The following is a 136,849-nucleotide window of genomic DNA, read 5'->3' as shown; positions in this document are numbered from 1 at the left end:
CAGAAATGTTACGTTTGCATGCTATTACTATAAACAAAACAAAGAAACGGAATACATTATATATTTATTGAGAAACTGAAGTGAATACAATTGATAAATGGGGAAAAAGTTAATATTTAATGCCTTGGAAAGTTGATTGCCAGACTCCTACTCCCCTTGTAGCAACTGTACTTCCATAACCTCAAATGTCAGTATATAACCAAAGTACCTCATAGGATAAATGCCCATATATCCTCTTGTGCATTTAGGTGACAATGCCCAGATGATTGGGGTTTGCTCATTTCTGCGAATGTGCAAACCCTGACAGCGAATCACCTTGGCGAATTACACAGCCGCCGGGCCATTCAAATCGGGGAGGGAGGGATGGGGCGTTCCGGGTCGATGGGGCGTCCACATGAAAACACTTGGCTTTCTCACGGGTAGGGGTACACGCAGTAGCGCACGCAGGGGGGGTTTCTGAGTACCCAGAAACCCCCCCAGGAGTCTAAGGGTCCTCATCTGAAAGCTGAGGGTCTCCCCTTTCCATTAGTATAAGAAATGTAAAAATCGGCCATTAGGAACCGGAGATATCTGACTTCAAAGCAGTGGTCCCCATCCAAGCCTGTTAATTGTTATTCCCAGTCAGATATTTCAGGTTCTGTCTGATGTAGAGTTTTTCTGAGGGTATATTCCAAAAGCTGGGACTCTCCCCCTTTGATGGACACTACAAGCTTGTCTCTACTGTGCCCAGAACCAGAGATATCAGCCTTACAGCAGCTGGTTACTGCTCCAGCTCCACACACCTGGTATGTAGTTTCATTGGCAGATTGCTCTGCCTTCTGAACTCTGATCCCCTAGTCCCCATTCTAGAAAAATCTATTTCCAGGAACTGGAGATATCTACAGCCAAGCTAGCTGTCCTCCCACCAGAAAATTATGAATAATAAGCCCACTCCACTATACACCCCTCCTCTGCATATTAAACATCCTCTACCACCCTGGAAGTTATGTATCAGGGCCCCTTCATTCAGCCCAATGCCCCTTTCTCCCACCCCATCTCCCACCATCTGTGCAGTAAAGGGGTAATTAGTGGAAATTACCGATCCAGGCCCTACATGCTGAGCGGTTGATAAAATACCCCCTACCACCCGCGGGACATCAAAGCTTCCCCCACCCCTACCGCTGGAGGATAGGTAGGGGCCCCAATACATTGCTTTGCCAAGGGGTCATACACTGCTGTTGATGCCCCTGTATGTATGTATATGTATATATATATATTTTTTTAATTATTATTATTATTATTATTATTTATATACATTTGGTCTATCTATAATACTTTAACTGACCCGGCATATACTGGGTCACCTAAGTGTCCATCTCCGTGCTTTGCTCTGCCCCTCTGGAAACCCCCTTCTGAAAATCCTGCGTTTGCCACTGACACGGGTGGGTCATGTCACATCATTTGAAGTACACTCTATTAGGATATTTTCCCCTTTCTCTCTGCATGTTTCTACTAACTATCGCCCACCTGGACTTCCCAAACCTCAATTTCTGGAAGATTTCTCTGCCTGGCTCCCCCACTTCTCAAGCATCATCCTGGGTGACTTTAATATTGCTATTGACAGTCCACAATCTCTGCATGCTTCCAAACTCCTCTCTCGACCTCTCCCAGTGATCCGACTCCTCTACTCATGAGTCAGGCCACTGCCTTGAGCTGGTTTTCACCAGCCTGTGCTCAGTCTCTGATTTTACTAACACTCCTTTCCCTCTCTCTGATCATAATCTCATTATCCCAAGCTCACTGACACCAAAATCATGCAAACTTTTTAACACCGTTAAGTCTCTTCTGTACCCTCCCCCTCCTCCCCCACCAGCTACGATCAGTGCACAAGAACTTGCCTCTTACTTTAAGGACAGGATTGATAACAGCCGAGATTAAATGGTATGCTCTTCCTCAACCTCTAACCCACTTTTTTCCCCACCTGAACCCTCTGGCACTTTCTCTTCATTTGAGCCCACAAATGAAAAGGAAGTATCCACACTCTTCTTATACTCCTACTCTACTACCTCTCCTTTTAATCCTATACCTGCTTAAGCCATTAAAACTCTGGGCCTTATTTTGGTTCATTCTTTCTGACAAAATCCTTCTTAGATGGGCAAAACCATGTGCACTGCAGGTGGGGCAGATGTAACATGTGCAGAGAGAGTTAGATTTGGGTGGGGTTTTACTTCAAAGTGAGATCTATATTGCAGTGTAAAAATAAAGCAGTCAGTATTTTCCCTGCATAGAAACAAAATTACTCACCCAAATCTAATTCTCTCTGCACATGTTACATCTGCCCCCCCTGCAGTGCACATGGTTTTGTCCATCTAAGAAGGATTTTGTCAGAAAGAATGAACCAAAATAAGGCCCTCTATCTCCTGTGCTTATCCCAACCTTAACTAAAATCTGCATTCTCTCTCTTGCTACTGGTCCTTTTCCTTTTCTGTTCAAACATGCAGTGATTACTTCCATTCTGAAAAAAACACTACTCTGACCCTAACTCTCTCTATAACTACTGTCCTATCTCTCAGCTCCCATGCCTCTCCAAGTTACTCGAGAGACTTGTCTACTTTCGCCTCACACACTTTCTTAACCCTCACACCCTATTAGTCCCACTTCAGTCAGGCTTTCATTCCAAACATTCCACTGAGACAGCACTGACTAAAGTGGTGAATGATTTGGAAACTGCTAAGCCATTACTCACTACCTATTCTTCTAGATCTTTCTGTTGTATTTGACACTGTTGATCACACTCTTCTCATACAAACACTGCACTCAATAGGTCTTAATGATACAGCCCTTTCTTGGTTCTCATATTACCTATCTGTTTGCTTCTCTGACTCTACCTCCTCTTCACTACCTCTTTCAGTCGGAGTTCCGCAAGGCTCATTCTTAGGGCCTCTGCTTTTCTCAATCTATACCTCCTCTCTTGGCAAACTAATCAGCTATTAACGGATTTCAGTATCACTTTTATGCGGACGACACTCAAATCGATCAACCCCAGATTTGTCACCAGTGGTTTTTGGGCCGAGTCTCTGAATGTCTCTCTGCCATCTCATCTTGGATGTCTTCTCGCCACCTCAAACTCAATATTTCCAAAACGGAATTACTTATATTCCCCAGCCAAGAACAGTTACCATCTTGATATCTCCATAACAGTTGATATCTTGACAATCTACCCTACCCCACAAGCTCCTTGACTCTGAACTGTCCTTTGTTCCCCACATTCAATCTGTCTCCAAATCATGTTACATGCATGTAAAAAACATATCCAAAATATGACCCTATTTAACACAAGACACTACTAAATCTCTTATCCATGCACTCATTATACCCTGCATGGTACTTGTGACTTATCTGGGTGCCCGATTTTCTTCATCGCACCTAAAAATCGCATCAAATCGCATCGCATACAATCAGATTGCATGCAATGCGATTTGCCGCGATTTGATGCGATTTTAATATGTGAAGGCACCCAGATGCCTGTTTCATATGTGAAATGGCCCCCCAGACCCCATTTTTAATTGTATACCCACCCTGATGGCTAAATGCCCCCCATTGTTAACGCCACCCCACTATCAACGCCAACCCGAAGCGTGGCGAGCGCAGTGAGCCCGCGAGGGGCGGCGGTACGCGTCCTCCGACCTTTTCATACCCCCACTATCCACGTCGGCATGGAGTTGATATTATATAGTGTGGCGAGCACAGCGAGCCACCGAGCCCGAAGCGTGGCGAGCGCAGCGAGCCCCGCGTGGGGACGCGGATACCTGTGAAGCCCGCGAGGGGACGCGTATAGCTGTGAAGGTATCCACGTCCCCTCGCGGGGCGCGCTGCGCTCGCCACGCTTCGGGCTCGGTGGCTCGCTGCGTTGATAGTGGGGTGGCATTAACAATGGGGGTCATTTAGCCATCAGGGTGGGTATACAATTAAAAATGGGGTGTGGGGGGCCATTTCACATATGAAACAGGCATCTGGGTGCCTGTACATATTAAAATCGCATCAAATCGCATCGCATGCAATACAATAGCATACAATGCAACGCGATTTTCTCTTCAAGGGAATTTCAAGGGAAATCGCGTCAAATCGCATCAAATCGCATGCTTAGGGTACTGGCATACAATTTCAACATCGGCCGTCCAGATAAGTCACAGCCCCTGCATTAGTTATTGCAATAGTCTCCTAACTGGTCTTCCCAAAACCAGACTTTCGCCACTGCAATCCATTTTAAATACTGCTGCTAGTCTGATCTTCCTTGCAAGACTCTCATCGTCTGTTGATCCAGTCTGCCTGTCCTTCCATTGGTTGCCTGTATTTTACCGTATTCAATATAAAACACTTCTACTCACATATAAAGCTACAGTATTAACCATACTGCACCAGCATATATCACTTAACTTATCACAAAATATCTCCCTCCACTACGCTCTGCACAAGATCTGCGTATCTCTTCTGCACGGATCACTAGCTCCCATTCACTATTACATTACTTTCATCGGGCTGCTCCCATCCTACGGAATGCCCTTCCACGCACATTAAGACTCTCTACTAGCCTCCAAACGTTCATGCGTTCCCTGAAAACTCACCTCTTCAGGCAAGCCTATCATATTTAAGTTCCACACGCATAACCCTCTGAGGGACTTATGTATTATATAGCTTCCCTTCTGGACCTACAAGCTATGCTATTACTTGTGCCTGTCCTTGTATTTCCCTCCTATGTCCCTATAGACTGTAAGCTTGCAGCAGGGCCCTCTTACCTCCAAGTCTGTCTGTTGTTACCCAGTTTGTTTTATCTCTGTATACAATTGTAAAGCGCAACGGAATCTGCTGCGCTATATAAGAAACAGTAAGATAAAAATAAATTATGTCACCCGTCCGCCCTTTCTTTGTTCCGGTGGCCGCAAATATAAGTCAGTCTAAACTGAAATATTTGCGAAGACAAGGGAAATCATTCAATAGTTGACAGCAACCTAATGATTTCTCCTGCTGCAGACACATGCGAGAGGATGCATGGTTGCAAGGGGATGGCGGGGTGGTATTCAGCGGCAGCTTACCGAGTCAATTAGAATGATCCCCTTAGAGAGAAATGATGCTTTCTTTTAGCCTGTATTTTGTATTTCGGTACTCTTTACCTAGAACGGCGCCAGCGATTGAAATCGCGGTCGTCGTGGGTAAAAATCGCGGTGATCGCGGGCATCGCGGGTAAATCGGGATGACCGCGATGACCGCGATCACCGCGATTTTCCCATAGGGAACAATGTTAAAACGGCAGATTGACCGCGATTTTACTGTTAAATGCCTCAATGGACCCGATTTGGGGCCAAAAAGGCCAAATTAACCCTTAAATGTCCCCCCAAATTTTTAACGCCACCCCACGATCCACGCCAACCCGAAGCGTGGCGAGCGCAGCGAGCCCGCGAGGGGCGGCGGTACGCGTCCTCCGACCTTTTCATGCCCTACTATCCACTAGGGTGTGGTGTGAGAATATAATAGTGTGGCGAGCGCAGCGAGCCACCGAGCCCGAAGCGTGGCGAGCGCAGCGAGCCCCGCGAGGGGACGCGGATACCTTCACAGGTAGACGCGTCCCCTCGCGGGCTTCACAGGTGTCCGCCTCGCCACGGACCCCTGTGAAGCCCGCGAGGGGACGCGCATAACTGTGAAGGTATCCGCGTCCCCTCGCGGGGCTCGCTGCGCTCGCCACGCTTCGGGCTCGGTGGCTCGCTGCGCTCGCCACACTATTATATTCTCACACCACGCCCTAGTGGATAGTAGGGCATGAAAAGGTCGGAGGACGCGTACCGCCGCCCCTCGCGGGCTTGCTGCGCTCGCCACGCTTCGGGTTGGCGTGGATCGTGGGGTGGCGTTAAAAATTTGGGGGGACATTTAAGGGTTAATGGGCTCTGTGGCCCATTTAACATTGATTCCTATGGCCAAATCGGGTGGATTGAGGCATTTAACAGTAAAATCGGGTCCATCGCGCCTTTTAACATTGATTCCTATGGGAAATCGGGAGCATCGCGTCGCGGGCATCGCGGTTACATTTATGGCCGGCCGCGACGCGACCGACACGATTTTCATGTTTAACATTGGTTTCAATGGGAAATCGCGGGCATCGCGTCGGTCGCGTCGCGGCCATACATAAATGTACCCGCGACGGGCGCCCTTCTAGGTAAAGAGTACCTGTATTTCTCCCAAAATCTCTCAGTTTCTGATTCCACACCCTATTACATTTGGGCTATAGTATTCAGAGAGGCATATGAGATTATTATTATTTGATATAGCCTCCTGTTGCTTTCCCTATAACAGGTACTGGATTGCAGCTAAGATGCACCAAACAAAAAAAGATGATCAAGTATCAAGGCACAAATGTCTACAGGACATTGGTTCGTTATGTGGGATCCCAACTTGTGGTCAGAATTTTAGCCCTAAATTTATATAGAATCATGTTTTGACAGAATTGTGTCACCTATGGGCAGTGTCAGATTGGGACATAACGGGCCCACCAGGGGGGAATGCAGTTATAGGGGCCCATGTTTAGAGGCTTGGCCAACCATTTGCTAGTGCATGGCCTGGGCCCCTTTATAAATATGTACAGTAAATACTGCTAGTGCATGCATGATAATGTACCAGATTAATAACAGGATCGCACTGTAGAAAACAGACCATATTTCTGCACAGTATAATGTAACATGTATAATGTGTAATTCCAGTGCAGTCTGGTACCTTGAGGAGGGGGTGGACCCCCAGGCATTGGGTTTACCCTGAACCCCTGTGGGCCAGTCTTGCCCTGCTCATGGGTGGGGAGTGAGATAAATGCTTACAGTACTATTTTTCTGGAAAAATAGGTCCAGGAACTCCAGGTCTGGGGGTGGATCATTGAAGTAAAAATAGAGAAAGAGAGAGATGTATATTTTGCATAAAAAAAAACAAAAATAAAATAAAACTTATGGAAAGTACATTTTGTCCCAGAACAGGTTCAGGAACCCAGTTCCCAATGATGTCATATGTAATTAGAGGTTCAGGAACTGAGGTTCTGCTGGTTCCTGCTGAAAAATAGCACCCTCATTATCAGGGCCGTTGCCACCACTAGGCAAATCTAGGCATTTGCCTAGGGCGCCAGCCACTGGAGGGCGGCACTTCGCCCCTCGCCTCTCGCATGGAGACTGCAGTGGTACCTGCGGCGCTGTGTGATCTGGCGGCGGGGTCCCTGCAGTGATGCGCGCTATCTGGCAGCCAGGCGGCGGTGCAGGAAGCGCTGCTGGGTTTGAAAACATTCCGCATGCTGATTGGCTGAGATTCAGCCAATCAGCGTGCGGCGAATTTTCAAACCCATCAGCGCTTCCCGCGCCGCCGCCTGGCTACCGGATAGCGCGCATCACTGCAGGGACCCCGCCGCCAGATCACACAGCGCCGCAGGTACCCCCCCCGTAGGCACCGGGGTGCCCCACCCCCCCTCGCCTGGGGCGCTCCGGTGCCTTGCACCAGCCCTGCTCATTATATATTATATATAGCTGCCATATATATATATATATATTTGGTACTCTTTACTTAGAACGGCGCCCACGATTTTGATCGTGGGCATCGTTAGTAAAAAATCTCGGGCATTGAATGCACTAAAAAATCGGGTGCGATCAACCGACGAGATGCCCGCGATTTCCCATAGGGAACAATGTTAAATGTCTCAATTGACCCAATTTTCCTGTTCAATGCCTCAATTGACCCGATTTTTCCATAGGAAACAATGTTAAATGGGCCACAGAGGCCAAATAGGCACCCTGAAGTGTATAATGGCCACCCGAATTGTTAACGCCACCCCACGATCAACGTCAACCCGATGCGTGGCGAGCGCAGCGACCCCGCGAGGGGCGGCGGTACGCGTCCTACGACCTTTTCATACCCCCACTATCCACGTCGGCGTGGAGTTGAGAATAGAAAGTGTGGCGAGCGCAGCGAGCCTCCGAGCCCGAAGCGTGGCGAGCGCACGCGGACAGCTGTGAAGCCCGCGAGGGGACGCAGATACCTGTGAAGGTATCCGCGTCCCCTCGCGGGGCTCGCTTCGCTCGCCACGCTTCGGGCTCGGTGGCTCGCTGCGCTCGCCACACTTTCTATTCTCAACTCCACGCCGACGTGGATAGTGGGGGTATGAAAAGGTCGTAGGACGCGTACCGCCACCCCTCGCGGGCTCGCTGCGCTCGCCACGCTTCGGGTTCACGTTGATCGTGGGGTGGCGTTAACAATTCGGGTGGCCATTATTCACTTCAGGGTGCCTATTTGGCCTCTGTGGCCCATTTAACATTGTTTCCTATGGAAAAATTGGGTCAATTGAGGCATTGAACAGGAAAATCGGGTCAATTGAGACATTTAACATTGTTCCCTATGCATTCAATGCCCGAGATGGCCGAGATGGGCGCCCTTCTAAGTAAAGAGTACCATATATTTATATATAAGACGTTATCCTAATGTTTGCAAAAGTTTCATTGAGTGCATCTTGATCCTGTTTTAATTAATATGAATACAGTTGGGATCAGAAAATGGAAATTAATCTGATATTAGGTGTTAATCTTCTATTGACATCTAACACCAGGAAAGCACTTCTGGGATTTGCATTCCACTGTGTCACACAAACCGGAAGCTGTCATCTGCTCTGGCCAGGGGCATTACTAGATATTTGTAGGACACATAACAAAAGTTTGTAAGGAACCCTATATACTAACTAATGGTGATATATGTATATAACACATGTAACTTACCCAGGGAAGATGGGCCCCCTTAGTTCTGGGACCCATAGCAGCTGCACCCCCTGCTCCCATGGTAGTTATGCCCTTGCTGGTGCCATTAGATCAGAAGGAGCAGTGTCATTGAGATGGGTACCCTGTGCGGTCGTAGGTTGCCTTCACTTACAGCGATTATTCTGCATGTTATATTGCTTGCAACTCTCATCTGATTATTATTATTATAATTTTATTTATAAGGCGCCACAAGTGTTTTGCGGCGCCGTACAAAGGAACAGTACAGGGAGACAAAACTTGGTATAACATTGAATAAATAACAAACATAGAGTACAAATAAAGAGTGCCACAGTTCAGTACACATTACAGCTTAAATGTAAGTAGTGAGGACCCAATCAACATACAACTAGAGGCTTGAGGCCAATAATGGAGATGAGTATGCGGACGAAGATGGTCACTGAGTGTTTGATTATAGGAGAGCTGTGAGTGAAATGTGAAGAGAAGTGGGCTATGACAACAGGAGGGAAGAGGGCCCTGCTCGGAGGAGCTTACAATCTGATGTAATGACAGCTGGCCTGGTATCTCTCCTGCCTCAATTACCGTGCTGGAGGGCCAATGGCAGCTTTGCCATATGTCACTATGTACTGTACATCTTATATGTTTTAGGTAGATTAGGCTTGTGTCTGCCTAAAGGGGTGTTCACACCCCTGTTGGCAAACACGTGGACTGTCAGAATAGCCGCAAATCCACGTGCTTTTGTCATTCGATGTCCATTCAGTTTTGATTCGATTTTGATTTTATATAAGCAAAATTGAATATAAAAATAGACCAAATCGAACCATGTGTACAGGGCCTTACTGTTGGTCTGTATCAGACTACCTAGTTTTGTTCTATGTTTAAAATTGATCCCTTATGTCTTTTAATCATTCTGATGATTTTTGTTTCTGAAGTAGATTAAAATGAATGTGGCTAACAAACTACAGTTTAGTAAATTAAAAAAGTAAACACATTACGGCAGTAAAGTAAAATCATTTAAACCATATGCACTGAAAGATTCTCTGGGTTTGTAAGAAAATTGTGGGTTTAAGAACTTTGTAATGATTGGACCTAAATCCAATTATACCAATTATGACATATTTCTTATTTTCGCAGTTTGTGCTAAAAGTAATGATTCAGAAAGATACTGAGAAAATACATTTAAAACAATGTGGCACAGTTTAGCTAATTAAGTCTTTCTTCTAGTCTGCATGCATTTTTCATTGAACTGGATCATCTAAATTGGAACTAGGTAAACTGTGGCTCTGCAGCTTATGTGGTTGCCTGTCTGGTGGCTAGCTGGAGCTCTTGCTTCAAGTCCTGGAGAGCCAATCATATAGGTGACACAATGTCCTAAAAACAGGGACTGCATTTAATGTACATTACAGCCTTTAGGGCAAACACACAGAACTGGAACATAGTAGACTTTAAGGACTTTAATGGCAGTAGCACTGGACTTTAATGGCAATATCACTGGACTTTAACGGCAGTACCACCAGACTGAACTAATGCAGCAGTATTGGACTGGACTTTAACGGCAGTACCACTGGACGGGACCTCTGCAGCAGTACCACTGGACTGGACCTCTGCAGCAGTACCACTGGACCTCTGCAGCAGTATCACTGGACTAGACTGCTGCAACAGTTATCACTGGACTGGATTTTAACGGCAGTACCACTGGATTGGACCTCTGCAGCAGTATCACTGGACTGGACTTCTGCAGCAGTATCACTGGACTGGACTTTAACTGCAGCAGTATCATTAAGCACCACTGTGGCAACACAGGACACCAGCAGCACTATGGAGCACAGAACACCATCTGTAGCACTAGCACTAGGCAGCACAGGACACCAGCAGCACAAGACTGGACTTATATAGCAGGTCGCCACCCCCACAGACCACCTCAGACCACCACAGCCCCAGAGCACATCCACCCACTTCTCTCTTCAATCCTGGAGTGAAGATAGTGGCAACAGCGTGGGATTTATATAAAGTCTGGATCTTGTGAGATCCGATGCAGGATGATGATGTTTTGCCGTGTTTTAAGCTCCGAGTCTACGCGGAAATCTCCAGACAGCATTCGTGTCTGTACTCGAATTGGGGGTGTCCGGGTGTATTCGGCTTCCCAAAATCTGAACCCGCTCATCCCTACCATTTATCATTCAATTTTTGCAGCTAAGTCCCTCGAAAACACCAGTTTTTGAAAGTCAGCCACAAATATTAAGTATCCCCTGAATTTATGAAGGAGGGACCGCAGCAGGAAGCTCTGATCCCTGCTGCAAAATCTCTTTTACTGCCACCGGCCGCATTTCCCGTAGGTTACTATGGGGGATGCGAAGCTGGCCGATCTATCAACATTGGGCGATGGGATAGCACATTACAGTGTGATCCTGGCTGGTAATATTCTGCCCAGATCATATTGTAAATGCAGTCCTTAGTAAATGGACCCCATGGTCTGGAACAAAATGAAAAAAGAAAATAATTTTCTTGTTCATCTCATTATTTGCCTTGTTGAAATCATTGGGGGTCAACCTGCAATTAAGTTATTTGTGTGAATGAATCTAAAATTACAGAATACTATATACTGTAATAGTTGGAAGACATCAAAACCTGGAATATTCTATTGTAATCATAGTGTTTCTGGGGAGGAATCCAAGACAAAACATAGTTTAAATGGAAAAAAACATTCCTTTTTAGGATTTCATAAGATTATTAGTTTTTGGCTGTAACACGTGCACTGAATTATGGTGAAGAGAGGAACACCACTGCTTTTAGATGATAGAAAATGGGGTTGATATAATACCTAATTCCTATCGATGATTCCTTGCATGAGCCAAACAAAACTAGGGCAGGTACTTGATGGCAAAACACCAGCAATACCTACTACTTTTCTCCTAAATAATGGTGAAGAGTGGGAGAAGGGCGGATGATAAGGGGTTGGTGTTGACAAGAGGGGGAGATCCACAGGAATGGGGCCCTTGAATGTTTAATCCATCTTAGATTTAACCTATTTATGGGTAAGCAAGCATAAGCAACATCATCACATAAATCTTTGTTACATATAGAAAAAGCTTATGTAGGTTCTCTAAATTTGTCAGTTGTGGTCCCTGTATGCAACGGCACAGTATGCCGCCTCTGCAGTGGATTTCCCATTTTAGGAAGTCCAAGAAAAGACCATCATCCCAATCCCACTTTACTGCCGGAAGAATTTCAGCAGAAACGCCAGCTATTTTTAAATGCTTCACTGCAGGCAGACACTCTCCAGTCTCTGCAGCATACTGAGGACACTCTGGGCAAACTTCATGTACTGTACTTGTGTCCCCCTTCTTTTCATGATTTCATGGCCAGATGCAAGGCCAACACAGGGAACTTTGCAGCCATGTTACAACGGGATTGCACAAATTATGGTCATGAATCAAATTATGTAATCTTGGCCATGGCTCTTGTTTTACTATGTGTCATGGTTGCAGGAATGGGCAGGATCCTAATGGCATAAATATTGTTACCCATTCCCACCCACCCTGAAACTGCTTTTACCATATAGAAAGGTCCTTGAGAGGGGAATCATCAATAGATGACATAGTTGATCATATCAAAGTCATATTCACAATACTTGCACTTGATTGAGCTCATATCAGGAGAGGATGGGATGAAAATCCAACCCAGAGAATTTCTGGAAGCAGCTCTCATGGGGAAGAGTCTGCTGAGGACGTATTGTCTGTTGAAGGGGCAGGATCCTTCTTAATAGCCCCTGATTCTGAGTTGGACACATTTGCAACCACCCTTGTGTCTTTTCCTGCAGTTGTGTCTGAAACTTTATGCTAATTCCATGACAATGACCTTCCCTGGAGTCATGGGTGGGTTTATGCCACCCTTTACCCCCTAACGCACCAACACCATCAGTCTGTCACCCTCTACCTTCTCCTGGCCACAAATGTGTCAGCCCACCAGGAATCTTCCCAACGACTTCTATTGCCCCTGCCCAGGGTAGGATTGCCCTGGCTCATATGGTCTGGTAACTTTGGCTTTTTGATTGTTTCCATGTTAAAATATGCAGATGCCAGCCAGAAGAAAAAGTTAGAATCACATGGTCACCTCTACATCCAATACAAGAGCCAAGAGCTGTACACCCTTTACAGGGAAAAGGAAAAGCTCAATTGTAATTCTAAACTTTAAAGTCACGTGACAAAACACGGGTTATTACGTGCGTAGCAGGATTTTCATTTGCACTGGAGTCTTATTTAATTGATTTATTTTTTTAAGACATGTGCATGTTTAGTAAATGTTCGTGCATAGTTACTATCCAGCAGGGATAATGCTGAGAGTCAGGAGTGTGCGGGCGTAAAAATATCCCCTAGTGCTAACAGAGGATTATGTCCCCTGTGTATGGAGTAAGAGAATGGGTCATCAATCCAACAGCTGTTCTTGGTTTTTATGATTGTTTTAGAGTAGTAAACATTTCATTTAACAGTAATGAAGTGCATATTGTTGTCATTTTTGTTGTTGTTTTTTTAAAAAGCATTGAATAACATCCTCTTATTTCTGATGTGTCACTTGTTAAAGTATTCCGCAGTTGCAAACATTATATTTGTAGCTTATCAATCTTGGACTGCTATTTTGTTTACTTCTTGCAAATCAATTTTCAAAGTAAATAAAATACATTGTCTTATGAGACATTCAGTCTCCCGTGCAAATGTTTTACATGGAAGATTCACACCATTTTCTGACATTAAAAATGGAATTTATAACATCAGTAAATGGTTTCATCTGGTTCTATTCTTTAGGAGGATTTTCCCAAAAGATCAGATTAAACATGTTTAAATAATCACAAACATGTCACTTGATGTGTTAGCAATTACACAATCACATTTCTCTGCCACAATATTCTTTCTAAATCTATTACACATGTGCTGTAGAACTTAATCAGTTCTATAGTCTGATATAAATTTTATATAGCAGGGATGAACTATAGGTGGCACTTCAAGCAAGCACTTGCATACCCCATCTTCTTCTTACAGAGGTGAGCCTAGAGGTCTGAGCTCTTTTAGCAAACTAAAGTACTGGTGCAAACCATTCCTGTTTAGACTAGGGACAGAGCAAACCTAAGGCCTGTGCCAAAATGGGTGTGGTCTTGTGGGGAAGGAGCATGACCACGCAATAGGACCCCCTTATTCACATTACATCACACAGCAGTGCCTCTTTTTACCTTAGACTACATTCACATTACCCTACACAATAATATTGCCCCTTACACATTATGCCGACAGTATTATAACCCTTTACACATTATGCCCACAGTATTATAACCCTTTACACATTATGCCCACAGTAGTAGAGCCCCTTAACACTATGACACACTGTAGTAGTGCCCCTTAACATTATGTCCACAGTAGTAGTGCCACTTAACATTATGCCCACAGTAGTTGTGCCACTTAATATTGTTCACACAGTAGTAGAGTCCTTTACACATAATGCCCACATTAGTAGAACCCCTTACACGTTATGACCACAGTAGTAGAACCCCTTACACATTATGCCCACAGTAGTAGGGCCAAGTATACAGTAGTGCTCCTTACCCATTATTAGCTGGCCTGGTATCTGCTGCTGTGACTGCTGAGTGAGTGCTGGAGCTGCAGCAGCTCCTCATTGCTTTTCTGTCCTTAAGGGCCAATTCAGACCTGTTCATTTGGGTTCGAATTCAGCCCCTTGTCCGATGGTGAGAGGTTTGCGCAAGCATGTTTATGCACATGTGCAAACTCCGGGGAGTGAATGGCTTTGGCGAGTTTCACACCTTCGCCAAGCCGCTCGCTCCAGAGATGCTGGGCGAGGGCAGACATGGGACTGGAGCAGGAGAGAGAACGCTGAGCGTTCCCCTGGGAGTACAGGTGGGCCGATGCCAGCTCCTGGCCGGCGGCTGACGTCATATGATGGTTGCTGTTCCTTGCAGGGTATTCTCACACAGAAGTGAGATCTGAAATCTGAGAGTGCCCATACACTACTGCCATCCGACCCCCCCCCCCCTGAGCGGCGCAGGATCGCATGCAATACATCGTGATGTATCACACGTGACCCTGCTCACTGCTGCCAGGAGAAGGGCCAAGTCGGAGGTCAAATGGGGACCCTCGTGCACTAAAGGTGTGACAGTCTGAAAAAGGGGTGTGACATTGATCAGGAGGGGGCGAGGTCTAAGGTGAGAGAGGCATGTCCTCATAGCATGGCCCAAATTTCTAGGCAGCCCCTAGATCACCTCACTGCATGTGCACACATATTTATTCAGTGATCACCGGTTGCTTTGCAGAGCAGATGTGATCACAACAACCTCTACCTCTGCCGGCAGGACACTGCGGCCCACGTGTAGGCCAGTGGGACAGTGTCCGATTTGTGATGCTGAAATCAGGACACTTGGGAGATAAGATACAGTTATTTCTGTTATATATTTATTTGACTGTAATGCTATATATTTTTTGTTATCTCTGTCTATAATAAACATCTATTCAATATTATTTATATTTCATTCTACTTAGTTTCTTTGATGGTACTAGTATGACCCTCTCCAGGAGGGACAGAATGCTCTATTCCTGGACTTCCCTGATAGGGGGTTATTCTAGTCTGATTAGTCTTGTGCGTGTTTGCATGGGGGACCGATGTTTTCATTGTGCACATACGCATTTCTGCGCATGTGCAGATGCTGGGTGCGAGTGGGAACGGGTCATACGCACCTACCAGTGCGGCTGTTGGGGGCATAGGGCGGTGGCGAGGGGGCACGCCCATGGGAACTTGTTGAGGGTATGCATTAGGCAGTTATAAGCAGCTGCCCAGAGCACTGAGAACATAGTGTGAGACCTGCACATGATAATGTTTCCGCAACTGCTCTGGTGAGAGGGAAAGGGGCCTGCCCAGAGATTGCTCAAGGCCCAAGATAGCTATAGTATACTTTATTGCAAAGGGCATTTTATCACTGGTATTAACTTGGATAATTGTTATAGAAGATAGTGTAGAAGACAAGAGTGAATCACATTATCCCTAAGGTGTGGAGTGCTAGCTTTTGTTCAACAAAAAAAAAAAAATAATAGTGTCTTATTAAGAAGTGTACTTTGTGGACAGATGATCTGGTGCTAATTAGTACATCATACTTTACCATCCACATGGGAACTGTAAAGGGTGCAGAGTGCAGCAGTAGCATAACAAGGCACCTTGCCCGAATCATGGCTAAATCAAGACATGTAAGGGGACGCAGTACACTATTTGGGGGTCCATGTGCCACAAGGTCAAAATTTACTCCCTAAACACCTAAGAAATCACATCAACCTTTTTTTTTAATGTGTCGACCATTTTTATATTGACATTTTCTCCATGTTGACCTTTTTACAATTGCACCTAAAGTCCATTTATTGCTTTATCTTGGATAGATTGTTGTGTTGCTATCTATATAAGAATAACAGTGATTGAAACAATAATTACCTATATTTGAGAACACTCAGTTCCCATCATTTCTGATTCCATCTGACTGACTTTTGTCAGATATTAATAGCGAATGAATCCCCTCAGATCTCCTTAAATGCTGAGTCAACTTTCTTCTTGTAATATTGGATCGCAAACTGAGGAATAAAAATGAAAGTTTGGATCAAAATGAAAATAGCCAGAGGACACGTAAACATTTCCATGGCATATATCCAAGGTAGTAGATTGGAAAAGCCTGTCCATCTGAGAGCAATCTATTTTTCCTCATTTGGTCATTTTTGGCTTATTCATACTCCTTCATTATGTTGCTGTTTTGTGAAATGATGTTGCATTATATAAACATAATTACCCCGTATATTAGCACGCTAAGACTTTTCTTTTCTCGAAGATATATTGAGGACTTTAGGATATTAGGTTATTTTAGCGCCATATATTATCTTCAGCTTACTGCCGTTTGTAAAATATCGTCCTTGGAGGTCTTGGCAGGAGAGAGTTGGTTGCTGGGTGGTTTCTCTATTTGTGCATCGGTTATAGTTTAGCAAACTGTGTTTGATGCCTGTTGACATTATTTGCTTTTTAAGTGTAACCCCTTGTACGGGGCAAGTGACAGAAACAAGAACCTCTCGATATGAGACATCTGTATTTTGTGAGCCCTTAAGTTTGTCAACAACTGCAAATGGATAGCATTTTACTGGAAAAATCTGGGACAAACCTAGGTTTTTAATGAAAGGGGGAGGGGTTTCCATACACACATGGAATGCGCGTTTATGTGTGTTGTAGCTATGGGCCAACATATGTCTGTGTAGCTATAAGGCAGCATATGTGTGTGTGCCCCTGGATGCGCACAACGTCTATTCACAGGTAACAGGAGTGGACTCACAACTGCCCCCCCCTCCCCGCGGCCGTGGGACACTGCCAGCCCTGTGTGGGACGTGGGAATGTCCCCCCAAAAAACGGGACAGTTGGGAGATATGGTGTATATGCGTAGCTATGAAGCAGTGTGTCTGTGTGTATGGCTATTGGGAAGCTTGTGTTTTATGAGTGTGTGAGACTATGGAGCAGCACGTTTGCATATGTGCATGTGTGTGTGTGTGGCTATGGGGCAGCGTGCAGGTGGTGGGGCCCTGTGTAGTTGGTATTATGGAATAAACATAGCCATACAAGTTACAGGTTCTCTTTAATTGTAACATCAGATATATGTAATTGATGGAGGCATTATACAGTACATACAGATTGCATTTAATACAGAAGCTGCAAACACCACTGCTTCTCATTATATTACAACAGTTTCATCAAATGCCAGCATGTAGGGACATTATATATAAGCACAACACAACCACTTTGTTAGTTTAATATTTATTTTATTAAAAACTTTGTACAATGAAGTAAAAACAGTTGTAACAATGCCTTAACAATACATGAAGACCAACTAATGACATTATTGTATAATCATAAAAGTCACAAAGGGCCTAATTTATGTCTCTACACAATTCCATTCACAATTCAGATTTCTTTTTTTAGGGCTTTGGAATCTTAGCACGTGAAACTGCTGGCAAGAAAAAATGCTAAGCGCGAAACAATGCTAAGCGCACACCAGAGCCATCGCAAACTCATTTGCTGCTATGCACACAACAGTGAGGAACATCAACTGCTAGGGTTGCCCTATGGTCATGCAGACTGGCCCAGCATTAGCTAAAGTGGATGCCATGTTTCTCTGTGTACATGATCGTAGCTGAAGGCAGAAAAACACCCTGAAAATAGCCCAGCTAGGCCTGCTTTTTTGTCTCCACTCCCCGTTAACTCCCCAAAATGGTCCCCTCCTGTCAATCACTTTGTGATAAAGGGTGTTATTTCAGTCCATTCGGTTCTCCAAGCACGGCGCAGGCACATTGCTGCACATGTGCAGTAGCAGTGTGCGTGCACCAACGGCGAACATTCTGTTCACCGGGTGCATGCACCCTACACAGCGAGCAGGGGGTGCCGGGCAGCCCCATTACCATGTGGGAACGCCCAGCGTTTCATGGGCATTCCCGAGAGAATGCTGGGCGTTCTCATGGTAATGAGGCCATGACGCTGGTGCAGGCGGCGGGCAACTAACATCACCTGATGTCAGCTGCCCGCCCATTTCTGTCCCAGCTTGCACGCATATGTAAGTGATTTGAAAGTCACTTTTATATGTGTGCATCTTTCGATGGTCGCGACCATCGAAAGATGTGGTCGTTCCCCACAGCATGCAAATGGATTTTTATGCTAAACATCCATTCGCAGCCTGTGCATAGAGACACGCCCTGCGAGGGGGGACGGGGGGACTGGCGGGGATTGGTGGACTTGCAAGGCTGCGAATTCGCAGCCTTGTGAGTCAAATCAAAGTGTGATTGCAAAGGCAGCTTGGCCCAGCACAGTGGGATCACGACACATGCCCAGTCAGATGAGAATCACTCTGTTTGGCATTGTGTACAAACATGAATTAGGCCCATATTACACATATATCTGTAGCCGGGCACATTAAGAGATGCTTAGAACATCTGAGATGAAACAAACTATTGGTTTAAATGTTTTAGACAAGATTATTTGATTTAGCTATGTAGTGCAATCTAAAGTGGTATTACAGTATGTGTTTATACACACACACATACACACACACACTATATAAATAGATGTATTATATACAGTGTGTATTTAGTACATTCTATCAGATTTATATATAATACTTCTATGATTCATGTGGATTTATAATAGTTTGCATATAGTTTTAATTATTATTGTGTATAGTTTTAACTGTTATTATCAAGTCACAGTGGATGACTACACATATTAGAGGTAACATTATTGAATGAAAATGGTGGTTCTAACTGAACAGAAGGTGTGCCTTTTGCACAGTAGTGTTGTTTACACACGGTGCCAAACCGACAGCCACCGACATCCATTCGGGTTAACGGCATCGGCTGGCAGGGATGGAGGGACGGTGCCCGAGGAGGGATAGCGGAGGCCATTGAGCAGCATAGCCCTCATTCCGAGATAGTAGAAATAGACTTCGACATCGATTCCGATGCCGCGGGGCTGCGCATCGGGATCAAATTGCGATCGGGTAAGTCAAAATTGCACCGCGTGTACACAGCATTGGACTGATCAGATTTCTCCACTACGGTTTGTATTTCCTTAGACTGATTGCTGGTTGGACCATATAGGCGGCACCAATGCAATCTGCAAAGTTAGACACTGCAACTACCAAATGAGGCCTAAAGTGTGGCCTAAAGTGTGCCCTAAAGTGTGGTGGCAACAAAGTTTTCTTAATGTATAAATATATGTATTTTGTTTATTGTTGATTAGAAGATTACAAACAACTTGTTTGTATATTGTATACAATATAATACAAAAGGTTGCAAAGTAAGCAATTAAGGCAAATGCAAACAAATAACACAATTTCAGGAAACAAAGACTTGGAACAAATAACTACTGGCAAGATATTTACATGATATAAAAAAATATCTTTGTAATAGTGTTCTGTTATGCTTTCACTAAAAAGAGAAATGATTTCAAATGTACCAATCAAATACATACAGCAAGGTGTTGGCAAGACCAATATATCCGAGACTGCTGTCCACAAACGTCATTTGATTTCTGAAACAATATTTCTTTATTTTTATAACACCTTATCCTAAAAATACTCAAGGCACTTTACATTATTGCGGAAGATGGAGTAGCTAGTTGTTGTGTTATAATGTGGTCATTTGTATCAGCCTCTGCCCGACTAAGGTTTACAGTCTAAGGGGGGTATTCCATCTCCTGCCGCTATTCCCGACGGGGGAAATAGCAGCGGGGCCTTATTCAATGCTGTCTTCCCCAACAGCACTGAACAGGGATCTTGGCAGAACAGGCCCGACTTTAGAGGCAGTCGGGCCCAATCTGCCGAGAACAACCGTGGATTGTAGAGATCCTGGCTGCAGCTCAACAATCCACGGCCTTATCTCATGACCACGCCCCCTTTTCAGCATTCGGCAGGTGGGACATTGAATCCCGCCTGCCGATTTCACACCGAGCCGGCCGAGAATGGGACAGGGTCACGGCTGTCGGGCTAGCCCGACAGTCGTGACCCAGGATTGAAATATCCCCCCAAAGAGTAGAATATAAAATCTTCTAAAGGGGACAAGTGGTGGTGTTGCTCATGTCAATAAAATTCTAGCTATAATTGTATGGAATCCAGTAGGTAAATATCTAGAATCTAATTGGTTATCTTTAGAAGGCTTGACAAACATTCCCTTAAATTCCTTACAATACACAGAAGAACTCATTATGTCAGAGACCACTTAAACTAACCAACTGTTTTTTTTTTACTGTGGAAGCAAATGTAACAATAGAGGAAATATATGGAGGATGTACAAACTCCATGCAGACAGGGATCTGATTGGAATCTAACCGGTGACCTTAGTGCTTTGAGGTTGCAATGCTAATCACTGTGCCAATGTGCTGTGGATTAATGTGACTCCATTTTGCTGAATGGAAAGTTGCGTTCTCGCGAATATTGGTTGCATAAATGAATTGGCTGCATCCACAGATGATAGACCACAGGCAGATTTTGACAAGAGGCAAAGCAATAGTATGTATTTGTAATGTAATAATTACAAGGAGGTGTGCATGGGCTATGCATAAATTGTGATTCAAACAAAATCATCTATAAATAGAGAGTGATGTACTGTAGAGTATATTATTTTATTTCCAGTGTTGAATATTTGGCCGTGGCACTAAAATGCATATGGCCCAACTATTATTGTTAGTCGTAAAATGGAACTTGAGCGGTAGCCCAATACGTTGCTAACAGTCACCATTTCCAGGTCAACGATGTGTTCTCTTGGTCCAGTTAATGGCTTGATCAGGACAAGCATTGCGCTTAATCCACTTGTATGCTGAAAGATAGGACAATTAAAGATGGACCTTAAATTACTGTTCACTGTATTTGCATAATGATTATCACTATAATTATCTGAATAACAAAAATGATCTGAAACTCACAAAACATAACCTGCATCTGGAACATAGAATGACTAAAGAGTGACAGGAAAATGTTGACAAGAGTATTTGCTAGTGCCTTTTACCCACATTATTGCCATCCCTTACAGCAGGGGTGGGGAACCTTTTTCGTGCCAAGGGCCATTTGTATGGGGAAAAAAATCCTTCGGGGGCCATATGTAAATATTTCTCTTACAAATTGTCCTGCTGCAGCCATCCCGCGCACCAGCGGCTGCCATTGAATAGTACTGACAGTCTCTGGCTGCTGTTGATTAAGAGGAAACTCGCAAGAACTACTGACCTCTCGTGAGAATTCCCCTGTACTTAACTCCAGGCAAAGCCGCCAGGTGGGTGGGCGGGCCACTCAGACCGGCTACGGGTGCCGCATATGGCCCCCGGGCCTGAGGTTCCCCACCCCTGCCTTACAGTATATCTGCTCATACCCATGCACAAGCCATATGGCTTTTCCAGACATAAATGAGTACTTCTCTTGGTCTGTATGTGCTCTCAGTTATGTGAACACAATTACCTTACTTGAATAGGTTAGAACTCTCTCCCCCTTCCATCATATCAGGTTCCGCCCAACCAGATGCAATCAATTGTAAGTGGCAGAATTATCTGTTCAGTGTGAATTCATGCAAGTGAAGCCACACCTACTAGTGAAGTGCTCACCCTCCTTCAGCCCTATATAGCTTGCTTGCTATAGGGCTGCAAGGAATGGACGCAAGGCTCCCAAAAATCAGATGAGGATCCTGCCACTGTGTATGGACATAATCACAAACCCCCTCCCCACCCCAGTTGTGATTGCGGAGTGTTGGGAGGTATGCTATATATAAGTAGTCTGTTATATGGAAACACAAGCATTTGGGGTTACAGCACATAACTTAATTTGAAAAACTTCAGAATTTTTTCAAAAACTTACCCGTAAGTAAAAGTCTCCATTTTCATTACCAGATTTAATCCTAAATGTGTTTATTGTATTAGAGTAGACCAAAGTCGCCTGGATTTGAAAGATATCAGAAGGCACACCTCGGTTGGATCGGATGCTCATGTATTTGTAGACAATGCTGTATGGTTGGTCCCGACAAAGTGGATTTGTAGCAGGGCAGATACAGCGACTGAAAAATAAAAGTTTGTTTTTACTAACTTATGTAAAAGTCCAAACACTATGTATAGTTTTGTTTGATCTACCACCACATTTAACCTTCATATAGTCTCATTTACCTATACAGTAAATATGTTTAGCTGTTTCTTGGCAACACTGTCATATATTTAACATATCTTCGAATAGGTGAAAGCATACTGACCAGATAGCAGATAGATTGTGGAGCTGATACTGAGGGTGTAAATCTACTAAGCTCCTGTGTTTCAGCAGAGTTACAACTCGGCTGGTTACGAACATACGTGTATATGGTCTATTTAAAAAAAAAAAATAAGCTCCACCTCCTTCCCTTTGAAATCCTGCTCTGCTTCACTAGGCAGGATGTGGGAGAACCCTACTCTTCCAAGACTGTGGGAAACTACCACAAAAATGGTAGGCAAGTATGGTGTAGCTACAGACCACATTCTGAAAATGAAGATGAAGATACTTACTGTAGCTTCATTTTTTATCTCCGAGAAAAAAATGCTGGAGATTGTCTGATATTCTATTCTTCCTGTTATCTAGGTATAAGTTCTGAGCACTGAAATCACACAGCAAGGAGCACTGTAGTCCAGAACATTTTACACATACTTGTCCGGGTGGGTCTCATGCATCCCACACATTTCCTAGTGAAGTGGCAGTATGGGTAAATAATACAAGGAATTGCAGGCTCATATGCTGAAGGTGGAGATTAAATTATGTAAATGACATTATTTTTAGCCCCAGATCCATATTTCACAGCATTTTGCTTAGAAAGGGGTGGAGCCCAGCGGCATAAACTCTTTAGGCCAGGCATGTCCAATCTATGGCCCTCCAGCTGTTGCGAAACTACACATCCCAGCATGCCTTGCAATAGTTTTAGCATTCCCTAATAGCCAAAATGTGTCAAGGCATGATGGGACTTGTAGTTTCACAACAGGTGGAGGGCCATAGTTTGGACTTGCCTGCCCTAGGCCTATCTCTCTAGTGGTCAGCTGCATCTCCTCTCCAGGCATCTCCTCTCCAGGCATCTCCCAGAGATGAGAAATATAAAGCCGGCAAGTACTGTATGATTTTACAAGTAGTATACTTACTTTTCTGACGTACGAATGTAAGGGTCCTGGCAAGGGTTTGCTGGGTAACATCGGAATCCACCAAAATAATTCCAACACATGCCGTCTTCCCCACAATCATGAGTGTTGCTGTCACATTCATTTATGTCTGAAAATATATTATATGGTATAAAACATCTGTGCTATCACATAACATAAACCCGTAAAAAAAGGTGCAGGAGCTTATACAGAAGAGAAAAGCAGGTATCAGGGAAGGAAACATGCACATGGAATCTGAGACATAATTACATAGTACATAAAAATACAGTAATAATAAATGACATACAAGGATGTGATACCACTATGCACAATACACTGAGAATACTACAAAGTACCATACAGTATTAAACAATATTATTGTTAGGGTTGAATGTGTGAAAACCCAGTTGCAGATGCCCAGCAATCCCTTTAGCCTCCTGCAAACTAAGGCTTCACCTTTAACAGCCACGCTTGTGAGGGCAAATTAGGTCAGCCCCCACTGGCTGGTCTTATGAGGGACAAGGCTGCTGCAGGAGGCTAAGCATCACAAGGAGAGAGTCTGGAAAGGACTGACCACACACCCCCTATGGAGAGTACAGCCCTACAAATGCAACAATGCACAAGTACTACCCAAGGATACTAGTCCCTAGAGACACTAGGTGTAACAATACACAAGCTGTAACTAAATAAAACAATACCCTTACAGCGAGATACCACTGAACCAATGGTAATACTAACAGTACCAGGCCCTTACTGGGAAATGCAACAATGTACAGAGATGTTATAATAAACAGAAAGAAAAACAATATTGATGGCGCTTGACTCCTTTGGGCATGTGACGTGTTGCAATGGTGGTAATGGAATGGATTTATTGACTCCTATCAAGGTTTCTTTATAGCGTCCCCTCTCACAAGCTCTGAGTAGTGCGGCTCAGGAGTCTCCTGCAGGACGTCTCCTGAGTCGCCACTGACCTCGCACTACTAGGAGCTTGTCTAGAGGACCGTCTTTTAAAGAAACTATTATAGGAGTACCATCATATGTCGTACGGTACACATTTATCCAGATCACAAAACCCCTCACCTTGGGTGACCCTGATATAAAGAAACCTTTATATACACATCTATGCACGTTCTCTAGTGAGTTTGGTACGATATACTGGTTCCCTCTGATGTTCTGTTTTATTGGCAACTGAATATTCTATTTACAAATACCACTTTGTTTTCTTTTTTAATACTCAAATGAGCCATATCTCATTTGAATCATCAATAAGGGGACGCTATAAAGAAAACTTGATAGGAGTCAATAAATCCATTCCATTACCACCATTGCAACATGTCACATGCCCAAAGGAGTTAAGCGCCATCAATATTGTTTTTCTTTCTGCAAATTCTACAAGGGAGGCATTCCAGTGATCCTCCATCAATATTGAGGCTGCAAGGACTTTAAGATTGCGCTTTGGGACTTTCTATTTTTCCTTCTATGTTATAATAAACAGTTTAAACCAAGGATGCAAGAGATCTTGGACTTATCTGAAAAATAGATGGATAGAGAGATACAGCCAAGAATCTCCTGGAGCAGGCAGGGGTGACACTGACCCAGTGTAGCAGGCAGGTAGACATGCTGAGGACAGGCTGACAAGCTGGAGCAGAACTGGCATGCAGAACGCTATAACCAGCGCATCTGAGAGAGGCGAGCCGGGTTTTATTCAAAAAGCCTGCCTTCTTCCAGCGTGGAAACATCAGCCGCAGCCCCTGTCTGCGTCCCCCACTGCCACACGGAAGGTGCAAGTTCGGGGTGTTGCCCAGCAGAAGATGATGGCCGCCGCTGGACCCCATCGCTGAAACTCCTGCGCGACCATCCACACCGGAGCTCAGGGACATAGCAGGTAACAATTATATGGGTTCTGGTTCTTGCTCATTTAAGCATAATTGAAGAGGGTCAGTTTGAGAGGGTTGTACAATGTGTTGAGCCACATTGTCTTCTGTTATGAATAGATGCCAAGGCATCCATTGCACTAATGGGCAGGAGGCAGAGGCATATATTCTCAGTTTCCATCACAAAGTGGAAATGGACTACTTTCAGATGGGTAAAAGGTACTGGTTGTTTCCGCAATTGTGCCAAAGTGGCACATGCTGATATACAAATCTGGCCTAAGACATTTAATATCCAGGAAAATATTTAACTGAGTTACAGCAGAAGCTCCAATGATAAATTCAACACTTTATTTATGAAAGGAAAAACCTCTGTCCAAAAAAGGTCTGAGTAACATAGAAACATAGAATGTAACGGCAGATAAGAACCACTTGGCCCATCTAGTCTGCCCCTTTTTTAAACATGTTACCTCAAACCATATTTGATCCTTATTTATTTGTAAGGCTATCAATATACCTATCCCAAGCATGTTTAAATTGCTCTACTGTATTTAACTCTACCACCTCTGATGGGAGGCCATTCCACTCATCCACTACCCTTTCTGTGAAGTAATTTTTCCTCATATTTCCCCTTAATCTTCATCCCTCTAGTTTCAGTACATGTTCTCATGTTCTGTTGCTCCTCTTCCTGTACCTTGTTAAAACCCTTGGAGCACATGACCTCCTCTTCTCTTAGACAATTAATATCCAGGAGAATATTTAACTGAGTTACAGCAGAAACCGTTACTAAAGACCCGAGCAGGGAAACCGTTACCAAAGACCCGAGCAGATCACAGGAGATTGCAGTTCCAGTGCTGGACAGGGGCGGCTTTGTGGTGGTGACATGATAAAGACGATGACTGACAATTTTGTGGGAGTGATTTGGACAACACAGGCATGCCTAGACCTCTTGGGGGAGGGTCATGGAGGCTGCATGGTGTTATACATAGCTGCTGGGACCCCAAATATGGCCAGCCTGCACCTGGCATTGCAGCTGGGCTGCACAGCCAGGCGGAAGCTGGTAACAAGGTTCTTGCTCTATAGCAATGTGCACACTTTATCGATTAGTGGTCTATGTACTGGAAGGGTGGGGGGAGTATTACATAACATGGTGGAGGGGGGAACTGGTGAGTGGGGTTGCCTTGCACTGTGCTGGGCAGTCCCCTATGCACCCTAGCACAAGCAAAGTTTCACAAAATTCCAACTGACTGAATCAGGTCCATTGTGCATTATACAGAGATTTTACAATATGTTTCATTGAGTATAATCGATACTTGAAAATATAATTATTTAATTATCATACATACCTTGACATGATCGCGTTCCAACAAGTTGATATCCTTCTGGGCACACACAGGAGAATCTTCCTGGTTCATTAACACATTCGTATTGACACAAATAGCTGGATGCTCTACATTCATCGATATCTGTTAAATAAGACATTTACAATAAAAACATTTGAAATTAATCTGCCATGACCATGACAACTCTACTTTCTAGTTTCCCTTTGGACAGGATGTGGATAGCCTATATTTTTTTCAAGACCCCAGTATAGCAACCTTTCAAAGAAAGGTTTTCTCTTTAGTGGGAGATTTTTCAAACTTTATAAAAAGGCAAAATAGAGCTTCTGATCCTTCTTTAATGCCCTTCTCAAATACTGTGATATCTAGATGAAGAACTATTGTGCTCGGTACACGCTAGGATGACGATTGATAAGTGCATTCACTTGTGCCCGACCAGTTGAGATGACAGTCACCGGAGGCCTCTGCAGGAAGTGTATGCATGGTCAGCTTACTCCCTGTAAACACATCACGATGTGTCAATATTTCTGCATATGTACCTGCCATTGTCTGTGCTTCACATCCGACGAGAGATGTCTGTGATCGACACCCGCTGACATGTCCATGATATATCAGCCATTCAATTAATTGAATGGCTGATGTATTGGCCAGTGTGCCCCAAGTATTAGAAGTACCTAGAATATTCCTGAATTTATCTGGTGTCAAGTTGGGTGTCAGCTCTGACTCTATGGAACTGCCGAACACAGTTTTAGAGGCCTCCACTCTAGAACTCTCCAAAAACAGACTAAACACTTACCTGTTTATTCAAGCATTTTACTATTGTCCCTTTTAGTTCCTAAAAAATACAACTCGGAGGCTTAACTTTGTCTTCTGTTAAGCTTATCTTGAACTTTATGCTGTAAAGCACTTTAATTCCAATTTGGAGAAAATAGCTAAATAAATAACATTGTTATTATTATTATTATTATTATTATTATTATTATTATTTTATAATAATAATAATTATTATTATTAGTATTGTCCAAATAACCTAATCATATTCTATCTACTTTTATCCAGAACATTCTATAAAATGTTAGCTAGAATCTGATTGTTACGGCCAAGGGATCATCTACCTTTAGTTACAATCACAAAATGTTATTAAGATGGGAACATTGCCTGAGTCAAGAAATTAAATAAAAAACCTCCCCACATTAATTACATATTTGTTATGGGTTAGAAGCAATCTCTAGATTTGAAAATGCAAAAATTATAAAACTGTTTCTCAAAGCCTGATATCTAGCCAGTGAAATTATTATTTTCTTCCCATGTCTGTATATGGCTTAAATGTCACATATGTTATCTGTTGAAATAAAATAAACTGGAAACAAAAATTTGTTTATCTCTATAAAAAAAATTTTTTTGTTTATTCCCTAAAGAGATGAAACATTACTGAAACGCCTCGGCAATTCACCATTTGATAAGCATGATTTAACACAGTTTGCTTCAAATTTGGAAATATTTACACATTCACAAAGAAATGACTTTCAATCTGCCCATTGGCCCTTGTATTATACTTATAAAAATATATATTTTTTGCAACATCATAGTAACTGGCAACACTTTATAAAAAACATCAGTCTCTATGGAAACATAAATTATTTTCTTTTTTATATTGAGATATATAGGGCCTTATTCTAGTTCACTCTTAGAGGCAAATTCCTTCTTAGCTGGACAAAACCATGTGCACTGCAAGGGGGGGGCAGATGCACAGAGAATTCAATTTGGGTGAGGTTTTTCTTCAAAGTGAGATCTATATTGCAGTGTAAAAATAAAGCAGTCAATATTTTCCCTGCACAGAAACAAAATAACTCACCCAAAGCTAAATCTCTCTGCACATGTTACATCTGCTCCCCTGCAGTGCATATGGTTTTGTCCAGCTAAGAAGGAATTTGCCTCTAAGAGTGAACTAGAATAAGGCCCATAGCGTATCTAGGGACTGAGTCAATCTGCAATCTGCGCATGGGCAGTGACAGTGAAGGAATCACAGCAACATGCATTGAGGCATCTGTTCTAGGAGTTGATGTATGAAGCAGTGATAAAGGAGGAGAATTGATGCAGAGGAAAAGTGGCTCAGTGCTGATTGATTGCCATGGGCCACTTTTCCTCTGGCTCACTTTTATTTATTTATTTACAGTTTCTTATATAGCGCATAAATATTCCGCAGCAGTGTACAGAGAATATTTGAACATTCACATCAGTCCCTGCCCCAGTGGAGCTTACAATCTATATTCCCTACCACATATACACGCACACACAGACATTCTAGGGTTAATTTTTGTTTGGAGCCAATTAGCCTACCAGTATATTTTTGGATTGTGGGAGGAAACCGAAGTACCCGGAGGAAACCCATGCAAGTTCGGGGAGAATATAAAAACTCTGCACAGTTAGAGCCATGGTGGGAATCGAACCCAAGACCTCAGCGCTGTGATGCAGTAATGCTAACCATTACACCATCCGTACTGCCCCAAGTCTCTTCTTCTCCCGTATCACTGGTTCATACATCTACCCCTCAATGCTGCGTGCATTCAAAGAACCTCCATCTTTGAATCGGGCCCCTAGTGTAGAATTCAGTAACGTTTCAGCATGTAACATGTTTCTCCCTCACAATTTGGCAGTAAGTATAGTATTTTTCTTCCATCTGGACTACTGCATTATTATACTCCATCCACACCACAGAGCAGAATGTAGTGACAGATTTGCAAATACATTGACCAATTGCATCGTACGGAATGGAAAACAAAAGAGGCAATTTCTTTTAAAAGCATTTAAATGAAAATTTACATTTTGTATTTTTTCATTCTTAAAAAGCAATATAAATATAAAACCTATAGTAAAACCACAAATAGAAATATATGGAAATATATTTACCTTCACAATTGACTCTGTCCCTGCTCATTTCATAACCTGGATTGCACTGACACACATAAGACCCAATTATGTTGTAGCATTCTTGTGCACAAGGACTGCTTGTGTTACATTCATCAATATCTGTAGAGTCAACAAATAATCTTTCAGAGAATTGATGATGATGATGATTGATAACATAAAGTATATAGAAATACATAATTATTTACCATAAACCCTTGTAAATGTAAAACCAATTCTATAAATCACATATATATTAATAAGCACCTGTGTGTACTTTGATTGATCTATTGGTATATAAGTGTATGTAAATATTCTTAAAAAAAAAAAAAAAAATCAAAGGAATGTTCCCATATAGCTAATGTGTGACCTGCATCTCGTTCAAATAAGTAGCCCCTTCTACAAGTTAAGCAAAACACTACCCCTAACCCCCTTCCCATGTTTGCTTATGGAATTACAGATGGAGCCTTCTTCAGCTAGCCTTCTCTGGATAGCCATGGTGAGCCAAGGTCTATTGTTCTCAGCTGCAATACAATGCATAGAACAATACAGTAGGGGATTAGCATAGGATTTAGTCCAACAGCCCTGGCTCACTTAATCCTATTAAAGGGCTAGCTCCATCTGCACACATGTGGCAATCCATTTCATGTAATAATTGGTGAGGTGCTTGTGGACTAAGGGCGGTATTTAATTCAAGCACTATTTCTGACAAGGGAAATAGCGCCCAGCGCATATTCAATGCTGCCTTTCCGACAGTATTGAAGGCGGATTTCGACAGATCCGACTTTAAAACAACTTCAAATTCACTGCCGTTTCTTGGCAATCCACGGCTGTTTTTGCCAACATGTTCACTTTTCACCACTCAACCGCCAGAACATTGAATTCTACCTGAGTCGAGCGTAAACGGGCCAGGATTCTGACTGTCGGAACGTTATACCCCCCTAACACTTAAGCATCGGGGTCCCCTGTGTTTCCTATGAAATGAATGTACTGTATGTGTAGATTAGTATGGATACATACAGTTGTTGATTCACACTGTACATACAGTACAGTACTTTTTATGAATGCACCAATTTGAGACAAATAGTGAAATAGTAGCACTTACCTATGCAGCTGTAGTTATTGGGTGAAAGCTGATAGCCAAGACTGCATTGACAGTAATATGAACCCAGTGTATTGACACACTGATGTTGACAAAATGGAGTCACTGAGCATTCATCTATGTCTGTATTACAGGATACAGAAGAAAAAGAGGGAGCAAATATTATTTGTGGATGATTATAAAATCATTATCTATTTACAAAATGATCTCTTTCATTTGCAAAGTGTATATGTTCCTATATAAGGAGACATTTCTGTTATTGTTAAAATAATACTCTTTTGTGATATAAATGTATAGGTTGTGTATATAATGTATGTCTGTGACCAGTGAGCAGCTGGTGACTCACCACTGCTTATCATCAAACTGTATGCCACAATTATGTTACAGAGCAATTGATTATATTCCATTGAATATTCTGGGTGGAATTCGCCCTGTTTCGAGGGAATTCGAATCACCCCCATCGTGCTCTCATGAATGAGTGTTTGATATTTATAGACTTCACACACTGGAATCTGTATTATCCACCTCAGAATAAAAAATTAGACAAGCCCAAATATTTTCATGGAGCTGTTACATCATATTACATCACATGCATTATACTGTATATCACACACACAAATGCTGTCCTTAGTAGCATTCACACCTACTGTATGTATACAAATGTAAGCCATTTCCTACCAGTACTTGGCATTGGTATATTTGTAAAGAATAGTTTAGAAATAACACTGCTACAGTAGTACTCACCGATACATTGTTCCCCACGTTTCTGATATCCTCTGGGACACAAGCAACTGAATGATCCCCTCACATTGACGCACACTTGATCTTGTCTGCAATTATGTGTTCCAGTGAGACACTCATCTACGTCTGTCAGATGGATTAAAAACATAAATAAGAGTTGGCTACCATAATCTGTGAGCAAAGTCATAGTCCTGTACTATACATCTCTCAATAGGGCTTTTGTTGAATCGAAACGCATTTACATTCAATTGTATAATCCAGATGTAGAGTATGCAGGATTGCACCAGTACTATATGTGCCATCTACGATGGAGCGCCCCTGGTCCTTGCCCGGGGATCGCCAGCATGCCTGCGCTGGCGATCGGCGGCACAGAGGCGCTCCATCTGACTGGGACGCTCGTGCATCTCACGCGCATGCGCGTCCCAGTTTCCGGACAGCGCCGATGGGGGTCCCTGCCCGTCTCCACTTCAGGAAGGGGCACCGGGGGAGGCGGCAGGGGAGGTGGCAGGCGGTGGAGAAATCACCGTAGCCATGGGACGTGCGTGAGCGTCTCGCGCGCACATGCCCCTGGCGAGAGCCGGCCACTGGCGGGGCCCCTGCAAGAACTAGGCCGGCTCCATCTGTACATATAAAGCGTATGTCAATTAGAGTTGCTGTACACCCAGGAATGTATTAACAGAGGAGGGTGCCCTTGTGCATTCTCTGTCCAGGCCCCCTTACTCGCCAGCTGGTAGCACACGCCAGTAGTATACTCAGATGCTGTGCCTGATTCAGACCTGTTGTCAGATGGACAAAACCATGCAGCACTGCAGATGGGGCAGATGTAACGTGCAGAGAGAGTTAGATTTTAGTGAGTTACTTTGATTCTATGCATGGTAAATACTGGCTGCTTTATTTTTTCACTGAAATTTAGATGTCAGTTCGAACACCCCTCCCCCCCCCCCCCCCCCAAATCTAACTCTCTCTGCACATGTTACATCTGCCTCACCTGCAGTGCAGCATGGTTTTCTCAATCTGAATAAATTGCAGATTTGAATCAGGACCAGAGTCTTCTGCACAATCGCAGGTATCTGGAAAATGACACAGTGGCTATTTTCCCGATGCACATGCTCAATCGGCTGGAAAATGGCCACGTAGTGTGCGCAGTGCTGCCTCCACTGGACAATGAAGAGGTAAGTATTTAAGTAATCAAAGAACATGAGTGCAGGGCATAAACAAGACTCTGCTTACCATGTACAAATAAATAACAATGAATCTGCAATCAGACAGCCAGAAGCAGCTAAATAGTGCTGGGCATCATCAGCATGTATCTGCAAATGATACAGCTTAACAGGTACAAACAATCTCGGTGATTGTCTGTATCTGTTGCCAAATAAGTAGACATGCTGGTATCAACAACACCTCAGGATGTATGTACAGTATATGTATATGGTATAAAAGGGCCCGTTCTCTACGGATGACCCATTCATAATTACTGCATTCCTTTTTTCTAGAAGAAAATTAGAATGGCTTGTTCAGTCTTGTGAACATGGAATGCAAATAGAAAGAGTTATGCAATATTGCAAAATAAGCTTAAGAGGAAACATAATTCCCGTTAAGAATGTTTGAGTCTGACTTTTAAATGTAGATAATATGAGGTAATATATTACATTGACATGCCATAGTCTCCAGCTTTAGTACTTTGTTAGAAAGATTTAGACTAGTCATCCTTTAGTTTAGTTAGACTCTAAGGGCTGTTTCACACAGTACGGTTCCTGCCGCACGGTGAAATCCCGTACGGCCAGGGAGCCGTGCCGCACTCAGCAGTTGTGAATGGACACTATTGTGTCCATTCACACGGGACGGCCACGGCCCGGCCGCACGGCTGCAGCCGGATCCCCCCACTGGAAGGGACGGCTGCCGGGCTGTGGCCATCCCTGCCATTATAAAATTCTGAGTGCGGCGCGGCTCCCTGACCGTACGGGATTTCACCGTGCGGCAGGAACCGTACTGTGTGAAACAGCCCTAACAGTCCTACTAGAAATCTTTCACAGGGGAGATCCCTCCCTCCCCTCCCCCAAAATGATGTCTATTGCAGGAGGAAACAGGTGGGGTTGATGCTATTAGGTGCAAAAAAATTGAGTTGCCTTTGCAATTAATGCACCCAATGCATTATTGCCCCCCAATCTTGCTGCCCACCATGGAATGAAAAATTAACTCCTATATCCAAAACTATGAGTAAGGCAGCTTGGAGCCATGAAAATGGTCATTTGGTTGGATTCAGAAAGTGTTGAGCCAGGCCCAGTCTAACTGCTGTTGTTAGTTGTATTATTTAAAAGGTAGAAGATGTGAAAGGTTTTTCAGTGTGCTTACAGTATATGATACATACTGTGTGGATCTATATTTAAAGCCTTAGACAGATATAAAGTGGACAGAGATAAAGTACCAACCAATCAGCTCCTAACTAACATAATACAGGTTGGGTTTGAAAAAATGCAGCTAGGTGCTGTTTGGCAGGAACTTTGGCCCTTATTCAGATCTGATTGCAGTACACATTTATTCTCAAAATGGGCAACACCATGTCCACTGCAGGTGGGGCAGATGTAACATGTATAGAGAGAGTTAGATTTGTGTGTTATTTTGTTTCTGTGCAGGGTAAATACAGTACTGGCTGCATTATTTTTACACTACAATTTAGATGTCAGTTTTAACACACCTCACCCAAATTTAACTCTCTCTGCACATGTTACAGCTGCCACACCTACAGTGCACATGGTTTTGCCCATTTTGAGAACAAATTTGTACTGCGATCAGAACTGAATATGGGCCTTTGTCTCTGACCACTTTCTAGGGTAGATGGTTGGTAATTTAGAAATGGTGATTTTTTTTTTTTGCATTAAGAGTCAGATGTAGTCAAAGTATTTTCCAACTAGCAGATGACTATACATATGGAATATACAGTACTGTCATGGTAGACAGGCAAGATAGAGGAAGCAGAGAGACCCCTAATTCCTAACTCCTATACTGTAGTTCTTGATCCCTCAATTGTAGACATTTCCTTTAGGTACTTATTGAGTTCTAAACGTATCTGAAAATTAAAATGTTGTAAGCTTAGGCAAAGTTCAGAAGTGATGTTAATAATTGGTATGTGTTCTCTTTCCAAAGATGATTTATGGTTTAGCAAGGATCACTTTGTCCACTTGCTGCAACAACATTCTGAAATCTCTACAACCTCCTATGTAAATAAGCAGATTCTTGAGCTACTTCCAGAAATGCAAATTCTTTTAGCGTTATCCTTTTGTTTCTGGATTTTTATTTCATATCTATGCTTATTTATGTTATGTTTTAAGACAATGGGTACTGCTCCCCACAGTGGCTGTCATCTAGGTTTGTCGCATGTGTTAGTAATATTATCTGTGAGTAACAAATAACAGTTTTGTGAAGTAATATTTCTCTTTATTTCAGTCACCTTGTCAGTAATATCTTCACTTAAGTTTGAAACCACAGTGCGGCCAATTGCCAACCAGCACTTGTCATATTTTTTGCATCTACATTCCCATATTTGCCCCAGCTTGCTCAAGTGTGCTGCAGGTATTTTTATTTAAAAGGGGTGTACAGTATAAGTACATTTGTTTTCTGAAAGAAACATTCCTTGGCAAGTACACCGATTCATCATTTGTAAATAAACAGAGTATTTTCTCTCTCAATATAGATAATAATAATAATAATAATAATAATAATTTTATTTATATATCGCTCTTTCTCCAATAGGACTCAAGGCAATATCAGCTTTGGTGGTTCAAATTAACGGCTAATTAATGTTTAAAAACAATTTCTGTGTAAAGTACTCCCCTGTTCCCATCTTGTTATCTCCACTAGAACCCCCTTTTTCTGTTGGGATCTCAGATGAAGGCAAACCAGTATCTGGTCTCACATATCCTTTCAGCCCTGTAATGCAAGGTGGTGCCTTTGTGGTTAAGTTTTCTTTTTTACAGCACATCCCACAGTTGCCGAATTGAGATTTGGGCGATTTGGAGGCCCTGAATTTTTTGTAATTTTTCTGAACAATTTTTCCAGGAGGCTGGGTGCATTATCCTGCGCAAAGAGGCCACTTCCATCACGGAATACCATCAACATGAAAATCTGCACTTTGTCTGCAACAATGTTTGCATACTCCTAAGGAGTATTGTATACTAAGCAATGTATAGAGGTGAGAACAGCAGGACTTCGTGTAGATTCAACATTGTACTAGCAACTGGTCAGCTCTACATGAAATGTATAAATAGGGCACGCTTGTAGATCCTCCGAGTGCACTATTCATTCCTATTGGTGGAAATGCAGACAGCTGACCCTTTGCAACAAGGCAATGCCCATATATCAGCATTGGCAGAATTCATTCAATGGAGACTGATGGAACTCAGGACAAGCTGGGTGAGACACTGTTGTTTTCTACTAAAAGGTTGCACCACCTTCTTATATTTAAAGCATTTAGATACAGTTGTAAGAAAAAGTATGTGAACCCTTTGGAATTACCTTGATTTCTGCATAAATTGCTCATAAAACATGTTCTGATCTTCATATAAGTCACAACAATAGACAAACACAGTCTGCTTAAACTAATACCACACAAACAATTATATGTTCTCATGTTTTTATTGAGCACACCATGTAACCATTAACAGTGCGGGGTGGACAAAGTATGTGAACTCTTGGATTTAATAAAACTGGTTGACCCTCATTTGGCAGCAATAACCCCAACCAAATATTTCCTATAGTTGCATATCGGACCTGCACAAAGGTCAGGAGGAATTTTGGACCATTCCTCTTTACAAAACTGTTTCAGTTCAGCAATTTTCATGGGATGTCTGGTGTGAATCGCTCTCTTGAGGTCATGCCACAGCACCTCAATCGGGTTGAGGTCAAGACTCTGACTGGGCGACTCCAGAAGGCGTATTTTCTTCTGTTGATGCCATTCTGTTGTTCTATCTTCTGTTGAGCTTCAATTGGTGGACAGATGGCCTTAAGTTCTCCTGCGAAATGTCTTGATAAACTTTGGAATTCATTTTTCCATCTATGATAGCAATCTGTGCAGGCCATAAGGCAGCAAAGCAGCCCCAAACCATGATGCCCCACCATAGTTCACAGTTGGGATGAGGTTTTGATGTTGTTGTGCTGGGCTTTTTTTTCTCCTCACATAGTGTTGTGTTTCTTTCAAACAACTCAACTTTGGTTTAATCTGTCCACAGAATATTTTGGCAGTAGTGCTGTGGAAAATCCAGGTGCTCTTTTGCAAACTTCAAACATGCAGCAATGTTTTTTGTGGTCAGCAGTGGTTTCCTCCGTGATGTCCTCCCATGTACTCTATTCTTGGTTAGCGTTTTACGTATTGTAGATTCATCAACAGATATGTCAGCATGCGCCAGAGATTTCTGTAAGTCTTTAGCTGACACTCTGGTATTCCTTTTCACTTCATTGAGCATTCTGTGCTGTGCTCTTGCAGTCATTTTTACAGGATGGCCACTCCTAGAGAGAGTAGCAACAGTGCTGAACTTTCTCCATTTATAGACAATTTGTCCTACCATGGACTGATGCACATCAAGGCTTTTAGAGATACTTTTGTAACTCTTAACAGCTTTATGCAAGTCATCAATTCTTAATCGTAGGTCATCTGAGAGCTCTTTTGTGCGAGGCATGGTTCACATCAGGCAATGCTTCTTGAGAATAGAAAACTTAAAACTGGGGTGTGCTTTTTATAGAGCAGCTTTAACCAACACCTCCAACCCCAATTGTTTGGACTCCAGGTTGGCTGACTGCTGGCTCCAATTAGCTCTTGGAGAAGTCATTAGCCTAGGGGTTCACATACTTTGTCCACCCTGCACTGTGAATGTTTACATGATGTGTTAAAAACATGAGAAGGTAATTCCAAAGGGTTCACATAGTTTTTATTTAACTGTATTTAGTACACACATATATATATATATATATATATATATATATGTAGTATATATATATATATATATATATATATATATATATACTTTTATATAGTATCTCTGCTTCCGGAGCTACAGTTCCATTGTTGCTGTCACTAGTGGTGTTTTTCTGCTTAAGGTAAGCTGTATTGTTGTATTTGTATCCTGAATATGTTAATATAAATACTGAAATGTTGATGAACAAGCTGTGTCTGTGTGATTAAATCTTTTGAACGGATTGCTGCGCTGTATATGGTGATATGGTACAGTAACATTACTGTTGTGAGGGCATCGGGTCCAGGAATACTGTTATGCGAGTGCCAGACACCGTGGAGTATTTCTAAGTTTTATATGAATGAATTTTAGAGAATTGAATGAATGTTATATTTTTTTTATGTAAAACATACAGTAGGTAAAACAGAGATTCTGCTTTTAAGAAGCCTCATTTACAAAACAGCAGAACAAGAGTTTGTAACTTCTTATCCATCTGACCTTATGTACCTAACCCTACTCCTCACCCTATTAGCGTTCAGCTCAGTAATATAAGCAGTTGGATGAAACATTTGGCAGCTATAATGGAACATTCAAATATTTAACATGCAAATAATGCAGCAGTAGCAGTACCACTGGGGCGGTTAATGAAAGCCAAAAACAGCAAATAATTATATTTTAGAGCGTAATCATTTTACAGCAAGATCTGAAAAATAATATGCCTATTGGGTATATAGGCAATAAAAATCCTTAACAAGTGACTTTGCATGTAACCTTATACTGTTTTTATGTATTGTCATAGGGAATCAATCTTTAATTAAACTTGAACTTGATATGTTTGTCATTAAAAAAGAAAATATCAGAAAGTCTTGTTCCTAGATGATATTTAGGATCATTTTAATATTTTTTTCAGCATTCAGGTAGAAATTAGGCATGAAATAGAATTTTTTAAAACATCTACTTTTGTGCTAGAGAATTCGACTGAACAGCATCAAGTAAATACAAGATATGCTAATGTAAGAATTCAAATGCCTTTTTTTTGTGTATGCAATATTTTTGTTGTTGTTGTTTTTCAGGCAACCATTGATTAATTCCCCTCCCCCCCAACAGTTTACTTCCACCCTACCATGTGCTATTCCTGTAATCTGTACCTCCGCTGATTGCACACCATGCCAGCAGTGACCTGCGCAGTGCACCCAGTGGTGCAAGTAGAATTTTTTTCTTGGTGGTACTGATAGCCTACACCAAAAATGGGCGTGGCCGTGTTTCATGAGGGGGCGTGGTCACACAAAGCTAGAGGCGTGACTAAATGACAATAATGGCGTGGCATCAGGAGACAGGGAATGAGAAACATGGAATGACTGGGGGCGGGTTGGTTCTTGCATGGGGGAGAGCTGGGCAGCTTGTGCTTACAATTGTGGAGCCTGCTCTTCATGCTGTCGGTGCCGCTGATGCCTGTCAGTGTGACAGTGCAACATATTTCTTACAGGTACTCCGTACCACGCCGTACCCCCTTACTTGCAACATTGAGTGCACCCCAGATGGTTGCCTCTGATGGTTCCTCTGCGGTCAGGATGTCCTTCTGTGGATCTTTCCATATAGGGTATATCATAATACTACACAAGTGTCCATTGTCCCACATCTGCATTGGACCCTTGTGTACAGTAGCTCACCGCCGACAGTGGAACCTTTGTAGCACATTCAACATGGCTGCCTCATCTGGTAAACTTGTGGAGGTGATAAAAAATACATTGATCTGTCTGTTATGCTGGGACCCTACTCTAAACTGCAATGGAATCGGTTTGTATAATTTTTTTCTAGTAACCTATTCCATGTAATCCTGCGCAGTGCAATAAAGATGGCTGCCTTATCTGGTACCTTAATAGGGTGGAATACATAACCCATGGAAGTTATTATCCAAAATGCTTGCACCATTCCTTTATTATGCTTACTGAGCACTCAAGGTTTTCTTTCTACGTCTGTATGATTTGTCTAGTGCTGTACTACCAAAATCCTCTGTATTATGGGCCTTATTCTGATCTGAGCTCAGTACAAATTTGTTCTTAAAATGGGCAAAACCATGTGCACTGCAGGTGGGGCAGATGTAACATGTATAGAGAGAGTTAGGTTTGTGTGAGTTATTTTGTTTCTGTGCAGGGTAAATACTGGCTGCATTATTTTTACACTGCAATTTAGATTTCAGTTTCAACACACCCCACCCAAATTTAATTCTCTTTGCACAGGTTACATCTGCTCCACCTGCAGTGCACATGGTTTTGCCCATTTTAAGAACAAATTTGTACTGAGCTCAGATCAGAATAAGGCCCTATGTGCATTGTTTTTAATGTCTCTAAAGCGCCTTGAGTCCTGATGGAGAAAGTGCACTATATAAATAAAACTGTTATTATTATATTATTACTAGTGCTTTATTTTGTTTAAGAGTTGTAAGCAAGTCACTGGCAAAGACAGGGTTTCTAGAGATGGGATTCCACTCTGTGGAACATTGGAGCAAGTGCAGGAGTTTGGAAGAAGAACCTAGTAATGACCCTGAAAATTTATACACTGGATACTATATAGAATACAGCAATAAAATGTAACACAATAGATGGGCAGTACGGATGGTGTAATGGTTAGCATTACTATCTCACAGCACTGAGGTCATGGGTTCAATACCCACCATGGCCCTAACTATGCGGAGTTTGTATATTCTCCCCGTGTTTGCGTGAGTTTCCTCCGGGTACTCCGGTTTCCTCCCACAATCCAAAAATATACTGGTAGGTTAATTGGCTTCCAACAAAAATTAACCCTAGAATGTCTGTGTGTGCATGTACATGTGGTAGGGAATATAGATTGTAAGCTCCACAGGGACTGGTGTGAAAAGTCAAATATCCTCTGTAAAGCGCTGCGGAATCTGTGTGCGCTATATAAGAAACTGCTAATAAATAAATAAATAAATGGTCTATTGTAAATGCTGTATTTAAATAATAATAAATAAGTCATCAGGAAAAGGTTAAACATACCATAATAAATAGACAAACATGATAGAACCGTTACTGCACTATCTAAGCACACATTCTCCCACCTAATGGTAAGGCTCCTGTCTCTTCTTCCGGGTAGCTACTCTCAGTCCAGTGTACTAATTGTGTACACACACACTGCAAACTTGGTAGAAGACGCTGCTACCACTGTCCATGTGCAGAAGGTCTACTCTGTCCCTTTAACTATAATAAAAATAATATGCCAGCAGCTTTCGTATTCATATTATACAGTATACCATTGATATTTTGAGCCACTTGCTGAGGAGGTTTTTTTTCCGGGTAATCGCAACCCCCCCCCTCCCCCACGCATTTGCCTATGCAAGTCACCAAGGCCCTTATTCTGGTTGGTGCGGTAATGTCCGCGTGCGGTCGGTCCGCCGATGTTTTGTGTCTGCGCATGTGCAGCGGCGTCTCTGCGCATGTGCGAACGGGACGCACGTCCAAATTCCGCATGAAATGTGTACACTACGAACAGGGGGTGGAGAGGGGCGTGAAGGGCTGTTTGGGCTCATTACCATATGTTTACACCCCGCGTTTCATGGGCATTCCCATGAAAACGATGGGCGTACGTATGGTAATGCAGTCGTGACGCACGTGTAGGGGGCGGACATATGACATTGCCGGATGTCAGCTGCCCGCCCAGATCCCTGCTTTTGCACGGAGAAATGCCCGTGTGGTCTGAGGTTGCGGGAGCTGCCTGACCACTCGGTCCTGCATACGATGGTCTGCGACCATCGAATGATGGGGGAGGTTCCCTGAGATGGAGGAGGTGTATTCATGAGAAATACACTTCCGGTCCGTTGGACAGCTTCTTACCGCATTTGCACGGAGTGAGCGATCCGTACGAAAGGCGGGGTTTAGGACGCACAGTCCTGGCCGCATATTCGGCTCCGTCCGCACAGACCAGAATAAGGCCCCAAGAGAGATGCAACTCAGATGCGTAAAACTAAGAATTGTCTGAAGATGTGTATGCTTAGATCTGGAGCATGTACTGTGCTAAAACTAGCAAGATCCATCTGCAAAACAAACTTGAGCACAGAGTGTGCGTACAGAACTTACACATTGAACTAACATTTATTTGCAACAGAACTATCCATTCATTTTCTGATCAACTTTAACCTATGTAGCTCATTCAGTGTTGACCTGCTGCTCTGGACGCCATTAAACAAACATACACTTCTTCAGCTCACACTGTAATAAAAAGCTACTGACATATTCTATTCCAAATAAAAATCCAAATAGAAAGTTCAAAGTCATTTTATGCGTGACTCATGTATAAGTATCCATTTATTTTATGCCAAAATCTAGAGGAAAATTGAACTGCTTACATTATCAGATTTAAACTGTGTAATGCTAGGAAGGGAGTGGACAGCCGTATCTAAACAGAAGGTCCTTCAGTGTTCAGCATGATGTCAGTACGAGTATTACAGCTCCCTCGGGCTGACTAGTATTTTTAAAATGGGTCCCACAACATCACGCTGCTTGTAAAATATAATTTAGTATCGCTGGATTGGAAGAAAGAGGTCATACATCTGTGGGTAATTTACACAAGGGTGCACATCATGTTTTGATTAGCTCTATAATAAAATCAACTCCAAATCAAAGTGTGACTCTTGCAATATGCACGTGTGTGCCGAGGGTTTTCTCACATGAATTACTCCTTTCAAATACAAACACACAATAAGGAAAAGTTACGATGATAGTGGCATGATCATTTGTGTGTAATGAATCTGCCAGCGTCTTGGTCTTTGTGGTACTAATATAGGTTGAGTATAAAGCCCTATACACACAAGAGGATATAATAAAAGATATAACTTGTAAAGGGCTTTCTGAGCGATACCTTTTACTATATAGTCTTGTGCATGCACTCAATATCATTAGCGATGTGCGCATTGTTACAGACCTCTCCCGTCTACTTAACATGACGGTCAATATGGTAATATTGCCAATGACCCGCATGTTTATCGGTTCATGCTGACATCACTGAACGATATCATTGAGTGTGTATGCTCAATATCAGCCTCCCTCAGCCGAGTTTGATATCATTAACAATGTTGGTCAGGGTCGTCTAATGTGTATGGGGCTTAAGGCTTGGTATACACTGCAAATGATAAGACTTCGCTCATGATTTCCCTTGAACTCCTGGGCACTGCAGGTGGGGCAGATGTAACATGTATGGAGAGAGAGTTAGATTTGTGTTGAGTTATGTTGTTTATGTGCAGGGTACATACTGGCTGCATTATTTTTACACTGCAATTTAGATTTCAGTTTCAACACACCCCACCCAAATTGAACTCTCTCTGCACATGTTACATCTGCGCCACCTGCAGTGCACATGGGCCCTTATTCAGATCTGATCGCAGTACAAATTTGTTCTTAAAATGGGCAAAACCATGTGCACTGCAGCAGTGTTGCAAGTAAGGGGGTACGGCATGGTACGGAGTACCTGTAAGAAATATGTTGTAGGTACGCAGTACCACTTACCCCCTGACCCACTGTCAATTCTATTTTTATTTTAAGTCTAAATATAATGCATCCGCAGCCTGCCCACCCAGCATTATGATTGGTGCTGTATGCAGCTACTGGCTACTGCTGATTAAGCCTGTCACACTGACAGGCATCAGCGGCGCCGACACCATGAAGAGCAGGCTCCACAATTGTAAGCACAAGCTGCCTGGCTCTCCCCCAAGCAAGAGCCAACCCACCCCCAGTCATTCCCTGTTTATCATTCCCTGTGTCTTGATGCCACGCCACTATTGTCATTTAGTCACTCCTCTAGCTTTGTGTAACCACGCCCCCTCATGAAACATGGCCACGGCCATTTTTTGTTGGAGCCTATCAGTACCACCAAGAAAAAATTTCTACTTGCACCACTGCACTGCAGGTGGGGCAGATGTAACATGTGCAGAGAAAGTTACATTTGGGTGGGGTGTGTAGAAACTGAAATCTAAATTGCAAAGTAAAAATAATGCAGCCAGTATTTATGCTGCACAGAAACAAAATAACTCACACAAATCTAACTCTCTCTATATATGTTACATCTGCTCCCCCTGCAGTACACATGGTTTTGCCCATTTTAAGAACAAATTTGTACAAAGTTGTCATGCATTGTGTTATTATTAGTATTATTATTACTAGTTAAAAAAAGCCAGTCAAAATGACGGCTTAGTCCCTATCTGCTCCTACCCCCAATCTCTGTCTTCACAGCTTCCTCTGTCCAAATCCAGGAAGTTTGAAACATATAAATTTTGGTTTCACTTTTTGTTAAGGAGTAGATCCTCTAGTGGTCACTGGCAGTACTTCGCCTCAAAAAGGTGAGGAGGATTTAGATATTATATATATATATATATATATATATATATATATATATATATATATATATATATATATATAGTGTGATTATTAATAAGTATATTTCATTACTTCAGAAATAATAAGAGACAACAATATGATATTATGAATGAATAAACAAGAGAGAACAATATGATATTAAAAATTTACTTTAGGCACCCCTTAAAAAGTAAACAAAATGAATGTCTTACCTTGACACAGATTTTGTGCATTAGGCTCATAGCCCGCGGCACACTGCAACAGCTGTGCCGAGCTAGGTACATTTCTTTGTACATCTGGAGGGTTGATGGGTCTGTCTACATAAGTGTTTTGGCTGTTGGTAAGTTGTGTTCCAGATGGTTGTGAGACTATGGTATCTTCTTGCCCATTATTTACCAATATTTGTGCTGATCTTGGGAGACATAAGTATCCGCCATAATGGTTCACACATTTCATCCCTCCTTTGCAGGGTTCTTGCATTATTCCACATTCATCGATATCTGTAGACCAATGTACAATTACAGGGTATATCAGAGTATCAGATACTGATATATGATGAGTGTGAGAGGTCACATCGGAGTGTTGTCCTATTGTGTAGACAAGACGACTGAATTGTACCCAGTAGGCTGCAATCTAAAATGCTTATTATTAAAATGATAGTTTTTGAGTAAAAGGAGTTTGCATTGTATAACACCCATGCCCTTAAGATCAACCTTTACTAAGGTGTACGGGCATAATAGGTCAACAGGCATTGGGTCGACACATGAAATAAGTCGACATGGCTAAGGTCAACCGGGTTGGAAGGTCAACACAAGCATTAGGTTGACAATGGCAAGTTTTTCAAAAAATGTTGGCCCGACATGTGCCGACAGGTAGTATTTCATGCCCTACCATCCACTAGGGCATGGAGGGAGAATGGAATCATGGAGGGAGAATGGAAGCATGGCATGTGCAGTGAGCCAATGCGAGGGGACGCGATACACTTTTGACGGTGTTGATGTTGACTATGTCGACATTCGGGGCAGGAAAAACTCATGTCACCCTTTTAAATCTCGACCTTGCCATTGTCGCTCTAATGCTTGTGTTGACCTTCCAAACCCTGTCAACCTTTGCCATGTCAATCTAATTGATGTGTTGTTCTAAGTCATGGGTCCTCAAACTGCGGCCCTCCAGATGTTGTGAAACTACAAATCCCAGCATGCCTTGCCACAGTTTTAACACTCCCTTATAGCAAAACTGAGGCAAGGCATGCTGGGATTTGTAGTTTCACAACATCTGGAGGGCCACAGTTTGAGGACCCATGATCTAAGCCATGTTGACCTTCTGTGGTCGACCCAATGTATGGCGACCTCATACTGTATGTGTTGACCCAATGACCCAATGACCCAATGACCCATACCATTTACTAACACATACTGTAGTTTCATCTTTTAGACTTTGTTCTGTGCTTTTTAAAGTTGTTTTTACATGGGGCAGCACGGACAGTGTAGTGGTTAGCATTACTGCCTCACAGTGCTGAGGTCATGGGTTCGATCCCCACCATGGCTCTAACTGTGCGGAGTTTGTATATTCTCCCCATACTTGCATGGGTTTACTCCGGCTCCTCCGGTTTCCTCCCACAATCCAAAAATATACAGGTAGGTTAATTGGCTTCCAACAAAAATTAATCAATGAATGTGTGTGTGTACATGTGGTAGGGAATATAGATTGTAAGCTCCACTGGGGCAGGGACTGATGTGAATGTTCAAATATCCTCTGTAAAGCGCTGCTGAATATGTGTGCGCTATATAAGAAACTGTTAATAATAAATAATAAAATAAATGACTAGACCATCTTGTTATAATTGTTGGTTTATATTTTATCCTGGCATTCTGTACATCCATTCTGAATCAGTTATACCCAGAAGGGTATGTGTTGTATCCCATAACGTTGTGTTGTATCCCAGAGCAACCAAAATAAACAATTCGGACCAGGTTTGCACCAGGTGCATGCACCCACAGTGAACAAATTGTTCGCTGGGTGCACACACCCATCTTTGTGTGCGGGGGGCGCCAGGATGGCCATTAGCATATGGGAATGCCTAGCATTTCATGGGTGTTCCCATGAGAACACTGGGCGTTCTCATGCTAATGCGGCCATGACGAACATGCAGGGGGGGGGGGCAGGCTGCTGACATCACTGGATGTCAGCTGCCCACCCACTTCCCCTTGAGCGTACATGCATACTTAAGGTTGCTCAGAGCAAACTTACATTTGCGTGCACCTTCCACATCTTTCGAAGGTCAGCGACCATGTTTATGTAAAACATCCATTCACAGCCAATGCGAACCGGCGTGCCACCATTCGCAAGGCGGAATCTGGTTTACTCGCAAGGATGCAAATTCGCACCCGAGCGAATGAGCCAGAATAACCCCCATTGCCCATTAATCGTAAACCTTTACTCTAGTTATTATTTTTTTACACTGCAACACATACATGTATAAACGCAGGCAAAGCGTATCACAGTAACAAGCACGAAAGTAATAGAAAAGTATGAAAGTTACCTTTGCATTGCTGTCTTAGTGGGTCCCACTCATAACCATCAGTGCATTGCTGTGTGGGAACAGAACATTATTGTAGTTATTATTTTTCCAGTATTATAGTCATCAATTTCAACCAATAAAATTGACTGTCACAAACGGGTCTTATGATATAAATCTTTTGAATGGAAATGCTCCTGGATTATAACTCATGACTCTGCACCAGTGTGCTGTCACATACTGGAGCGGATATTTCTGCTGTGCAATGACTTATGTAACTGTTCACTTTAAAAAAAAGTATTTCCCAAGCTTTCATTTTCAAAACTGCATGCACATTGTTGTCCAAGTTATTCTCCTGTTGAGTTGCATTGTTTTCTTGCTGAAAAGTAATATCCACCGAATCTGGCATACAGATGTTCAGTGATCAGTTTAAAGGTTCATTGCACTTAAGGGAGTGAAACAAAGTTCACTAGATCAGCTGTTTTATTACTGTGCGCTTATTTGGATGTTATCTAGATTTAGTACTTTGAATCTCATGTTAGCTGGGAAATGTATATATTAACAATTTTGTTTTATACTTGTTTATTATTATTATTATTATTATTAATAAAGCTTATGCTTGCTATAAATGTTACAAAAAATTACAATATTCTGTAAAAATTGTAATATTTTGTTTTTCAGCTAAGCAAATGAAACAGTAAATGGTACTTATGTAGTATCTGGGCTGCCGATTTTTTGATTGTATGCCTTAAGTTAAGGCATACAATCAGATGCGATGCGATGCGATATCGCATCGCATCGCATCGCATGCGACCATCGGATGCGATGACCCGATTTTTCCATAGGAATCAATGTTAAAATGGACTGAGTCCATTTTAACATGGAATTCAATGGGAAAAAGGGGTCCTTTTCATACCCCTACTATCCAAGTGGGCATGGAGTTGGATATAAACCTGTAGCGAGCTACCGAGCCCGAAGCGTGGCGAGCGAAGCGAGCCCCGCGAGGGGACGGTATTCTGTGTCCCCTCGTGGGGCTCGCTACGCTCGCCACGCTTCGGGCTCGGTGGCTCGCTACGCTCGCCACAGGTTTATATCCAACTCCATACCCACTTGGATAGTAGGGGTATGAAAAGGACCCCTTTTTCCCATTGAATTCCATGTTAAAATGGACTCAGTCCATTTTAACATTGATTCCTATGGAAAAATCGGGTCATTGCATCGCATCGCATCCGATGGTCGCATGCGATGCGATGTACCCGATTTAGAAATCGGCAGCCCAGATACTACATAAGTACCCAGTAAATTATTGCTAAATCTGGAAAATGTTACATCCGGAAATAGAATTCCCACAGTCTGTGTAGTTTGTTTATTGTGTTCTTGGTTGTAATACAATCTTGAACTGAGGTTAATGTATGTAGGTGTACAATAGGGTCGACCGCTGAAGGCCGACACACTCAAAACGTTGACATGGCTTTAGGTCGACAGGGTCATTAGGTCGACCTAAAGCCATAATTATTGTCGACCATTAGGTCGACAATAATTAGGTTGACATTGGGAAGGTCGCTAGTGAAACGGACGATGTTCTTGATAAAAGTGTACAGGCACTGAAACATTGAAAAACCAACCCACCAACCTCTCTCCTCATGTGCCTTTCTTAGAATATATAAACCTCTGCCACCCTAATAATTGCTTCAGTGTCCTGTCCCCTGATGCAACTATCCATATTAACCATGTACTTGCCCTAAACTGTCTTGTGATGTAATTCGTTATGTGTTTTTGCTCATAACTATTCTCTGTAAAGCGCTGTGGAATTTGTGTGCTCTATACAAGAACCTGTTAATAAATAAATAATAAATAAATTAAAGTAACTGACATCTGTCTTTTATTGTAAGTCTGGGAGTGCCACCGCTGACAAACACTTGTATATACTGTGTATACATACATACATATATACACCTCTTGGTTACTGTTTCCAAATGTAAAGCATAACCTGATACGTTGGCACTATATATATATATATATATATATATATATATATGTGACTGTTATTAAACCTATATATCAATATTTTATGTTTGAACACTAAATTTAGCTAAATTGTATTATAGTTTGTGGCGTACTATCATACTCTACTTGCTGAACAAACATTGCATTTTACTGTTCCTTTTTGTAACACATTAAAATTCCTTATAGCAAAAGACTCCTGGCTAGAACCATGAATGGTTCTCCATTCATGGTTCTCCAGTCTGGAGAGTGCCCCCTCCAGACTCCTAGAACCCACATGAAAGGAGGCTGATAATCCCCAGCAGCATGACATACACAACCAAAGAAGGGGTTCCAGCCAGGACTGGATGTTAATGTCACGTATTTGGCTCAGGCTCACGTCATATCCCGGAACCCTTTTTTTTGTTATATGCAACCACAATTGGAAGATATATTTTCTGATTGTAATAAATATGGCAAAGCAGCTGGGGGGTCACTGTTCTATTTATGTGCTAAAAATATCAGTACATTATATTCACCCAGAGACACATTATTTTACAGAATAGGTGTTATGGGCATATGCTTTGTTTGCCATGGCATAACTACCATAGGTGCAAGGGGTGCAGCTGCTATGGGGCCCAGAGCCCATCTTTACTGTTTAAGTAATATTTTACACACATTTGCTAAATAGGGGGCCCTTAAAAACCTTTGCTATGGGGCCTACGAATATCTAGGTACGACCCTGTTTGTTTGTTCTGTGTATGCCATCATGCAACTTGAATGAAAGTCTAACTACGTGCACTGAATATCTTTCTAGCTTTATTAAGTGCTTTCAGCAAAGTGTTTATATTAAGAAGTGATGCTTTGTTGGCCTGGGGTAAGTGTGAGTTTTCAGAATTATTATCCTCTAGAACAGGGCTGGCCAAACCGGTCCTTGAGATCTACCAATGGTCCACATTTTTCAAATCACCTACAGTAGCTGGTGCACAGCTGTAGTCATCATTACTAAAGGGGTGTTCACACGGTGCCATTTTGCTTGCGATTTGATCCCAATTGGATTGGGATCAAACTGGGATCAAATCAGGGTTCAAATCAAATGGCAAGCAAATAGGACTATATAGTACAGATCTGTACTATATAGTCTTGCCAGCACAGTCTATTTTTATTTTCGATGACACAGGGCCACGTACAAGGATCAAATTGCCATTGAATGTGGTTCAGAAACATTGAGGACGGGTTTGGCCACCCCTGTTCTATATGGTGCTAAATAAATGATAAGTCGAATCTGATTGGTTGCTGTGAGCAACATCTCTCACTTCTAAAAACCCCCAGTTGAGAATATCTACCCCAAACAAGGGTTGCAAGGGGTGCAGCTGCTAACGGCCCAGAGCTGAAGGGGGCCCATCTTTGCTGTCTAAGTAATATGTTTTAAATTTGTACATTTATCACCATCAGTTGCTAAATAGGGGGCCCTTACAAACTTTTGCTACGGGGCCTAAGAATATCTAGGAACGCCACTGACTCCAAATTTTCTATCTGATTACAGCTGCTGATTCACAAAGCAGATAGCTATTCACAGATTTAGGGAATACTCTGGGGAAGATTTATTAATCTTGGAGAAGAGATAAACTGGAGATAAAGCAGAGAAAAGGTAAAAGGAGATAAAGCACCAGCTGTGTTTGAAAAAGACAGTTGGGAGCTGATTGGCTGGTGCTTTATCTCCTTTTACCTTTTCTCCGCTTTATCTCCAGTTTATCTCTTCTCCAAGCTTAATAAATCTGCCCCAAAATACCTTTGCATGATACTATAAAAACTTGGCTGAAAAGCAGAGAGAGCAGCTTGAATGAAAACCAACATTTATAGTAAACACAGCCAGATGGCATATACTAGTTAACATACTAAACTCATCTGGATGTGGGTAAGCACTTTAATTAAACTTTGTTATACCGAATTGAAAATAATAACATTGGCATCATGAAACCTTATTTTATTTATATTTTTCAATATTAATGATTTTATGCTCCTATGTCTTTAATGCCTAAATAAATGCTGAAATCCAGCTGACTCATTTGCATGATACATGCTCATAGAATGTTTGAACACTCTTCTGTTCATCTGCAAAGCAGCTGAATCAGCCTATTTGCCAGCGCTTGGGACTTCTCCAGAGTCTGGTAATGATCTTTCTGCTTTCTGTGACTCATCTCTCTCTTTTGGGAAAGAGGGGTGAGGTCTAAGGAAAGATGGGTGTGAGAGAGCGTTCCAAAGATACATAAAATATAAAACTAAGAAAAGATAATGAAGTCAGATCCTCTATCTTTTGACTGATTATATCATTAACTCTGGCTCATGTACTCATTCATGCACTGTGATATTTTTGGTGACAAGTCATTAATATGTTTGATTTATATTTATATATATATATAAGAAGTCCAAAAGACCGGCACATAACACTGCAAATCAGCTGGGTGCCCACACTATAAGATTTAAACCATCAGGATTTGGTGGTGCGGCACTCCCCGCATATTAACCAGACATGAGACCGGTTTGAAACGGTTTGAAGGTTTTTATGCAAATAAAATCAGCTGTGTATTTGGCATATCCTAGAGGATAATTAGTTATACTCAATGTAACATTGCGTTTCAGTCCAATCATGGACCTTCGTCAGGAGTTTCACAGCCAGGGCATCAAATACAAGGGCACAGCAAGGACCACACAGCAGGTTCCTACAGCTGTGTGGTCCTTGCTGTGCCCTTGTATTTGATGCCCCGGCTGTGAAACTCTTGAGGAAGGTCCATGATTGGACTGAAACGCAATGTTACGTTGAGTATAACTAATTATCCTCTATGATATGCCAAATACACAGCTGATTTTATTTGCATAAAAACCTGGAGAGTGCGTCCTTCTTCCTGTATATACATGAATTTGCTTGCTTATTCTGGATGACACCCTAGGAGTTGCATCTTGTTGGATGGAGTGCGATCCTGTACCACAAAGATATATATATATATATATGTATGCCTGAGACGGCACTCCCAACTGATGGTGCAAACAAGTCTCGCCAAGAGACTTGGTGTCCTCCGAGCTGGGTAGCCAACAATGGCAGCCAGATATATGCCAGTATTCATATGCGGCGGCACTCGGACAAAAAACACAGAAGCAGGTAGGTGTACCAACGTTTCGGGACAGCGTTGCCCTTTTATCTTACCTGCTTCTGTGTTTTTTTTGTCCGAGTGCCGCCGCACACGAATACTGGTATATATATATATATATATATATATGTATGTGGACGGTTTGCTCGGCACTCAGGTACTCCAATGTACGGTATTATGTTGCCGGGTGCCTTCCCCAGGGGGATAGATACATGCAGGGTGACGGGCGGCACTCTCGGTCCTTAAATAGCGTGAGATGTCTGGAAAGAAAGTCTCACAGCCAAGTGTAGATACAACGTTTCGATATTTAATCGTCTTCAGGTACCTGAAGACGATTAAATATCGAAACGTTGTATCTACGCTATTTAAGGACCGAGAGTGCCGCCCGTCACCCTGCATGTATATATATATATATATATATATATATATATACCCAGTGAGGGTGCTGTACTCCAATAATACTTCTCTTAGGCAGGTAAATCCATAATTTTATTAAAGCAACGTTTCAAAGCCACTTGGGCTTTGTCATCAGGCTAAAAACAACAAAACAAGGGAAACATACCTTAAGTAGACACCCAGTGAACAGAACGCTATCTGGAGGCGGAAGCCAAACCGGCAGCGCAAGTCTGGCTCCCGGCTCCGGATAGCATTCTGTTTACGGGTGTCTACTTAAGGTAGGCACACGAAAAGGTTGACACAAGTTTTTCATGATATTTTTAAACCAACTTGTTCTTACTTCATGATGCAAGTGGGTATATAGGGAGAATATTATAGTGTGCCCGAAGTGCAGTACACTAATATGGTGCCCATGCTGACAGATGTCAACAGACTAGGATAATATCATAAAATTGTAGTATCAGAGGAGTCTACAGTATCCACATGTGTGTGTTATTGCCACATAAATTACACTTGGTTCTATTCACGGGTTTCAAAATGATATGCGATTCAAAGAGAACATAGAAAACCAGTTTAATTGAATGCACCCATGCTTCCACAAAATAGGTAACTGAAAATTGAATTAAAAGAATTTTCTTGAGTCTGGTACAAAACTGTATATCTAAAGTTAGATGTGTACATATTAATACTAGAGATGTGCGGTGGTTAGTTTTACCAGGATTTACTCGATTCCCACAGCGGGATCCTATTGGCTATCCAAAACATGACAGCCGGTAGCCAATCGGAAAAATCCGAACTTGCGATAATTTGGTGATAAGAACTGAGTAAATCCGAACCTGGACATCTCTAATTAATATCTCTTCTTGAATCTAGTAAAATGCCCTATATTAGGGCTACTGAAGTGAAATACAGTATGAAAATGTTTATGAAGAAAAATAGTGTTAGAAAAAATAAATAAATTCTTTCATTTCTTTTTCTAACAAACTTTATTTTTCTTAATAAACTTTGTTATATTTCGCTTCAGTAACCATAATATAGGGCATTGTTACTAGAATCAAGAAGAGGTATTAAATTTAAAATATAGCAATCTAACTCTAAATATAAGGTACCAGACTCAGGAAATTTCTTTTAACTCTTCTTAATTTCTTTTCATTTCTTTAACTCTTTTAATTCAAAATTCTTTTAACTCAATTTTCTAATAAAGTTTTGGTTTTTACTTACCCATTTTGTGGCAGGATGAGTGCATCCCATTAATCCTGTTTGTTTGTACTCTTTGTTTGAAACTCAATTATTAGCTTTTACTTGTCTATGACACTAAGGGGTAAAATTTACTAAAAGTTTCGAAAAGTGAGATGTTGACCATAGCAACCAATCAGATTCTGGCTAGTATCCTCTAGAACAGGCATGTCCAACGTTGGCCCTCCAGATGTTGTGAAACTGCACATCCCAGCATGCATTGCCACAGTTTTGCTATTAGAGAATGCTAAAACTATTGCAAAGCATGCTGGGATGTGTAGTTTCACAACATCTGGAGGGCCAACGTTGGACATGCCTGCTCTAGAAAGTGCAAGATAGATTACAAGTAGACTCTGATTGGTTGCTATTGGCAACATCTCTTACTTCTATAAATTCACACTTAGTAGATTTACCCATAGGAGTAAGTTTACAAAAGATCATTTATTTTTAGATTTTAAATCAATCTAAAGCTTTGTACACACGGGGGCAATTTCAGCATATATCGCTGGCAATATGGTCGCTGAGCGACCATATTGCCAGCAATTGGAGTGCACGCTCCCGTTTTCAGCCCCTAATGGTCTCTGGTTGGAGGAGCTTGCTCCTCCGACCTGTGACTCCCCCTGCCTCTTCTCCAGGCAGTGTGTCATTTTTATCAGCGACCATCTCTGGTTGCTGATGAAAACGGGACACTTAGCAGTATATTGCCAGCGATCATATTGCTCCATGTGTACGCACCATAAATCAATGTTGTGCTTAAGTGCACAATTACTAACATTTAAAAATCAATATTTAAAAATATCATCTGTCCGTAAATATGCGTTTAGCCCATAAATCACAATAATGTTTTGAAGTTTAAAATCAATCAAAATCAGGCACACATGGCTGGTAATGGCGCCCTTCACCTCACCGCTGAGTGCTCCACCTGGCAGGAAGGCTATATAACGGTCCCGGAATCGGCTCACCGCTGCATGGAGAGATTCTACTCTCCCCTGCTGAGAAATCAGCAGCATAAGGGGACTCAGGCTGTGCAACAGAAATTCAAAATGGCAGCCTTGACTTCCCCACAAGCACAGCCACATGGCACACTACAGGTACCAGATACTGCAGATACAAGCAGGGCTGCCGCTCCCCCCTCCCTTCACAGAACTTATATCAGGACATGGTTACATTCATAAAGGACACCATTGCCGCTATGTTCCAGGAACAAGCTTCCACTTTTAAACAGGCCATGATGATGATTTGAAAGATCATTTGTCCCAGCTTACACAGAGGGTCACCTCTGCTGAATTACAAATAGGGGCCATTCATGATGTACAAAATCTTAAGGCTGACACCTCAGGTTTACAGAAATCTTATCTTGCTGTGCTTAACAAATTAGATGACTTGAAAACAGGTCAAGAAAAAAACTATTTGCGCATAGTAGGACTACCTGAGTCTCTTAAAGGGCCAGCACTCCATCATTTTATAAAAGCCACATAACCTGTTTTGGACTACTCCCCAGAAGTTACTAGTGCACAAAATGAGTTTTCCTTGATCCTATGGCAGGCTCATTTAGGATAACCACAAGTTTGCCCTACTGTATCCAGCACGACTGCTTGTCTTTGAGGGTGATTCCTTCAAAGATTTTTCATCACCTGAAGATACACGGGAGAACTTCCAATTGGACGCGGACTCCTCAGCCACCTCATACTGACCTGTTCTCAGATAGGAAACATCTCATACCTATTTTTCTACTTTTATATGTTCTCTGAGAAATCTACATATTTAGTAATTTATTACCATAGTAGAATGTTCACATGCCCATTACTATAGTAACAATACAGATACATAATTCTGTTGATGTCTTGATAAGTGACAGGCCGGTATTATGCTATTACCCATTACTACATATTATGGTTTACCTACTTTTTCTTTTTTTAATTGATCATTTCCCCATATTTAGTTTATAGTAGGGATCGGCAGCCGTCCAGCTAGTTATTGTGTTGTTTTGTATGCTGCTGCATTTATTGCAATGCAAAATACTTGTACAAAAGTGCTACTTATAGCATCTAGATCAGGCATTCCCAACCACGGTCCTCAAGGCACACCAACAGTGCAGGTTTTAGTGATATCCAGGCTTCAGCACAGATGGTTTAATTAGAATCCCTCAGATACTAATTAAGTCACCTGTGCTCAAGCCTGGATATCTACAAAACCTGCTTTGTTGGTGTGCCTTGAGGACCGTGGTTGGGAATGCCTGATCTAGATGCTAAGAAAGGATCACTCCTTCATTGCTAGTTTGATTTTTCTTTTCTTATGTTTGCCGTTTTGTTTGGGGGAAGGGATATGGGGGAGGGAATCGAGACTTGATGCTCAATTTATTAACGGTTACCATATGTTTCAGATGATATGTCTGCTGTAAAGGTTTGCTTGAGGAACGTGGGCAGAATCAACTTCAGAATTAAGAGAAAGAAGCTCCTTTTGTACCTTAGTTCTGCTCCAGGAGATGCATCAGACAGACGTTGGGGGCAATGGGTTTTGCTGTTGAGGCCAGAGGGGTGGCCATACTTACTCGTAAGACTTAAAGGCGTAAAGACCAGTAAGTGTTTTGTAGACCCTGGGGGCGTTATGTGGTAGCGGAGATCTCCATACATAAGGGACAATATATTTTTTGTAACCTGTATGCCCCCAATACATACCCCAAGAAGATTTTTTTTTAGCAAATTACTGTCTAAACTATACCCTTACGATGATTTCTGCTTGATAGTGGGAGGAGATTTTTATTTGGTGACTCTTCCTTCCACGGATGTCCCTAAAAGACCCCACAGCCTATTCTTGGAGTTAAATACTTCTCAAACCAACTTCACATGGTTGACTGGTTTTAAACCCAATGGAGAGGGATTATACATGTCTTTCAGCCACACATGGCAAACTTTCAAGTATTGATTACCTGCTCCACTTGATTAGATTTTTTAATAAACTGCTCAATGCGGGCACTGCATTGAGCACCGCGGTCCGGCTCTGGTGGTACCCCGTCCTGTGTGGTTCTTTAGTTAGCTCTCCTCTTGCACTCTCCCTGCCTCAAAGGACACGTTGTCCCATGTAAGGCCTGGCGGCATCGGGGTTGGAGTCGGCATAACCAGCTCCTTTGAATGCGGATGTTATAGGTGAAGTCTAGCACCGCATGTGTCCGTCGACCGCGAGGAGAGGCAACAGTCAGGGGTCACGATTGGCGGTGCCTCCCAGAGTCCTAACAGCCCATCTGTCTTTCTTACCAATCTGTGATCTGGTTTACCTTAGAAACTGCCCTTGATATAGGGACACACCGTCAGTGGCGATTCCCATCCTACATGGATGCCTCAAAAACATTTAGGATTTCCCTATAGGTTATCGGCCCTCATATTTAAGAATTGTCCCCATAGATTTCACATCCATTTAAACTTTCAATACGGTCTATTAAATATCTAGGCATTCATTTATTTGGAAATGTTTTCCAGGTTTATTACTTGAATTATGCCCTTATTGTCGCTGAAATTTTGAGGATGCTTGATGTATGGAGATCTCTTCCACTGTCCCTTTTGGGGAGAGTAGCTGTTTTGCAGTCTATAGTATTTCCTAAACTGTCTGATGTATTCAGATGCTCCCTATTAGACTGTCAAGTTTAGATATACAGAAAGTTACTAGAACCTCTTTTCTTTCCTGTGGCAGGGCAAGAAACCGCGTATCTCTAGACATAAATTATATCTTAGAAATGTGGATGGGTCTGGGTATACCTAATATTATGGCCTTTAATGAATCGGTATTTATGAGTTATATACTAGATCGATTTCAAGGTGCCACCCACTATACATATAAATCTCCGGAGGATGATTTGGTGTTGCCATTTTCCTTGGCGGGCCTACAGTACTTCACGTTCCGCGAGCGGAATTGCTGCAGCAAGTTCAGGATAATATTCTGTTTATGGATACCTACTCCGCATGGCTGAGTATTAATAAATCCTTGGGTCGTATTCATCAGAACACTAAATTTGCTCCTTTTTGGGGAATCCCTGAATTCACTCCAGGGTTGTCAGATTCTGGCTACACCCAATAGAAGAAACAGGGAATCATGGCTGTCAAAGATGTCTTTGATCCAGGAGGCCAGTTGTTGACCTTTCAGGATTTGTCAGTTAAATTGTCTTTACCTAATAAAGATTTTTTCATGTACCTTCAGGTGAGGCACTATATACAAACTCGCCCTAGCCCCATGATTAGGACTGATAACTACGATCCGTTGCAATCTATATTCATATTAAGTTCCACAGGTCCTTATAAACTTAGATACTTATACCCAGATCTTCTTCCCTCTACTTTTGAAGCAGTGTGGTCAGCCATGGTGCCTAGGTGGCTAGTGGATATTCCATCTGCCACTTCTGCTATGGTGTTGCATAAACATATGGAAAAAACTTTAAATGTTTTGCATTCTGCTGTGCTACAAGAAGTCCATAAAAAGACATTTCACCAGGCTTATATTTCCAGGCTCAGAGGAAATATTTTGTACCAGGTTGATATGGGTATATATTTGAACATTCTTTCACCATATGTGGGATTGTGGGAAAATTAGGAGGTTTTGGGACAAAGTAAAGATGTTTATTAATAAAATATGTAACCTATGTTTAGACAAAGATCTCTAGGCAATGCTATGTGCAAATTTTTCTAATTGGAATCTCCATGGGTGGAAAATTAAACTTTTTTCCATGTTTGACTGTTTATTTATTTATTTAGTTTCTTATCTAGTGCAACATATTCCGTTGCACTTTACAATTGGAAACATCGGTGATTAAACAAACTGGTTAGATACAAACCAACATGGAGGTAGGAGGGCCCTGCTTACAATCTATAATATATATGTTACGGTGACTATGGATAAAAAGATTATTTTAAGGAATTGGATCTCCCCCTTCTCCACCCCTTTTTGCAAGAAGTCAAATTACCCTTAACACAATTGATTGATTTCGAAAGGAGTTGCCCCGGTGGAGGAGGGTGTTAAGAAGTTCCATGCTAAATGGGGACCATATATAAATTCACTGCACGCTGCTGCCCAGTTGCATGTTATGAAACCTTTTGAGGGCACCTATGGTATCTACTTAGGTCTATATCAGGTACTTAAGTTGCATCAAGCCTCGATCGTGGGTGCGACGAGGGAAGGGAGGGATACGTAGTTGTAATTGTCATGGGGTTTGATGCATAGGATATTTGTTAGCTATGCTTCACACGATACCAGTTATATTTGTGAAGACCATTGAAGGAGATATTATGTTTCAAGCTATGGTATCAGAATTACCTCTGATAACTGATAATTGCTTTAATGCGAGGCAAATGCATTCAGCTTATAGTAAGAAAAGTATACTTTCTTGTTACTCTGGCTGTAAAGCTGTGTCTCGAAAATTTCCATGACTTTGTAAAGATGTATACAATTTTGTTCTGACAAAATCAATAAAAATTGTTTTTTCTAAAAAAAAAAAAAAATCAATAAAAATAAAACTTTGGTAATTTTCCCTCTAGGGCTATATTTACTAAAGCTTCTAATAATGAAAAGAGGTGATGTTTCCCATAGCAACCAATCCGATCCAGTCTGTACTTTCTCAATTGCATCCTAGAAAATTATAGACAGAATTTGATAGGTTGCTATGGGTAACAGCACGTATTTTCATTTTGAGAAGAAAAGTAACTTAGTAAATTTGCCCCCTAGCTTCTGGTTGCTAAGCTTTAGTGCACCTGACAACAGCAGCATTAACCAATGAGACCTTCTCTTGGTATTGTCAAATAAAGCAGATATCTCTGACTTGGCTTTCCCTGTATCCAGAGAACACAACACGGTATCTGGTGGACTTTAAAACATGTTTTCCAACATAAACAGTGTAGCACAGGAAATGTAATACTACACTATACATGACGTTTTAGGCTCTGCATATAAATTATAAACGTTTCCCATTTCCTAACTTTCACCTGAACTTGCAAATTTTAAAAAGTGTTTATTCTGCAATAATGTAGAAAGAAAGCTACAGAAAATGAATCACTCGTTCAATGCAGTATGATGAAGCCCTTGGGGGGGGAAAAACGCACAGAAAAAATGTCATGTGTGGAGTGTTTTGGCAACTTTAGCTGAATGTTAAATTAGCCTTTCAAAATGAAAACATGTTTTCTTACTACAAGACCCCTGGGAGGGATGATTCCAGTCACACAATTCTGTGTTTGGTCATAGCTATTTTATCTAACTTATCTTTGATTTTCCTCAGGCTCGTTGTGTAATCCAAAGGCATCTCATTAAAACAATAGCAATAAACAAGAAAACTCCTACACGTTTCTATCTAGTCATTCCAAAATAATAACTTTACACATGGAAAATAATGATCGCAATTGGACCTTTTGAGAGGTAGTGGGTGAAATTTAATAGGATGAAAGATTCAGAAAGTGAGAGATTTGGTAAAGATCTTCATTTTTTTTAAAGCGGCAATCATTTACACTGCAAAACCAGTTTGATTCTGCAGTGTAAATGATTGCCGCTTTAAAAAACTGGAGAATTCTTCGCAAATCTCTCATTTTCCTAATCTCTCATCCTATTAAATTTCGACCAGAGTATCTTTACAGTTTTACCATGTAACATATATTGGGCCTGATTCAGTATCACTTGCCAAGTGCAGGCGGTTGCTCCTTAGCAAGCGGCTTAACATCACCCAGCTGAACGCCCACCCCCAGTGACGTGGAATCATCTTGGTAGCATGCGAATGGATGTGTATGCTTACTCCCCCATTCACTAATAAAAATCGGTCTAGGCTGACTTTTTTATTGACGAAGACCTGACCAAAGACTGGGAGGGCGGCTGATGTCATGTGATGTCAGCCTCCCGCCCTGTGCAGGCATCAGCCCGCCCGCGTTTCCAGGGGAATGCCCAATGTTTTCATGGGGACGCACACAGGGCAGCCGAGAGGGGGGGGAGCGGGTACTAATTACCCGGGCCCAGGCTTGCTGGAGGGGCCCCACAGGGCCCTGGTCCGACCCCTCCCTTCCCCCTCCGTCCCTCCCGGGTACCAACAGCAGCACACACTTGCACAGCACATGCTGTAGGTGTGTGCTGCTGCTGAGATTACAGTTTTCAGAGTTTTCTTTCACCCTCCTCTAAACATTTTGGGGGCGGGACATAAGTGTGGGAGGTGCCCACACCTCCCACACTTAGGCCACGCCGCCAACATTTTACCAGGGCCCGGCATTCCTCTCGGCTGCCCTGGACGCACATAAAATGCTGGGTATTACCCTGTTGCCGCTTCCTGTATGCCCCTCTCCCTCCCCTACCCGTGTGACAACCTCGGCTAGTGTAATACTCGCCAAATGCTCAGTCCCAAAGACATCAAAACACGGCTGAATTTGCTTCATATATTTTAGTTTCCGAATTTTGATGTTTTAAGCAAATTAGACTTAAATCTCTACATTTATTGAAAATGACACCCATTGTAGTATAAGGCTAATTACAGTGCGAACATAGAACATACAGTGATTCAATCTGTAGGCATCAACAAATATTTATTTAGTTATTAAGTTTAAGTTAAGTTTAGTTATTAAGTCCGAATTCAGCAATGGATTTATGGTAAATGTACCAGAATTTTGATAGAGTGAAATTAATTTTACCTCTAATTTTAGATGCTTTACACTACTGGAGGCAGCCATCATCTCCCGTACACCCTGAGAGATGAAAATGGGCGGTCTTGAGGATGAGCCACCTCCTCCCATGAAGACACTCCACCTTTTGGCACTGTGAGACATACTATCAGCTGTCGCTCAGGAAAGGGATGCCACTACCCCATCTCACAAAACACACATGAAAGACACAGATGGACATACACGGGACAAAATAATAGTAATTTTCTAAAGAATTCAACTTATTCTTAAACTGTAATTAGCGTTTAAATTGTTGTACTAAGTTCTTACCGTGTATGTAATGGTCTCCTCAGTCTCTTGTGTTGATATTGATTGAATCAATGTAGCAAAGAACAAAATCCCCAACATGCTGAAACTTGAAGGAAAACAAAATTAGTGTGTTATTTGTTTTTAAACAAACTTCGTACATGATTTAGAGTCCACAATGTCGATGTTGGACTGAACTTGCGCAGCAATCGATGAACGATAGAACACACACAGAGGATTTATTTATGTGTAGACAGCACTTGGGGGAGGTGGGAGATGAATAGTAAAATGCAGTCATGTTGGGTCCATTTTCAGCTCCAGATCGGAGATGTCAGCGGTGGTCATCTCTGCGCTCAAGACACCAGCTATGCCATTGGTATATTTTGACATGTTGCCTGCAAATTAAATCACAACTGCCCATGAAACTGAGTGCACCTATGAATAAGACCCTCATTTTCAAAACTACAACACCTCTGTTGAATTAGGAGGTCCCCAACCAACCCAAGCCACTCTGTTAAAGTTCTAAAAGAAGTGATATAACTGAGCATTTTTACCTTTCAGCAGAAATACTATGTTCAGTCATACATAATACTGTAATTTCCATAAAATACTTAATAATTTAATTATAATGCTTACTTTTTTTTTACATCCATCCATCCATACAAATAAGGATACAGAGTAGATATGTGGAACCCTCCCCCCTGTTGCATTCTGGGAACGGCCGCACAGGGGACAGAAGCTGGAGTTACAGTGCAGCATTGGATGACAGTGTACTATACTACATACCACCCACCTGCTCACCCGCAGGCACCTGGAGTCAATCCTGGCTGTCATCTTCCTACTTGAGCCCCTGGCCCTGAGGAGAACCATTACCAAGGTGGACCATACTTGTATACCTTCCCGGAATGGGCGGTAGGCTCCCGAAAATCAGGTGCACCTCCTGGATCCCTGGAAAGGTGGGAAAGTCCCCCACAATCCCTCCAGCCTCCCACAATCCTCCCGTGGCGACATAAATTGCATCCGTGGCCCCGTCCCCTGCTGTGCAACCGCATCATTGGGACGTGGCCACAATGATGCAGTCGAAATGGCCACGTCCCATTGAGCTCCACCTCTGGCCCTGCCCCTTTCACAGCACACCCACCGGCCCCGCCCTCTGCTTTCTCTAGCTGGCTGCAATCTCCCAGAGCGCACAGCCTAAAAGTAGGCATTCCTGAGGTGGACCCATAACCCGAGCCAAGCAACAGGAAGGTGTTCCTGTTCCAACACAGCATACACTCTCTACATCTCTCTCCCCCTCTCTCTCCCTCCCTGTAACACTCTTCCCTCTCTCTTCCTTCCTCTCTCTCTGTTGACTACCCCCTCCCCTACTCCTATCATGATGCCCCTCTGTAATTTTCTTCTGGATCCGCCCCGGCATACAGTATTTACAATGTGCATATATGTGTAAGGACTCAGAAGCCCACTTTGAAGCACCTTTTTACTTGTTATTACTTGTCATGTATGTCTAGGAGCAGTAGTCGTCGAAAACAAATCCCTGGTGTATTGTGTATTGAGTTGCACTGTATACTTGGCAATAAAGAGATTCTGATTCTTTGGATGCCCAGATACTGCTTGGTGCATCATTAAATTCCACCATTTGCTGCACCAAGTTGTACTAACCCCAAGCTAGATACAAATTCTCTATCTAAACATGGACTCCAATATGAGCGATGAAGCCTATTTGCATGCAACCAGTTTCAGCATGATGTCTACCACACTAAAATAACACGTTAGCATCTCTGCGCATCTTACAAGCCACCACACTGTCACCTCCCAGGACAACCAATACATTTCTAATACATTTCACACTGCACCAGAAAGGAACAGATTCAGTAAAGCAAAAAGAATGTGACTTTGAACAAACCATGTGGCAATGCCAGGGGAGCAAATACATTTATATTGTTTTCCACTGCAATTTCGATTTCAGTTTGAACACACCCCACCCCAATCTAACTCTCTCTGCACATGTAACATCCTCCCCACCTGTAGCAGCATGGTTTTGTTCATTTGCTGCTCAAACAATCATCTAGATAAAGATTATCGGGTTTGTGATGCGCTCTGTCCTTATGTGTCTGGTCTTTGGGCAGTATTCAATGAGAAAAATTCGCCGTGTTTTATGGCGAGTTTGTGCTATTTTCGCGTTGGAAGGAGCATTTTGCTCTCCAAAAGTGAACCACCCTATTCAATGTGATATTTTCGCCATCTTTTTAAGTGATTTTCGCCGTGTCCCTCCTTTTAAACTAAAAGGTTTTTTTTTTTGGTGTAAAAAAATCAGGATTTTTTTTCTGTGAAGGGGCATGTTATTTTTATTCATGTGCTTATAGCACATGAATATATATTTAATTTAAAAAATATATATTTTTTTAATTTTTTTTATTTTTTTTTACACAGAGCAGCCAGCAGGGGGCCGGAGCTCTCGAGCCGCTCATTAGATATTCATATATTCACTGCACCCGATCATTACATATGCACGATCGGGTGCAGTGAATTCTGGGTCCCCCGCTGGCTATAGGGGGGGGGGGGGGCAGCTTGTGCTGCCTGGGTCCCGGGGAGCCCTCCTCCCCTCCACATATGTTCTGGGGCAGCCAGGGAGACTTTAATCTCCCTGGCTGCCACCGTCCCCCGGCTCCCTGCCAGCTCGTCCGCTGCAGGGGTTAAGACTCGCCGTGAGTGGCGGCGAGTCTTAACCACATTGAATAGTGGGAGCAGGAGTGGCAGCGAGCCCTCCGGAACAGGGCGAGTGCATGGCGAGAGAAAAAATCTCTCGCCATGCACGGAGAATTTTTCTCATTGAATACTGCCCTTTATGTCCAGACCAGTATAACTATCGTATTTACAATTGATGATGGTAACACATTGTAATTTCAACAATATTTACTTAAAAAATGGTTCCAGCAAGCACTATTTCAAAATACAACAACGGTATTCTGTAATGATGATGGCAGCCCTGGTTGAGGCAATTCGTATAGCACCGGTTTGTGGTATATAAAATTATTTTGTAATCTCATTTTTATATATTACTAGAATTCTCAGCTCTCAGTCATTTCCCAGTGTAATAACCATGAATGAATGAGGCATTCATTCTTGCCTTGAAAGGGGAAGGTTTGCAGCTATTGAGCGCTAGAGATACTGTAGGATGAAGGTGTCTGAATATGCTGGACATCTGCACCTTTCTTGTAACATCTATGCTGGTATGCTTCCAGGAAACATATTTCTGAGTAACGGAAACATACTAAGCTTATTTTATATATAGGTCAGGAATTCATTATCTTCAAAACTAAAAAAAAAAAAAAAAGGGTTTTCATTATTTCAGTCATTCAGATCTGTATGTGGAAATCAGAAAATGATTAAGTAGATTTTTTAACCTATGTACCAAGAATAGACTATTTAATTAGCTATTTATAGTGGAGGTTGGATTGTAGTGTACCATATAATCAGTGGCGTAAGTTTGTGCATGGTGCCCGGAGGCAGATGACTCCATTGCCTCCGGGAGTTCTGCCACTGCATATAATATCTACCAGAAGATATTATGTCACATAGTAAGGATTACTTAACACATATTGGATCTGATTCAATTAACCATGGTAGCTTTGGGGGTGATTCTGGTTGACTTGCTAAGCAGCGTACCGTTGCTGCTTAGCGAGCCAACTAACGCCACCCAGAGAACGCCCATACCCTGCCGCGGTCTGCACATCCCTGCTGCTTTGCGAATGGATGTTTTGCATAAACATCAATTCGAAGGGTAGCGTACGGGGCCAAAATCATTTGATGGTCGCTGACCATCGAATGATTTCTACCCTGTTCGCAATCTAAGTCAGTCTGGGCTGACCTAACTTGCTGCATCTGGTCCGAGAAGGGGGCGGGGGCAGGTGACGTCCTGTGATGTTAGCTGCCCACTCCTGGCAGGCAGCCGCCCGCCTGCATTCGCATGGGGACGCCCAGCGTTTTCGTGGGTACGTCCCCATGCAGCAGCCCCCTGCCTGCCTTGATCCCCCTCCCATGCTAACACTGAAGTTGCCCACCCCGCCCCCCTGTTCCTGCCATCGCTAGCTTCTGAGCCAGGATGGTCAAGTAATGACTACACATTGAGGGGGAGATGTATCAAACTTTTCTCATAGCAACCAATCAGATTCTACCTATTATAATGTACTATATAATGATACCTAGAAGCTGATTGGTTGCTATGCGGAACTTCTCTACTTGTCTACTTTTGAAGTTTGATACATCTGCCCTTGGGTCTGATTGAATATTAGGGCATGTAGTATACATTGCTTATGAGAGGTATGAGTCTGATGGTACAAAATAGGCCTGTTGTATTATAATAGGCCTCTGGAGGAATCTGATGCAATGACATATAATAGGCATGTGGATGATTTGCCACAAAAGAAGCATATGCGGAAGTCCTGGCATTTAGTGGGCATGTAAAGTGGTATGGAGCAGGTAGAAGAGTTTGATGGCATATAAGGGGCATGTGTAGTGATCTAGATAGAAGAGAGTGATATTATATAAAGTGTAAATGGAGCAAACTGATGGTATATAAGGGTCAGGAAGAGAGGTTTGATGGCATATAAGAGGCATGTAGAAGAATATAAAGGAATCTAAGAAGAAGGAGTCTGATGGCATAGTGGCGGTATGTAGAAGAGCTTGATGGCAAAAAATGGGCATTTGGAGAGGTCTGATTCACCTAACATGACCATTAACATTATTTGATAAATTTACAGCACAGTACAGAACATACCCTTCATGAACATGTAAGGAAGGAGAGATGGAGGTGGGGAGGAGGGGAAGGGGGGGTGGGGAGCTGAGGGGGTGGCAGAGTCTAGCTTCACTGCTGCTACTGGGTATCTAGTGCTCTACAAATATAACAAAAAAACAAACAAAATATGTCAGCAACATACATTTTATTTATTTATTTTTATTTTTTTTCATTTCGATTCTTCTGTGGGTGTGTGAAGGTTTATTGCATTTTTAGAATTTGGGTTTATGAGATCAGTGATATTTTGACTCTTCTGGTTTTAAATAAGCTTACATTAGATGGTGGCACATACATTATTATCTGTACCGATATTGCCAATATAGTCCTACAACGGCAGGCATGTGGTTCAGGAATATAATGATGGACAGTATAAAGGATAATCCATTAGAAATGTTTGAGGAAGACAGTGAAACTGTCTCACTGTGTTTTAATAGAAACAGTTTTCCATAACATTTGCAAGTCATATCTTCCTTTATATTTTTATTCATGATGTTTTGTAAAATGAGCCAGACTGAAAAGGGAAAGAGTCCCTGGTGATAAGTACACCCTGACATCTGAACATCAAAGTCGGGTCACATTGATTTAATTTCCCTGCTACGTGAAGTTTCTGTTTGCTGGCAATATCCATTGCATAACTCAGCAGTGTTTTATATATAGAACACAGAGGAGATTCACAATCAAAGACACGTGATCAGCATCAATGATAAGAACTTATTTTATCGCACACTGTTAAAGGGACTTAATTAAATTTGTTTTGCGCTATTAAAAATGTGCTTTAAACCTTTGAGTGCCAACATCGCTGTGAGCGATGCCTCAAAATATCCACTAAAATGCCGGCGACCCCCACAGCGACTGTGCTCTTAGTATAAATAAATACACATACAGCCAAGTCAATTCATTGAAGTTTAGTTAAATATTGCACCCAAAAAAAGAACAGTGGCTGAGAGCGGCGCTGGCATTTTTAACGTTGTTTAGAGGATTTCTCACAGCATTGTTTGCACTTAAAGGGTTAATTGTGTAATTAACATACCTCCCAACTTCTGTCCGTATGAAATAGGGACACTCGCGCGGCGAGCGCCCGAAAAGGGGTCGGGCGTATGCAAATGAGGGCGCGGTTTATGCAAATTAGCCGCAACCTCATTTTCATACGAGAATAGACGCTGTGCGCATGCGCCCGAAAAGGGGCGGGGCGTATGCAAATGAGGGCGCGGCTTATGCAAATTAGCCGCGACCTCATTTTCATACGAGAATAGACGCTGTGCGCATGCGCACAGCGTCTATTCTACTAGATTGGGGGTCTCCCAACTGTCACCCCCCGCAGCAGGACAATGCCTGCCGCGGGTGGGACAGCGGGACAGGACCCGAAAATCGGGACTGTCCCTCTAAAATCGTGACAGTTGGGAGGTATGAATTAATGTTTGAAAAATAACTTTATGTTATTAATTGTCTGTTTATTTGCAATTGCTTTGTGTGTAGCTCTGTATACAATCTTTGAAAGGCTAAGGGGGCGATTCTTTAACACAGAAATGCGGTAAAAACCCAGTTATCGGGGTTTTTACCGCATTTCTATATGCTGTATTAGCCCGCCGCAGTGTTAGCGCTGTGGAGGGAATCGCCAGCAAAAGCTGGCGATTCCCTGCAGAAGCCTATGGGCTTCTTACCGCATCGCTGTTTGAGGGATCCGTCACGGATCCCTCTCAGCGTGCCCTGCGGCCGGGGTCTGCGCATGCGCAGATGGACTCCCGGGTCACAGACCCGGAAAACCAGTGCCGTCACCGCATCGCAAGGGACAGCTCTTATCGCAAGAGCTGTCCCTTGCGTTAATAACGGCATATGTTACAGCAGATGCTGTTATTAAAATTGGGGTAGCCGGCGAAGGGGGCTGCGGATGTTACAACATCCCGCTATATCATTTAAGAGCCATCCTTATACAATTGTAGTTTAGTAGCATTGGGGAAGATGTATGAAGAGTGATAAGGGAGGAGAAGTGAGCCAGTGGAGAAGTTGTCCATGGCAACCAATCAGCTGCTCTGAATAATTTTATGATATGCAAATTATAGATGTCACTTTACTGCTGATTGGTTGCCATGTGCAGGGCTATATAAGAAACTGTAAATAAATATTGTGTTGGTAGCTCTGTCGCTGTTGCAAATAGAGATTGAAAATTATATTCCCTCCTGTTCTCACAGCACCCTTCTTGCATTTAAATCACAGCTCTCTTACTCACCTTAAATCTATAACTCATCTCTTCTTACTCACTTCCCAGCTTATTGTTAACTAAGATTTGTGCTGTTAATTGTTAATTGTGCTTTGTTTTTGATCTTATTCTGTTTCACTTTACAATTGTAGACAGTGATAGAACAAACCTGGTAACAACAGACAGACTTGGAGGTAGGAGGGCCCTGCTGCAAGCTTACAGTCTATAGCAGGGCTGGGCAATTGTGGCCCTCCAGATGTTGAGGAACTACACATCCCAGAATGCTTTGCATTAGTTTTGCTATGTGGCCATGCTGAAACTGATGCAAGGCATGCTGGGATGTGTAGTTCCTTAACATCTGGAGGGCCGCAATTGCCCAGCCCTGGTCTATAGGGACATAGGAGGGAAAGATAAGGACAGGCACCAGTAAAAGCATAGCAGTCCCACCAAGTTACAGGTCCAGAAGAAAAGCTATGTAATACATAAATGCCTCAGAGGGTTATGCGTGTGGAACTTAAATATGATAGGCTTGCCTGAAGAGTTGAGTTTTCAGGGAACGCTTGAAGGTTTGGATGCTAGTGGAGAGTCTTATTGTGCCTGGAAGGGCATTCCATAGGGTGGGAGCAGTCCAATAAAAGTCCTGTAATATTGAATGGGAGCTAGTAATCAGTGCAGAAGAGAGACGCAGATCTTGTGCAGAGCAGAGAGAGCGATTTGGGAGATATTTTGTGATAAGTAGAGAGATATATGCTGGTGCAGTATGGTTAATAGCTTTATATAGAGTAGAAGTGTTTTATATTGAATACGGTAAAATACAGGCAACCAATGGAGGGACTGGCAGAGCGGATCAGCAGACAATGAGCATCTTGCTAGGATGATCAGCCTAGCAGCAGCATTTATCAATAGATTTCAGTGGCGAGAGTCTGTTCTTGGGAAGACCAGTTAGGAGACTATTGCAATAGTCAATAAGGGATACAATGAGTGCATGGATAAGAGATTGAGTAGTGCCTTGTGTAAAATAGGGTCGTATTTTGGATATGTTTTTAGATGCATGTAACATGATTTGGAGACAGATTGAATGGGGGAACAAAGAACAGTTCAGAGTCGAAGATGACCCCTAGGTAACAAGCTTGTCGGGTAGGGTACATTGTCGAGTAGTCAACAGTTATGGAGATTTCAGGATGGTAACTGGTGGGAGTATAATTTATAAGGGGTCTGTCAGGGCAGATTCTAGATACTGTCTCCCAGTACGAACAGAACAACAATTGCCTACCCCTACTGCCCCTCACACGCACTTACTAGATATTATTTTACATTTATCATGCCTGGCAACACGTTAAGCATATTATGGGAACTATAAAGAGGTCATTACCTTTTGTCAAGGAGCATGGCCTTATGGGAAAAAAATGTCCTTACCATTTTGCACCTGGAACTCCCTAATCTTACCATCTCCAAACCTTTGGTCACATTCTCACCTATCCATAGATCTCTTAGGGTGCAATTCATGCCTTCAACCTGCCCCCTCCACCTCCCTCAATCTGGAAAATGCCAGCATCTTCCAGATTGAAAAATATAAAAATATATGAATATGGTAATATCATATATTAGGCACCTTCTACACAACACTTTGACCATTACAGTATTTTAAGATTTATCATACAACAAAGTCATTCGAAAATCTGTCTGAGTAGAATACAATAAAATATTGATTATCCTTTAGTCAGAATGCTTGATTCTCTTTTGTCACAGGTGAGTGGATTGGGCACAACTCACAATGGGCACAATTTCAAGTGTCTACTGGGAGATGTTTTCAGGACCACATATGAAGACCTTCGTGACTTTTGACCCTTTTGAGGCCAGTGAAGTATTATATTAGTTTGCTTTGGTTTGTACAATGGCATCTACAACCCTGTGGTAAGGATATATTCATACTCCCCTCTGTTTAATATATTGCAATATATTTTGCAGTCACCATTTCATTATGTAGTTATTTTTAGGTATTTATGGTCCTGATGTGGTTAGTTTTGTTTGCATTTTATGTAACTATCGTTTTAAATAGCAAAAGCACCAACACATTGAATATTGTAATTAAAAGCAAATAAAATGTCTAGTGTAGATGTAATTAATAATGCTGCTCAATGGTTACATACATACTATTGAAATAATTGTATTTGTAGGTATTAGTGTAGGTATAGTATGTGCTTGTTACCAGATTTAGGAAAAATTACCTTTCAATAATGTAATAATTATTTATAGGCTACAGGAAAATAATGCTGCATCAATTTAAAGTAATTATGTACCATACAATTATGTTAAATCATAACAGGTAATCATGTCTAGAAATCAGTCACAACCGATGAATTTATAACATTTAAATATAATTAACAATTGAATCAACAAATGATATGTAGTTGGTGCCAAGTTTTGCACTTACAATAACTTAAAGTTGCCCATACTTGATTATACTTCGTAAGTCACGCTAACTTGGCATGACTTTGTACATGGCTGGCACATACATGGCTGGCACATACATACTGTAAATTACTCAAAAATACTGTTTTGCTAACTATCTATAACTACAATACTTTTGATGTATGAATATAAAGATAGACTTTGCAATCTAACAATGAACAATGTTTCAAAGTTACCTGAACATTAGGAAAAAAAATTGCACAGTCTAGAAATAAGAACAAAAAAGAAATACAATTCTCCATAAGGATTTCATATAAAAATGTGAAATTAAAAATAAACTTTGTGCATAATAAAATGAAAGAGTTCATTCTCTTACTTTAAAATGGGTCAGTATATGATCCAGTTGGAAGTCATAAACGTGATTTCGGTTGCAGGTGGGAAGATAAAAGCAGGAATGGGATAAAAGCCTGCAGTGCACAGGAGGGTGTGCAACTATTTAGGCAATCTCAGGGAGTAGAGAAGCGAGGGATCACATCAACGCTCTGCTGCTTCAGGCATGTGGATACTGTGTTGAAAGGAGGTATTCATTTCAGCCTGGCTCTAAAGACACTCCTCTTTTCTCTCTCTCTTGCACATATCCTCCCATTATTTAAGCATATGTGATGTGTTAACTGACCCTGCCAGCTCACATGCAATCTGGATCTTCCAATGAAAACAGTATGACCCATAGTTATAAGAAAATGTTATATTTTTATAATTAGACATTTCATGTGCTACACTATACAGAATGTCCGATTTTTTTTATTGCTCATAGACATAAGCCACATAGATTTTTGTCCAAAGCTCGACTTTGAAACACAGCATGTGTGTTGAAGAAATTTTCTCAATGGATGTGTAAACTGTACAATACGGTATTTCAAAATAGTAGTAGAGTTATAATGGAATGGTTGTTGGCCAGGCCGCAATTTAAAAAAGGTGTCAGAGATGTTAGGAGGGTGATGTCGGAGGTATCAAGCCATGTAAAAAGTTGATATGTGCCCATACAGTTGCAACCAATTTTCTTCTACCTCTCTTGGGTCGAGATGTAAACCTTGGAGAGTGGTAAGTGCAGAGAGATAAAGTACCAGACAATCAGCTCCTAACTGACATATTATAGGCTGTGTTTGAAATCTGATAAAAGCTGAATGGCTAGTACTTTATACCTCTCCATTTTATCACTATTCAAGGATTAGTACATTTTCCCCATATTATAGATCTGTACCTCCCAACCTTGGTCCTTAAGGCACACTGCAGGGTAAAGTTACTAAGATGGAGGACTAGTGAAGATGGGATGTTGCCCATAGCAACCAATCAGATAATAATTCTTATTTATTTTCCACCCTCTAGAAGATAATAGATACAGTAGAATCTGATTGGTTGCTATGGGCAACATTCTGTCATCAATATAACGCCCATCTTAGAAAATTCACCCCTGACAGGTCAGATGTTAGTGTTTTCCATCCTTCAGCACTGATTTTATTAAAATAACGTAGGTACTAGTAACGTCACCTCTGCTCAAGTATGACTAGCCTTAAATTCTGGACTGCTAGTGTGACTTGGGTACTGTAGTTTGGCTTTCTCTTTTTTATTAATTTTACTTGAGAAACGCTAGCTAGAAGTTTGTTTCTATTGGTCATTTCTCCACCTTTCCCTTTTCCAATCCATGCTAAGTTGATCTGTCTTATGCCTGGTACACACCAGAACGATTGAGATCAGGAGCAGATCATAAGACGATCGTACGATTGTCTCGCAATCTGTTGAAGCACACGATCTGCACACGATCTGCATACGATCTTCTCCCAGTCTGAGCCCAATCGGTACCCAGTTGAAGGGGTAATTTTCAAACCCTACCTGCTGCAGGTAGGATCTGAAAAATGACCAAACGACCCACGGGGCCGCGCATCGGATTGGAATCGGATCAGAAATGGCCCGAAACATATCCAATTTACATACATTCTAGATTCTAGATTGTATCTAGATCGGGTGTTTTGAGGCCAAATTGTTCTGTTGTGTACCATACATAACCATCCAAATCACATGACATCTAATAATAGGGGTGTGAGATAATGAGCACTGTATTTCCCCACAGGCACTAGCGAATTGCTTCTCCAATGAGATTGGACTAGGAGTGATGGTAAGGCTAGATAGGTGATAGGTGATAGGAGATTTAATATTGAAGAAGACAGATAGGCTAATTCGTTTCCAGGACCATATATGCATAAGAGATGGGGTTGATAGATTGCTGGGAGAGGGTGGAAATGAGCAAATGGTCATGGTACATGTCAATGCCAATCACAAAGTTAAAATATAGATACCGTAGATGCTTTTAGGGAAAAAGGATGCAAGCTTAAAGCAATGTACAATATATTTTCTGAAAACTGATGTAGCTTAATTAGAGGCAGGTCAGTTGGTGCAGGAAGATGATTCTTGGCTTTTAAGTGGGCATAGCTGCTAGAGCAGTGGTTTTCAACCTCGTTCCTCAAGGACCCCCAACAGTTCACATTTTCCAGGTCACCCGGCAGATGCACAGGGGTACTCATTAATCAAAAAGATTTTGAAAGATTTAAAAAAAAAGATCCACAGGTGGAGCTAATTATTTCATTCGTGATTCTGTGTGGAGGCCTGGAAAATGTGAACTGTTGGGGGGGTCCTGGGGACCGAGGTTGAGAATCACTGTTCTAGAGGTAATGCATACACAAAATAATTTAATGTGTGCCATCCCTCCAAAGGCACCCCAGCTAGGAAGATGGGACAGGCTATAGCAGGAGATGAAGACACCTGCTCGGAGGTAAGTATGCAGCTGCAGTTGGAAAGGAAATAGAGCAGTGGATAGCACAGCAGGATGGGTTGGAGGAGAGGGCAGAGAAGGCTAGGAAGTCTGTACAGGGTGAGCAGCAACACTGAATCAAGAGGGAATGGGGGGAAAGAAAGCAGAGAACAGAGTAATGAGGGGTGGGGAACCATGATGTAGCCATAATATGCGCAAGAGGCTGAGATAACAGCAGGATATTTATTTATTTACAGTTTCTTATATAGCGCAGCAGATTCCGTTGTGCTTTACAATAGTAGACAGTGATAAAACAAACTGGGTAACAACAGACAGACTTGGAGGTTAGAGGGCCCTGCTGCAAGCTTACAAGGACAGGAAGGAAAACACAAGGACAGGCACCAGTAATAGCATAGCAGTCCCACCAAGTCCAGAAGGGAAGCTATATAATACATAAGTGCCTCAGAGGGTTATGCGTGCAGAACTTAAATATGATAGGCTTGCCTGAAGAGGTGAGTTTTCAGGGAACACTTGAAATATATGTCTTGTTTGAGATCCTATTAAACCAGTGACTGAGCACGGTAAAGGAAGGCAGCCATTTTGTGAGAACATCTTAAAATGATTAGAGTATACTTTGGGACTGAGCTTATTATACTGTGTCGTGCTAGAGATAACTGTGTTATTAAAAGTGGAACTGTGTTTATTGTTCCTTACCACTTATCACTTAAAGCTACTGTACTGTTGCTCAGCAACATAGTTTCCCAATGAAAGAACTTGATGTTCTCTCTTTAAAGTAAATGGCTGGTCTGTCCAAGGTTTCTGCTGAATAATACTGTGTTCTGCTATTTCATTATGTGTTTTATGAAGGTTATTGTACATTTAGAATAGTACTGTATATTGAAATAATTGAGAAAGTGCATACTTCCTATTCAGAGTCAAATATGTGCTGCAGTAATAATACTGTATAAAAAGCACATTTTATTATTAGAATTATTGCTATTACATCATTTTTACCTTGTTGCAAACTACTGTTTTATATCTGACATATTACTTTTGTGTCATAATTGACTGTCATATGTATAGTGATGATTATTTTCATCTTGCAGAGACTTAGGGGGTTATTCAATCACCCGCAGCCATCTCTCGACGGGGAGATGGCTACGGGGCCCTATTCAATGCTGTCTTCCCAGACAGCATTGAACAGGGGAGCTAGGCAGAACGATCCCGACTTCACAAGCAGTCGGGTTCGTTCTGCCGAAAACGGCTGGGAAGTGACAAGCTCCCGGCTGTAGCTCGCACCTTCCCTAGCCGCAGCTCACGACCACGTCCCCTTTTCATCCCGTTGCAGGCGGGACATTGAATCTCGCCTGCATTTTCTCGGTCGAGCAGACCAAGAACGGGACAGGATTACGGCGTGACCCCACATTGAATACCGCCCTTAGCCTTGACTGTCTTTGAGAGATATTACAATAAATCCTTCCATTATTAAGTGGCATAACAAGGTCAGCTCAAGTAGGATGCATGCTTTGGGTGCCATGATAGGTCTGGCAGAGGGGTGTGCTGCTGGCCAGGGTCATGTACCTGACTGTCGACTTTATCATACTTTACTTGAAGATGGTGACTTATAAGCTTTCTTGCATAACCACTGAATGTCCAGAACTTCCACAGCATCTTCTATATTTGGTCCTCCTTCACCGAAATGCCTCCCTGGTCTCGCACTTGCTAAAATTAGCCGATACAAGGGGTCATGGCAATGACGCACCAAGGTGCAACTGGCTTGCAACATCCATCTCAATTAAACATGGAGAATTTTTTTTAGAAAAAAAATGGAGCAAGAAGTTACATCCATTTTGATAAATTGAATACATTCCCTGTTTCCCAGGAATTGCCCCAATCTTGAGCTACACCAATAACAACTCTTCCAGCCAGGCTGGTATCTAGTGAAATGTTCTTCTGTTTATACAGTAGTAGATACAAAAGATACCATGGTGTCTGGAGTGTCAAGTTTCTGATACCTGCCATTTTTCATAGCTACATTAATTTGCTAAAAATGATTAAATTATTTATCTGTTGCAATACATACAACAAGGATGATGAAAAGGAAGAATTGGGGATGGATTGCATTTCAAAATACAGAACATAAATTCCCCAGTAAAATACAGTAATATATGATTATACACTGTATATCAATCACACAATAAAGGAAGATCAGACGGATGACCTGGTATCTTGCAATATATAGAAGAAAATAAATAACATAGTAAAATACAGTAATATAAAGTATGCTGCCCATCAAAAACACACAATCTTGGCAAAACCCAAAATAAAAAGTGATGCATGTTGGAATTGTTCTTGGGTCCTCCCACTGAATATGTTGCATATTGAAAAAGACATGCATGGTTTGACACTTATGGCTGAATTGCTTGGTTTGTTGGCTTCCACAAATTAAAATATTTTAATGGTTTGGGCAAACTAAGCTACCAAACAGTGCTGGTAATCATTGTCATATATGGAAGATGTTGTCACCATCATTATACAGTAGTTGTTAATATGATCATTACACAATATTAGTTCATCCCCACAGTTATCTACCATTACAGAGGAAGTCTCTGTTTGATGTAATTGGCAGCACATATCTTCCTCATCGAATTTTTAGTTAACTTTGATCAACATTATTTTTTTTATTATTTTTTTTAGATAACATCCTACATTGATTGCTCACATGGCTTTTAGTTGTCCTCTTTCTGAATATACATTCGAGAGTGGGAATGATAATTAATACATTATTATTAAAGCAGCCCTCCAATATTCTATTGTGTGTCAATGTTCCAGCATCAGCAACTGTTTGGATTTCAGGCCCCGGTGTTCTGATACCGGAGTCTTTCCTCTGGAATGATGACCACATTCTGCTGCATCACATGTCTCCGCCAGAGCTTTTGCTCATGTCAAACAATTTCCAAAAAGGAATAATAAAATAATAATATTAATATTAATAATAATAATGGTAATTATAAGGCATAAAAATAGGCATATATTGATAATAAAATAATTAAGTGCAGTCTCTCACTATGTGCAAAGTCCCGTTCCAAGGGTGACCTCTGGAATCCTGTTGCATTACCCTTAGAATCAAGTCTCAAACACTCACTATGTGTAAATTCTCATTTACTTGTTGGCTCAACTTTGAGCAATGGAGTGGAGAGTTCTTTTAAAAAAAGGGGGGGGGGAGGGGGGTGATTCTTGTACCCGTGAGTTGCTTTTCAATGGATCCTATGGAAGCTGATGGTCCTGATATCTGGTCCGGAACAATTTTGAACTGAAGCGTTGTAGGTTGGATTGAATGGATACACCAAGGAGAGGCTGGTAGGTTGGCACCACTGATGCGTTTCACCAGAAAAAAGCCGGTATATCAAGTAAAAATGCATCATGTTTGCCAACATACCAGCCTCTCCTTAGTGGGCAGTATCCAGAAGCAGTGTCCTTATGATAACTGTCAATATAGTGATTGTCAACATTTTGACCATGTCAACATTCTCATGTAGATATTATGAATATTGACCCTATACACCACACCCTTCCAAAGACTATTCTATAGATTATCAAGAGCCATATGAGATTCGTTTTTTTTTTTACTCAAATCTTTCTGTGTTAAATGATTCTATTTGACTGACTGAAAGTCAAAATTATTGAACGGGATGTTCTTCGGGCCCGATTCAGACCTGATCTCACGTCAGCGAATTCGCAGCAGCCTGCATTCGGTTAAGCCACCACCCTGCTAGACTTAAATCCGGCCTTGTGGATCAATGTGCATGATGTGCGAATTGATGTGTATGGCTACGCAACCTTTAGCAGCCATGCAATTATGCCCAAAACCAATCGTACCAGGCTCACATCGAATGATTTTTATACTGTCCACAAGTCATTGCGTAGCATGCGTAGCCCTGGACTTACTCAGCAGTGTGAGGCAAAGAGGCATATTTGGCCGGGAGCTTCCCTACAATGCTCAGACACACCTACCCTTTTCTGGGACACTCCCAGTGTTTTCCTAGGCATTCCTATCAATCACCTTGCGAACACCGTGCATATAGATAAACTGCAGGACTTTGTCGCCGGATGGCCTCGCCCGTGCGTACTAAGGGCTGTTTCCACGCACAGTGTATTAATAATCAGCCGCTGTGCGGATATGTAGTCGGGCAATCAGTCCTGAACCAGGCTCACAGTCCATTTTTGTTGAATATATGAAGTGACCTTAGGCAGGGGCGAATTTATCGGTCAGGCCGCCCCTAGGCACAACATTTTTGTGTCCCCCCCCCTATTTTAATGTAATCATATATGTATATACATTGTTATTTATATATTTCATTAAAATGTAACTAGCCCACCTTAATATTTTTTTAAGCACTCTGGACTGCTCACTGTACGGAGGACCCGGAGGGAGAGAGGCACTTATTAGGACAGTGTCTCCGTCAGTCTCTCTCCGGCTCTCACACTGTGACTGACTGAGCGCAGGGAGGATCTGCGCGCTGCTCAGCTGAGTTGCTGGATACAGTGCAGCCAATAGACTGTGTGTGTAGAGTAGCCAATGGGCAGGAGCAGGCAGCAGTGAGCCTGAGCCATTTCTGGACGTGCAGGGGGACCTTCGGACCCAGCCACTAAGCGGTGATGTAATGTGCATGGCAGAGTGGGTGGGCAGTGGCGGGTGACGAGCGGCGCTGCCGCCGACATATGATAATTCATGTCTGCGGCGCTCATCACTCGCCGCTGCCCACCTGCTGTGCCATGCTAATATTTAACAGAATGTCAGTCTGCCTGCCGCCCTTAAATGGTGCCGCCCTGAGGCCGGTGCCTGACGGGCCTTGGCACAAATCCAGCCCTGACCTTAGGTTAGCTACTGACTTTCACACTGTGCTGCTGGCCCTCATTTTAGCAATATCAGTAAGGCAAGATTTTGCTCTCCTACAAAATTGTAGGTTTTTAGTTGGTATTAATAGAGAAAACTAATTGCGATAAAAGAATATAAATGAATAAATAGTCACTAGCTTCCATCTACATGCCACTGACTCATGCCTGGCAACGCCTCTGTTTCCTACCATTGTGGCTGAATATATTTGTTGGCTACAATATGATGTGATTTTATGTGTTATAAAAATAAATGTGCTTTAATGTTTAATGTTTTAAAAATACTTTTGTTTTCCGTATATATTGAACTTTCAATCACATACTGTATCTGACTCCACACTACAAGACAAGACCCCTGAAAGAATTTAAGGGCTATGGGTCATTGGGGGTCCACCCAATTTAAGTTGGCATGCATTGGGTCGACCATTGAAGGTAGACAGACCTTAGATGAGTTTTTCATGTTTTTTTTTTTTTACCAAATGTCGACACAGTTGACATTGACACCATCTAAGTTTCCCACCACGCCGTAGTGGATGGTAGGGAATAAAAAATGCCGCCTGTCAGCACATATTGGCTCAAAAAACTCATATCATCCTTTTGACCTAATGCTTGTGTCGACCTTCCGACCCTGTCGACCTTAGCCATGTTGAGCTATTTCAGGTGTCGACCTAAGGCCTGTCGACCTTCAGTGGTCCACCCATTGCATGTCGACCTTAATTGGATCAACCTAATGACCATATCTCAATTTAAGTGGGTGATTTTTTATTTATATTCCTTTATTACTATTGTATTCTCTGTTATTTCCAACCTTAGAACCAGCGGCGTAACTATAGCACCGCAGCCCCCGCCACCGCGGGGGGGCGCTGTGCATGTGGGGGCGCCGGGGGCTGCAGTGCTATAGTTACACCCCCCCCAATCCCCCGCAGACTTACCTATCTTGCTGGTCCCGGCGGCTCCGTTCTTCTGCTGAGGACTACCACAAAATGGCCGCCCCCATATAGCACACAGTTCTCTGAAACTGTCTGCTGTATGGGGGCGGCCATTTTGTGGTGGTCCTCAGCAGAAGAAGAACGGAGCCGCCGGGACCAGCGCGATAGGTAAGGCTGCAGGGGATTGGGGGGGGTTTGCATGGGCGGCGGCGGATTGGGGGTGCTTGGCGGGGTGGCGGCGGGTGGGGGGGGCGCCCCCCCCCTAACGGCGGGGGGGGGGGCAAAACTTAGTTACGCCACTGTTTAGAACCTACTACTCTATAAGATAGTGCCTAAGATCTTGCATTATTTATATGGCTAAAATCACCAATTAGTGACTTACCATCTTCTTACAAGCCAGCAACTGTCTGCCAAGACAAAACGGAGGTCGCCATCTGTGGTATCCCTACAATGAAGTCCGTCAATCCAATGACGAGGTTCCTGGAGAAATTTCCCACTAGACGCCTATACCTAATATTGGTTCCTCATCTAGGCCAGATGTTACAGTCAACTTTTTCATATATACAAGGTGAAAATGACATGTTATTTCCAATTTTAATACTTGTTATGAGAATAGTGAAATATATCGCTGCATTTTCTCTTGCAAGAATTCAGTTGTGCTGACTCAATAGCATATAAAATATTTCTGACAATTACTTATTACTTATGTTATTGCATCAAACTATTTCATGGTATTCCATCAATATCAAGATTCATTACTCTCAAGAGAAAAATATTTTTATGCTTTATGTGTTATTTTATACCTGTACGTCTTACAATAGAATACATTTTAATAAGTCAGGTGATGAATGTTTTTATTAGTGTGCCCTGTTTATTACTAGAGTTTATTGTTATCATATGTGAGATTTGGTCTAGGTGAAACCTACTGGTAATACTATGATTGTGTCATGTAGTCAGGGCCGGATTAAAGGGGGGGGGGGGGCACAGGGGGTCATTACTGGGAGTTGACTAAGTCCCATGACACTTTGCTCAAGAGGGCAGAGGCTGAGAGGTTTGTTCTGAGCTCTGATTGGTAGAGCACATTACATGCTTCTCAGGCCCTACAGTAGCAGCAGCAGTATCATCATATATATTAGAGATGTGCGGCGGCCACTTTTTCGGGTTTTGGTTTTGGATCTGGATCTCCCTTCGTGTTTTGGATCTGGATTGGTTTTGGCAAAACCACCCTTGCAGGTTTTGGTTTTGGATCTGGATTTTTATAAAAAAATGCTAAAAATGGCTAAAATAACAGAATTTGGGCCTGTTTTTGCCCCTAAAGTATTATTGACCTCAATAACATTAGTTTCCACTCATTTATAGTAAATTTTGATCACTTCACAGCTCACAAAATTGTTTTCATTTACTGTAGTTGGCCCAAAAGGTTATACCGAGGTAGCTGGATGACTGAGCTAAGCGACAGCAGTGGGCATCACATACATGTGGACCTTACACTTCCAACCTGGCACATCTTGGAAGCAGAGTGGCACTGCAGGGGCAGACAAGGTGGCAGTTTAATAAATTACCCCCAAAAAAGAGAAATGCTCCAAAGAGCAAAAAATACAAAGCGGTATCGGCCTTGTCATGACTGGTGGTAGCAGCTTCAGCACTTCTATCAGGTTGCTGATCTCCCATTATTTCCTCCTCAATCATCCTCCAAAAATGTGTTTTTATTTTATTTATTACTTTTATTTATTTTTCTTACTTTACACTGGACACAGCCTGTCCCACTGGACACAACCCCTGGACACTGGACACTGCCCCTGGACACAGCCCGTCAGCCTGGACACAGCCCCTGGACACCGCCCCTGGACACAGCTCCTGTACACTGGACACAACCGTCACACTGGACACTGCCCCTGGACACAGCCCGTCACCCTGGACACAGCCCCTGGACAATGGACACAGCCTCTGGACACAGCTCCTGTACACTGGACACAGCCGTCACACTGGACACTGCCCCAGGACACTGGACACAGCCCATCACCCTGGACACAGCCCCTGGACAATGGACACAGCCTCTGGACACAGCTCCTGTACACTGGACACAGCCGTCACACTGGACACTGCCCCTGGACACTGGACACAGCCCGGCACCCTGGACAAAGCCCCTGGACAATGGACACAGCCTCTGGACACAGCTCCTGTACACTGGACACAGCCGTCACACTGGACACTGCCCCTGGACACTGGACACAGCCCGCCACCCTGGACACAGCCTCTGGACACCGCCCCTGGACACAGCTCCTGTACACTGGACACAGCCGTCACACTGGACACTAGATATAGCCCGTCACACTGGACACTAGATATATGCGATCACACTGGACAATAGATATATGCCGTCACACTGGACACTAGATATATGCCGTCACACTGGACACTAGATAAATGCCGTCACACTGGACACTAGATATAGCCCGTCACACTGGACACTAGATATATGCCATCACACTGGACACTAGATATATGCCGTCACACTGGACACTAGATATATGCCGTCACACTGGACACTAGATATATGCCGTCACACTGGACACTAGATATATGCCGTCACACTGGACACTGGATATAGGCCGTCACACTGGACACTGGATATAGGCCGTCACATTGGACACTGGATATAGTCCGTCACACTGGACACTGGATATAGTTCGTTACACTGGACACTGGATATAGTCCGTCACACTGGACACTAGATATATGCCGTCACCCTGGACACAGTCCCTGGACAATAGACACAGCCCCTGGACAATGGACACAGCCCCTGTACACTGGACACAGCTCCTGGACACAGCCCCTGGACAGTGGACACAGCCCATGGACAGTGGACACAGCCCCTGTACACTGGACACAGCCCCTGTACACTGGACACAGCCCCTGTACACAGCCCCTGTACACTGGACACCGCCCCTGACACACTGGACACAGCCCCTTGTATTATGGACACTGCAGCCCCTGTACACTGAGTGTACAGTCAGCAGCACTGCAGCCCCTGCGTGTGAGCACTGCAGCACCTAGTTTACAACAAAATAAAAAATCACACTAAATAAATCACAGCACAGGGCACAGGGCACGGAGCACAGAGCACGGAGCAAAGAGCAGAGAGGACGGAGCACAGATCCCAACCACCCTCTTCCCTCTCCTATAATGGAGTGAAGATGGCGGGCGCGCGTGGGTCTTATATAGAATCCAGATCCCGCGAGAAGCGCGATGATGACGTTTTGCCGCGTTTTCGGTCCGGAATTTAGGCGGGAACTCCCGAGCCGGCTCGGATCCTGACTCGGATCACCATATTCGGATCTGCCGGATCCCGGAGATCAGGGCCCGCTCATCTCTAATATATATATATATATATATATATATATATATATATATATGCATGGGCAGATGTGGTGCGGCACTCTCGGCATAATAAGACACACTTAGACGGGGTGTGGTCAACGTTTCAATTTTATGAAAAAAATGGTCATCAGGATCATAAAATTGAAACGTTGACCACACCCCGTCTAAATGTGTCTTATTATGCCGAGAGTGCCGCACCACATCTGCCCATACCCTTTTTTGTGAGGGCACCGGCTCAAGTTATATCCACGTTAATTGGAGTGCCGATTCCTGGACATATATATATATATATATATATATATATATATCCCCCCCCCCCCCCCCTGCAGTTACCCATTGACCAAGTTTATACGGCCTTTACTCTATGTTTTGACAGTATAACATTCTCCCGTGCGGCCAGTAATGACAAGTGTAAGGGGGCCCCCCTGTATAAAGTGCCCTGGGCCCCCTGAAGTCTTAATCCGGCACTGCATGCAGTTATAGTGGTTCCGTACATTACCATTATAAACACTTTGAGGAGATAGATGTTATTTTGTTGCTATTCCAAATCTCGCTATAAAATGTAAATTTTCAAACGACATATTATTAATGTCACATAAAACAGCTATTTTGGGCTTTCAACGGAGATTAGCCACACTTTAGAATACTTACATTAATACTTAATAACTTTCATATTATGTAATGCAAACATGCCTTTTATTGCTTGGGTGTGTCTCAGTGTTCATGATGGTTCTTGATGCATTCATATCAGAAGGTTGTTGAAGGTCTGACGCTGGATGGCTTAGAACAGGAGATCGGTGAAAAGCTTGTTCTAGCTGATTAAAAGCCCCTTGAATTATGTTAGACCAAAGGAAAGGTGTGACAGTATGTAGTCAGTGGTTGAACAACTTTTGAAAAGCCTCTGACATTAAGTTAAATTCAAAAGGAGTTCGACTGATTTGACATCTCAAGGTTTTACCTAGTATTCCCGGTCATTGGAGTCTTCAAATCATCCATCTAAATTCCTCTAGCTGACAGAATATCACCAATACATTCTATATAGTTTGTTTTAAAAGTGCACTTCTTTAAGTTTACTGGTGGTTGCCTATCTTTGACTTTGCAATTGGCAATACAAGGACTCTCACCTTCAGCATCTGCACATGGTGTAATACTGTTTGGTGCATCTTCAGACTTGGGTGGAGACACTGCTTCTGTCTTTCGATGTACCATTGGTCAAACCATTGAAACTTATACAACCCTATGGTAGGTGCAGTTTTTCAGTCCAAGTATAGTCTACTATATAAGCAATTAATGCCCACTGAGTCTTGTAGTTCACCTGTAAAAAAGAATGTGTAAATAATGAGATGGTTTATTTTTATCCAATACAGCAGCAGCCTGTCAGTAGCTAGAGAGCAGTGGCAGAGATGACAGATTAATTCAGTTTTACATGGTGTCTTGTCTCAATATTTACACATTCTTTTTACAGGTAGACTATGAGACCCAGCGGGCACATTAATGCCCCTACATGCTGGGTCTTGTAGTTCTTCTGTTTAAAGCAGTTCATTTTTGTCTTTTTTTTACCCACATCAGTCTAGTGTCCACTGCCCTGGGACAGCACCAGACTTCAGCCCTGGATGGGGGTCCACCCTTTAATGGGGGGGTCTGACTCTCCCATGGACCCCATCTAGGGCTAATCTGCTACAGTGCTCATGGTACGGCCAGGGAACTTTGCATAATAAGTGTCCCCCGGCTGTGGCATGACACCACTGACTGTTGGAGCCTGGTGCTGGTTACAAAATACGGGGGACCCCCAGTTTCTTTGTCCCCCATATTGTTTAGAACCAGGACCAGTCCAAGAGCCTGTGGCTGGTTTCAGAAATACGGTGGACCTCTCTGCTTTTTGTCTCCCATATTTTTGGAACCAGGACCGGCTCAATGAGTCTGGGGCTGGTTTGACTCAGGAGGGGGGACCCTACGCCATTTAACACATTTTTTAGACAGAACCATGCACAGGTCTCACTGATCTGTGCATGGTTCTGTCAAATTCGCCTGTCTAAAACTGGTCTATTGTGTTTGCGAATTTTGGTAAAGTTTTCCACAATTTTCACCCTATTACATTTGCGAATTGTATACTTTATAATGAGAAAACATCTGGATGCAATTTGAAGTGTGCGAATTCATGGGCATTTACATTTGTGATTTGGACAAAAGAGGCAAACTGGGCCGTTTTTTGACTAAAAATCTCGACCAAAAGTCAGAAAATCTCATCCTATTGCATGTCACTATTTAAGTGTATTCATTGCTCATTAGTTGGGTTGAGAAGTAGTCACTGGATTAGCATAAAGGAAAGAAAGAGATCCATGCTTGGTGAAATATAAACTTTTACATGAATAAATATCACCTTTATTAGGTAAGTGAAGGGGTTGGGTGATTGTAATTTCTAGAGAACATTTCCAGTTATTCATCTTTATGTCCTTCCTTCTCTATTTTTATGCTTTGATGATGAGCCATTAAATACACACCGTAACAATAGAAGTTTACACCAGTCTTTGTATAAAAGGGAACAAACTGCGCTTTTTAAGTATGTGTATGAGTATATGAGTGTCAGTGTGCCACAGGATAAGGACTAAGCAGCTGATTCTAGAATGCAGGGTATAAATGTTTATTTATTTATTTACAGTTACTTATATAGCGCAGCAGATTCCGTTGCACTTTACAATAGTAAACAGTGATAAAGCAAACTGGGTAACAACAGACAGACTTGGAGGTAGGAGGGCCCTGCTGCAAGTTTACAATATTAGTTACCAATAATCCCAGTCATCACATTACCCTTGCAGTTGTCATACACTATAGAATACTGTACAGGGTGATGTAAGTACAATGGACAGTGGCATATTTATCACAATCCACTTACACTTACTGCATCTAGGAGTGGTGATCATGGAGGACAACAGGGCATTTGATCATGTGCTCTGCTGTGTCTCCTGATGTGAAGAGAGATGCTGGCTTCACATCATCGATTTACTGCACCAGGGGTCACAGCAGGAGCACAGCAATCAGATGACTGGCTGCACTCCTATATCACCAAACACTTGGTGCATGTAAAGGTGCCCATACACAGTAACATTTTTGTATGCAATTTGGACTAGATCGCATTGCATACATTTTGCAATGCAATATAGTACAAAAAGTATGTGCAGCACATACTTTTCGAGCTGTGCGATGGGATGTGCGCGTGAGCAATTGTACCGTGTATGGGCATCTTAAGTATTACTTTTCTTTATCGTCCACTAGGGGGCACAGGAGTTCACGCTGGGTATGAGAGGTGAGGTAGCAGAGCGTGCACCAAAGGGTTACAGAAATGTACCCAGCATGCTCCCTGCCTCCCTTCTCCCTCATATCCCGCCCCCTGACCCTGGGTCACCAGTTTTTTCTTTGGTGCTCAGGCAGACTGAGCGGCGCCATTTTTTTTCTCGGCTGTTAGTACAGCCAGGGTTACTGAGCTGCCGCAGCGACTGCTCTTTTAGTGAGTGTCGGCGGCGCAGCTCCTACACCTGGAGACGGAGACGGCAGCGCTGGCAATTGGGCTGGGGTCTTCCGTCGCGGGGTCTTCACTCCGGAGGCTCCCGCAGCTGCGCCCCGTCCTGGGACAGATAAGCAGCGGTTCCCTGTGTGCAGGGGACCGCGTCTAGCAGCAGATCCCCCCCCGTTTTGTGGGAGTCAGCGGGGGGGCAGGCGGTGTGGGTCTGGCGTAGCCACCCTTCCACTAGACCACCAGGGACTTTTATTCAGGTGTGTCCCGGGAGGTTGATGCCTGAGGGGGTTAATGGGATGTCCTGAGGTCCCTCCCCCACCCCTGGGAAGTGCTGAGTGCTACCTCTCACAGCCCCAGGTGTTCCAGCTCCTCCTTTAAAAAGCCTAATCAGCAGCCATTCTGGCACATGCTGGGTATAGAGACAGGAGGCTGCTGGAATTCTCCCTTACACCTTGCTCCTGGAGCCTGGTTTGGTATAGTATTCTCCTCTCCTGCTACTGGCTGGATTGTTGAGCCCTGCTATTGTCTCCTTTCCTGTGTACAGACAGGCCAATCTTGTCTATTACAGGTGAAAGGAGTTGTCACCATACAGAGTTTGTGTGTTGCATAATCTCTGTCTCCTATTCAGCTTGCTGAACTGTGATATATTTGCCCTTTACAAATTGCTTTGCTAAGGCTTTTTGTGTGAAAGGCTGCAAGTGTGTGGTGCCCCTGGGCCTTTCCTATATAGGGACACTTGCTTATTCTGTGTCTGTTAGTAACTGCTGGTGTTTGTTTGTTTGCTCGGTCAGTATGCCTAAGGCGAAGAGCAAGGAGGCTCCTTCTCCAATGCAGCGTACCTGTAGAGACTGTTCGGATGTACTGTCTCAAGAAGAGGAGGAGGTTTGTTCCAGGTGTATCACGGTGGAAGCAAACCCGTTACCTCTGCCTCCTACCCAGCAGGAACCGGCCTGGGCCTCGACGTTGACTCAGGTAATGACACAGCTTATTGACCGCTTGTCCGCACCAGCTCCCCCTGCGCCCCTGCCCCCTGTCGCTAATACCAGTGGTGGGGCAGCTCAGGCTTATGTAGAACCCCCATGGTTGCAGTCCTTTGCACAGTCTGTGCAGGGGTTATCGGCTAGTTTGGCGGACAGGGGGTCCAGGCGGCAGCCTAGGCACAGGAGTCCTGTGCAGGATTCTCACGATTCCGATTCGGACTCGGCTGCAGGGGGGTCTACGGATACTTCAGATCACGGATCCACTGTGGCTGACGACACTTTGTCCTCAGCAGAGGTAGACTCATTGGTGCGGGAGGTCAGGGCAGTCCTCCAGTTGGAGGAGGAGGCCCCTGCTCCTAGTAGCAAGGTCCCGCTGTTTAAGCGGCCTAAGAAGGTGTTGGCTCAGTTTCCACCTTCGGCCCATATGGAAGATTTATTGGAAACAGCTTGGGCTCAGCCGGCTAAAAGGTTCCAGCTTCCTAAGCGCCTTACTTCTTTCTATCCGGTCCCTCCCTCAGAGAGGGCTAAGTGGGAGAAGCCTCCCCCGGTGGATGCTCATGTGGCTAGGCTGGTGCGCTCTTCAGTGCTGCCCATTCCGGATTCTTCTTCCTTAAAAGACCCGTCGGATAGGAAATTGGAAAATTTCCTTAAAACTGCTTATTCACAGGTGGGCGCAGTCACGCGTCCCTCTCTTGCAGCAGCATGGGTTGCCAAGGCAGTTTCTGAATGGGCGGGCATGTTGGAGTCGGGATTGTCCGATGGTTCTAGTCGCAAATCTCTCCTGGCCCACGTACAGAATATACAAAAAGCTAGTTTGTATTTGGGGGAGGCTGCTCTGGACTCGGGAGTCCTAGCTTCTAAGGCTTCCGCAGCCACTATTGCTGCCAGACGTGTTTTGTGGCTTAGGTCCTGGCGAGCGGATAACAATTCCAAGAGGGCTTTGGAGGCTCTCCCCTTTCAGGGGGATACCCTGTTTGGTCCAGAGTTGGACAAAATTGTGACTACCCTGGCGGCCTCTAAGACTGCATTTTTGCCTTCAGCAGCGCCTCCCCGGCAGAAGTCGACGTTTCGGTCCTTTCGGAACCAGGGTAAGGCCAGAGGTCAATCTGCTGCAAGATTTGCCTCGGCCTCCAAAACAGCCAAACCCCGCACCAAGCAGCCCTGGGCTACCAGACGCCCAGCGGCCAAGCAGACTGACAAGCCTGCAGCCTGACGGGGCGAGGCCCCACCCGGGGGATCCCAGGGTGGGGGGCCGTCTCCTGTCCTTTGCGCCGACGTGGTGCGACACCACGACGGATGCTTGGGTCAGGGGGGTGGTCTCCAGGGGTTATGCCCTTACGTTCCGGGTTCCCCCTCCTCAGCGTTATTTTCGCACGGGTCTTCCAAGGGACCCAGCGAAACAACTGGCGCTGCAGTTTTCCATCCGATCCCTTTTAGACTCGAACGTTATTGTTCCAGTTCCTCAGGAACAGAGGGGGCAGGGGTTCTACTCCACTCTGTTTCTGATCGACAAGCCGGACGGTTCTCACAGACCGATTCTCAATCTGAAGTCGCTCAATGTGTTTTTGCGGGTGCCGAAGTTTCGTATGGAGTCCCTTCGGTCCATTATTCTATCCCTGGAACCGGGGGACTTCATGGCCTCGCTCGATATCCAGGACGCGTACCTCCACGTTCCCATCCGGCTGGACCATCAGCGGTTTTTGAGGTTCGCCATCCAGGAGGACCACTTTCAGTTCAGGGCTTTGGCCTTCGGACTGTCCACGGCTCCCAGGGTGTTCACCAAGGTGATGGCAGTTATGTCGGCTCACTTGCACCGTCTGGGGGTTCGATTGATCCCGTACCTGGACGATCTTCTGATTGTGGCGAATTCCCCAGACCTATTGCAGAATCATCTGCAATTGGCGATTACGCTTCTATCATCTCACGGCTGGAAGATAAACTGGAAAAAATCATTTCTGACTCCTTCTCAAAGGATGGTCCACTTGGGCGCTCTGCTGGACACTCAGCTCCAGAGGGTTTTTCTGCCAGAGAGCAAGATCCACTCTCTACAGAAAAAGATTCTCTCCCTGCTCAGTCACAGAAGGGTCTCTGTGCACAGTTGCATGGTGGTGTTGGGCTCTATGGTCGCTTCATTCGACATGGTGGAGTATGCACAGTACCATTCGCGACAGCTTCAGCTGTGCGTTCTAGCCCAATGGTCAGGAGATCATTCTCGTCTGAAGAGTCAGTTGATCACGTTATCTCCGGAGGTCCGCCTGTCTCTCACTTGGTGGTTGAAGGCGGACAACTTATCCCAGGGTCGTCCATTTTGGATTCCATCTTGGATTCTAATAACCACGGATGCCAGCCTTCGGGGCTGGGGTGCGGTTTGCAACTCTCAGTCGGTTCAGGGTCGTTGGACAGCACAGGAGAGTCACCTGCCTATCAATGTCCTGGAGTTGAGAGCAATTCTTCGGGCTCTTCAGGCCTTAGAATCTCTCATTCAAGGCTGCCCGGTAAAAGTCCAGACCGACAACGCCACAGCCGTGGCCTATGTCAACAGGCAGGGCGGGACACGCAGCAAAGGAGCAATGAAGGAGGTGTCCAGAATCTTCAGGTGGGCGGAGAGACGGCTTCCCGCAATCTCCGCAGTCTTCATCCCAGGGGTTCTCAATTGGGAAGCGGACTATCTGAGTCGGCAGGACATCAACACCGGAGAATGGGAACTTCATCCAGAAGTGTTCCAGTGGCTGACGTCCCAATGGGGAGTGCCGGAAATAGATCTGTTGGCGTCCAGGCACAATTGCAAAGTTCCTCGGTACGGCTCTCGGACAAGGGACCCCGGAGCTTTCCTGGTAGACGCTCTCACGGCACCGTGGCCGTTTCGTCTGGTGTATGCATTCCCTCCATTTCAGCTTCTTCTTCGTCTTCTACGCAAGTTCAAGAAGGAAGGGGGGATGATGATTCTAGTGGCCCCAGATTGGCCCCGTCGAGGTTGGTATGCCGACCTAAGGAATCTGTCAGTGGCGTCTCCTCTGAGACTGCCTCTACGTCCAGACCTCATTTTTCAGGGTCCGCTCCACCACCCGGACCTGAGCCGCCTGGCTTTGACGGGCTGGCTATTGAGGTATCCCTCTTAAGGGATAAAGGATTTTCACCGGAGGTCATTTATACTATGGTGCGTGCTAGAAAGCCTTCGTCAGCACGGACTTATTACAGAGTGTGGAGGACCTATTTTGATTGGTGTTCGTCTAGAGGTTTTCAGCCTAGACGTTTTCGTTTGTCCCGCCTGCTGGAGTTTCTTCAGGCGGGCTTAAATTTAGGTTTACGCCTTTCCTCTTTAAAGGTACAAGTGTCTGCCTTGTCAATTTTGTTTCAAAGGAAGTTGGCGTTCATGTCAGATGTAAAAACTTTTTTTCAAGGGGTTCTTCATCTGCAGCCTCCGGTAAGCCCACCGGTGGCTACATGGGATCTTGCTTTAGTTCTCAGAGCTCTTCAGGCAGCTCCTTTTGAACCTTTGGAGGAGGTGGATTTGAAGTGGCTGTCCTGGAAGGTGGCCTTCCTCCTGGCTATCTCTTCGGCTAGAAGGGTTTCCGACCTTAGTGCATTGTCTTGTAGGCCCCCCTTTCTGGTGTTTCACCCAGACAGGGCGGTCCTACGTACCAAGCTAGATTTTCTTCCTAAGGTCGTGTCAAAATTCCACCTCAACCAGGAGATTGTAGTTCCTTCTTTTCCTGGATCATCAGAAGCAGAGGCTTCTCTGGATGTAGTCCGTGCGTTGCAGATTTACCTTCGCAGGACTAAGGCGACTCGTAAGTCGGATTCTCTTTTTCTTTTGTTTGAGGCCAGGAAGCGAGGTTGGCCTGCTTCCAAGCAATCCTTGGCGAGATGGCTCAGGTCAGTCATTCGTCAAGCGTATCTTTCAGCGCAGTTGGTTCCCCCGGAGGGGGTTACGGCACACTCTACCAGGTCTGTGGGTACATCCTGGGCCGCTAGTCGAGGGGCCTCGGCAGAACAACTCTGCAAGGCAGCGACTTGGTCTTCTTCCCACACGTTTATCAAATTCTATGCGTTTGATACCTTTGCATCGGCTGATGCACAGTTTGGTAGACATGTGCTTTCCGCAGTCCAGGAGCGTCCCCCACCCGTGAGGGGACAGCTTTAGGACGTCCCAGCGTGAACTCCTGTGCCCCCTAGTGGACGATAAAGAAAATAGGATTTATGGTCTTACCTTGATAAATCCCTTTCTTTGAGTCCATAGGGGGCACAGGACGCCCTCCCAGACGCACCTGGTAGCGGGGCTTCCTATATGGGGAAGTTCCATGGCTTTGGCCTTGTATGCTATGTGTGTGTGTTTGCTCTTCCTTCTTCTCTGCTCCGCTCCTGCCTTGGGCTTGCTAACGAAACTGGTGACCCAGGGTCAGGGGGCGGGATATGAGGGAGAAGGGAGGCAGGGAGCATGCTGGGTACATTTCTGTAACCCTTTGGTGCACGCTCTGCTACCTCACCTCTCATACCCAGCGTGAACTCCTGTGCCCCCTATGGACTCAAAGAAAGGGATTTATCAAGGTAAGACCATAAATCCTATTTTTTCAAACTTTTTTTTCTGAAGTATCTGTCAGACACACATGGCTGATCACGGGGCCAGATCATTACCAGCAGGTAGAGAAGGCTGTGCAGGGGTAGGAGAAACAGTGGGAAGACTGGATAATGATATCTCAAGATATTGTTATTATAACAGGGCTCCCTTCGGTAGTTAGTTTTTAGTAAATTCAGGCATATCACATTTTCCATTACAAATGCAGAAAATTTAATTACTAAAACAAATATGTGAATTTAAGGGCTTGGAGTAACATTTCACACAAATTTGCCCTCCTGAAAATTCTCCAATCCAATTAGATATTCCTCTTCACGGAAGTCATAGCACGACCTTGCCAATTTTTAGCCATGAGAGAAAAGACAATAAAAAAGTGGGGTGACCTTCCTGAACCCACAAAAATGATTATTTTATTTGCATAATTGTAAAGAAAGCTGTTAGAGGCCAGAAGGAAATGAATTAGTTGATTTTGAAATAATTTGAGAACTTTTTTTAAACCCCACAAGAATGACATGTAATTACTGGACTCATTAGGCTATTTAGATTTCCTATTTGGTTATTAAGGAAGTGTCCGAGGGGTTCTGCATGGTTTACCAACATTTTAACCTTAAAATATGGATTTTAAGTGCCATATTTCACCCTCAGTGAGGTGAAAATGTTAAAATGCAAGTTTACTCTGGGATTTTTACTAGTTCCAGGGTCAGATTAACAATGGGGCAGATCAAACTGCAGCTCCAGACCTCCTCCTAAAAATATGCCCATCATTATTACAGCCTGATGATCACCATTTGGCCACATTGTTGGTCATACATCATAAGAATTAAAATGACATATATTCCACTCAAAATGATTCAATTTGTGTACTTTTATATATTTAGGGAGACATTGGGGCTTATAGTGTATGGGTTCTACATGCCTACATGGAATTGGCCTCACCACCACCACTTCTAATAATAGGCCATTGAACATTTTCAGCTCCAAGCCCATTAGGCTCTTAATCCAGCCCCGACTGGTTCAGTGCAAGTTGATAATTGGATTTGAAAAAGGAATTTGCTGTTTGAATTCACAGACATAACGACAATTCGCACCTCGCACCTAAATTAATTGAATTACCTAATTAGTTTAGTAGAGATTTCTACATGTTACTAGATGTTGTGGGCCAGAAAACATGGCTACTTGGGAGGTAAAAAAAAGAAAAGAAAGATTTTACCTTGAAAATGATTTCTTTATCTACAGTTTAAGGGTGGTATTCAATCCCGGAATCCCAGGCCGTTTTCGCTCAGCTTGAATGTAACTCAACAGCTGGAATTCAATGTTCCAGCTGTGAAGTGTTGGAAAGTGTCTGTGTGTGTGTCGGTGAAAATAGCCGCGGATTGACAAAAACAGCCCTGAATCTGACAAAATAGATCCGACTTGTTTTAAAGTTGGACCTGTTTTGTCGGAATCTGCCTTAAATGCTGTCGGAAATGGCAGCATTTTATAGGCGCCGGCCCCTATTTCCTCTGGCGGAAATAGCGGCCGAGATTGAATAGCCTCCTAAATCTTCACTGTAAACTTAGCTCAAGCTCTAAAGTTACCATAATACCCAACAGTGCTTTGGTCTTGCCTTTCGCCATAAATAGGAAACCCTCACATACTATACATGTTTGTCAAGAGTCTGAGCAGTTCTTACAATAGGCAAGATTTTTTTAAGCTACTGTTTGAACTGAAAATACTAAATTGTGGCCAATTAAATCATTGTATTATTCAAAGCTGTATAGACTGAAGTAGGCAATTTGTGCAGATCTTGTTAAAAGCAGTGACCTGTCCACATGTTTAAATTTGTTGGGTAGGAAAGGGCGGCATATGGCCATGGCAGTAGAGGGACTGGTACTTTTCAAGGGTGTGGCCTAACCGTAAAAGGCGTGGCCATGCACCCTTAGTATAAAATACAGAAAAAATTGCACTTTAAGCACCTCCCTGGCCACACAGCAGCATGTGCTGGGCTGAGAAGAGCAACTGCTCCCAGTTAATGGTGGCCCCACCAGGCCCCTCCATCAGGCTTTGGCCCGGGTAATTAGTACCCACTCCCCCCTCTCTATCTAGGCGCCACTGCAGGGTATGGATCGTTTTGTCTACAGTCCTTTGGTTGACAGTCATTAGGTCGACACCGTTGGGTCGACAGGGGGGAAGGTCGACAGGGTTCTAGGTCGACATGGGTCAAGGTCAACAGGTGTTTAGGTCGACATGGGACAAGGTCAACATGGGTTTAGGTCGACATATAAGTTAAGTCGACAGGTCGTTAGGTCGACATGGTTTTTTTCACTGTTTTTTTACCCGAATGTTGACACAGTCTACATGGACACAGTTGGAAGTGAACCGCAGCCCCTCACATCGCTCGCTTTGCTCACAATTTTATTCTCCCACCATGCCCTAGTGGATGGTAGGGCATGAAATACCGCCTGTCGGCACATGTCGGCTCAAAAAACTGTGAAAAAACCCATGTGGACCTAACGACATGTCGACCTAACCCATGTCGACCTAACGCATATGTTGACCTAAACCCATGTCGACCTTGTCCCATGTCCACCTAAATACGTGTCAACCTTGACCCATGTTGACCTAGAACCCTGTTGACCTTCCCCCATGTCGACCCAACGGTGTCGACCTAATGACTGTCGATCAAGGGTGGTCGACAATACGACCGTATGCCCCACTGCAATGGCGGTAGAAATGGCATGAAGTCAGGAGGTGAATGAGATAAACAGACAAAGTCAAGGGTGTAAGTTATTCAATGGAAGAAGCGGAGACTTGTAACACTCAGAGGAACCACCCACCAGGATGATTTGACAAGATTGATGTGGCAACATGGTTTTGTACATCCATATTTGTGTTTTGTCTACTACTTGATTGTTAAGGGGGGAAAAGCATATACACCCTAATTTTATACTTGTTCCCTGGTAATATCTTACAAAAAATATTGACAAATAGCCTTGTTTCTTAATTCAGCTAATAAAGCTACCAGTGACAGATTTAACTTATCATACTAAAAATGTTGACAAATGGAAAATGGAAAAAATTATGAAGGTATGAGGTTATTCCAACCAGCCCATTAGATCAACCACCAAAGTGCAATGAATCACAAGGAGCCTGTATATGACACTAAGACAATGATGTAAGAAGGTCACTGCGTCCAGGGAGGCTAATGAGCATTGAGACAGATGAGGAGTTAATAGGGTGTGGAAAATGTGACAAGTAAATTGAAAAGGACAAGCTAAATATTGCTAGTCACTTAAATAAAAATTGTCTTTGTGTGACATGAGAGAGAGAGAGAGAGAGAGAGAGAGAGAGAGAGAGATTGGAGAGAGGTAGAGTAATGTAGATAAAAGATCTTTAAAAGGACTCTAGTATAGCATGAGAGATTCAGATTTGGGGGGGGGGGGGTGTCCAAACTCAAATTTAAATTGCAGAGTATTAAGCTGCCTTGTATTTGCGGGCTACCTGCAAAACAGCCAGCTTTCATGTAAAATAAATAAATAATTAAATAAATAAATGTGTTTGCATCCCTAAAGCTCCGTACACACAGCAATATATTGCTCAGCGTCCCATTGTCATCAGCGACCAGAGATGGTAGCTGATGAAAGGAGACTCTGCCAGGGAAATGCCGCAGGGGGGAAAGAGCTGATTGCTGGGGAAGTCAGTGCAACCAGCGACCACCCCAGTGCTGTTCACGGGACCACGCTCCCCTCAACAGTTGCCCTGTACACACGGGGATATGGTCGCTCAGCGGCAATAATGGCAGAAATCTCACGGTGTGTATAGTACTTTACACTGTAACATAGTTTCTCTAGGTGTACAATTACCATACTGTTTTTGCTTTGCACACACCTGATATTGACCTGAAAGTGGTGTAACTGTCCAGGTATTAAGCATATCCATGATAAAACATAGGTGCACATGTCTACATTAAAGTGGGAGTGTATTTGAGAGTCGAAAATTTTATTATGAGTAAAAACTATGTTGCTGCTCAACCAAAAAAACTAAGCTATAGATGGGTATTAGCCTCTATTAAAAGCAAAGTGCTAGACATATATTATCCTGTTACAAATGAGGCTCCTCCTGCTATCCACCTGCCGGTAGAAAGTCCTCCTTGTTTACATGTGGAATGCATTCATTAGCTTGACAGACAAAAGGACGACCACTTATTGGTCGACAGTCAAAAGGTTGACACATGAGAAGGGTTGACATGCATTAGGCACTCCACGTTTAAAATAATTTAAAAAGCTTTATTACAAAGATTTTTGCTATAAAGCTTTTTGAATTATTCGAATCGTGTAGTGCAGGCATGTCTAAACTATGGCCCTCCAGATGTTGTGAAACTACAAGTCCCATCATGCCTTGCCACAGTTTTGTTATTAGGGAATGCTAAAACTATGGCAAGGCATGCTGGGATGTGTAGTTTCACAATATCTGGAGGGCCATAGTTTGGACATGCCTGGTGTAGTGCCACCATTTATTCAATGCCGATATCTACATATTACACCGGAGGACACCCACGGCAGTTGATATATATATATATATATATATATATATACACACAAGCCTTCCTAAAAGATACCACCAGTTTTTTAAATCTTCTTGCAGGTATTGGTCATGTCCCTACTAACACCATTATGTGTTGCCTTGAAATCAATAGCTTGTATACCTCCATCCTCTATGGTGGAGGCCTGCAGGCTATGCGTCTATTCTTATCTGAGTTCCTGGATCCCGATGTTTTTTCCCATGATTTGTTTTTGCAACTGCTCACCCTCACCCTTGAGAGGAACTACTTTCTCTTCGATGGCCATTTTTGCTTACAAAAACGTGGATGCGCCATGGGCTCTGCCGTGGCGCAATCCTATGCAAACGTTTTTATGTTTAACCAAGAAGAGGAGGTGTTCCTTAATAGGCCTGAGATTAGTGGGCATCAGCTCCTGTACACCCGCTACATTGATGATATTTTCATCATGTGGACGGGTGTGCAGGAGGAATTCGATAATCTCATGATTTATGACAACTCTCGTGACTCCCGCATACGGTACCCTTACCAATGCAGTACTACTCTGGCGCATTTCTTGGATGTGGAAATCTCAATCCAAGACAACATGATAATAACGGATGTTTATTACAAGGATGTAGCACGTAATACATTCCTTATGTCCAACAGCCATCATCCTCCAGCTCTAAAGCGCGGTCTGCCGCTATCTCAAATGATCAGAGTGGCAAGACTTGTCAGTGACCATTCTGCTTTGTCAGATCGGTTAGACCTCTTGATTGAAAAAATATCTCTCTAGAGGTTATAATCCATTTCTACTTGCCGCTCAAAAAATAAAGGTCATGCAGATGCCGCGCCATATGCTGTTAGAGCCTAAGACACGCCCCACGATGATGTTTTCTACAGCCAGTCCCATTTTAAGTTATGCCACCAAATCCCTCTGGCCCATTGTTAAATCTGACGTGGAACTACCTGGTTTTCATGCATCCCGTTCCATGGCAGCCTTCAAACGTGGTCCTAACCTGCGGGACAGGCTAGTTAAAACCGAGATTTCTGGAATGGGCATTCCACGGGCCCCCAATACTACATTTAAAGCTGCTGGATGCTACAAAGTAAAAGTTTTAAGCATCCCCACACTGATAAAGAATATCAGATTTGCCATGTTGTTTCATGTCGCACTGCATTCGTTGTGTACATTATTGTATGCCCATGTGGGCCCTACTATGTGGGCCAGACCACCTGCCCCTTTAAAGTCAGGATGGCAAAACACAGATCGGCAATTGATCTGTCATTGAAGGGCAGAGTTGTCGATCAACCTGTGGCGAGCCACTTTAAAGCCCTATGTCACCCATTGGCCTCCCTCAGATATTACATCATTGATCACATTAAATAATCCCTGAGAAGAGGAGATTGTGCCAGGAAGCTCCTGAGGCTGGAATCCAAATGGATTCTGAGATTGGATGTTACTCATCCACGTGGCCTTTATGAAAAAATAAATTGGAATGCCATTATGTGATCTCTGTAAATATTGTATTCTTGTATGTAAATATTGTATTTTTGTATGTTCATAATGTTTTCTTTTGTTGTCTATTTGGTTTGCTTTTTTACGTACTTATCATGTCTTTCTATGTATTTAATATGTATTTTTCTGCCTCCCTTCAGGTCCGGCACCTCCCCGGCGTCTGTGAGCTGGTGCTTCCGGGTATACGCATCTCACTTGAACAGTGAGACGCAAGCTTGTTCTGTTGCCAGGCAACTTTATCCACTGTGCGCCGGAGGTTGGATGACACACACTTCCTGCTTGTGCGCCCAGACTGTGAGCAGCGTGTGGGGGTGGCCGGAGCTGATGGTGGCTATAATAGAGGGGAGTGTTATGCATACCATTTGTTGTCTGTACCTGATGAAGGGGGTCAAACCCCGAAAGCTAGTCTTTTAAATACAGACTGTTTTTTTGCATCTACAACCGCCTCTTGAGTGCTGCCTTTTTGGATCAATATATATATATATATATATATATATATATATATATATATATATATATATAGAGAGAGAGTGAGAGAGAGAGAGAGAGAGAGAGAGAGAGAGAGAGAGAGAGACAGAAGAGTCCGGCACTCATAAGTGACTGAGTGCAATAAAGCACAGAATGGCAAGTGCTGGGGTGCCTTCCTCGAATAATCAAAAAGATGATAATCCAAACAGTACTCCAACGAAAGCGGCACTCACTCAGGCTTATTTAAAAGGTCCTTTATTGGTCCAACGGTTTCGAGGTTTCCCCCATCGTCAGGGACAGCAGCACACAGACTGCACAGTTACAAACAACATTTATATACCGCCACAGTGGTTCTAGGGAGGACAACCTAACTATGGAAGAAAGAACAGCCCTTAAGTCCCTATCATCCCGAAGGGACATTGTTATAAGAGGGGCAGATAAGGGCGGAGCAGTCGTGGTACAGAGCATACATGACTACCGCAAAGAGTGTAACCGCCAGTTGGAGGACTCTGTCACATATTTACACCTCAAGAAGGATCCAACTTGGACCTACAAGGCGGAACTTGATGCGGTGCTGTTAGGAGCTGCACGGGCAGCGCCTCCGCTCGCCCGGCAGTCTCCTCTAATGCCGTCCCGGCGGTTGCCGGGTTACCTCGACGCCGTCGCGTCATCAGCCGGGAGCTTCCGGCGGACGCTGACGGACGTCAGGCTGCCTGCGTACAACCCCTTCCTCCCCTGCCGCAGCGGTTGCCAAGGCGACGGGGGACGCCTGGCGGCCGCAAGGAGGAATGGGGTGTACATGACGCCGCACGCAGCGCCAGGGTAGCGCTTGGCGCGCTATTTAAACTGAATGGCCGGGACACTCAGACGCCGGCTATAGCTCTTGATCTGGTGTCCAGAGTGTTCCCGGTTCCAGGCTCCACTCAGCGTTTGGCTCCTGTTTCCAGTGCCCTGTTCCTGGCTGCCTCCAGGATCCTTGTCTGTTCCTGCCTGCTGATCCCTCTGTTGTCAGATAAGTTGGGAGATTTCCACTCTTTGTCTCCTTACTCATCAAGTTCTTATTGTGTCAGCATACTGTGTATTGTTACACCCGTCAGCAGTACTTATTGTGTCAGCATACTGTGTATTGTTACACCCGTCAGCAGTACTTATTGTGTCAGCATATTGTGTATTGTTACACCCGTCAGTAGCAGGGGCGAATTTAGGGGTCAGGCCGCCCCTAGGCACAACATTTTTGTGTCTGTCCCCCCCTCCCCCTATTTTAATGTAATCATATATGTATATACATTGTTATTTATATATTTCATAAAAATTTAACTGTAGCCCACCTTAATATTTTTTTAAGCACTCTGGACTGCTCACTGTACGGAGGACCCGGTGGGAGGGAGGCACTTATTAGTACAGTGATTAGCACAGTGTCTCTGTCAGTCTCTCTCTGGCTCACACACTGTGACTGACTGAGCGCAGGGAGGAATCTGCACGCCGCTCAGCTCAGCTGCTGGATACACAGCAGCCAATAGACTGTGTGTGTGTAGAGTAGCCAATGGGCGGGAGCCGGCAGCAGTGAGCCTGAGCCATTTCCGGACGCGCAGGGGGACCGTCGGACCCAGCCACTAAGCGGTGATGTAATGTGCATGGCTGGGCAGTGGTGGGTGACGAGCGGCGCTGCCGCCGACATATGATAATTATGTCTGCGGCGGCGGCGCTCGTCACTCGCCGCTGCCCACCTGCTATGCCTTTAACAGAATGTCAGCCTGCCTGCCGCCCTTAATTGGTGCCGCCCTGAGGCCGGTGCCTCACGGGCCTAGGCACAAATCCGGCCCTGGTCAGTAGTACTTATTGTGTCATCATATTGTGTATTGTTACACCTGTTAGAATTTTCTTATTGGGTCTACCTTGTGTATTGTTACACCTGTCAGTTTTGCTACAGTGTATTGTCTTACCCGTTGCCAGCAGCATTGGCATAGCGGGTTCCAGCTTAGAGTGCTATCCGCTGGCACCCTCCTCCGTAGGGCAGGGTAGTTCTCGCCTCTTGGTTGTTAGGTAGCTTTCCCCTTGTTTACCTCTGGCCTTGGCGGCTGCGTTGTCACTAGTAAGACCAGGTGGCATCGGGGTGGGAGCCTGACTAACGGGCTCCCACGAACGCGGCTATTATTGGTGAAGGTTAGCTTAGCACGCATCCGCCAACTCCAAGAGGTGACAACGGAGTTAGGGTTGGCGAGATCTCCCGTGTCCCTAACATTATAGCCGGCCACATACTTCACCCAGCTTTCAGTCAGCTGTCATGGATCCGGCCCAGCAGGCTGCTAGTCACGCTTTGGCGGGGCAGATGCATACCCTGACACAAGAGCTCCAGAAATTGACCCTCCGGGTGAACTCACAAGCCCGGCCTCCTCCGGCTTGGAATCCCAGCGTGTGGGAATGGTTATCTCCCTGTTACAGGGGGACCCACAGACCTGGGCTTTCGGCCTTCCCGCAGGGTCCGAGGCCCTTACCTCTGTGAATGCTTTCTTTTCTGCCATGGGGTTGCTTTACGACGACCCGGACCGTGCTGCCTCAGCCGAAGCCAACCTGAGGGCACTACGGCAGGGTCAGAGTAATGCAGAGGCTTATTGTACCCAATTTAGGAGGTGGGCCATTGATTCTGGTTGGAATGACCCAGCACTCCGCAGCCAGTTTCGCATTGGTCTATCTGAAACGTTAAAAGATGCATTGGTTCACTACCCCACCCCGACCTCCCTTGATGAAATTATGGAATTAGCCATCAAGGTAGATCGGAGGTTCCGGGAACGCCAGAGGGAGAGGGACTCCGGGATATTTCCCTCATCTTCCCTGGGGGAAACCTCGGAGGTTGCTTGTGACGAACCCATGCAGATTGGGGCTACACGTTTATCAGCCGCAAAAAAAAATCGCAGGATGCTGAAGGGTCTCTGTCTGTATTGTGGAGGTCAGGGTCACCGTGCAGTTGTCTGCCCGTTGAAGGCGGGAAAAGACAGGGCCTAAGTGTGTTTGGGGAAACTCACTTGGGCCTATCTTGTTTTTCTCCCCTAGACTCGATAATTATTCAGGTTTCTGTCACCTGTAATAACTGCACTGTCGATACCACTGCCTTTGTTGATTGCGGAGCAGCCGGCAATTTTATTGACATGGGTCTGGTTCGTTCGTTGGGGCTCGAACCCATTCCCTTGGTCAATTCCTTGTCGGTTTGTGTCCTTGATGGTCAGCCACTCTCCAACGGCAGTGTTACCGCATGCACCCCTTCTCTTCAGCTTTCGGTGGGGGCTCTTCATTCTGAAGAGATTTCCTTCTTTTTGTTTCACTGTCCTCTCACGCCACTCGTCCTGGGGTTACCATGGCTTAGGAAGCACAATCCCAGTATTGATTGGACCACAGGAGAAATCACACGTTGGGGCTCTTTCTGTTCTGACCATTGTCTCTCTCTTCCTCTTTGTCTTGTTCTTCCCGTTTTTTCTTCCATACCCTTACCCTACAGAGACTTTGCCGATGTGTTTTCCAAGAAGGAAGCAGATACGTTGCCCCCTCACCGTCCCTTTGATTGTGCCATAGACTTAGTCCCCAATGCCAGATTGCCCAAAGGACGCCTATATGCCCTCTCAGCACCTGAATCCCAGGCCATGGATTCATACATTAATGAGAGTCTTGAAAAGGGATTCATTCGTCCTTCTAAGTCTCCCGTAGGCGCGGGGTTTTTTTTTGTTGAAAAAAAAGATGGATCTTTACGCCCCTGTATAGACTATAGGGCCTTGAACAAGATTACCATAAAAAATTCCTATCCGTTACCACTCATCTCTGTTTTATTCGACCAGATCCGGGAGGCGATGGATTTTTCCAAGATCGATCTTAGAGGAGCATATAACCTCATCAGGATTAGAAAAGGAGATGAGTGGAAGACGGCTTTTAACACGCATTCAGGCCACTACGAGTATCTTGTGATGCCGTTTGGCTTGGCCAATGCTCCTGCAGTCTTTCAGGATTTTATCAATGAGGTTCTCCGGCCTTACCTGGGGGTATTTGCTGTGGTTTACTTAGACGACATTTTGATTTTTTCCAAGTCACTTCCTAAACATCGACAACACGTCCGCCTGATCCTTCAGAAGTTGCGTGAGAATCAACTATACGCCAAACTCGAAAAATGCGAGTTCGAAATTTCTCAAGTCTCATTTCTGGGTTATGTCATCTCTCCCAAGGGTTTTTCCATGGACCCCAGCAAGGTTCAGGCCATCATGTCTTGGGCTCGTCCAACCAACCTTAAGGCAATCCAAAGATTTTTAGGATTCTCTAATTATTATCGGAGATTCATCCGTTCTTTTTCTGACATTGTTGCCCCCATTGTGGAGTTGACTCGCAAAGGAGCCAATCCGGAAGTTTGGTCTCCACAGGCCATCGAATCCTTTAATAAGTTAAAGAAAGCCTTCTGCTCGGCTCCCGTCTTACATCACCCGGATCCCAGAATTCCTTTTCTTGTGGAGGTTGACGCCTCGGATGTAGGGGCTGGAGCTGTCCTTTCTCAGAAGGACATTCATGATCAGAAGATTCATCCTTGCGCCTTCTTTTCCCGCAAGTTCTCCACAGCCGAAAGGAACTATGATGTCGGGAATCGTGAGTTGTTGGCCATTAAGTGGGCGTTCGAGGAGTGGCGTCATTGGCTTGAAGGGGCCAAACACATCATCACTGTGATCACTGACCACAAAAACTTAGCTTACATCGAGTCGGCTAAACGACTAAACCCACGACAAGCCCGGTGGGCATTGTTCTTTTCCAGGTTTCAGTTCATCATTACATTCAGACCCGGCCCCAAAAATGTCAAAGCTGATGCGTTATCTCGTAGTTTCCAGACTTGTCAGAGTGCTGAACTGGAGGATGCACCCATTGTCCCGTCTTCTGTCATTTTTGCGGGTCTGACTCAGGACTTGGCCTCCCGTGTCCTGGCTTCCCAGCCTTCAGCCCCTCAGGGGACTCCACATAATCGCCTATTTGTTCCGAAACATCTTAGAGAATTGGTCCTCAAGGACTTTCATTCCAGTAGGGTCACGGGACACCCTGGCGTTACCAAGACCCTTGAGCACTTGTCCAGAGCGGTTTGGTGGCCCACCATTAAACAAGATGTTACTCTTTTTATCTCTTCTTGTCCTGTCTGTGCTCGACATAAGTCTTCCAGATCATCACCAGTGGGTACACTCCTGCCATTGTCCATTCCAGAAAGACCATGGTCCCATATTTCTATGGACTTCATTGTCGACCTTCCTTCTTCTACTCGTTTTACCACCATTTGGGTCACGGTCGACCGCTTTAGCAAAATGGCACATTTTATACCCTTGCGTAAACTTCCCACTGCTAAAGAATTGGCACAGCTCTTTATCTCTCATATTTTCAGACTCCATGGCCTTCCCTTGGATATAGTTTCGGACAGGGGGTCTCAGTTTGTGGCCAGGTTCTGGAGAAGTTTTTGTTCTGGGTTAGGAATACAGGTCAGTCTTTCTTCCGGGTATCACCCACAGTCCAACGGACAGACCGAAAGGGTCAATCAGGCCCTGGAGCAATATTTACGTTGCTTTGTCTCCAAATGTCAGAGCAATTGGGCTGAGCTGGTACCTTTGGCTGAGTTTGCTTATAACAACTCTTATCATGTGGCCTCCAAGAGCTCGCCTTTTCTGTGTAATTTCGGGTTCCATCCCAAATGCAACTCCTTCTTTGTTCCGAGGGATTCCTCTCGGTCGCCCTTTTCCACGGTGTCCCTCCTTAGGAAGTCATGGCAAAAGGTTCATTTAGCTCTGAGACAGTCTTCTGCACGTTCCAAATTTTTTTTTGACAAGCATAGGATTTAGGTTGCAGCTTCCCAGAGCACTGCGAATCAATAATGTCTTTCATTGTTCTCTTCTTAAACCAGCCTCGATGGCTCCCCAATCAGGGCCTGCTCTGAACCGTAAACCAGTCCTCGTTCAAGGGCACAAAGAATTCATAGTAGAACAGATATTAGATTCCAAGGTCGTTCGGGGTCAACTTAAATTTTTGGTCCATTGGAAAGGGTTCGGAGAAGAGGAGAGGTCTTGGGTACCTGAGCGATTTTTACATGCACCCAGGCTCAAAGCAGAGTTCTTTAAGACCTTCCCGTTCAAACCTGGGTCTAAGGGTTCGGTGACCCCTCCTCAAGGGGGGGTACTGTTAGGAGCTGCACGGGCAGCGCCTCCGCTCGCCCGGCAGTCTCCTCTAATGCCGTCCCGGCGGTTGCCGGGTTACCTCGACGCCGTCGCGTCATCAGCCGGGAGCTTCCGGCGGACGCTGACGGACGTCAGGCTGCCTGCGTACAACCCCTTCCTCCCCTGCCGCAGCGGTTGCCAAGGCGACGGGGGACGCCTGGCGGCCGCAAGGAGGAATGGGGTGTACATGACGCCGCACGCAGCGTCAGGGTAGCGCTTGGCGCGCTATTTAAACTGAATGGCCGGGACACTCAGACGCCGGCTATAGCTCTTGATCTGGTGTCCAGAGTGTTCCCGGTTCCAGGCTCCACTCAGTGTTTGGCTCCTGTTTCCAGTGCCCTGTTCCTGGCTGCCTCCAGGATCCTTGTCTGTTCCTGCCTGCTGATCCCTCTGTTGTCAGATAAGTTGGGAGATTCCCACTCTTTGTCTCCTTACTCATCAAGTTCTTATTGTGTCAGCATACTGTGTATTGTTACACCCGTCAGCAGTACTTATTGTGTCAGCATATTGTGTATTGTTACACCCGTCAGTAGTACTTATTGTGTCATCATATTGTGTATTGTTACACCTGTTAGCATTTTCTTATTGGGTCTACCTTGTGTATTGTTACACCTGTCAGTTTTGCTACAGTGTATTGTCTTACCCGTTGCCAGCAGCATTGGCATAGCGGGTTCCAGCTTAGAGTGCTATCCGCTGGCACCCTCCTCCGTAGGGCAGGGTAGTTCTCGCCTCTTGGTTGTTAGGTAGCTTTCCCCTTGTTTACCTCTGGCCTTGGCGGCTGTGTTGTCACTAGTAAGACCAGGTGGCATCGGGGTGGGAGCCTGACTAACGGGCTCCCACGAACGCGGCTATTATTGGTGAAGGTTAGCTTAGCACGCATCCGGCAACTCCAAGAGGTGACAACGGAGTTAGGGTTGGCGAGATCTCCCGTGTCCCTAACAGGTGCTATGTGAGGCTGTTAGAATGGTTGAGATCTCAGTGGATCTGAAGACTGCTCTTACAGTGGACTATCCGATTGTGCCTTTATTTTATTCCATTCCAAAGGTCCACAAGGGCCTGAAGGACCCCCCTGCTCGATCTATCATTTCGGCCAGGGGGTCCTTATATCAGCAAGTCTCCATTTATCTGGACAGTTTGTTAAACCCATGTGTCCAAGCGCTTCCATCATACTTAAAGGACACTACATCCCTGTTAATTATTCTCAGGGATCTAGAGTTAACACAGGATGTATCCAACATTGCATGTTTATGTACGGCGGACGTCTCCAGCCTCTACACTTGTATCCCACATGGGGCAGGTGTGGAGGCTGTGAGGCATCTAATTACGGGCAATCCGTTGTACTGTGGCCCACCTGTTGATTTGTTTATCAAGTTACTATTGCTGGTACTAACAAGAAATTATTTTTTGTATGATGGCTCTTTTTTCTTGCAGCAGTCTGGCGTAGCCATGGGGTCTGCAGTGGCCCCGGCTTACGCAAACACATTTATGCATGAAGTGGAACAACAGCTGTTTTTCCAACATGGCCACCTCAAGGATCAGGTCTGTTTGTATTATCGTTACATAGACGATTTTTTTATTTTTGGTCAGGTACAGAAAAATCATTGGATGAGTTATTAACTAAGCACAATGAAACCAACCTGTTCAGTTTTTAGATGTGGATATAACTGTTGACCAGGGAAAAATTATTACGGCTTTATTTTCTAAAAAAAAACGATAGAAACACGATTCTAAGGCACAATAGTGCGCATCCACTACCCCTTCGCAAAGGTTTACCCTATTCCCAACTTTTACTCACTAGACGCATTACATCTGAGCCTTCACAAGTGGAGCCTGCTCTAGATAAAATGGCTAACAAATTTATAGAGAGGGGTTACCCACGTGCCTTAGTAAATAAATCAAAACAAAAAGTCTTAAGCATTTCCAGAGACAAAACCCTGGAAACTAAAACTAAAAATGTAGACCCCAAATCTTTAATACCCTGGGTCAACAAATTCAGCCCAGCCAGCAAGTATACCACTAAAAAAGCTAAACAATGGTGGCCTATTGTATCCTCTGACAGGGACTTACCGCTACTACATGATGCCAGACTGTTACCTAGTTACACTAGGTCGAGCAACATTAAAGATTCGATTGTGAAGTTGGATATCACAGGGTGGAGCAATCAGACACCGACACATTTCTTATACAGAAAAAATGGATGCCACCGCTGTCTGGGCTGCACCACATGTAAGACCATGACAGTGGGGGATAAATTTAAACATCCTCATTGTGATAAGTTTTTTTCAATAAACTTTCCTCTCACTTGCTCCTCCACTTATGTGATATACCTTCTCACATGCCCTTGCAAGCTGTCCTATGTGGGGAAAACCCAGCGTCAATTCAAAGAACGCATGGCCCTACATAGGACAGCGATTTCACAAGCCTTTACCAAGGGACATAGTGACCAGCCTATGGCACGACACTGCCTGCTGAAAAACCATAATGTCAACCAAATAAAATCTATTATCATTGATCATATTCCCCCCTCTTTGCGGGGTGGTAACAGAAATAAGATCCTCATGCAACGCGAGTCCCGCTGGATTTATCAATTAAACACACTGTCCCCGGGGGGGCTCAACGAGACTTTGAGCCTCCAATGTTACCTGTGACATTTGGGGTTTTGTGTTTCCTTTTTTTATTCTTTATCGTTTTCTTTCCTTCTATGTATACATTTGAGTATAATGACTGCCACGATCCTTATCGATTTTTTTTTTTTTCCTACTTTGGTTTATTTATGCTGTAATGTGATGTATGTACACTGTAATACTATTGCTATACCATACGATCATTATTGCCATGTTTCATGTTACAGTTATATTTTCCTCTGTTCTGATGTTATAACAGGGTTTTTTCCATTTCTTTGTCTGCATTTTCACTGTGACATATTGTCACATTGGTACTGCTTTTTTTAAAAGAAATCAGTATGTAGTGGGTACATGCAACGCAGCCGAGCCTCATATGCTTTTCTTTTTGCTTATAAAAGAGTTTTGCTGTATTTATTATGCTTTTCCAAATTGGGGCAAGCTCTTTGTACATATGCATATATAAAAACTTTTGTTTGTATGGAGGCTTTGTAGCGCGTTTGCCTGTCACCACCATACGCTGCCGTTCATTTGTAGATTTGTTGTAGGTTGCTAGGCAACCGCTATCTGAGACTCTGCTCCAGCCTCCGTCAGCATTCAGGTTCCCGCTTCCGGCCATGGTTGGCGTGGCGGGGAATGCATGGTTGGCGGAAGTGCTGGTTAGCCTGCTGCACATTGTGACGCCGTCTGGCCCGGGACAATGACAGCTTCCGGTTCCAGACGCCAGGCGCATGATGCTGAGCAGGTGAGTTCTCTTATTGCAAATTGTATGTGCAGGTGTTTTTAATTGCTTTTGGGGGGGTGTCTTGTGGGGGTATATAAATGTTGTTTGTAACTGTGCAGTCTGTGTGCTGCTGTCCCTGACGACGGGGGAAACCTCGAAACCGTTGGACCAATAAAGGACCTTTTAAATAAGCCTGAGTGAGTGCCGCTTTTGTTGGAGTACTATATATCTCCTATATATTTGGCTACATCTGTCACTCAAAGTGGGTGTCTGTGTCTATAACGCTCTGTTCCTGGACTTTCCTCTTAATGTGTGATTGCCTTCATCTGTGCTGAACACCTTTCTGAGAAATTAACCTGTTTAAAACAGGTGATGGCAATCATACATTAAGGGGAAGTCTAGAAACAGAGCATTGTGTCCCTCCTGGAGAGGGTCATGTTGGGAGGTATGTGACAGAGAACCAGCCCAGTGAGCCCACAGACAGTGCCAGACACCCTCTGCCTTCCCATGTTGCCCAGCACTGCTACTCCACAGCCACCAGGTGAGCGCCCCCCTCCCGCGATTTGCGTCAAAACCTCCCCCCCGCGCGCCCCCCCCTCCCGCGATTCGCGGCAAAAACACCCGCTCCCCCGCGACCCCCCCTACCGCCATTCGCAGCAAAAACACCCCCGCGACCCCCCCTCCCGCGATTCGCTGCAAAAAGAACCCCCCCACGACCCCTCCCGCAATTCGCGGCATAACCACCACCCCGCGACCCCCCCCTCCCGCGAATCGCGGCAAACCCTCCCCCGTGACCCCCCCGATTCGCGGAAACCCCCCCCGCGACCTCCCTCCCGCGATTCGCGGCATAACCACCACCCCGCGACCCCCCCTCCCGCGAATCACGGCAAACCCCCCCCCGTGACACCCCCCCCCCGATTCGCGGAAAACCCCCCCCCGCGACCTCCCTCCCGCGATTCGCGGCAAAAAGAACCCCCCCGCGACCCCCCCTTGCACGATTGCGGCACCCCCCCTGCGACCCCCCTCCCGCGATTCGCGGCACCCCCCCCCCCCCGCAATTCGCAGCAGCCCCAGGATTAAATGGCACATGCAAAACACTGACATGGCTATGGTCGACAATGAAAAAGGTTGACATGAGTTTTTGAAGATTTATTTTTAATTTTTTTAATTTTTTCATATTCATTGTCATGTGTCGACATGGACACCAATGAAGTGGCACACTTATGTCAACATTTACATGTGTTGACCTTTCTGTGTTGATTTTTTCTTGTGGCGATTCGCGTCACACCCCCCCGCAACCCCCCCTCCCGCGATTCGCGGCACCCCCCGTGACCCCCCACCTCCCGCAATTAGCGGCAACCCCCCCACCGGAACCCCTGTGAACCCCGCCCTCCCGCGATTCGCCGAACCCACCCCCGCGACCCCCCCTCCCGCAATTCGCGGCACCCCCCCGTGATTCGCGGCAGCTCCAGAATTAAATTGCACATGGAAAACACTGACATGGCTATGGTCGACAATGAAAAAGGTTGACATGAGTTTTTGAAGTTTTTTTTTTCATTTTTTGAATATTTTTATATTCATTCTCATGTGTCGACATGGACACCAATGAAGTGCCACACTTATGTCAACATTTACATGTGTTGACCTTTCTGTGTTGATTTTTTCTTGTGGCGATTTGCGTCACACCCCCCCCCCCCCACAACCCCCACTCCCGCGATTCACGGCACACACACACACACCTCCCCCGCGATTCTCGGCACCACACCCCGTGACCCCCCCTCCCGTGATTCACGGCACACCCCCGCGACCCCCCCTCCCATGATTCGCCGCAACCCCCGCCCCGTAACCCCCCCTCCCGCGATTCGCGGCACCCACCCCCGCGACCCCCCCTCCCGCAATTCGCGGCACCCCCCCGCGATTCGCGGCAGCTCCAGAATTAAATTGCACATGGAAAACACTGGCACGGCTATGGTCGACAATGAAAAAGGTTGACATGAGTTTTTGAATTTTTTTTTTATTTTTTCAATGTTTTCATATTCATTCTCATGTGTCGACATGGACACCAATGAAGTGCCACACTTATGTCAACATTTACATGTGTTGACCTTTCTGTGTTGATTTTTTCTTGTGGCGATTCGCGTCACACCCCCCCCCCCCACTCCTGCGATTCGCGGCACCCCCCGCGACCCCCCCTCCTGCAATTCGCGGCACCCTCCGCGACCCCCCCTCCCGCGATTCGCGGACACCTAAGTTGCAATACAGGGCATCTTTCATACAATTCTAACCATATTTCTCATATACAAACGTTCACAAATTAAGGGGGCGCAGCCCCTTACGACGGTGTGAAGAGCGCCCGTAGGGCGCGATGAATCACCTAGTATATATATATATATATATATATATATATATGTATACTGTATAATGAATAGCGTCACTTCAGGTACTTGTAAGTCAAATTTTACTGTAAAATGTCTACAGTGTTTCGGGCCGGAGCCCGTCTTCAGGACAGAAAGACGGGCTCCGGCCCGAAACACTGTAGACATTTTACAGTAAAATTTGACTCACAAGTACCTGGAGTGACGCTATTCATTATACAGTATATTTATGCACTGGAGTTTCCAGCTGACAGTAGGGCACCCAGGCCAAGGTTTCAAGTGGAGCAGGAGCCAGTGGGGAGTGACGTACTGTACTGCACTATATATATATATATATATATATATATATATATATATATATATATATATATATATATATATATAGAGGGTCCAGAAGGTGGCCGGCACTCCATGCAGCAGAAAGAAGGTAGATCGGGTGCCCTCCCAGGAGAGGGGGATGAGACCCACTCCAATATATAGTAACAGGCAGACGGGTGGCACTCCAGAAAAATGACAATACTCAAACGGTCAGGTGATCCAACGTTTCAAATGTTATTACAACATTTTTCATCAGGGTGTGAAAAATGTTGTAATAACATTTGAAACGTTGGATCACCTGACCGTTTGAGTATTGTCATTTTTCTGGAGTGCCACCCGTCTGCCTGTTACTATATATATATATATATATATATATATATATATATATATATATATATATATACCTCATAAACTCAGCAGCTGTTTCAGTGTGTTGATGAACCCTTTGAGTGCCAGCATCTCTGTGTGCATATCTGATAAAAAGTGCCAGTGTCGCTCACATTTTTTATATAAATTCAAATAAAAAAATGTTGCGTGAATAAAGATGATATCTCCTATATAAGGTAAACATTACATTATTATGAATAAAAATGTTTGCTGCCAATTTTCACACAAATTTTCACAAATTCACTTGCCACTCAAAGGGTTAATAAAGCCGATTCTAATTCTGATTAAGCAATTGCATAACTGATATAGTATGTTTTATCACAGCCTAAATAGCTACACCATTCTAGACATGTTTAAAACTTATACGCTTTGGTCTTCATGACTGAAGAGCTTTACACTATTTCCTTTGATCCGTCTAGATTTAAGCTGGGTACATACTATCTAATATTTGCAAACAATATCCACAATAACAATATAATTCAGGATAGTATCGTGCATATCACCTAGTGTGTATCTAGTGTGTACCCGTTATTGATGCATGCTCATTTGGGTCTTTATTAACCCCCTATGTTGTTAATGACTGCCCGCTCAGCAGGGAGCCAGTGACGTCCCTCAACAATATTGTTAACATCGTTCAGTGTTTAAGTGCTAGATCTTTTATCTAGGACCATCGCCGATATCATTATCAATTTCAATGGTGCTGCGACTCGAATAGTGTGTACCCAGCTTTAGGTTTAGTTAACATAATACAATTGTGTTCAAATGTGATAACGTTTTTGTTGTTGTGTTGTGTAATTACTGCTTCTGACTCAAGTTTGTCTAAAAACTTAATTCACAAACTAAAGACTTGATACTGTATCTGTTTTTGGCATTCTTTTTTTTGCTTGTAACAGTAAATTATGCTAAATGACTGCTGAATATTATCACAGAATGAAATCTTGACAACTAGGATTTGCTCTTGTGCGGTAATTCCCCACATAACAAGAAATTATACACATTTGAGCCATGGGGACTAAGAGCATTATGTTCAAATAAATCCCTGGGAACCAAATGATTCATTTTTTGGATATAAATCAGAATGAGTAAGCTAGCAGCTTGGAGTGAAGTAACATTATGCTTAAGGTCATTTAAACAAGTTGACATGTGTTTGTAGGTTTGTGGCCATAAAATTCTACCATATGGATCTAAACCCAAAGACATTATAAGTGTTTGCTTTGCACAGCCGATAAGCACCCTGTTACCATGCAGACATGGCCCAGAAGATTCATTCACTGAGTAGTGACACAAAATGTTCTTTTCATTTAGAATTAGTTGGAATATACCAAAACATCAGCAATTCTCCACTTAATGCTATGCCATTATGTAGTGTTCCCTGCAATAAACATCTGTAAAACATTCAAGGGGGACACTATTAACGAAAGATGAGACATTTCTTAGGGCATAATGATCGTATACTGTACATCCAGTGTATACTGTATAAGCCAAGGGGACAGGTGAAGATGTATTCATTGGCACTTGTGGGGACAGTCCCACTCCATCCAGGCATGATGATGGGCTCCTCCCCTTTTGTGCCACCTCTTTTCCTCAAGGAGAAGACATACAGCATTACGCCATTTTCAAAACCAGGATACTGCCAGTCTTGCTGACAGTCAAAACAGTACAAAATGTCTTCAGACTGTCTTCCAGAAAACAAATGATCAACAAAAATAATATAAATTCTGTTCAGGTGCAGTAAGTAGATACAATTCTAAACAACTGTGTTGATCCCCCTGAAAACCAATGTTAATGCAGCTCTCAAGTAGCAACCTGGATTGCCTCAAAACATAATATACTTTTTCTCAATGATAATATTCTTTTCCAAAGAGAGTGCACATACTGTATGAACAACATACTATATACAATCTTTTTAATAAAAAGTATTATATATATATATATATATATATATATATATATACATATATTAAAATGCTAATAATTTATAGGTGTATTCCTTTTTCCTTGTAGAAATAAAAGAGGATGTTTCAAAGCTTGAAAAGCAGTGGCTGCTCCAACCACTGGGCAGTCCAAAGAGGGTGATGATGTCATCACCCTCTTTGGACTGCCACCTACTACACTGCTGCTTTTGATGCTGTTGTCCTGAAGACAATCCCTGAGGGGACTGAAACATTGACCACATTCTATGATCTGTGAATAAAATGTTTTTTCTTGGATGATTTATTGAGTGCCCATTCTTCAGTAGCTCTCTATGTATGTGTGTGTGTATATATATATATATATATATATATATATATATATATATATATATATATATAGACGTGTGTAGGACGGCGGCACTCGGACAAAAGACACAACACACATGCCTTGTTTCACCAACGTTTCAATGCTGGTCGCATTTTCGTCAGGGCAGTTACTGCCCTGACGAAAATGCGACCTGCATTGAAACGTTGGTGAAACAAGGCATGTGTGTTGTGTCTTTTGTCCGAGTGCCGCCGTCCTACACACGTCTAGATTGGGAGCCTACTTGTATGGAGTCCTAAACTTGGAGGAAGGCACCAGAGCCATTTGTACCTGCTATCACTGAGTGCCTCATAACCACAGACTATATATATATATATATATATATATATATATATATATATATATATATATATATATATATATATATATATAGTCCAATAGTAATAATGGCACTCACCAGGGCTTCAATTTTACCAGTAAGGGGTTTTAATCCATACAGCACGAAAAGCTTTTTACAGGCATAAAGTCAGGTCGACGTTTCGGCCACAGAACGTGGCCTTAATCATAACCGCCTTGTTCAAAGACACACAGGTGTGGATTAAAACCCCTTACTGGAAAAATTGAAGCCCTGGTGAGTGCCATTATTACTATTGGACAGTGTTTGTGACCTTGTCAAAAAGGTATCACTGATGTGCAACCCCAGGCGGAATTTTTTCTATAACTGTGTGTGCCAGCCCTATCCAGGATATATATATATATATATATATACACTTAACATCACCTGGTATCAAACATTGATGTGATAGCTATGTGTATTGTAGCCATTTTCAGCGATAGTGGTAGGACCTGCAGAACAGTGGGGTCCCTTGACGGGGGCTGCAGGCTTAAATGCATTGATCAATTCATGAACCAAATCTCCACTATTTATTATCAGTTAATTTAGTGTGTGCAGAGCCCCTCCAATGTCTATATATATATATATATATATATATATATATATATATATATATATGTATATATATAATAGTTCCAAGGGCCACACAGGTCCTATTTAAGGGCACTCACCAACTTAATTAGGTAAATCAGAAAAAGTTTTATTTACATCACCATTTCCATATAAGTCTTCTTCTTACTCGCAGGTAAGATACAGGTCGACGTTTCGGCCACGTATGGCCTTTCTCAAGACCACAGCTCAGGACAACCTTCCACTCCAGGATACCAGGGTACACTGACACTGCCTTCACTCCCGAGTTATATACCCCACCAATTGAATACCTGATCACACCTGTGTATAGGTGGCTACAGTGTCCTAGATAGGACAAATGCTCACATCACGTGATACATATCAACTTCCCCATAGGTCCATATTATATCACTGCCATATGCCACATCCAAGATGGCCGTGCGTTTCATTAATATCTCATATGGTAACTCTATAATAGATGCTCTGTATCACATGAGCCTCCGTTATAATCATTCCCCGCTCATACGGGCTTGTTTCATATAGTCAGTGACTCTCAGACTCCCCTCTCAATACCGCTTAAGTCACTTATTCTATCAGCCGCCGAGTGTGTATCACTCGTTTTTCAAGATGGCCGTGCGTTCCATCTGACGCCGGTCTCTCATAATGGATGTGCGTTCCATTTCAATCATGTCTATGCGTTCCAAATGACGCTGATTCGTATTACATAGCGCATATCAATTGTTAAGGCAACTCAGGTAGTTTTTGCAGTGTAGTATATATCCCACTGTAAAGGTGCGTACCCACGGTAAGATATAGTGCAAAATCTAGCACACTATCTAGCTGGTTTCGAATAGCATGCTAGATAGTGCACTATATCTTAGCGTGTGTACGCACTATCCGACGTACGATGCGCGCTACCGCCGGTCGTCTGGGAGGGAGCTGGTCGGGTGAGCATGCAACTGAATTTTGGCTAGAAAGCATAAGATACAGTGCATATCGTACGGCGCACTGTATCGTATGCTTTCTAGCAAGCAATGCGCGTCATCAGCGGCACGCCCTGGCCACTTCCTGGACACTGCCCAGACACTCCCCATCAGCCATTCCGCGGCGCACACGCACCCAGAGGAGGCCCGAGGAGCTGGAGCAAGGGAAAAAAACCACGACGCACGCACACACCCAGAGGAGGCACGAGGAGCTGGAGACAGGCACAAAAAGCAAGTACATTTTGTCATGGGTGTTTCAGCTGCGGTGTGGGTGCGTGCAAGAAAATGGTGGTCGTTTGGGAGGGGACGCCTGCATACATCAAGGGGTAGGTGGGGGAGCCTGCAAGAAAATGGTGCTTGGTAGGGAGGGGTCGCCTGCATACATCAAGGGGTAGGTGGGGGAGCCTGCATGAAAATGGTGCTTGGTTGGGAGGGGTCGCCTGCATACATCAAGGGGTAGGTGGGGGAGCCTGCAAGAAAATGGTGCTTGGTAGGGAGGGGTCGCCTGCATACATCAAGGGGTAGGTGGGGGAGCCTGCATGAAAATGGTGCTTGGTTGGGAGGGGTCGCCTGCATACATCAAGGGGTAGGTGGGGGAGCCTGCAAGAAAATGGTGCTTGGTTGGGAGGGGTCGCCTGCATACATCAAGGGGTAGGTGGGGGAGCCTGCATGAAAATGGTGCTTGGTTGGGGATGGGAGACCTGGCTGCATGAAGGGGATGGAGGGTGACGCTGCATTATCACAGGGGATGGAGGGGGAGGCTGCATTATCACAGGGGATGGAGGCTGAGGCTGCATTATCACAGGGGATGGAGGGTGAGGCTGCATTATCACAGGGGATGGAGAGCTGCGTGAAGAAAGTGCTTTATTACAGTATATGTGATGTCAGTGTTGTGTTGATATTAAATTATTATTTTTTTTTTTTTTAAGAAATGGCAACCCCAAACCAGGAATTTTGGACAGGATTTCTGGACATGTATGAGGCGAATGAGTGTCTGTGGCGGGTCAAGGACAAAAATTATGCTAATAAGGAGAAACGCAACAAGGCACTGCAGGAAATGCTGACATACGTCAAAGGCATAAATGCTTCTGCCGACATAAAGTTTGTGAAAAAGAAGATTCAAAATTTCCGTACAGTATACTTAAAAGAACGCAAGAAATATGAGGATTCCAAACGCTCTGGAGCCGGGGTAGAGGAGATTGAAAAACCATCTTTATGGTACTATGATCAGCTCCATTTCCTACAGGATCAAGACCCCCTAAGTCAGTCACAGTGTTCAATGATGGAAGTCTCTCCAGGGCTATTGCCAGAGGAGGAAACAGATAATAGCAACGTGGTGAGTGTATACATAATATTATTTACTGTGTTATTTAGCTTGATGTAATTTGTTATTGACAGTTTATTTTTGTGCACATTCAAGGTCACTCTTTCGGATGCGGAGACAGAGCCACCCAACACCCAACAAACCGAAGCCGAGCAGACTGCTGTGGTGGTGGAAAGCACACCTCCGTCAAGACCCAAGAGGACCCTCACCACAATCAAGTCTAGAGCTTCCTCAAGTTCAGCACCAAACCGTGCCGAGCGGTTTCTCCAAAGTGCAGAGGAGGTTCTGCATAAGTTACCCAATGAATTCAATGCTTTTGGTACACATGTTGCACAGGAATTGGAGGCAATGGTACCAGACCAGCGCATCCATTTCAAGAGGATTGTATATGATCTGATGATACGGGGTCGCAGTGGCGAATTAAGGCGTGATATTAACCTTGCATCATCAGCATCATATACAACGCAGCAAGGCCAACGTCCTCCCCCTAACCAATACCCATCTCGCACATCATACCCACCACCCAGTTTTGCTGAACATACAAGCCCACCCTTGTATTGTAGCCCAAGTGCTACCTCATCACAGCCCCAATATCAAACTTCCACTCCCGGCCCGAGTGGTACCCCCTCTGTATGGGTGGGTGCACAGGCCACTCTCCTTTGTGAGCCTGATCTGTACAAGTTGTAAATGTTATAATATATGCAGTCCCTTTGGGTAGTTAAGATATCTCTGTTCCTGATATCTAGAGGTTAATGCTGAGCCGTTAGGAAGTAGTGATATGTGGCTTGATGGAAAGTTCTTGTAACACATTACTTTGAAGTATAGTTTTTATGATCCGCAAACAAATCATACCTCATTTTTTTTGGTAAAGAAAAAATCTACATTGCCTGGTTGCAATTTTTTGTGGAAAGGACCACATTTTATTTTGTAAAGAAAAAATCTACATTGCCTGGTTGCAATTTTTTGTGGAAAGGGCAATAAATATTGTTTTCTGCAAAACTTTGTTGTTCTCATAAATTACTGCTTTCCCCAAAGGTATTGATAAGTACGTCACAATCTGTGTACACTACCATTCAGCTATCACAGTTGGGTTTTCAATAAAAACAATATACATTTGGGTAACATACAATAAACTTTATAAAATAGTAAGCTAAACTTATTTAATACTTGAAACATAGCATTTGTTCCAAAAATACAACACATGCAAATTTTTTGGACATTGCAGTCAAAGTAATGTATCTTAAACAAATATGTACAAATAGCAGGTTCAGTATCAGGCAATTGCTTGAAGCTGCCAGTCCAATGCACCCTCTCCATTGAAGTAGGCCAGGTATTGGTCTCTGACCTGCTTTGCACGCTGTGATGACCCATGTGCCAGTGGGTTTGCATTAAGGGAGGTCCACCCATCGATGTCCTGAGACTGCTGTGCTGGTTCCGGTTCTGACACTACAGGTAATTCGTGTCTTGATTTGCGCCTCAAAAAATTATGCAGCGCACAACTTGCAAGCACTATCCATTGGATTTTGTCGATGCGCATATTGATTGCACTGTGGAAAATCCTGAACTTGTTGCTCATTATGCCGAAGGCATTTTCCACAGTGCGTCGCGCCCTGCAAAGCCTGTAATTAAAAATACGACGCTCCTGATTAAGCACTCTCTGAGGATAGGGACGCATGATGTGCTCATGGAGTGCGAATGCCTCGTCAGCTAGGAAAACAAAATTTAGTCCATTTTGGCAATCATCACTAGAAGGGAGGTTGAGGCGCTTTGTGGCAAGGTGCTGGTAAAAAAGAGTGTCTTTCAGTGAACCTCCATCTGATGCCCTGCCATTTTTACCCACATCCACATAAACAAATTCATAATTGGCGTCCACTATCGCCAGCAGTACTACACTAAAAAACCCTTTATAGTTATAGTACAAGGAACCAGAATTGGGTGGCTGTGTAATGCGGACATGCTTCCCATCGATGGCCCCTCCGCAGTTTGGAAAGTTCCATCTGGTCTCAAAATCGGCCGCAATACCCTGCCATTCCTCACGGGTAGTAGGAAACTAGAAAAAAAGGTTGAAGAAAAATGATTTTCATTTGAGGTTTATATTTACATCACTTTATAGCATATTTCATTGTTGATGCTCACAATTGAGCCTTCCCAAGGAGGACAATTGATTGGCAGTACACACTTCTACACATAATTATACTTTGCAAACCATGTATGATATATATTAAGGATGGACAGATGTTGCCAAACTACAAATGCGACCATGCCTTGCCACAGTTTAAACACTACCTTTCTTTATTGCTGAACTGTGGCAAGGCATGATGTGATTTGTAGTTGCACAACATCTTGAGAGGCAGCGGTTGGCCAGGCCTGTATTAAGCCCATGCTTGTTGTGTTTTACTGGGTTACAACAAACCAACCTGGGCAGATTTCTCCTGCCCCATAAAAAAGCCACCACACAGTTACGGGCCACCCCACCCCAACTCTCCCCCTCCTCGTCTCCGTAAGCCTTGCCGCTGGGGTGGTCAGCAATCTTAAGCGGTGTCTGGTTTAATTCTGATTTTACAACATTAAACAATGTATTTGGTGTGTGCTCATTTCTCCAGGTATATGTCTGCTGCTGCTTTCAGAGCATGCGGGGAGCACACATAGAGAACAAAGGACACTTCAAATAAAGCAATTAAGTGGGAACACAATGGGACCATGTGCATTAGCATATACTCTACGGAGGATGCTGTGAATACATATTTACAACTAATGTGACTTTTAAATTGTCCTTACCTTCAAGTATTGTGGCTTGAGGACAGCATATAGGGCCCTGCAGGTTTCAGGAATTATACGGCCCAAAGCCTGAGGAGAAATCAAGGACCCAAACTTCAGATCCGCTAGGGATCTACCTGTTGCCAGGAAACGCAGAGTGACGATCAGCCTGTCCTCTGCAGGTATTGCCCTCCGCATGGTGGTATCCTGTCTTTGGATATAGGGCCTCACCAGTCCCAGCAGTTCCTGGAATGTACTGTCATCCATCCGCAGGTAGTTACGGTAGTCTACTGGGTTGTTTTCACGAATCTGGACAAGTAGTGGCATATGAGAGAGAGTTTCCCTCTGTAAAAGCCAATGCTTGGTCCAGCAGGATCGCCTTGCCCTATTGGGGCCTTTTCCTCTCTCATCATTAGAGCTCTCCCTTTCTGCTATCACAGCAGCTCCTGCATATGCTGCCAGCATATTGCAATGAAAAGTATCCATTATTGACCTTGGAAAAGGTTGATTAGCACACTAGCTGCAATAACCTGATGAGGGAATACAAACTAGTCACTCTGCACAAATGCAATAATTTTAAAATGGCTGCTGAGCCTTTATACAACCCTGCAAACACCCACTTCTACAGCCTGCCAATGAGGGGTTTGTTATTTTTTTGAAATCCCTGCCCATTATGCAAACACTGTGATCGTCCAGGATCTAGCCAAGTAGCTGTGACGTCAGATCGTATACCATATCGTTTGCAGATCGTACATTATTTTCAGTCCAAATCTGATGGTTTTTAGCCTATAGTGCGTTCCCGTGACATCGCATACGATATCGGACGAAACATGAATCGTACCGTGGGTACGCACCTTTACAGTTCAATTACATTCATGTTCAGATAATGAGAATAAACTTTTTAGCATATACCCCATATTTTTACAACCCCACATATATTATAATACACACTTCTAAAATCAAACTAGAGACAGTGAACACAGATTATAAAACTCACACAGTCTACCGATGGTTGGTGGGCGAGGGTGACCAGCCAAGGGGACGCAGACCACCACGATATAGGAGAGAGAGGGGCACACCCAGACCAAATCAATTTTGGACGAGGTCTTCCTCTGAGGGAGAGATCACTGATTCAAGTGACAATAGGGGTGAAGGTGCATCTTTTTTAGACGTTACTCATCATCACAGAAACAGGGGAAGAGGCCGCGCCAGCGTACCCACCAGAGGCGGGGGGGTGGGGGGAAGAAAAGGGAAGAAACACCCAATTTAGATCTGATATTTAATCTTTCCTCCCATACCCCATCAGCTGACGAGATTTCAGTATTATCACTGGGGCTTACATTTGTACCTACCGCATATCACAATCCCTTTGAGTGGCACATTGATAATTACCGTTTTGGTAGAAAGCTGAGGTTAAAAGAATATTTTGGGGATATGGAGATGGAGCAAAAACAAACATCAAAATTAGATGGTATGAGACGTAGCACGTTTGACCCTCCTGCAACCAATGCTAGTATAAATACATTCATCAGGATGGCGGAAGTAGAAAAGAGCCAAAGGGTTAAGATTAAACCTAGATACAACAATTTAACACGTGGACAACAGACAGCCTTAAAAGCATTGAAAGAAAATGCAGAACTGGTGATACGCCCCGCCGATAAGGGCGGGGCAATCGTGCTACAGGACTGGAGGGACTATAATCAAGAGATTATGCGTCAATTGTCCGACTTGGAGACTTATAGGAAATTAGAAGGTGACCCGACTATAGGGATTAAAACCCAGGTGGATACCATCATTAATGGGGGGGTGACGGCAGGTTGGATTGATATGATAACAGCTGACTCTCTGAAAGTTGAGTACCCAATAATGCCCATCATTTACACCTTACCCAAGGTCCATAAACGGCTGGATAAACCCCCTGGCAGACCAATTATATCTGCTAGGGGGTCATTGTTACAACCATTGGCCGTTTATGTTGACAGCTACCTCCAACCCCTGGTAAAAACCTCTAGGAGTTATATTAGGGATACTTCGGACTTTCTATTGAAATTACAGACAATACAATTGCCTGATACTGAATGTTGGCTAATCACTTTAGACGTACAGTCCCTATATACTGTAATCCCACATGGAGAGGGGATGAGAGCAATAGAGGACGCACTGAAGGTACAGGGACAAAGGAGACCACCAATAAGTTTTCTGATGTCTTTGATAGAGTTAGTTCTATCAAAGAACCATTTCATGTATGGCACAGAATATTATATGCAAATAAATGGCACGGCCATGGGGTCTAATTTAGCACCGGCCTATGCAAATTTATATATGGCTAAATATGAGGAGACGCAAATTCTCGAAAAGTTTGATGAACACCTGATCACATATGTACGATTTATTGACGATGTTTTCATGATATGGTCAGGAGCAAGGGATACTTTTGAGGGGATGATTTCGGGCCTCAATTCTTTGCATGAACCGATTCGATTCACACACTCCATTGATCAGCAGGCAATTGTGTTTCTCGATGTACAAGTCTTTAGGGTGGGAAATTCACTAGGACACACAATGTATAGGAAAGATACCGATCGGAATACATTGTTACAAGCACAAAGCCAACACCCGACTAAATTAAAGGAAAGTCTCCCGATATCACAATTCCTTAGAGTCCTGAGAATCAACTCTGATGAAGAAAGGGCAAATCACCAACTACAGCAAATGAGTGATAGGTTCCTCCAAAGGGGCTACACACCGAAAGTGATAAAAAGATGTCTGGAAAAGGCACAATACAGGTTTACACACCCGATCCCTCCAAAATTGAAAAACATAACAAAAGGGATGATTAGGGTGGATACCTTTGACCACACATCGGACACCACAAAGACAGTGTATAAAAATTTCTGGCCAATAATCCAGAGTGATACATCACTGAGAATGACCAAGGTTGGGCCTCCACTGATAGCATATCGGAAAAACCAGAGCATTAAACAAATGTTGATGAGACCAACCGTACTACCAGTAAGGAGTGGATCCACGTGGCTTAGACCCCCGAAAGTGGGCTGTGTTCGCTGTAAGGGATGCACAACATGCAATGGCATGTTAGTGGGGGATACGATTGCCCACCCATATACAGGACGACGCTTGAAAATAAGACACCGCTTGACATGCACAACAGCGTTTGTTATCTATGTCCTGATTTGCCCCTGCGGTCTGTACTACGTAGGGATGATGAAGAGACCCTTTCGAGATCGGATGGCGAACCATAGGAGCACGATAAGATTGGCCCTTGAATCAGGCGAAACGGACAAACCAGTCGCCAGACATTGCCTTGAAAAAGGACATCAGGTGGCAACAATAAAAAGTATGCTGGTAGACCACATCCCAAAACCCCGGCGTGGTGGGGATCGAGTACTAGCACTTCGGAAATGTGAGGCAAAATGGATTTTCAATTTAGATTCGGTGGCCCCGAAAGGACTAAATGAAAATAATCCTTTGAATATTTTCCTATAAACTGACTCATTCCGGTTTCAGATTGCTTACTTTTTTCGATTTTTGATAATTTTTTTTGAGTGATGAAATTGACTTGCTGATCTAATGGAGGGTGAAAAGAAGTGCATAGAGACCCGATATCCTCAGAGGATATAGAACTATTAAAACATTTTTTAAATAAACATAAAATTTACAAAAAAAATATATAAAAATATAAAAATTCTGTAAAAATATTTGAAGTATGATTTTAGAAGTGTGTATTATAATATATGTGGGGTTGTAAAAATATGGGGTATATGCTAAAAAGTTTATTCTCATTATCTGAACATGAATGTAATTGAACTGTAACAGTGGGATATATACTACACTGCAAAAACTACCTGAGTTGCCTTAACAATTGATATGCGCTATGTAATACGAATCAGCGTCATTTGGAACGCATAGACATGATTGAAATGGAACGCACATCCATTATGAGAGACCGGCGTCAGATGGAACGCACGGCCATCTTGAAAAACGAGTGATACACACTCGGCGGCTGATAGAATAAGTGACTTAAGCGGTATTGAGAGGGGAGTCTGAGAGTCACTGACTATATGAAACAAGCCCGTATGAGCGGGGAATGATTATAACGGAGGCTCATGTGATACAGAGCATCTATTATAGAGTTACCATATGAGATATTAATGAAACGCACGGCCATCTTGGATGTGGCATATGGCAGTGATATAATATGGACCTATGGGGAAGTTGATATGTATCACGTGATGTGAGCATTTGTCCTATCTAGGACACTGTGATCAGGTATTCAATTGGTGGGGTATATAACTCGGGAGTGAAGGCAGTGTCAGTGTACCCTGGTATCCTGGAGTGGAAGGTTGTCCTGAGCTGTGGTCTTGAGAAAGGCCATACGTGGCCGAAACGTCGACCTGTATCTTACCTGCGAGTAAGAAGAAGACTTATATGGAAATGGTGATGTAAATAAAACTTTTTCTGATTTACCTAATTAAGTTGGTGAGTGCCCTTAAATAGGACCTGTGTGGCCCTTGGAACTATTATATGTGGAACAGTGGAGTAAACTGTTGCCCTAAAGGAGCACCCCGGTGTCGACTGCTGTTGACAGTGAGTGCGGAACTCAAAGAATATATATATATATATATATATATATAAATATATATATATAGTGTGCGCTGGTCTTGGCACTCACCACGCCTTGTTAGATGCAGGTAATTGCTCCGGTGCCCTCCTGGCTGGATATCAGCTTGAATATGTCGGCAAATAAAGCGGCACTCGTATATATACGATTGTAAGCCCGGCACTCTACTGTCGAATGAAGATATTCTGTACCCGGTGCCTTCCTGTGCTGGCTGGTCGGCCTTGGATATACAGGTGAATATATTAGGCGGCATGTTGGTCCAACATGTTTCGGGCAATACCCGTCCTCAGATCAGTGATCCCTGAGGACAGGCATTGCCCGAAACATGTCGGACCAATAAAGGATTTTTTCACTTTAAAACCGGGAGTGCCGCCTTATATATCCACCTGTATATATATATATATATTGTTGTGTTTGAGGGCAAGTATGAGTGTCCCAGGTTCTTGTCTTACACATTTTAGAAACAGGAAAACGTCCATGAGAGTGTTTCTTTTTGTTAAAGTAAGTAAAGGCCCAGTTGAGGTGTTTGGCCTCACAGAGACAGTTAGGAATATCTTGTGTTTAGTTAGTGCCTGACAGGCAAGGTATTTTCTTTTGATGTTTATTTTATTTTCTGCTTAATAAAACTGGTTGTGGCCAGTTGCACTCCAAAGACTGGACTTGTATGATTTCTCAGCTGCTGCTTGCTGCCTTCTACCCCAGGAAAAGGCATCCAGTTCCCCTACAGTGTTACAACTTTTATATATATATATATATATATATATATATATATATATATATATATATATATATTTTTTTTTTACATTTATTAACAGTTTCTTATATAGCGCAGCATATTCCATTACACTTTACTAAAGGAGACAGTGATACAACAAACAGGGTATTTACAGACAGTCAAAAGGTAGAAGGGCCCTGCTTGCAAGTTAACAATCTATAGGGAAATAGGCATTGATACATAAGGATAGATACTGTATTCTTTATTGCATCGATTCCACCAGAATGCAAGGTTCTGTGACTGGTTCTGGAATTTGATAAGCTTGCCCAAAGAGATGAGTTTTTAGGGAATGCTTATAGGTTTGGAGACCGGAGGAGAGTCTTATTGTGCTTGGCAGGGCATTCCAAAGAGTGGGTGCAGCCCGAAGAAAGTCCTGCAGTCGGGAATGGCAGCGAGTAATGAGTGTGGATGAGAGATGCAGATCTTGGGAGGAGCATTGAGGTCGTGTTGGAAGATATTTTGAGATAAGCGAAGATATGTATGTTGGTGTAGTTTGGTTTATGGCTTTGTGTGTAAGTAAAATAATTTTGTATTGAATATGGTAGAATACAGGTAACCAATGAAGTGAATGAAAGAGTAGCTTTGCAGACGATGAATGTCTGGCTAGGAAGATTAGCCTTGCAGCTGCATTCATGATGGACTGTAGTAGTGAAAGTCTGTATTTGGGAAGGCCAATAAGGAGACTATTGCAATAATCAATACATGAGATGATGAGAGCATGGATTAGTTTTTGCAGTGTCTTGTGTAAGGTAAGGGTGCATTTTGAATATGTTTTTTAGGTGCATGTGGCATGATTTTGAGACAGATTGAATGTGGGGTACACAGGAAAGTAAAGAGTCTAACACCTAGGCAGCAAGCTTGAGAGGAAGGAGTCATTGGCGGAAATATAATTAATTCTGTTTTTGAAATATTACGTTTAAGGTGACGAGATGACATCAAGGATGAAGCAGCAGAAAGGCATTCAGAGACACGGCTAAATACAGATATATATATATATATATATATATTCATCCAAATAGGACAGCACTACTCCTCCACAATGTAATGTAAACTGCCGGGGTGTCCAAATCCAGATGGAATACCAACCGATATTCCAGCAAACACAGTCCTTTGTGTAAAGTAAGATGCACTCACCGGTCTTCTCAGTTTTGCAAAAGGTATTTAATACATACCACAAAAGTTCACATGACAGTGGGTTATGGTCGACGTTTCGGTCTACTGGCGAGAACTTTTTCAAGACCTGCCTCTCCTGCCCTCTGCACACTGAGGAGGGCAGGAGAGGCAGGTCTTGAAAAAGGTCTTGCCAGTAGACCGAAACGTCGACCATAACCCACTGTCATGTGAACTTTTGTGGTATGTATTAAATACCTTTTGCAAAACTGAGAAGACCGGTGAGTGCATCTTACTTTACACAAAGGACAATATATATATATATATATATATATATATATATATATATACGCTGTTGTAGAGAAATGAATCCCTCTGCCCGGCACTCTCATACATCCAAAGAAGGCGACCTCACACAGGTCTAAGGTTTAGACCTGTGTGAGGTCGCCTTCTTTGGATGTATGAGAGTGCCGGGCAGAGGGATTCATTTCTCTACAACAGCGTGTATATGACCAGCCAAGGCACCCCTTATAACGTGGATTGAGTGGAGTACCGGATCATCTTTTGCAGAATATATATATATATATATATATAATTACAAAAATGGTGTATTCGGCACTCAATCACAATCCAGCATCACATGCTAGGTGCCCACTTCAAACAATTACGATATTAGATAGACAGGAAGTGGCATATTTCCGGACTTAATGAACCACAGAGTTTTTAGTCAAACCATCATCAGGAATGATAAAAATGAGCTTACCTTTATACATGCAGGACAAACATCTTAATTAATCCCCGTGTGCACATCCAGCATACACCTGACATCATCATATGACATCTATGCTTTGATAACGTTATTATACAGTACATACAAAAAACTAAATTAATCATAAAACATGTACCTTAGCATAACATTGACCACAAAAAGCAATGATCACAAAAAATGTGCAAATGACAGGTGCTCATTTAACACATTTGGGGAAACTATGTTTCCATCTAGTTTCTCTCTCTCTCTGCAACAATGCTTGTACTCTGTCTTCCCCTCTCTTACTTTCAGGGATATGATCTATTATTTTATACCTTAGCATAGCTAACCCATGGTTAAAGATCTTAAACTTATATTAAACTTGAGGTCTCCCCTCCAGTTCTTGTTTTATTGCGCCATATGCTCCATACATTGTGTGGTAATTTGTCCTATATAAAACAATCCCCAGGGACAATGTATACAATAAACCAAGTATATTGAACTACATGATAAATCTTAATTCTAGAGCCTGTGTAATGATCCGCAAAAGAGTCTCCCGTCTCCATATAGGAGCACATTGTGCACCCTAGACATCTGTACACCCCAGGTTTTTGGACATAAAGTGGCCAGCGTTAGGGTTACTGAAATCTGTGGTGTTTATGTGCAACATGATTCCGGTAACTTTTACCCCTTCTATAACATACGACCTGGGATTTTTCTGATAAGCTAGTGAGTCCGGGATCAGTTTGAACTAAAGGCCAATATTTCTTACCCGTTTTAACCAGGGAATGGCTTGTAAAATTATTTACCCAATCCGCTGGGTCTTGTACCATTGTTGTTTTATTATTAGGATGCAGTAAATCTTGCTTAGGTACTGACATCGCTTTTCTTGTTTGCTTCTTCTAAATTATTTTTAGAGTAACCCCTTTCTATAAACCTTGCTGTCTGGAACAAATGACTGAGCGTTATTTCAATGGTTCCTGAACCTATATTTTTTATGTTGCTTGACCGCATTTGTGTTTATTATGATATCAGCTGACCCATTTACCATAATACATCAAAGAGTGACCTCTAATGATTTTACTACCTGCTTATCCATACATCTGACGACTCTATGTGTTCAAGTAAAAAACAAATTAATTTTCAATAGAATTCTTGTGAATTTGAATTTGCTCAGTTGACACTGTGGAAATTGACATACTGTATGTTTAATTAATTCATTCATTGCTTATATATATATTGATTAGGGCTTGGTCTAAGCTCAGTTCAAAAATCTGTTTTGTAAAGAATTGTATTGAAATATCAGTTTGTGAGTTTCCACTTCTGTGTACGGAACCAGTGCCGGATTAAAGCAGGGGCAAAGGGGGTCGGTACCCCTGGACCCCCTCTAGCTAGGGGCCCCCTGTGGTAGGCATGTATTTTTTAGTTAAAGGTTTTGTGCATGGGAGTGGGGTAGTGCTGCAGCTTCACCTATCTGCCAATGTGACAATAATTAATAGTGCTGAGCATCGGGTGCCAAGGCATACTGACTGCACAAGTGTGCAGTGCATTACTGGGTTGACTTGGCACAAGAGGTCAGAAGTTGAGAGGTTTGAGCTGAGCTCTGATTGGTGGAGCTCATTACATGCTTCTCAGACCCATGGAGGACAGCAGCAGCCTAGTCATGAGAGGATTTTTAATCAGAGGCAGCACTGGGACTGTGAGGTCTCCTACAGTCCTACAAAGTAAGGTGCAGAGGGACAAACACGTATGCCGAAGGCTTAATCTGGCACTGCACGGAACTGTCTCACCACAACAGACTTTTATTTTTAGATCCACCTGTATAGAAAACCCTTTGGTACTGCTTTCCTAGCATGGCGCCCACGATCTAGATTGTATGTGTGGGACTGATATCTCAAGCATCTCATGCATGTTATGTGTTTGTGCGGCATAAGATGCATGAGATGATGCAATCGACGCGATGGACGAGATCGACGAGATTTTTACATTGCAAGCATCTCATGCATCTTATGTGTTTGTGCAGCATAAGATGCATGAGATGACGCGATCGACGAGATTTTTACATTGGAATCAATGTGAAATGGTCCCTGAGACCCAATGTTACATTTATTCCAACGTAAAAAGCCCCCAAAACCCCAATTTTAATTGCTAACGCCACCCCACTATTGACGCCAACCCAAAGTGTGGCGAGCGCAGCAAGCCCGCGAGGGGCGGCGGTACGCGTCCTCCGACCTTTTCATACCCCCACTATCCATGTCGGCGTGGATTCGAATTTATATAGTGTGGCGAGCGCAGCGAGCCACCGAGCCCGAAGCGTGGCGAGCGCACGCTTAATACATGTGAAGTAGTCCGCATCCCCTCGCGGGGCTTGCTGCGCTCGCCACGCTTCGTGCTCGGCGGCTCGCTGCGCTCGCCACACTATATAAAATCAACTCCATGCCGACGTGGATAGTGGGAGTATGAAAAGGTCGGAGGACGCGTAGCGCCGCCCCTCGCGGGCTCGCTGCGCTTGCCACGCTTCGGGTTGGCGTTGATAGTGCTGGTGGCGTTAACAATGGTTATTGGGGGCTCACGATTTTTTATCTCATGGATCTCATGCATCTTATTGATGCATAAGATCCATGAGATGCATAAGATGAGATCCATACGATTAAAAAAATCGTTTCAATTGTATTGATTGTATGCCTTAAGTAAGGCATACAAACAGTGAGACGGGCACCGTGCTAGGAAAGCAGTACCACCCCTTTTTCCTTGAATGTCAATAAATATATATTTAAAGTTGCTCGTTCAATGTTACCATATTTCTGTAAATACATCACCCATATGTCTAGTTAGACTTGCATCCCATTCACACAGAGCCAATAGCCCATATTAATGCCCACGTTAGTTCAAGGCTTGGTGTGATCAGTCCACCTGGGTCTTAAAAAGGTTGGTACTGCTTTCCTAGCACGGCGCCCGTCTCATTGATTGTATGCCTTAAGTTTACATAAGATGCATGAGATCCATGAGATAAAAAATCGTGAGCCCCCAATAACCATTGTTAACGCCACCAGTACTATCAACGCCAACCCGAAGCGTGGCGAGCGCAGCGAGCCCGTGAGGGGCGGTGGTACGCGTCCTCCGACCTTTTCATACCCCCACTATCCACGTTGGCGCGGAGTTGATTTCATATAGTGTGGCGAGCGCAGCAAGCCACCGAGCCCGAAGCGTGGCAAGCGCAGCGAGTCCCGCGAGGGGAGGCGGACTACTTTACATGTATTCTGCGTCCCCTCGCGGAGCTCGCGGAGCTCACCACTCTTCGGGCACGGTGGCTCGCTGCGCTCGCCACACTATATAAAATCAACTCCATGCCGACGTGGATAGTGGGGGTATGAAAAGGTCGGAGGACGCGTACGCCGCCCCTCACGGGCTTGCTGCGCACGCCACGCTTCAGGTTGGTGTCAATAGTGGGGTGGCATTAACAATGGGGGGGCCATTTCACCCATGAGGGGGGGTTAGCAATTAAAATTGGGATTTTGGGGCCTTTTTACATTGATTCCAATGTAAAAATCTCGTCGATTGCGTCGATTGCATCATCTCATGCATCTTATGCCGCACAAACACATAAGTTGCATGAGATGCTTGCAATGTAAAAATCTCGTCAATCTCGTCGATCGCGTCGATTGCATCATCTCATGCATCTTATGCCGCACAAACACATAAGATGCATGAGATGCTTGCAATGTAAAAATCTCGTCAATCTCGTCGATCGCGTCAATTGCATCATCTCATGCATCTTATGCCGCACAAACACATAAGATGCATGAGATGCTTGAGATATCAGCCGCACACATACAATCTAGATCGTGGGTGCCGTGCTAGGAAAGCAGTACCAAAAGGTTATTCCTGGGTCCAAACTGGGTCAGCTGCAGTGTGGATGCAGACCCAAATCATTGATGACCTGGGTCAAACCTTAAAGGCTGATGATTAACTTGCCCACGAGTGCTTGGAGATGACACCATGTAAGATCACCATTGACTAGACAAAGCAGATTTTTCTACCAAGTTTTCTACCAAGTTTGTGGATGTGAGGACTCAACCAGTGCACTGGGCCAGAGAGTAGCTACCAGAAAGAAGAGACAGGAGCCTTACGATGAGGTAGGAACATATGTGCTTAGAAAGTGCAGTAATGGTTCTATTATGTCTCTGTGTTTATTATCCTTTCCTGGCCACTTATTTATATTATTTAAATGTTTGATGCAGCTGATACTATAGACCAGGGGTGGCCAAACCTGTCCTCAAGATCTACCAACGGTGCATGTTTTCCAGGCAACCTGTGCATCTATAGTAGGAATGAATGCAGAAGGTTTTAAATTATGACAGTTAGTAATGACTTCAGCCGTGCACGAGCTAGGTAACCTGGAAAACGTGGACCGTTGGTAGATCTCGAGGACCGGTCTGGCCACCCCTGCTATAGACCATTTATAGTGACTGTTAGGTAATACTGTATTCCATACAGAATCCAGTGTCGGTTCTTCTACCACTCCACCAGATTCCCACACTTGCTCCAATGTTCCGCACACTGGGTGATTATGGACTGCATTTGGAAACCCCTAGCTAGAAATCCTGCATTTGCCACTGCAGCTGCGATGGAAAAGGGGTATGTAGAGGTGAAGCCCTAGCTCGGAACCCTGTTCATTATTCCGGTTCGGACAGGGCTCAGTTCCAGGGATACCGTGATAAAAGGGAGTTAGATAAATAAACCACTCAGCGATCACAACAAACTATTTCCTCCTTTTTATTTATTATTTGACACAAAACAAACATTTTCATTTAACAAAATTTCATAAGACTGAGAAAGCAGCATGTATATAGGACAGTGCTGTGTGATTAGATGCTGGAGGCAATGCATTAGGAACTGATGGCAACAGATTATCATCCAATCAGTTCCTGATGCAGTATCTACAACATCAAAATTATAATTCCAGGATTCATTTTTTTTTTTTAAAGACCAAGTCTACTTTGTATTTACTTATACTTTTATATTTCATTTATAGCTAAACAGGACTATAAAACAAATGTGAATGCGTTTATTTTTCAAAACAAGTCAGCAGTTGAATAAACATGACCAATTACTGCGGGCTGTTGTTAATATGCATACCATTTAGCCTTTTACAGCTCCACAAACTCTGATTGAGGTGACTGTGCAACCTATTGATCCATAAAAGTAAGGGAATTGCAGTGTTTAGCATAATCCCAGAGACCACTGTGAGATCATTTATTAACTGCTCACAGTTGCCAGCTGAGATTAAGCCAATTCACAGCCATTTACAGTAGGTTAGCCCTGCAAGTGAGTTCTTGTCAGATGCGTTCCTCTTCTAAATTCCTCATTTACTGGGGATGGCTCCATTCCACACACGAAAAACACCTGGCAACTGAAATGATATGCAAACCTTTTAAGTCTTTATTATTTATGTGTTTCAGTTCAGAAAATGTAAGCGATTAAAGTATTTGTTTTGGCCAAGTGGAATGAACAAGTGTACTCTCTGCTTCAATATAATATAGGGGCTTATTTATAGTTGGATTCTAAAAAAAATGTCACTAGAAAAAAAAGTACTCTGTAATAAAACATCTTCTTTTGTGTAAAATACACATTTCTGGACTGTGCAGATACACCAAATAAAATGTACTTGTGCACTTTTGTATATATATACACAGTGAAATGTAATAGGGTGTGAGATTCAGGAAGTGAGAGATTTGGTAAGAAATCTCCAGTTTTCTTTAAAGCGGCGATCATTTACACTTCAAAATCAAACTAGTTTTGCAGTGTAAATGATTGCCGCTTTAAAAAAAAAAAAAACCTGGAGATTTCTTACCAAATCTCTGACTTTCTGAATCTCTTGTCGTATTAAATTTCCACCACAGTTTGGCATATGTGACCAACGTGTATCTCTATACGCCTGAAGATGCTGAATGTTGGCGTTGGAGGTGTAAGCAGAGTATTGTAATTGTGTGTTTAGCAGTACGGATGGTTAGCATTACTGCATCACAGCACTGAGGTCATAGGTTCAATTCCAATCATGGCTACAACGGTGTGGAGTTTGTATATGCTCTCCATACTTACGTGGGTTTCCTCTGGGTGCTCCGCTTTCCTCCAGCAATACAAAAATATACTGGTAGATTAACTGGCTTTTGTAGAAAAGTTTACACTAGTGTGAAAATGTGTGCTTGTAGTAGACTAGATTGGCCAATTGGTCCTATTCTACCATCAAATGTATTGCTTCTGTATACCTCATACACAATAATATGTGGACGCATACCCAGAGGCATAGCTTTTGCATGTGCTGAATAATAACTATCAACAGCACTATTAAACCTCCTGGACAGGGCAAAGCAGCTCCCATAGTATGCGTCATCAGAGTTATTCCATTCATTGGGCCTTATTCTGATCGGTGCGGCCGGATCCGAATATGCGGCCAGCACCGTGCATGCGAAACCCCGCCTTCCATACGGATCGCCAACTCCGTCCGTACGCGGTAAGAAGCTGGCCGAACGGACCGCACGTGTATTTTTCATGGAATACGCCTCCTCCATCTCAGGGAACCTCCCCCATCATTCGATGGTCGCAGACCATCGAATGGACCGCGTGGTCCACCGAGTGGTCCACCAGCTTTACGTTGTCATCTTTACGTTCGGTTACCTGGGGCCTTATTCTGATCGGTGCGGCCGGATCCGAATATGCGGCCAGGATCGTGCGTGCGAAACCCCGCCTTCCATACGGATCGCCAACTCCGTCCGTACGCGGTAAGAAGCTGGCCGAACGGACGGCACGTGTATTTTTCATGGAATATGCCTCCTCCATCTCAGGGAACCTCCCCCATCATTCGATGGTCGCAGACCATCGAATGCAGGACCGAGTGGTCCACCAGCTTCCGCAACCTCAGACCACACAGACATTTTTCCGTGCAAAAGCAGGGATCTGGGCGGGCAGCTGACATCCGGCGATGTCATATGTCCGCCCCCTACACGTGCGTCACGGCCGCATTACCATACGCACGCCCAGCGTTTGCATGGGAACGCCCATGAAACGCGGGGCGTATGCATATGGTAATGAGCCCAAATAGCCCTTCACGCCCCTCTCCACCCCCTGTTCGGAGTGTTCACATTTCATGCGGGATTTTGCCGTACGCCCCGCTCGCACATGCGCATAGACGCCTCTGCACATGCGCAGACACAAAACATCGGCGGCACGAACGCACGCGGATATTACCGCACCAACCAGAATAAGGGCTATTCTTATGAGAGTGATCGGCAGTACTTCACACAGGGTTTTCGTTCATATAGTCAATGTGTATATATATTTTGTGTGTCAAGATGTCACAGATGTTACATGGAATGAAGAGGATTTCACTGTAATTTTATTTTCTTAAAGGATTTCTACATATAGTGGGTATCCATCGTGTTACGGTAAGGTTTTCTGTACAGGTGCCAGAAGGAAATATCTCCATAGTCATGTTAGCACTTCTTGGTCTTTAATTGTCAGCTTGCCTGGACAGCCCTTAAAACTAGGCGGGACAGAGCTAGCTGGGATCTGTAGTACGTCTGGAAAGAATTGTATTCCATTTATATATTCATAACAAATTATTAGCCCACATTTTTATTGTGGACACCACTTCCTTAGTGATTCCAGCCCTGCTCTGACCAGCTTAGAACAGTTTTACAATATGGAGGGGGCTTCACAATGAAATTGTGGGGGAACTCTTTGGGGGTTATTCTGGTTCACTGGGAAAGGCACAATCACTCTCTAATGGACAAAACCATATGCACTGCAGGTGGGGCTGATGTAACATGTGCAGAGAAAGTTAGATTTGGGTGTTTAATTGTTTCTGTGCAGGGTAACTACTGGCTGCTTTATTTTTACACTGCGATATAGATATCCGTTTGAAGTACACCCCCACACAAATCTAACTCTCTCTGCACGTGTTACATGTTACATCAGTCCCACCAGCAGTGCATATGGTTTTGTCCATTAGAGAGTGCCTTTCCGAGTCAATCAGAATAACCCCCTTTGTCCCTTGACTTCTCTACCACAACTTTAGTCTTACTGGTTGATATCATTATGGGGGAGACCCAAAAACATATTTTTTTAATGATTGTGAATTTTTGCTTTTTTTTTTTTAAGAAATCTGCACAGATTTTATGTACATACAGTATGTGCCCAGCTATAAATAAAGTAAGTCCAATACAGTAGATTTAATAAGGTATTGAAGAAATTCAAATGGATAGCCAACATTTTTAAATCAATTTATATTTATATTACTGAATAAATTGTGCATAGAAAGCAACTAGAAAATGATCCATCATTAGTTTGACATTTTAAAATAACATTGGAACACTCTTTTTGTTAAAACATTTGTATAAATGAATAAAATATTCAAATGCTTCAAAAAACAGAAATAAACCCTTGATTCTCTGGGACAGACGGATATAACCAATTATATAACCTTCCAGCTCTGCGCAAATCTCATCTGGGAGCAGTGCAATTGACTGCTACGTTGCACTTAGTACTATATAATACGAGTATTGAATAGGATAGAAAACGGAACTGGACAGATATTAGACGACTTGCAAATGATGTGATGCTGTCAACGATTTGCATTGAACTCCCTGGAACTCCCAGACAAATGATAATGTGCGAACAGACTAAGTGATTTTACAAACGACCAAATGATATACATTAGTCACTGCCAAATGGTTTGATCATCAATGATATATAATTTGCACTGCGAGCTTAAAGATTTCAGCAAAATGTAATAATAAACTGTACTTTCTAGGGGGTATATATATATATATATATATATATATATATATATATATATATATATATATATAGTATAAGAAATGGAGTCACTCACCAGTCTTGTAGTGATGAAAGGGAATTTAATCAGGCAGCATGGCAAGGCAAAAGTACAATCAACGTTTCGGTCCGAAGGTCCCAGAGGCGGGCCGAAACGTCGATTGTACTTGTGCCTTGCCATGCTGCCTGATTAAATTCCCTTTCACCCAGGGCCGGCGCCACCACTAGGCAAATCTAGGCATTTGCCTAGGGCGCCGGCCACTAGAGGGCGGCATTTTGTGCTGGTGAGTGACTCCATTTCTTATACTGCATAATCACTGTACTGACGTCAGCCCTCTGTTTTGGATGGCCACCCCAGCATTTGTTTTCTGTACAGATGTAAATGCCAGCCATATGGAACATACACACATACACACAGAATGAAAATTCTAACAAGAATTGAAACGTTAAGCTACTTGGGCTAAGTTTGAATTTCTTTAAATACCCGTGAGTGCCGCCAACTACCCTAATCTATTTCACGCATGCTGAGGAAGGCACCTGGGACCAAGTCAATCTTTATAGGGGTGAGTGCCGAACCCTTAGCACTATTTATATATATATATTTTCGGGGAGAATCGCTGTGAATGAAAAACTATACCTGGGTGGCCATTGTATAAACATATCAAGCTCAGTTAACAGTGGTGGGATACCACTGCAAACGGTACTAATATACCTGTGGGGTGCCGTGTGTCAACTTGTGGTGAAGGGACATCATTACACTCGAGATACTGCACTAGGAGGCGCTCTTCTCACCTTTTGTATTTTTAGATTAAAAAAACGGTTTCCAAGAACAGGAACCAACAGGAGAGGAGCTGCCGCCCAAGAAGCAAGGGATTGTGCTTTTTAAACACAGGACTGTGTTCTTTTGGAGACAGACTTTTAAGGATAAGCCAGCGCTAGTACCACCAAACATACAATATATATATATATATATATATATATATATATATATATATATAGCGTGGTGGGAGCGGCAGCACTCAAATAAGGACACTGACGACCTGGATATACCAACGTTTCAAGACCTGGTGGTCCCTTTATCAAGGTGTATAAGACAGTGAATATACAAAACAGTCTTACCAGGCACAGCTCCATGATGTCACCACCCCTGGGCCGCCGTTGAAGCCGTGGAGGGCGTCCAAGACCTGCCCTTACCCTTACATGAAACATTTACAAAAACACCATTAAAAACATTTAAAATAAACATGAAATAACAAGATAATGCATTTATCACAATGGCTGCATATAATTAAACAGTGAGGCAAGAGTAAATAGAAAAACATATGGAACTGGCAGGATGGCCATTGTGGCAGTATAATAAATGTGTGTTAGTCCCACTATCAAAGATACCCAAAGGTATAGCGCTTACACAAATTTATTGCACGTTAGGAGCTATACCGAGTGTGTCACTGCCAGTACATCACAGATGTAATACACTAATGAAGTACCTCTCATTGATACGGTATTAAGATGCAATCTAATTATAAGGTTGAATTTAAACCTCAAAGAAAATAGGATAAACCGGCATGCTCGTTGAGTCCCCTAGGGGCCAACGTGTCAAGCCGGTGAATCCACCAACTTTCTGCTCTGCAGAGCATTAAGCCCTTATCACCCCCTCTTTTAGGTTTGGGGATTTGCTCAATTATTCTATACTTAAGAGAGGATAAGGAGGGTTTGGCCTGCACAAAATGCCATGACACTGGTTGTCACTAGATCCCAAGAGCAAAGCATACTTGATGGTAGGGTGGCCAATCCCGGGATCGGGATCGGCGGGATCCCGGGATTTGGCCCCAAAATGTCCGGGATTTGAATCCCGGGATTGGACTATCCAATCCCGGGATTTCGGGATTGTACAGTCTATTGCCGGGCAG

At 43.5% G+C, this 136,849-nt stretch overlaps 2 protein-coding genes across 2 annotated transcripts; one reads left to right on the top strand and one right to left on the bottom strand.

Moving 5' to 3' along the window:
• Window positions 1-17,404: 17,404 nt before the first annotated feature.
• On the bottom strand, window positions 17,405-70,920 carry EFEMP1 (EGF-like fibulin extracellular matrix protein 1). The gene is made up of 11 exons (XM_083175903.1): window positions 70,715-70,920; window positions 60,959-61,043; window positions 46,276-46,324; window positions 43,946-44,233; window positions 31,427-31,549; window positions 30,686-30,805; window positions 29,584-29,703; window positions 26,680-26,799; window positions 23,466-23,592; window positions 22,174-22,369; window positions 17,405-21,148 (listed from the first exon to the last, which is right to left on the bottom strand). The coding sequence occupies exons 2-11, from the start codon at window positions 61,034-61,036 to the stop codon at window positions 20,987-20,989; spliced, it is 1,383 nt and encodes a 460-aa protein (XP_083032029.1). The 5' UTR covers window positions 61,037-61,043; window positions 70,715-70,920; the 3' UTR covers window positions 17,405-20,986.
• A 44,507-nt stretch (window positions 70,921-115,427) lies between these two features.
• LOC146062871 (uncharacterized) lies at window positions 115,428-116,762 on the top strand. Its single transcript, XM_083174879.1, has 2 exons — window positions 115,428-116,087; window positions 116,172-116,762. Exons 1-2 carry the CDS (start codon window positions 115,683-115,685, stop codon window positions 116,760-116,762), a joined length of 996 nt encoding a protein of 331 aa, XP_083031005.1. The 5' UTR covers window positions 115,428-115,682.
• Window positions 116,763-136,849: the final 20,087 nt, after the last annotated feature.

The sequence above is a fragment of the Crinia signifera genome, chromosome 3 (genome assembly GCF_055691185.1).
Source record: "Crinia signifera chromosome 3, ASM5569118v1, whole genome shotgun sequence".
In the NCBI taxonomy this organism is placed as follows: Eukaryota; Metazoa; Chordata; class Amphibia; order Anura; family Myobatrachidae; genus Crinia; species Crinia signifera.
This window is presented reverse-complemented; position numbering and strand designations above follow the sequence as displayed.

What these genes read in the sequence shown, in the direction of transcription:
- EFEMP1 (XM_083175903.1), bottom strand. Translation starts at nt 61,036, where the DNA reads ATGTTGGGGATTTTGTTCTTTGCTACATTGATTCAATCAATATCAACA. An exon ending in TGCACAAAATCTGTGTCAAG is followed by an intron (nt 31,550 to 43,945) that starts GTAAGACATTCA and finishes TCCATCTGACAG; the next exon opens with ACGTAGATGAGTGTCTCACT. An exon ending in TACATTCGTACGTCAGAAAA is followed by an intron (nt 22,370 to 23,465) that starts GTAAGTATACTA and finishes TTTATTTTTCAG; the next exon opens with TCGCTGTATCTGCCCTGCTA.
- LOC146062871 (XM_083174879.1), top strand. Translation starts at nt 115,683, where the DNA reads ATGGCAACCCCAAACCAGGAATTTTGGACAGGATTTCTGGACATGTAT. An exon ending in AAACAGATAATAGCAACGTG is followed by an intron (nt 116,088 to 116,171) that starts GTGAGTGTATAC and finishes TGCACATTCAAG; the next exon opens with GTCACTCTTTCGGATGCGGA.